The following is a 144,179-nucleotide window of genomic DNA, read 5'->3' as shown; positions in this document are numbered from 1 at the left end:
TGAAACCTACATCAAGAAATTGCAGCTTCCTGCAATAATACCAGCGGAACTGCAAAAAACCTGTGCTACTCGGAACATCCTATATTTTAAGAAGGTACTTGGTTGATACCTAGGACGCTGGCAGCAAACTGTATCAGCCATTAGCACCAGTCAATGGTATTTGTGATGCATTTTTAAATATTCAGTTGACTGAGTTTCATGTTTAATGAATAAAGTATAACAGTTCCTAGATCCTAAGTTAGGACTCAAGCTGTTGAGCTACCAACCAGCCGAAAGGCTGTAAATCTCACCAAAGATTAATCAAATAATAATAATAATAATAATAATAATAATAATAATAATAATAATAACTGGCTGCTGTGATACAATTGTATAATAATAATAATAATAATAATAATATCCATTGGAATTTGTGCAAAAATTATAATATTAAAACAGCAACAAACTGGTGGGAACATCAGCCTGAAAAAGTCACCGAAAATCAGATGGTCAACATCTTGTGGGATTTCCGTATACAAACCGACAAAATACTGGCGCATAATACACCAGACATCACACTGGTTGAGAAAAATAAGGTCACAATCATAGACATCGCAATACCAGGTGATAGCAGGGTCGCCGAGAAGGAACATGAAAAAATCGCAAGATACCAGGACTTAAAAATCGAAATTCAACGACTATGGCACAAACCAGCAGTGGTAATTCCAGTGGTAATTGGCACACTGGGTGCTATACCAAAAGCACTGGAATTACATTTAAAACAGTTAAAAATTGACAAAATCACCATCAGTCAAATGCAAAAAGCCGCACTGCTTGGATCTGCACGCATATTATGAAAATACGTTACGACATCCTAGGCCCCTGGGTGGGGCCCGACTAGTAACCAATGCCAAATCCGGCGAAACAACTGGCCGCTGTGATACAATTGTATACAACAACAACAACAACACAACAACAACAACTTCTTATCAACCATTAGCACCAGTCAATGGCATTTGTGATGCATTTTTGAATGTTCAGTTGACTGAGTTTAATATTTAATGAATAAAGTATATAATAATAAAAAGACAAAAGGGATTGAATCTTGTGGCAAGGGGAAAACCTCAGCTGTCTTAAAAGTAAACAGTGAATGAATTTTTATAAGCTCAGCAACTCTTGAGCAAAAAGTCTCCTATGCAGGAGAAAAGGAGGAGGGGGGAGCAGGATGGAGAAGACGCATTGGGGGACACCAGCAAGAAGATAATTAAAAGATTAGGAAACTGTCAGGCAGGAAATACTGAGACCACACATTAAGTTCCAGTTAAGATGATTTGTTGCTCAGGCCTAGACAGCGGAATTTAGTCAACTAACGTTCAGCACTAAACTGGCACTAGATAAGAGTTTAAGGGAATTCAGGGGGGGGGGGGGCTGGAGTTGGAACATAATGATTTCAGACTGATTCCCCTCTTGACTCTGCCTCTTCTTCTCCTACAGAAGCTGCTGGAGTAGCCTGAAGAGACTCATACAACAAACTCCCTCACCTTCTACGCAGGGGTGGGTTCCTGCCGGCATTACTACCAGTTCGGTGCCCGAGAAATTCAGAAAATGCCTAATTTGATTTGGCTGGTACCTCACTGCTGCCCTCACCCCCACCCCACCCAGCAAAAGAGAAACAATTCTTTATAAATTGATTTTAAAAAAGACACAGTCCAATCATGTGTGCTGCTATGTATTATGTAAAGAAACATCAAATAATTACAAAAATGAAAAGCAAGTAAAATAAACTCATTTCAGAGAGTCCAGAAACCATGTGAAAGTATACCCCAGGCCTCTGCAGCCTTCAAAATTGTGTGAGAATGGGATGTGCTTTTGAGAATACGTATTAGGTATTGGTGAATGCTCTGTGCGCATGCACATTTGCACTTAAAAAGGTCTGTGCATGCACACACCATTTAAAAAGGGGGGGAATATTTTTTTTCAATGAAGATTGTTTTGTGCATGTGCAGAACAGAAAATAAAGATGGTGGCACCCAGGATAGAACCGTGTCCGGCCGAGTTACTACCTATTCAGCCAAAGCGGTCCAAACTGGCAGGAACCCACCTCTGCTTCTACGCTGCCAGGCCTTGAGACAACAGGCTGATCAGGTAAAGAGCAGAGCTGGTGTTTTAAATGGGGACGTCAGAGGAAAGAAAGGAAGACTGCTGTACTCAGCTTAGATGCTTCTTATATACTCACAGCTGAGGTAAGAGAATCTACAGGGACTGTTAGTAATAGATTAGCAGAAGAAGTCTTCAACTGCTGCATTCACAACCATTTAGTTTCTTGGTTGGGTAGAGCAGAGTTAAGCAAGGGTTAAATGCCTGAAAATTCCTGACGTAGGTGAGGCACGTCATTCTCCTGCCTCCTCCTGTAGAGGGAGCTTTTTTAGAGGCTTTTTTACACAGTTAAGCAGAGTCATCCATGGTGACTCTGGCAGCAACTAGCTCAGCCTGACCTCAGCTCTTGCCTTTTTCCTTTTACATTTTTTTTTCTTTTCATGATGACAGACAAGAGCAGAGTTGAAATCCTCTCTGAAACAGCTGGAAAAGGCACATGTTGGTCGGAGGGAGGGGGAGGAATTCAAACTTCATCCTCAAGTGTAGATCCCTCCCCAAGTGTAGTTTGATTGCAGGCAGAGCCACATTGCCTTTTCAAAAACACACACACACACACACACAAGAGCTGGATAAAACTATATAAGCCCAGCTTCACTGATTACAAGTTTGAAAAGGCAACATGGGGGGGTGGAGTTATGGCAGAGGAGCTGCTTTCAAGCCATTGGAAAATATATCCGATGTGTTTGTGTCTGTTTGAGAGAGGGGGAGGGAGGGAGAGATGGAGGAAGGAGGGGGAGGGAGAAGAAAAAGAATGAAGGAAACTTTTTCGCAAAGGAGAAAAACAAATGCTGTTGCTTTAAATTGGAACTGAGCATGCCTGGCTGTGGAATTCTGGGAGTTGAAGTCCACAAGTCTAAAAAAATTTGAAACCCACCACTGTGTCAGTGCCTCACCAGCCATAAACCTCACCGCATGTCACTGGTTCACTTCAATAATGAGGTTGGCCCTCCCGCCCTCCCTTGCACTTTACTTACCTATATCCTCTCAACTGATTAGTGCAGCAAAGTGGATTGCTACGCCACAGCTGTATTACTCCCCAAGAAGTAACATGAAAAGTAAGTTTTGGTAAAACTACACACACACACCCAACACACGATCACCAAACCGGTTGTTAAACCAACAGGATCCAACCACTGCATGCATCTAGTTGAACCCTGATTAGGATGGAAGAGTTGGCATTTTTTAGTCTTCCTAATTGTTTTAACTGTTGATAGTTTTAGAATGATAAGCCACCCGGAGTCACTTGGCTAAGATGAGTGGCTATAGAAATTGAATAAATAGATAAATTTCAGAGGTGCACAGTTGTCCAGAAGACACACAAAGATAAGCAGGAGTAGCAGCAAGCAGTAACATCAAGCAGCCTGCTAAATGGGGGTTTTGTAACAGGGTTATCTCCCTGCTCAAAGGTCATTTTGTAAATGGGTTTCGGTGCGAGATAAAGCAGCAACTGTTTTACGAGATGCTCTTCGTATCCCTTATGTTCTTCATGTGCCATAAGTGCCTCCTAGTCCCATAAGTTAGCCATCCAGGATGTAGATGATTATTGCCATGTCTGAACTTTCTGAAGTCTCAAGAGAAAAGAAACATTTCTTATCCCCTGCTAGCTAGCTAATGGTTTGATACGGCCAGATGAACATAAGAATTGGAATCTTAGCACTACATTATGAATATATTTGCTTGTTTATTTATTTAGTAGGTTTAGAAGCTGTCTGGTTCCAGAATGACTGGGCAGCTTACACTTAAAGTAGGAGGATAATAAGAGAACAGTAAAAAGAACAAGCATCCAGACAATTAGGAGCCGAGGTGGCGCAGTGGTTAGGGTGCAGTACTGCAGGCCACTTTAGCTGACTGTGATCTGCAGTTCAGCGGTTCAAATCTCACCGGCTCAAAGTCGACTCAGCCTTCCATCCTTCCGAGGTGGGTGAAATGAGGACCCGGACTGTGGGGGCAAGTTGCTGACTCAATTTGCTAAAAAAATTGTAAACCGCTTAGAGAGGGCTGAAAGCCCTATGAAGCGGTATATAAGTCTAATTAATAAATAATAAATAAATAAATTATACAACCACCAACCATCCAGGGATGCATCATGACCAGGGGTGGGCTCCTGCAGGTTTGCACGCGTTTGGACGAGGTTCTAGCTAAGGATCTGCCCAGTTTAGTGAACCCCCAAATCCCACCCCTGGCTGGCCCTACTACTGGCAACCAGTCAGAGGTGGGTTCCTACCAGTTCGCACCAGTTCGGTAGAACCGGTTCGTCAAACCGGTTAGAAGAGGTTCCACCAGAAAGCAGGCCACACTTACAGAAGAGATTCCAAAAATTTTGGATACCCACCACTGACCCACACAGACTCACACAGAGAGAGAAAGAGAAAAAGAAAGGAAGAAAGAAAAAAAGAAAAAGTGAGAGAGAGATGAAAGAAAAAAGGAAAAAGGGACAGAGAGACAAAAGGAAGGAGAGAGAGAGAGAGAGAGAGAGAGAGAGAAACCACTCCCACCAGGTCACATGGTCAGCAAGCTACTCCCACAACAGAGGCCACACCCACAGAGTAGGTTCGAAATTTTTTTGAAACCCACCACTGCAACCAGTGCATCTTGTGGTGCTACGGAGTCACGTGAGCATACCAAGGCATGCTCAGTGCTGCCTCTGCTGCTGCTTTCTGAAACAGTTGCAACTTCTGAAGGGTCTCCAAGGGCAGCCCCATACAGGGCACATTGTATTAGTCCAACAGTGACAGGGGATTAGGACATAAATAGCAATAGCAATTACACGTATACCACTTCACCGTACTTCACATTCCTTTCTAAGGAGACTTTACAGAATCAGCCTATTGCCCCAACCATCTGGGTCCTCATTTTACTGACCTCGGAAGGTAGGGATGAATTCCAGCAGGCACTACTGCCAGTTCACTCGTGGGTGTGCTTGATGCACACTGAGCGTGCATGTACAGTGCAATAAAAATAGTTCTGTGCATGCACAGAAGCGCAAAACAAGCACCGCCCAGAGAACTGGTTTGAGGGCGTAGCAGGCCTGGTTGGCTGCCGGTTCCAGCAACCCAGGCAGCAAACTGCTACCGGTTCGGCCAAACCAGTCCGAACTGGTAGGAACTCACCACTGTCGGAAGGATGAAAGTCTAAGACTAAGTCAACCTTGAGCCAGTGAGAATCCAACTGCTGGCAGTCGGCAGAATTAGCTTGCAATACTGTATTCTAACCACTGCACCATCATGGCTCAAATGACTATCTGGAGGGACTGCTAATACAGGAATGGGTACAACTCAGTGGTGGGATTCAACATTTTTTACTACCAGTTCTGTGGGCGTGGTGGGCATGGCATGGCATGGTGGGCATGGCTTGGTGGGCGTGGCAGGGGAAGGATACTGTAAAATCTCCATTCCCTCCCCACTCCAGGGAAAGATTACTGCAAAATCCCCATTTTCTCCTGATCATTTGGGACTCGGGAGGCAGAGAATAGATGGGGGCAGGGGCAGTCAGAGGTGGTATTTGCCGGTTCTCCGAACTACTCAAAATTTCTGCTACGGGTCCTCCAGAACTGGCCAGAACCTGCTGAATACCACCTCTGGTGCAACTAGTGTATCAATGAATTTGTGCCAAGGTCCTCTTGGCTACAGCTGTGACCTACCCTTTAAGCAGGAATTGTGAGTCCAAGTTGATCCCAGACTGCATACCATCTTTCATTTGGGAAATACAACCCTTTCCAAGACTAAAGATGGAAAGCCCCCAGACCAGGGCCCCAAAAAACTCACAACCATTCATTCTTGATAGGATTGAACGTGTGTCTGATCCTTTGCATCCAGACTCGCATACCCTGGAACTGGGTTTCTCCTGAATAATGAAAATAGGAGTCCATGTTGGACTCTTATATTTCACCAAGCTGCAGCTTATGCAGTTGTATAAGCCACAACTAGAAAATTTCATATATCATGGATGAGGTTCCTCCTGAACAGCCCCCACGCTGCTGGTGTTTTGAAGGGCCTTTAACATCTGGCTCTTTGCCCAGGTCTTTGGAAAGGATGACTGATGTCCCTTCCTTCCTGTTCCCTTCTGGATTTATTTTCTTTGCCATTATTGTTCTCTTTTCATGCGTTTTTGTATTCTCTTTTTTCTTCAAATGTTTTAATTGTTTTCAAATCATCCAGAGTCATTTGGAATCAAGTGTCATATACGTTTAATAAATTATTATTTATTATTTTCTTTATTTGTGGATTTCAGCATCTTCACTTGAATCAGACCATGTTTAAATTGGCTATTTTTTTTACTATTTTTCCCTCAAATTAAACATCCCACAATGCTCATACTTTTGGACCTTTTCAAATAATCCTGTTCATTTCTAGCCAGTCCTCATTACCTCGAAATTGCAATTATTTCTTTTCTTTTCCCAAATGCAAAGTCCTTTCAAAAGGAATTGTTACTCCATTGTATAACTGTTGTAAGCCACAATGAGAATCTTGGTAATTGAGCTTGGATATTAATTTAATTGAGTCACCAAAGTTGCAAGAATCTGCATAAATTCTGTTTATGAATCTTGTGTCGCCACAGACACAGGAACTGGGATCGGAAATTATGCTAAGCTCTGCTTTGCTTAGCCACTTTCAAAAAAATAAAATGGAATGACTGGTTTCAAACACAACACTAAGCCACAAACAAACGTATCACTTTGATTTACACTTTAAACATCACTGGGGATCTAACATAATATAAAATGCAGCTTTGGTTTCTAATAGAATTTGTTCCAAGCCTTAAATTAACTGGAGGAATTTTTTATGGTGATGGAGAGAAAGTGGGTAGTTGCATTCAGTGCTTTTAGATGTGTGGAGAGGAAGAGAGTGAGTTCCTGTCCCAATGGAAGAGACCATTTCATGAAAGTAGATCAACTATTTCCCTTCTGAGGATTGGCTGGTTGGGTATTTGGCAATCAGCCATACTTGGCATGAAGGACATTTTCTGAGAGTTCCTATAAATTCCAAATTGCCATTGGTGCTCAAAAGTTTGGAAATGGTTATTTTAGCATGTTGTATGAAGTAAGTCATGTTTTGATTTTGGCTTAGCATGTTATGTGCTTTGAAGAAACCGGGTTAAAACAAATAATAGCTTAAATGATGGATAACCCCAGACACTGTCTTCAGATAGGGTTCGGTGGTCATTGAGAAGATGCTGAGAAGTTGTTTCGCACTAGATTCAAGCCATCAATCAGACTAGAACTAAAATGGACTTTGGGGGGTCTTCTAGTTCAACCCCTATACCAACGATGGCAAACCTTTTCAGCACCGAGTGTCCAAACCAAAATGCACGTGCATGTGCATGCATGTGCGTGCATGTACATGCATGTGCACATGCCGGAGCACCAGAAATGCTCCGAAAAATGGATTGGAAAAATGGCCTGAAAATGGCCTGGAAAATGACCAAAAACCAAGCCATTTTTCGGGCTGTTTTCAAGCCGTTTTCCGGTGCTCTTGCGCCTGTGAAGACCAGCTGGCCAGCACACATGTACCATCAGCTGGTGATGATGTACGAACCCACAGAGAGGGCTCAGCATGCCACCTCTGGCACGTGTGCCATAGGTTCGCCATCACGGCCATATACCTTTTCAGACAAGTGACTTTCCAATCTCTTCTTTAAAAAAACCCTAATGATGAGGCACCCACAACTTCTGGAGGCAAGCTGTTCCACTGGTTAATTGTCCTCAGTGTTAGGAAGTTTCTCCTCAATTCCAGGTTGTTTCTCTCCTTGATTAGTTTCCATTGATTCTTGTTCTATCTTCAGGTGCTTTGGAAAATAAATTAACACCTCCCCCCATCTTCATTGTGGCAGCCCCTCAAATATTGGAATAATGCTATCATGTCCCCCTACTCCTTCTTTTCTCTAAACCAGCCAAACCCAAATCCTGCAGCCGTGCTCCATGTTTTAGTCTTCAGGCCTTTGATCATCCTAGTTGCTCTTCTTTGCACTTTTTACAAAGTTTCAACAGCTTTTTTGTAATGTGGTGACCAAGATTCTGAGCTGAAGAGAGGATTGGCTGGATGACCAATGACAGGGCTGTCAAACTCGTGGCGGGCGGACCAAATGTATCACTCGCTGGACGCACCCAGTTTAGCGAACGGGGGAAAAAAATCATGATATGTCAGGTGACGACGCCGTGATGACACAAGTTTGCCACCCCTGGCCTATGAGGTTCCTCTCTGAGCTTGGTTGTTTTCTTGCAAACATTTTATTACTCAACTAAGTAACATCATCAGAGCTTCCTGAGGTCAGCCTGATATGACCTAGTTGGATAATGAAACATCTGCAAGGAAACAACCACACTTGGAGAGAACCAAGGACCCCACAGTTCAACCCTGAGCTACAAATATTATGTTCTATTGTATTTTGTGGGGAGTTGTTTGTGTCATTTAATACCACTTTATATTGCCTTGGTAAGGCCACACTTGGAATACTGCATTCAGTTTTGGTCACCACGATGTAGAAAAGATGTGGACACTCTGAAAAGAGTGCAGAGAAGAGCAACAAAGAGGATTAGGGGACTGCAGACTAAAACATATGAAGAACGGTTGCAGGAACTGGGTATGTCTAGTTTAATGAAAAGAAGGAGTAGGGGAGACATGATAGCAGTGTTCCAATATCTCAGGGGTTGCCACCAAGAAGAGGGAGTCAAACTATTTTCCAAAGCACCTGAGGGCAGGACAAGAAGCAATGGGTGGAAACTAATCAAGGAGAGAAACAACTTAGAACTGAGGAGAAATTTCCTGACAGTTAGAACAATTAATCAGTAGAACAACTTGCCTCCAGAAGTTGTGAATGCCCCAACACTGCAAGTCTTTAAGAAGATGTTGGATAGCCATCTGTCTGGAACGGGTGTCCTGTCCACACATAGGGTGTCCTGCCTAGGTAGGGGGTTGGACTAGAAGACCTCCAAGATCCCTTCCAACTCTGCTATTTTATTATTGTATTGTATCTTTAGATTGTTTTAATCTAGACTGTTAATGTAGTTTAGGTTTTATTCGGGGTGGGGAGGGGTTCTACAGTATTGAGAGACCATGAGGGTTAGATGGCTATAATGCATGTAAATAAATAGTCTCACTTTTTTTTGTATACGATTTATGTAAAGTTTGAAACTTAACAGATTCCAGCCGCTGGGAAAGATGTCATATTTGCTGGCATATCTTAATGCAATTACATTTTTATTATGTTCCATTATTTGCATGTGGCTTTTTAAACATCATAACAAGCCTTTAAAACTAGACAAAGGGAATTAGATTGCCTTAATGTAATTGCAAGGGCTTTTCATTAGTTTAATCTGCCAGAGCTCTTTCGTTCGAGAGGCAAAAGATACTGTTGCCTATCAAGGACTCACCCAAACAAGATTCAAAGGTTATTTAATGTTGTTTATAAAAATGAGATTCTATGGTCTTATTTATCTGATGGTATGAAGCCAAAATTCACAAGATGGCTTTGGGCCTCTCATTTAGTGAAATATTAGATTGGGCTAGAAGACTAAAAAATAAATATTACAATTAGGTTTAGGTTTAGGTTTATTGGATTTATATGCCGCCCTTCTCCCAAGGACTCAGGGCAACGTACAACATAAAAGAAAACAGAAAAATTAAAAAGGACATTAAATGAAGTATCCACAAAAAAACTGCAATTGATATTTACATTAAAAATTAAAAATTAAATTAAAATTAACAACCAAATTAATCCTATATTTTATTCTATTCAGGCCAGGCCGGCTTGCTGGAAAAGCCAACTTTTTAGGGCACGTCGGAAGGACTGGAGGTCAGGGATTATGCGACGCTCCGGGGGCAGCTCATTCCAGAGGGAAGGTGCTCCCACAGAGAAGGCTCTTCCCCTGGGGGTCGCTAGCTGACACTGTCTGGTCGACAGCACCCTGAGGAGGCCAACTCTGTGGGATTGCACTGGACGGTGGGAGGCTACTGGTGGCAGTAGGTGGTCTCGCAGGTACCCTGGGCCTAAGCCATGAAGTGCTTTAAAGGTCATAATTAGTACCTTGAATCGCACCCGGAAGACAACCGGCAACCAGTGCAGGCCGCCTAAAAGGGGTACAACATGGGAGCACCTAGGTACCCCCATGATAACTTGTGCAGCCGCATTCTGGACCAGTTGAAGCCTCAGGGTGCTCTTCAAGGGCAGCCCCATGTAGATGGAAGATGTAATGGCATAATAACAGAATAATAGAGTTGGAAGGTACCTTAGAGCAGGAGTGGGTTGCTGCCTGCGTTACTGCCGGTTCGCTTCGCACACACACCACACTTCGCTTGCACATGTGCAGTTGCCAATTAATTGTTCTGCGTATGCGCAGGACATTATAAAATAAGTAAAAAACATGCCGACGATGGCATGGGCAACCAGGGAGCCGGTTCAGGGGCATGGTCAGCCGGCAGTCCCTACCAGTTCAGCAACCCAGTCCCAATTTCCACTACTGGTTTGACCGAACTGGTGCAAACTGGAAGCAACCCACCTCTGCCTTGGAGGTCTTCTAGTCCAGCCCCTGTTCTATCCCTTATTACTGTACGTGGGCCATACGTACCATATGTTCACCAAAAGGAAGAGGTTTCATTGGTGTATTCCTAGACACCATCTTGCCTTTTTTGAGCCCAATAAGGATGCCCCTAATTGGGCTTGTCTTCCATTGTTGGAACCAATAAGGGAAGTCAAATCTAGGATTGATGTGTGAGGTAAACAAAGGAAGTGACTATCGAATCAGTATTTATTTGTTGAGAGATGAAACTTGAAGCTTCATTTTGATGCAGTTGGTTTTCTTTCCCTCAGAGTGGTAGAGTGGCCCACCAAAAACAATGCAGGAAAATCTTAGATTTTATGGTACTTATGATACATCAAGATGACCCTATTTGAGAGGACCAAGTGTAATACCCTTTCCTCCTTCAGATTGTTGTATTTCTGAATTGCTTTGCCTGCAACAGTTTCAAGAGAATCCACAATCTGTATCTTGCAAGTTGAATGAACTGGGATGGAAGATGAGTTAGGATAGACTTGCAATATCTTCTGTTGTTCTCATAGCACCTGAGATATAGAGCCAATTCCAATGTGAACATCCAACATAAAAACCCTTTCACAGATTTCAGTAAAGGACTCACCCCCACTCATGATGTCTCAAATCAATCAAGTATTTCAAATGTTTATAGCGACTTTGTAAATATCAAACCTCACCCTTTATCAGGTACCCTTAATTGTGTGTGTTTGTGTGTTTGTATATACACCCACATACATATATATTCACATACACACACAGACATGTATATACATATGTTTTCATAGATTTTCACAGGAACAGGTATGCAGGTCTTGGCGAAAAGACCTGAATATGCCAAGACCTATATACATACATACATACATACATACATACATACATACATACATACATACATACATACATACATACATACGAAACTCAAAAAATTAGAATATCATGCAAAAGTTCGTTTATTTCAGTAATGCAACTTAAAAGGTGAAACTAATATATGAGAAGGACTCATTACATGCAAAGCAAGATAGTCCAAGCCGTGATTTGTCATAATTATGATGATTATGGCTTACAGCCCCTGAAAACCCCAAATCCACAATCTCAGAAAATTAGAATATTGTGAAAAGGTGCAATATTCTAGACTCAGAGTGTCCCACTCTAATCAGCTAATTAAGCCATAACACCTGCAAATGGTCTCTCAATCTGGTTCAGTAGGAATCACAATGATGGGGAAGACTGCTGACCTGATGGTTGTGCAGAAAACCATCATTTACACCCTCCATGAGGGAAAGCCTCAAAAGGTAATTGCAAAAGAAGTTGGATATTCCCAAAGTGCTGTATCAAAGCACTTTAATAGAAAGTTACGTGGAAGGGAAAAGTGTGGAAGAAAAAGGTGCACAAGCAGCAGGGATGACGGCAGCCTGGAAAGGATTGTCAGGAAAAGGCCATTCAAAAGTGTTGGGGACTTTCACAAGGAGTGGACTGAGGCTGGAGTCAGTGCATCAAGAGCTACCACACACAGACAGATCCTGGACATAGGCTTTAAATGTCATATTCCTCTTGTCAAGCCGCTCCTGAACAACAAACAACGCCAGAAGCGTCTTACCTGGGCTAAAGAAAAATGACCTGGTCTGTTGCTCAGTGGTCCAAAGTCCTCTTTTCTGATGAGAGCAACTTTTGCATCTCATTTGGAAACCAAGGACCCAGAGTATGGAGGAAGAATGGAGAGGCACACACTGCAAGAAGCTTGGTTCAGTGTGAAGTTTCTACAGTCTGTGTAGATTTGGGGAGCCATGTCATCTGCTGGTGTTGGTCCACTGTGCTTCATTAAGTCCAGGGTCAACATAGCTGTCTACCAGGAGGTTTTGGAGCACTTCATGCTTCCTTCTGCAGACGAGCTGTATGGGGATGCTGACTTCATTGTCCAGCAGGACTTGGCACCTGCCCACACTGCCAAAAGCACCAAAATCTGGTTCAATGACTGTGGGATTACTGTGCTTGATTGTCCAGCAAACTCGCCTGACCTGAACCCCATAGAGAATCTATGGGGCATTGCCAAGAGAAAGATGAGAGACATGAGACCGAACAATGCAGAAGAGCTGAAGGCCGCTATTGAAGCATCCTGGTCTTCCACAACACCTCAGCAGTGCCATAGGCTAATAGCTTCCATGCCACACTGCATTGAGGCAGCAATTGCTACAAAAGGGGCCCAAATCAAATACTGAGTACATATGAATGCTTATACTTTTCAGAGGTCTGATATTGTTCTATGTACAATCCTTGTTTTATTGATTGCATGTAATATTCTAATTTTCTGAGATTGTGGATTTGGGGTTTTCATGAGCTGTAAGCCACAATCATCACAATTATGACAAATCATGGCTTGAACTATCTTGCTTTGCATGTAATGAGTCTATCTCATATATAAGTTTCACCTTTTAAGTTGCATTACTGAAATAAATGAACTTTTGCATGATATTCTAATTTTTCGAGTGCCACCTGTCGTACACACACACAGACACAGACACAGACTTGGTGTATTCTGAATACGCCAAGACCTGCATACCTGTACCCATGAAAATCTATGAATATATATGTATGTTTGTATGTATGTATGTATGTATGTATGTATGTATGCACGCACACACACACACCTGCAAATTATATATTGAATATATATTGTTCATCTGATCCTCGCAGATTTTTTGTTTAATGTCCTTAATTTTCAAATCATAAGTTAAATTAATAAGATGGTATTTTTGTTATCATATAGTCATGTACATATTCACCAAAGACTCACCAGGGTTGTGAAGCAGTCTCAAGGCTGAAACTCCAATGCTGTCAGGTGATATTGTGTAAAAACTATGCATTGCACATTTACAATAGTCCTTGGTTTACAATACAGGTAGTCCTCAACGTACAACCTCAATTGAGCCCAACATTTCTGCTGCTAAGTGAGACATTTGTTAAGTGACTTTTGCCCCATTTTATGACATTTCTGGCCACAGTTGATGGGTGAATCGCTGCAGGTATGAAATTAGTAACACGGTTGTTACGTGCGTCTGGTTTCCCCATTGACTTTGCTTGTCAGAAGGTCACGAAATGGGATGACATGACCCCAGGATGCTGCAACCGTCATAAATGTGAGTCAGTTGTCAAGCATCCAAATGTAAATCATGTGACCATGGGGATGCTGCAATGGTCATAAGTGTGGAAATTGGTCATAAGTCACTTTTTTCAGTGCCGTTGTAACTTTGAATGATCACCCAATGAACTGTTGTAAGTTGAGAACTACCAATAGTTCATTTAGTGACCATTCAACGTTACAACAGCACTGGAAAATGACATGACTGTTTTTCACACTTATGACCATTTCAGCATCCTCATGGTCACGTAGTCAACATTCAGATGCTCGGCCACTGACTCACATTTATGATGGTTGCAGTGTCACAAGATCACGTGACTCCCTTCTGCACCTTTTGACAAGCAGAGCCAATGATTCATTTAACAACCATGCTACTAACTTAACAAGTGCAGTGATTCACTTAACAACTGCAGCAAGAAAGGTCATAAAATGGAGCAAAACTCAAGAACTGTATCTCACTTAGCAACAGACATTTGGGGTCAATCAGTGGCGGGATTCAAATAATTTAACAACCGGTTCTCTGCCCTAATGACAAGCTGGGTAGGTGTGTCTTGGTGGTCATGTGACTGGGTGGGTGTGGCCAATTCAACGTCACTCAGGTCAATGGGCGCTTCACCTTAACTGTTACAATGTAATAAGGGTTAACCAGTGAGGCAGTTTCTGTAAGCAGGGCAATAAATATTAGTCTAGAAACAACACCAGAATGTTTCCTTCCTGCCTTCCTTACAGGATTAGCCCTGTAAAGTGGAAAAAAACAAAATGAGTTTTCTTCCAACAATCGGTTCTCCGAACTGCTTAGAAAGTTAACAACCGGTTCTCCTGAATAGGTGCGAACTGGCTGGATCCCACCACTGGGGTCAATTGTGGTCATAAGTTGAGGACCACCTGTACACAACGTACAGTACATTCTTTGGCTAGTGATGTCATCATGCCCAGGGCATCACTTGCCCATTGGCCAGAGGGGCTCTTGAGACTCACCAACTTCATTCTGCTCTATTCGGAGCTGATCTTATAGTCAGGCCACAGATCAGCCCATTGTGCTCAAACACAGAAGCTATTAATTCCCACTCTACCCATTCATTCATGGCTTGATTTTGCTTTGCTTTACAACGTGTAGGAAAGGAACTGACTTCTACTGAAATAGAATCCACCTATTGCCGTGATGGATAACCTATGGCACACATGTCAGAGGAGGCACGCAGAGCCCTCTCTGTGGGCATGCGCACCTTTGCCAGCTGCTCTTCTGGTTTCCAGCACATACATGCGTACCAGCCAGCTGGTCTTTGCAGGCGCCAGAGTGCTGGAAAATGGAATGATAAACAGCTGAAAAACTGGCCATTTTCTGGGTCCTTCCCAGATGTTTTCCAGGCCATTTCCAGGTTGTTTTGGGGGGCTGTTTTTGGCCAGAAAACAGCCTGAAAAATGTCCCCCAAACAGGTAAGTGCACACTGGCAAGCTGGTTTCCGGGTTTCCGGTGCACGCACATGCAAGTGCATTCACACTCATTCTGGTTTGGGCACTTGGTGCCAAAAAGATTCGCCATCACTGATCTATTGAGATTTCTTTAGATTTCAGGGCATTCTTTCCAATATATCTTTTCGGCTTTCTCCACTCAGAAATGCAGTAATGTGAGCTATACCATGGCAATTGGGGCAGGAATTTCCATTGCTAAATGGTACGGTCATAAATTATGGTGTCACATTGCTTACCAATGACAATCCTGGCAGTCCCTGTTGCCCTCACTACAAATTCCACTGATCATTAGGTAAAGTGCCACCCTAAGCCAAGCCATTCCCAGCTTGGTCCATCCCAGTACCCAAGGTAAGGGGCTTTTTCCTCTTGAACTCCCCCTAACATCCACCTATCTCCTCTCCCTTTTGGTCATCCTGCACACGGAGACTCCTTGGCAGCAGCACTGGGAGGTCACTGGGAGCAACTGGTATAAGCCCTAGCAATGCATTTCAGCTCCAATGCTGACTCTGCCAAGAAATGCCATTGTCCAGGACACCTTAAAGGGCTGTTCTGACTGAGGCTTCCCAAAGGCATGAAGCAAACTCTTTGTCATGAAAAAAAGCCCTTTTATTAATCTACTGTGAATTCTGCTCATTCACCTCCAGCAAAGTCTTTCAAGGGAGGATTTACAGTCACAGACCTTATCTGGCTTGGAGAGCTGACAGGCTGATATCTGCAGAATCTGGCAAGGAGCGTCGGAGAGTCATAAACCAATTAAGAGAACTATTGTCTCCTGTAAACTCCACTCCCCTTTCACTCCTTTTTTATTTCCTCTGGGAGGGGCCATTCATTGCCCACCTGTGACCCATGTTCTTTAGCTGTTCCCTTTGTCTGGCAACTCTGAGCATGCGCACACTGGGAACAGGCTCCAGCTGTTCATCTGCCTCACGGATGTCTGACTCTGAAGGCAGCTGATAACTGGCATACAGCTCTGGCCCCCTCTCTGCCTTTGACACAGAGCCCTCATCAGAGCCTTCCCCAGACTCCAGGACTGGCCCATGTTCCTCCCCAACCTCCTCACTGTCCAAATCTGCTGTCAGCTCCGCAGGCTGCTGATGGGCCACAACAAGGGCAGAGATGAGGGAGGAGGATATAGGTAGGTGGAGGAAGTTGACGCATCCCTGTGGTTGTAAGTCTAGACGAGTTGACAAACACTCACATTTCATCCATATGACCATAGTGGTGCTGTAGTGGCCATAACTTCAAGGATCATTGTCCTCAAATGGTAAGGACAGTACCATTTGCTCAGTGCCAGCATAATTTCAAATATTTTTTGAACTGATGGTCATTAAGCAAGGACTATCTGGAGATGTGTCTTCCCCACCACCAAATATTGTTGTTGCATGCCAACTCTAGATTATATTAAGCATCCGCAAATTAGGGTGTATCCAATTTCTTTGTTGTTGGTATTAATCTACATTTGCTCCAGTGTAACAATGCCTTGGAAGTTCCACATAAAACTCTTGTGTGCAGCTATATCATGCGGGGTGAGGATATAATTCAGCGTGATCATGTGTGCAACCACATCAAATGAATCGTACAGTTTGTTTCAGACATGAGAACTGCTATGGTCCAAAATGAAATTTAAAAATAACAATACACCACTTCTTAGAAATCAGGCTCCAGAAGAAAATTCCAAAAGAACAATGTGCAAATGTCTTTTGTTTCAAGAAGCTACATAACACACACACACACATACACACACACACAGTGTATCGGTATAATTGGGAGACCCTCAAAAGATTTAGATGACAAACTCCCCCAACATAACCCACACAGCCAACTGCAGTTTCAGATGTGCAGCCAAATCGTCCTATTTCTTGGCAATTTGGGGGCAGCCCAGATTGCACAGCACACTGCTTAAACCGCATGCTCCTTTTCCAAATGATGGCAATTAACTTGTGCCACATTGATCACTAACATTTCAAGAAGAAAAGCTAGCAGAGAGGGGCTAGTAAAATAGGTAGCAAAAGGCCAGAGAGGGTGTTTTGAATCTTAAGTCTGGTTCCAAATTATTTCTACGGTGTGAGCATTTGGCTATAGAAAACCTTTTATCACCACATTTTGTGGCCCAAAGATAAAACTATCAGGCTGCCCATTAGGTGCTATAATATATCCCAGACTTTGCTCACCAATTCACTAGCTAATGTAGCATGTAACTATCCCTGGGATTTGAAATGGATATTTCTAAATCAAAGGAAGTAATAGTACCACTTTACTGCACATTGGTTAGACTCTCAAGTTATTCTGTCTGGGCATCAGATTTTAAGAGTGATGTAAAAAAAAACCTATCAGAACAGGTTATGGAATGACAGTCGGTCTTAAAGGGGAGACTGGAAACCTTTAGTAAGAAAATACAGAGCAGACATCTTCTGGCAGCTTCACCATAGTTACTTATCACTTGCTTATCATATCCATGTTGCATTTGAAAGTAGTGTGGTGTGTGTGTGTGTGAGAGAGAGAGAGAGAGAGTGAGCGAGCATACATACAGTATATATCTAGAGTTATGTTATGTACAATGATGCGAAATGTTAAGGGGGGGGGGTTAGATGTCTGGTTATAATAGATATCTTATTTTTAATGGCCAGGAGTGTCTGGATTAAATCAACTGCTGCTTAGGTTGGCTCAGAGCTCCAAGTTCATTGCTGAGATGTCTGATAGTTATCAATGCATAATTTGGCTTGAAGGAATTAAGACTCTTTTATTACCTGAAATCAGGATGGTCCAGGAAAACAGTGCCAAAGGACTGGAGTAGCATTTCCAAACCTTGGCAAGTTTAAGGTAAGTGAACTTCAACTCCAAAAATTCCCCAGTCGGCATGTACAATCTTGGTTAGTTTTCACTTTAAGTAGGGGGTGGTATTTTGGGAGTAGAGGAGCACGGTTTAGAATAGGGGTATCACACTCAAGGCTCGTAGGCCAATCCATCCCCCAAGGTGCTTAGATCTGGCCCATGGGGCTGCCCTAGAATCAGCAAAGGACCGGCCTGCGATACCTCTGCAAGTAAAAATGGAGCTCTGGAGGGCTGCATGAGGCCTTCCCAGGCTCTATTTTCACTGGCAGAGGGCTGCAGGAGGTAGTTTCATCTGAAAATGGAGTGAGTGATGTCAAGCTGGCCACGCCCACCCTCCCAAGGTCAAACACAACTGTGATGCAGCCCTCAATGAAATCGAGTTTGACACCCCTGGCGTAGAATGTTATTTTAATCTATCCTGCTTGCTTTGTTTCTTCATCCATTAAGACCACAAAAAGGAGTTCAGTAGTCAAGTTAAGCTTGCTCTGTGAATTGTGCTAACAAGCGGTATGAAGCTAACTGCGTTGAGCCACAATAAGGTTTGAGTATAACACATTACATCTCAGGCACAGCACTTGTGTTTTGCTATCTGGCTTCTAGTCCACCCTCAGCTATGAAAACTCATATTGCGTCTTTGAGATATTTGTTTTCACAGCGCAGCCGACCTCACAACATGGTTGCAGAAAAAAAGAAGGTTGTGCTACACATACCATGTTGAGCTCCTGAATGAAAGGCAGGACAGAACTCTGATAAACCAATATGGATGGTCCTTGAGTTATGACCAGCGGTGGGTTCCTGCCAGTTCTAACCTCTTCTATAGAAGAGGTCCCACAAATCTACAGTGCCATTTAGAACCCGTTCCGGCTCCCTCCCCCCGCCCATCTGGACATCATCAAGTTGAAGAGCGAGAAGAGGAATTCTGGGAGTTGAAGTCCACAAGTCTTAAAGCTGTCAAGTTTGAACACCCCTTGGTTTTTTATCTAAAGGATTAGGGGTGCAAGGGTCTTGTATCTTAAGACTTGCATGCTTCAAATGCCAGTTTCTGAGCCAACATTTTGGTTGATAAGCAAGAACTTTGTTAAGTGAGTTTCACCACATTTTACAAGTTGGCCATGCCCACCCAGTCGCATGGCTGTCAAGCCACTCCCACTTGGTCACATGGCTGTCAAGCCAATCCCACAAAGTAGGCCACACCTACAGAAGAGGTTCTAAAAAATTTTGAAACCCACCACTGGTTATGACTGACCTGAAAAGGGGTTTTTACAACCCAACTCCAAAGTTCTGTGGTCCTGTGAGCATGTTTTTCTACAGTTTTGCTGAAAATCGGTACTTATTTCTGGTTTAAAGCAAAACTTCCCCCAAAGCAAATCTATTGGTTTACTTAATAACTGCACTCACTTAACCGCAGAAAGGTAATTAAATTAGTAAAATTTACAACCATTACAATATACAACTGTTATGGGCAAACTCCATTATGATCCTATGTAGAGGACTACCTGTAATTCTGTTTACCATATTTTTCAGAGCATAAGATGCACCTTTTCCCCCTCAAAAAAGAAAGTGAAAATCTGGGTGCGTCTTATACACTGAATACAGCATTTTTGGCCTCCCAAAACCCTACCTCCTTCACAAAAATGGACGTCCAGAGGGTTTGGGAAGCCTGCAAAGTGTGCTGGGGAGAGCAAAAACGAGCAAAAAATCCCCCTCCAGCTGCCACTCTACAAGCCTCCTAAAGGCTATGCATGCCCTTTTGGGGGCAAAAAACGGGCCCATTTTTGTGAAAAACAGCTTGCTTTTTGCTTGTTTTTGCCCCCTCCAGCCCCCAGGTGCACTTTGCAGGCCTCTCAAACTCTCTGCATGCCTCATTTTTCACAAAAAACGAGGCCTGCAGAGGGTTTGGGAGTCTGCAGAGAGCAAAACCTTTTTTTAAAAAAAATTACCTCTTCAAAATCTTGGTATGTCTCATACTCTGGTGTGTCTTATACGCCGAAAAATACAGTAGTTTTCTATTTTGAGCACAGCTAGAAAATTGGAGCTTTTTATTAAAAGAATTTCTGCCCCCAAATTCTCCCAAGATGCCCGGATGACATGAATTCATTACAAATGTGCAAATTGCAATTACAGGTATTCTTTGATTTAGGACTACAATGGGGCCCAGAATTTCCATTGCTAAGCAAGGCAGTTGTTAACTACATTTTGCCCCATTTTACGATGTTGGTTGTTTTTTTTTGCCAATGTTGTTAAGTAAACCATTGCAGTTGTCAAGTTAATAACATGTTAAGTGAATCTGGCTTCCCCCATAACTTTGCTGGTCAGGTCCCAAACTTTGGGTCATCGCAATTGTCATAAATATGAACCTGCTGCCAAGCATCCAAATTTCACTCACCTGACCATGAGGATGCTGCAACAGTTGTATGAAGAGTCATAAGTCACATTTTTCAGTGCCATTTTAACTTTGTGGATAGCCACTAAACAAACTGTTGCGAGTTAAGGACTATCTATGTGTTAATCAGAAACAGTTGTTTCCCAAACTTTAAGGCAAAGATCCCAAAGAGCTCATTGGCTAAACCCAGAATCCAGCATCCAATGCATGCATTTATTCTTGAATCCTAGCCAGAATGGGAGCTCTACCTTGTATTAAATCCTTCCATTGGAAAAGCCCCTTTAAGCAAGAAAATGGGATTTTCTGCATGCTCTGAATTTATTCCATGGCTTTTTTGCAATAAGCTTAATGTTAACTTTTAACAGACCACTTGGTTCTTTGGGATTCAATGCCTTCTCTAAACCCAGAAAATGGGTTTAGTAATCAAGTGAACTACGTTGTGTGAACTAAGCCTATATTTACCCACGTTGGGGACAAACTGATCTAATGCTGACTTGGTCTGAAGGATGGAAGTGACTGAATTCACACCACTTTATAATTTCCCAGGATGATCCAGGAAGTACCTGATGTGGCAACACACAACATATGCAAAGCTACTACTGGGATCATAGCACTCAGCCTGACAAGCTCAGCCACTGATATAAAGAGAAACCCATAACCTAAGGAATGGCTAGGCAGGTGGACTGAGAAAGTGTGATAATTGACCTTTGTAAGCTAATCCCTGGAACTTGGAAGCTGCTGAAGGACACTAGGGCTACTGCGGGCCCTTTGAGGTTTCATTGGCCACTGCAGTCTCTCCTCCATTAGTTGGACATGTGGGAATCAAGCATTAGACATTTGGCATCCAGGTGTATGTGGTGACTGTACTGCAGTTTCTGCCAACAGTTTAATTTTTCATAGCCTACTTTGAGGTCCTGTTAAAAGCAAACATTCAAACACCAAGAGCTTGGGATGTACTGAAGGTTAACAGCAAAATGATATGCGCCATCGGGATCTCGTGTCATCCAGCTAGTGCAGAGTGATGTTGTATTATTAATCCTTTTTATTAATATACTCGCCTCTTTGAGCGGGTGGCTAGGAGGGTGGGTGAACAGGGAGAAGGAATGTGCCTCCTAACTTCAACTGACCTTGCCTCCACATCTTGGTTTGTCAGCTTTACTCACAATCTTCTGCAGAATGCTATGCATTGCCAGCCATGGTGGCGTTCTCCAGATGCATTGTGATTGCAACTTGTAAGGGGGATAATACATCTTAGCCTAGTATTTTGCTTCTCTGCAGAGACAGACGTATCACCTGCCATTACTCCCCCACAATTGGTATTTGAAGGCATGGTGCCGCAACTTAAAGATAATCTTGATCCTCAAGACTGATCTAAAACACGCTGGCTCCAATTCAGTGTTTTGGGAGAGGGGGGGGGACTAAGTACATGCCATGTGGAAAACCATTTTCTATTTTAACTTCCCCCTAATCGTTGGATGATCCTTGTCGCAGTGTATGAAGCAAGGGACAAATACTTCTTCCTGTTTACTTTCTTCATGTTGTGGCCCGCCAGCAGAGCTGGCAGCAGAGTCGTACAGTGAGATGGTTGCAGAGGAGCATGGGCCAGACCCGGAGACTGGGGAAGGCTCGGACGAGGGTTCTGCGTCAAAGGCAGAGATGGGGTCGAGGCCATCTGGCAGTGATCAGATGCCTACGGAGCTAGTTAGCAGTGAGGCAGAAGAACAGCTAGAGCCTGTTCCCAGTGTGCGCTTGCGCAGAGCTGCCAAAAGAAAAAAACAACTCAGAAATCAGGGTAGACTTGGGAGTAAAGTCACAAGTGGATGGTGGATGGCCCCTCCCATAGGACATAAAAGAGGAGTGAAAGGGGAGTGGGCTTTTGCAGGAAACAATTCATTCGTACGGTCATTAGATTCGTTTCAGGAGTGTGAAGATCTGTCCGTGAATCTCAGAGACTCTGTGCCCAGCCTTTCCTTGCACAGCACCTCGTTTGGAAAATATTTACATGGCAGCGTTCCAAGATAGATAAGGTCTGTAGTCATAAATATTCCTTTGAAAGACTGTTTGCCAGGCCTTTGCTGAATGTGAACGAGAGGAATTCACATTTGTTTAATAAAAGGACAATGTCGGGACCAGGACTCTGCCTCGTGCTTTTTGGGGAAGCCTGATTAGAAGACTTCATGCCATGTATATGGCAGAACCATTCTACCTCCACGTCTTTTGTAGCTTGCTCCCTTCTTTGTTTTGTTAATTTTAATGCTAATATTTATGCTCTTATTTTTAATGTTTGACCTTGTTTCTCTACTGCTGAGAAACTGCACAGAATCATCTCTAGGCGAGATGGGGTGCATATAAATAATAAAACAAATCAACAGCTTTTGTAACCCCCCGTCACTTTGATTGTCCGCTTCTGTAGTTCCAGCTCAAATTACCATTTTCAAATATGGTGACCAGAACCATACATAGATTTCCAGGTGTGGGTCATACCCTAAATTTATATAAGTGTGCTACAATGTTGACCATTTTTAATTCCTTCTTTATTTTTCCTAGTTGGGAGCTTGCCATTCCCGCAACAGTCATATACATCAGCCTTTTCACCGAGGTATCCTTTATGACCCCAAGATAATTTTCCTGGTTAGTAAACAAGACAGTTCAGGTTCCAGCTGTGTATATGAAAAATTAACGTAGAGTGTTTTGCCCCCAATGGATCATTTTATACTTAACTTGTTCTGCTTGTATGTGCCTTTTCTCCCCACCTCCCATTCCAATATCGGAGTGTTTCCCAGGGCTCTTGAAAAGCAGCAATGTCAAGAGATTCTTCAACTTTGCTCAGAGGCCAAACCACCAGGTTGATGATTGTCAAGGATATCCTCATCCTTCTGAGGATCAAAGTATTTTCACTGGCAAGTATCAACTCTCCTTCCCAAAGAGAAGAATAAGTAGACAGAACAAGGAATCAGGGAGGGACTGCTGGAAAAATTAGAATCCTGCAGTCAATTGGACTGATCTCTCTCCCTCCCTGCTCTCTCTCTCTCTCGCTCTTCTCCCCTCTTTTAAATAAAAATGCAAAGTCCATCCCCCTCTATAGAGCGGCTCCTGATCAGCCTATCATCATCATGCCTGACCCCCATCTTGCGTGCCGTTTTCTAATTTATATTGTGACCCTTCGTGCAATCCATGCCTTGTTGTACCCTTGGGAAAAGCTTTGTTTCCCGTGTTCCTGGACATCAGAGAAGCTCAGACAGTGAGAAAGGGAACAGGGGAGTGCTCACAATGAAAGAAGAGTAGCTACACCTCCCTCTTCCCTCTTCTATAGGAAAAAAATGTATCTCCTCAACAAGAAGGGAAAACTGCTCCCAACATGGTGGTCAACCAGGGAGACCTTCAAGCCCAAACATCCCACATGTAAAAAAAAAAAAACACAGGCAGATTAGGAATTTGATCCCTCTTTGGAAATTAGATGGCTTCTTCCAGGAAGGTTAATTTCTACTCTCTCCTGCTTGGAGTTAGAGGGTAGGTTAATACATAATTATTTTGGGGGGAAAGAGGCTGGAACTAGGGAGGAAGCAGTTACAGGCATTAGAAGAGGAAGATGGTGTTTGGAGTAGCAGGGGGAGTCCTTTTTCTCAGCCCCCCCTCCACAGATAGCAACAGTGACTCCCAGCCCCCTTGTATGTGTGTGTGTGGGGGGGGTGTCTGATGGCCATCTGGACTGAGGTTTCTCCCTACCCACCAACCAGAAGACGCTTCCATTGGGCTCCCCGTGGGCCGAGCAGAATCCCTGAATATTATTTATTTTAAAGAGTCAACATTTATTGTGCAAGAAAAAAAGAAAAGAAAAGAAAAGCCGAGAGACCAAAGGATTTGCATCGCCTTTCAGAGAGAGAGAGACGGGCAGCAAAGGCAGCAGTGGATGTTGGCAAGGCAAGGAGTAACATTCCCCCAAGCAACCCATCAGGTGCAAGGACCTATTGCACGCTCTGGCTCATTACCCAACCATGGCTCAGACACTCCCTCCTCTTGGCCTGCTTGACGGTGCCAGGCAGTCCCCAACCCCACTTCCATGGAGTATCGGCACCCAGCCTGCTCCGGCCAAGTCTCCTTCAACTATACAGAGTGACCCATAGATGTACCCCAAGCAGCCTTTCACAAGAGCTCTCCATCCAAAAGGAAAAAAAGAAAAGAAAAGATTCCATCCCATTCTACAAGATGTCTGGTTTTCCTGTAAAGCCATTCCTGGTCGTGCAGGTGGGCTTGTCCACTGAGAGGAAGAGCTAGAGAAGAGCCCAGGGAGGGCAATGCAACCTAGCCTCACGTCAAGCCCAGAGAGAGCATCCCCGTACATCTCTCCCCTTGGCTTGTTAAGCGTTGGGTCCGGCCCGTTATGCAATCTCCTTGATCCTGTGGATGTAGTTGTGCAGCTCCTCGGGCTCCTGCAAACCTATGTCTTGACAGACCCACTCCAAGTCCTCTTCATCCGCTATAGGAATTGAATTATAGGCCAGTTCCTCGGAGGGCATGGTGGCAAAGGTAGTAAATTTGACCCGCTTGCGCTTGGAAGTGGGAGAATTGAGCGGGTCCTCGCTCTGGTCCCTGGTGGAGCCCCCGGAAGAGCCATCCCCCCGCCCGTGAACCTGACTCTGCACACTGGTTTGCGAGGAGCCGCTGCTGTGGTGGTCCCCATGGCAGCATGTCTGCACATTCTCCAGTGGGTTGCCTGGGCTCTCAGGCTGAGGAGATAGATCATTCTGGGCCCGCAGCGGTTGTCCGTTTCCCAAGAAGACCCAGTGGTGGGAGTGGTCCATGTTGGTTTGTCCTTCTGGCGGGATCCGTTTGTGCCGGTACTTGAGTACAAAGACAATACAATTAATAAGGAACACCAGAATGGCTAAACAGAAGACACCGAGCAGGGCGTACATGCCTATTTCCAGGTCTGTGAGTCCCCGGGAGACTTGCACGAAGCCAGTGGGAATGGGTGGGAAGTCCTCCGTTGGAAGGATGACGCTGGGTGCCCAACTCTCCTGACTTGGCACCAGCGGCCACTCTACTTCCACCCGTGGCGTGGTGCGAGGCACACTCTTCTCCCGTCCGGGTCTGCTAGGAGTTTGGACAGGCTCATAGTCATAAGTAGGTTCCTCCTCGGAGCTGAAATGCACACGGACATTGGCCAACGTGGTGGCCAGCACACTCTTGCGTTTGGTCTTCTGGCAGCTCTCGCAAATCAGCAGGTCAGCTTTGATCAGCTCGCCGGACCCTTCTCCTTCAGCCCTCACTAGTGAGAAGGTCCGCTCGGGCACCACCGATATCACTGACTTGTCCTGGCTTGTCACCACCAGTGTGTAATCCTTTGGGTCGTACAAAGAGAGGGGAGCAATTGTGCCATCGCTGTACGACACCCAGAGGCTGAGCAGAGCTTCCTATTTGAAAGAGAGAGAGGAAAAGTGTTTGGAACCACTCGTAAACTTTTGCACGAGAATGTATTCTTGTCTCCTAGGAGAGCTCAAATTACTTAAATCAGAGACAGTATGTGACCTCTAGAGAATAGAACCTTTTAGTTATGGAGAGCCCAATTCAAAATGCTTGCCTCCTCATTCCATTTAATAGACAATGATCTTCTGGCTTTTTACAGTCTTTATTTAAGAACCTTCCTACCTTAAGAACTACAGAACAATCCGGAATATCTTTCCTTTGGGCTGCCAGGAAAGAAAGGTCATCAATAGTTATCAAGCACAATTTCAGAAAAGCTACTTTGCTGATCAAGGAAGACATAACAAGGCATCCTTTGATCTCCCAGAACCGGTGACCCCCCGTTTCAAAACCACCATTCTCTATCAGTCCTAATTCCCCAATTTCCCCTGTTTCTATGTTTTATATTAAACCTTCCCCATACTCGTCATCTTTTAGATATTCTGAAATGCAAATTCCCACCTCCCCATCTCGTGCACATTAACCAGTCCTTTTTTCTCAAACCGGTCTCTCTTTTTGTCTGATTTATTCATACCCGGTCACGATATTCTCAATTTTCCATCTTCACCCAATATGGAAAACCATACATTTGGATTAACGAAAGGAAATTGGTGTGTTTGCTTAAATAAATAAATAGCAATAGCACTTAGACTTATATACCGCTTCATGGTGCTTTACAGCCCTCTCTAAGTGGTTTATAGAGTCAGCCTGTTGCCTCCAGCAATCTGGGTCTTCAGTTTACCCACCTTGGAAGGATGGAAGGCTGAGTCTATTGGTTCTTTGGGTGTGGATTGGTGGGCATGGCATGGCTTGGTGGGTGTGGTAGGGGAAGGATACTGCAAATTCTCCATTCCCTCCTGATCAACTGGGACTCGGGAGGCAGAGAATAGATGGGGGCGGGGACAGTCAGAGATGGTATTTACTGGTTCTCCGAACTACTCAAAATTTCCTCTACCAGTTCTCTAGAACTGGTCAGAACCTGCTGAATACCACCTTTGGTGTACATATAAACATATATGCGATAATATCAATAGTATACTATCTTCCATTATAATACCTACTATATTTAGTATATAGATTATATTTACTAATCATTTTTTCTTTCTCATGTAGTCCATATTTCATATAAATCCACTCATCTAACCTCTGTATCTGTCAGCTAACCATTTGTAGAAAAGTTCTCGTGTCACAAAATATTCCAAATCTTCTTTTTCTTTGATTTTTAAGGTTAACCTATCAATTTCTGCACATTCCAGATTTTTTTAGATTATATTATCATCTGCAGCTATTTCTGCACTTTTTCCGATGTTGTGCGTATACAATCCTGGTATTTTATTTTATTTTTATTGGTTGCATCAAAAATTTTGCAAGGGCTTTATATTTTCTTTGTGTACAGCTTACTCTGTAAACCGCTTGGAATAATTTGGAATATGTAGACCATATGTGATGTACTCAACTATCAAATGAACATTTACGAGACTACGGAAATCTTGTAAAAAATTTCCTTCGCTGGTAAGCTACCTTCTTCTATACACATGCAGGCTGAGTCCACACAAGAATGTAAGCAACAACAACATTAACCGATTAAAGAGCAATTATGTTTAAGCATGTTGTGTGAATGCAACTGCCAGATCTTTAACTGAGTTTGTTCACCTTATTGAGCAAACCCAACAGTGGTGGGTTTCAAAATTTTTTGGAACCTACTCTGTGGGTATGGCCTCCTTTGTGGGAGTGGCTTGCTGGCCATGTGACCTGGTGGGAGTGGCTTGCCGGCCATGTGTTCTCTCTCTTTCTCTCTCTCTCTCTTTCCTTCCTTTTGTCTCTCTGTCCCTTTTTTCTTTTTTTCTTTCATCTCTCTCTCACTCTTTTTCTTTCTTTTTTTCTTTCTTTCTTTCTTTCTTTCTTTCTTTCTTTCTTTCTTTCTTTCTTTCTTTCTTCTTTCTTCCTTTCTCTTTCTCTCTCTCTCTCTGTCAGTCTGTGTGTGTGTGGGTGTCTGTGTCTGTGTGTGGCAGTGGTGGGTTTCAAAATTTTTTGGAACCTCTTCTGTAGGGGTGGCCTGCTTTCCGGGTCCACTGGTGGAACCTCTTCTAACCTGTTCGGTAGATTTGACGAACTGGTTCTACCGAATAGGTGCGAACTGGTAGGAACCCACCTCTGAAACCCAACGACATAATAATGTATTGTGAGAAGAATTTTGCTGTAATTTTTAGTGATTTTAAAAAAAAACCCAGTAAAAACTCAAAAAACTCACTAAAGCACATATTTCTCTGAACCTTTTAAAGATTTAGCCTCTCTCCAACGAACTAGATTTCCCCTTCCACATCAATGCACAGAAAAATTCAGTCCCCTATTAGGGACATTTTGGAGAAGCAATTTGTTCAGACCAAGTTCCATCTTTCCTGTGACATCCTAGTTCTCGGACTACAGAGAATATTCTCAAGTGAAGCAACCTCTCATCCCATGGGACTCTCTCTGCAGTTTGAAGAGAACAGTTGGCTTTCTCTTTGGCCGTCTGTGAGAATGAGGCCAATCCATTCCCTTGAACCTTGGGGGCTTCTGGGAACTACAAAGTGATCGTACTTTCCTAAGAGTGATCAACATTACCTGCTTGGAGAAATTGAGGGTCTGCTGAGCTGTTGTCTTGGCCACAATGGTATGGCTATTTCCAGGGCTAGCATGAAGGGAAAGGGAGAGGTTTGAGACCACCTGAGCTTTCAATTCCACAATGGTAACCTTCTCATCAACCACAGTCACTGGTGTCTCACCAAGGACAGCTTCCATAAGTGGAGAAACTACCTGTAGAAAAAAATGGATGTCCTTATTGATAAAGAACTACAACTGAGGATTCAGAGAATCAGGTTTTTGAAAATGTGAAAAGAACCCTTTTAAAAGCATAAGAAGAATATTTAAATGAATGAATATTTCTGGATGAAATGGAAGATCCTTCATATTGAGCAATTTATTTTTCTAATATAATGCAAAATGTTGGTAGCATAAATTGGGGGCTGCAGACTGCAAATAATAGTGCTGAAGGGCAAATGTAGCACATAGACCTTATACAGCAACCTCTCCCAAATCTCTTCTTATAAAAAAGTTGCTCCAATTTCACCTTTTTTTAGTTGTTTTTTTCTTTTTTTCCAAGAACCTCTTCAGATAATGGTAGACAAAAATGAGGATGAAATAGGCCCTGAAATAAGGTAAAGGTTCCCCACTCACATATGTGCTAGTCGTTCCCGACTCTAGGGGGTGGTGCTCATCTCCATTTCAAAGCCGAAGAGCCACCATTGTCCGAAGACATCTCTGTGGTCATGTGGCTGGCATGACTAAACACCAAAGGCACATGGAGTCTCTATTACCTTCCCAGCAAAGGTGGTTCCTATTTTTCTACTTGCATTTTTTACATGCTTTCGAATTGCTAGATTGGCAGAAGCTGGGGCAAGTAATGGGCGCTCATGCCATTATGCAGTGCTAGGGATTCGAACCGCCAAACTGCCGACCTTTCTGATCAACAAGCTCAGCGCTTTAGCCACTGAGCCACCATGTCCCTCAGGCCCTGAAATATCTCTCTTTAAAAAAAAACCTTATCCTAACCCAGAACCTGACATTTGTAGACCCAGGAGGTGGAAGACAAATATATACTGATATTAGAATCAAAACTTTCATTTAAAAAAGAGCATGAAAGGAATAAAATATGCCTTGCATTGCTCAAGGATAAGCAAGGCTTCATATATACTGCAGCACGAAACATGCATGCAAGTCTAATATCACTGTCGTAACTTATTGGTATCACCTTTTCCCCTGCACTGAATATGGGTTATCTCACACGAGAAATATGTTTTCTTTTCTTCTTTCTTTTTAAAGCAAGGAATACATTACAGGAAAAGATATGCCCATGACACAACAGCTTCTGAAGTTTTGTAATAGAGGTTCTGGATCTCAAAATTGCCTCCTGAGATCTATAGCCACATTTTCCGTGTCTCTCTCTGGAATTGGGCTTCTCATAATAATACAGCCAGTCCACAGATCATCACCCATTCGTGATCTCTCCTTCACATAGACAGACAGGAAGTTCTTCAAAGGGTATTTTCTCAGCGGGAGGCACGCTGACCTTGAGCAGCACCGTCTTTGAAGATGGCAGACTGGGATTTTTGCTTAGGAAAGCTATACAATGTCAAAGCCTGGAATTAATTGAAGTTACAGAGATTCCTGGCACAGAGTCAAGCCCTGCTCAGAAATGTTCAGGGAGAAAATGCACAGGAGAGAGGCAAGGAATATGGGTGGGGAATGCAAAATGGAGGAAGGAAGGTACACAAACATCTTCTTCTAGGCCTGCCTAAACTAAGCCAACTGCTACGCTAGCTAGGAACTCTAACCTTGATAATCTGACACGAAACAGGTTGCGGAATACTGCTTTAAATACACAGAACCCACACACTGTATGGATTATATACCTTCATTTCTGAATTATCTGCATAAGGATTCAATCAATCAATCAGAATAGAACTGGAAGGGACCTTAGAGGTCTTCTACTCCAACCCCCTGCTCAAACAGGAAACCAATGTTGGCAAACCTTTTCGGCACTGAGTGCTGAAACGGAAGTGTGAACGTGTAGGGAGCACCAAAAAATGGAAGCAGTTTCTTGGAATGCATGAGCTCCCCAGGAAGCTGAGCTTCCAGTTTCCAGTGTGTGCGTATGTACCAGTCACCTGGTCTTCCGGTTTCTGGTGCGCATGCATGCCAAGGAGCTGCTTTCCCAGTTTCTGGTGCTCCCAACTGCTTGAAGACCAGCTGGCCGGCGTGCCGGAACCCAACAAAGCAACAGGTGATGGCTGGAGTGCTTGGAGAGATGGCTCTGTGTGCCACTTCCAGCACCTATGCCATAGGTTTCCCATCCCTGCCTTATACCCTTTTAGATAGGTGGCTGTCCAGTCTTTTCTTAAAAACCTCCAGTGATGGAGCACCCGTAACTTCTGAAGGCAAGCTGTTGCCCGGGTTAATTGTCCTCACTGTGTTGAAGTTTCTCCCTAATTCCAGGTTCCTCCTCTCCTGGATTAGTTTCCATTTTTTACATATTACACATTTAGTTTATATACTTAACATTACATAATGTTCTGTAATATGGCATTCCTACTCCCAAATTCAATATTCGCTGGTTGCTAACCCCTGGAACTGACTCCACTGAAGATTCCATTTAAAAAATAAATAAATAAAAGGTCTTGAGTGAAATAGGATGCTGGATTGCTCTTCTTGCTCTAGAAAATAAAAGAAGTGGGATAGGTTGGGTGGGAGAAGGTTGGATAGTTTTGAAAACAGGATATCCACTTTCTTTGCCTCCAAATGTACGAGACAATAATAAGCAAATGGTTTATCTGGATTTCTGCAAACTTATTCTTCGTTCACTTTTGCCATTACAACAGACAATGTGAGGACAGCTTATGGATCATTTATTGATGGCATTTACTGGGATTTTGTGCACCGAGGAATGACATTAATGTCCGTCGTTCCTTCCTTCCTTCCTTCCTTCCTTCCTTCCCCCACCCTATACGACTAATACAATTTTTTTTTTTTAGTTCAGCACTTGACTAGCTTTTACCTTGAACAAGGTAGCGCCTGGCTCCCTGCCAGCTAGTGTTTTGCTGTTGACCATGTGTGCCACGCGTGGGTTGTCGACCTTCATGAAGTCACTGACCAGGTCTGTGACCTCCACCATCCACTCGGGACCCAACATGGTGACCACCTGATCGGTGCCCTCCGAGGAGGTGGTGTGGAACTGGGTGAACACTTGCAAGGTGGAATGCTGGTACTGAAGGGTGCAGCCCCTGCTCTGCCTCCGCTCTTCTTCCTCCTCCTCATCGTCACTCTCCCGTATGGACCTGTGAGAAGTTGAAGGATATCAGCAGGGGAAAAGGATTTGGTTGGCAGCTTTGTTTTCAATGCAGACTATTTTCCTTTTGATCAATCTTTTTTCTTTCTTCCTCAGATGGTCAGAAATCAGTTTCTTGACCTCCAAGAAAGACAACCATGAATTTAAGATAACTGCGCCCCCCCCCCAAAATAAGAATTTCAGATAGACAAGAAAAGAAAGATAAACCAAAAAATGACATCGAATGCCTAGCTTCCTCAATTTATCAAGCTGGCATTGCCAACTGAAGCTAAAACCAATCCAGAAAATATACCCCTATCCCAGGGGTTTCAAACTCGCAGCCCATGGGCTGGATGCATCATGCACCTGGTTAAGTGAAGGGGGGGGGGAAGTTGCGATACGTCAGAGGATGACGATGTGACGACGCGAGTTTGACACTCCTGCCCTATCCCAAAGAAATGGATGGACATGATATACACCTGTGATGGCGAACCTATGGCACATGTGCCACAGGTGGCACATGTAGCCATATTTGCTGGCATGCCAGCATGCCAGCTGATTTTTCACCCTTCCAGAAAGCCTCCGGAGGCTGGGGAGGGTGAAAAATGGCCCCAACAGCCCAACCAGAAGTTTAGGAATGATCCATGGCTTCTGGAAAGCCTCCGGGAGGCTGGGGGTGGACATTTCCGCCCTCCCCTGGCTTCAGGAAAGCCTCCAGAGCCTGGGGAGGGGGCATGCGCACATGCAGTGAGGGGGTCACGCACGCATATGTAGGTGGGCGGGAAGATTGAATTGGTGTGGGTGTGCAGGCGCAATTTTGGCACACCATAAAAAAAAAGATTCGCCACCACTGATATAAACTATACTAGTGGGCATATCTGTACATATTCCTGTCATGAGCCAGGCTCCTAAACATGGAGCCTCAGGGCAAACAGAATTAATTAATTTACACTAGCTGAAGGAATGGCTACTAATTGCACTTAATTTTTTGTTTGTAAAATACGCTATCTCATTTACAAAGCTGGTTGATTGCTATCTGTGTATTCTCTCTCTCACATACACATTCTTATACTCATTTTCACACAAGTCACAACACTGGCAAGTACATGAAGGGAGAGGGGGAATACGTAGGAGGTAGATGCCGCAAGGGGAAAAAGAGGGGATTGGGAAATTGGGAGACATCCCGAGTGCTCCACAGTTGTTACAAAATAAATTCCCCAGGGAGTTTCTCATCCCAAGCAACACTAATCTGCAGGTCTGCAGTCATTAGCATTTCTTGCCCATATGTTTATCTTTATAACTTTCTCTGTCCTTACCATCGAACTGAAGGGAATGCCCTGCCCAATTAATTAATTAAATTTTTTTGGGGGGGGGGGTATGTTGTGTTGTCAGGTAGATAAGGTAGTCAACTCTGATCCCACCATGGCGGGATCAGCCACCATGATACAGCCAGCTGGATTTTGAAGATGATGGCAACACAACACCCAAAGATAGAAAGGGCAATGCTACCTGTCCTCCAAAGTGAATATTTCGGATCATGAACATTCTCATTCTCATTTACTGAGCTGTGCTTTCTGCTTATCGGCAGTTGACAGATACGAGTATCTAGTATGGAAAGGCTAGTAAGCTTAAGTTTACACATTGGCCACTCAAACATCTGCAGCAGACTTTCCCATTCTATTCCTTTCTGTACTACTGGAGTCATAAGAACCACATCATGCAATCACTTAAGGCATCAATCCCCAACCTTTTGGGCACTAGGGACCAGATCTGTGGAGGGCAATTTTTCCATGGATCCAGTGGAGGGGGGGAGAGCAGGGGTGGGCTGTTGGGGGTTTGCAGGAGTTCGGGAAAACCTCTGGTTAAGATTTTGTGCAGTTCGGAGAACCCCCAAATCCCATTCCTGGCTGGCCTTGCCCACCCCATCTCGCCCCTCCCAGGAGTCCCCCGCGCGGCTTGTTTTGGATGCAGGTAAGTGCAGGGCATGCACAGAGACTTGGGGAAGGCGAAAAATGGGCCTACCGGAAGTTAGGCTAACTGAGTGCCCAAAGTGCGCACAACCCCCCCCCCAATGGCCACGCATCTGCCCCACCCCTGCGTATCTGCCCTGCCCCATACATGTGTGCACCCCGAATGGGTACACCCCGCATGTGCATGCCTCATGTGTGCCCCGCCTTCTGCACGTGCCCCACCCCCCACGGCATAGACCTGAAGACTCGCTGGATGGTTGGAGGCGTGCGTGCATGTATGGCGGAGCTGAGCTCGCATGCCCACAGAGAGGGCGCTGTATGCCACCTCTGGAACGTGTGCCATAAGTCCGCCATCACTGCTCTAAACCCTTGTTAGGAGTGCAGAGCCCAAAACTAGCCTACCTGCGATCAGGTAAGATGGGGACTCTCCATCCTTTCACTTGGCTGAGGCGTGGGTCAGACAGCTCAATATGAAGAGGGAGTTTGGGGACCCACACAGTCATCTCCAAGAGAGCACTGAGGTGCTCGTAGCTGAAGAAGACACCTGCATTCATGGACCCCCTGGACTCCTTGCCGCTCACAAAGACATAGTCACAGCTACTGGACACCTAAAGGGAAAATGGGGAGGAAAAAAGAAGACATTCCACATGTTTATGGATTTTGAAGACTTTGAGGTAATGTTTCAAAACAAATTACCTTCAAACAAGGGACGGTTTCTAAAACTGCCCTCTTACATGCGCTGCTGATTGTTTTAAAGCATTTGTGTCACGTCTGTAAGAGAGACGGAAAGGGTGGAGGGAGAAGAGAAGACGGATACTTAAGTAAAGAAACAATAGCAACGGCACAGATTTACTGAAGATTTCTTGAACCACCCTAATGACTAAACAAAAAAAACGGGACCAGAAAAAGAAATGGTTTGGAAAAACATTTCCATTATAACTGATCAATATGCATATTGGCTAAGTAAACAATGCCCTTCACCAGAGGGGCAGGCAGTTAAGGATACTGCATAATTTCACATGCATTTGAACTCTAAAGTGCCTCAGTTAAGAGACCATTTTTATTACCGACATGCTTATAGCCTTTACTGTTGCAAATAAGCAGGCTGAAAGCTGTGTAGTCTGCATAGTCTGCTCCCTGAACTCTGCTGATTTATTTATGTCCTACCAAGTGAACATTTTGAATGTGAATGTTGTAGGAGGAATGTCCTGGGGCAAACAATAATTGAACCAGGCCCAAGAGGCACCGTTTCGTCCCATCACCTGCACCAGGGGTGAAACGCTCTGAAGTCTGCTACTGGGTTGCTTCGCTACTGGTTTGTTTGCACATGAATGCCTGCTTTGCATGCAGACCAGGAGTGGGTTCCTGCCAGTTCTAACCTCTTCTATAGAAGAGGTTCCACAAATCTACCGTGCCATTTAGAACCGATTCCTTTTCCCCGCCCGTCTGCACCACACTTGCCCCGCCCACCACTCACTGATTGGCTGGCTCACCAATCGCCCTGCCTAAGAGTCCTATCTAAACCTTAAAGCTGTCAAGTTTGAACACCCCTAGGGTTTTTTTCCTAAAGGGTTAGGTGTGCAAGGGTCTTGTAACTTCACAGCTTTAAGACTTGCACACTTCAATGCCAGAGTTCCTGAGCCAACATTTTGGTTGCTAAGCAAGAGCATTTGTTAAGTGAGTTTCACCACGTTTTACAAGTTGACCACGCCCACCCAGTCACATGACTGTCAAGCAACCCCCACTCGGTCACATGGCCAGCAAGCCACTCCCACAAAGCAGGCCACACCTACAGAAGAGGTTCTAAAAAAATTTGAAACCCACCACTGACGCAGACGCTACCGCATAATGCTGAAAAAGGAGGATTGAGACACCTTTTCTGTGTCTGCAAAGGTAGGTAGAACAGCGAGGGGGGGTGGAGAAACAGATTTAGCAGCAGGATTTCCTGCTTTCTAGTGAATATAAATCACACGGCACAGCTGATTGTCAGAACGTACAAAAATGCTACTGGTTCGGGTGAACTAGTAGTTCTGACGATCAGCTGATTGTCACAGAGCTGATCGTCGCAGCTACCTGTTCACCCGAACCGGTAGCATTTTTTACTACCGGTTCGGGTGAACCGGTTCAAACCAGTAGCATTTCACCCCTGAACTGCACCCCAACTACTCCTAAAAATGTCTGATTCTACAAGGTTTGTGCTCCAGTTAAAATGGATTGTTTTGATAGGATGCCAGTCCTGCTGAAGTTTTATAACCATTCAAAATCAAGTGAAATATGGAACACTTATAGTAACCATTAGAACACATCAGTAGGTATCTCGTAAGCACTTTGTGGACTTGGGAATTCAAAACGGCAAATCCTATGTTCCTGTTGGAGATGGGGGCATCTCCTGTTCCTTCACCCAGGGATATTCTCTGAGGTTTTCCAGCTTGCTTCAATATACCTGCTGTGAGAGAGATGTCAAGAGCCAAAGATTCCTAGTGAAGAAATGACAATAATACTTGGCTTGGTTGAAAATATGGGAAAGGGCAGGTGATTGCAGGTGAAAACTGAGGACTTCTGAATCCAGTCCAGAGAGGGTGTCATCTAGAGCAGGGGTCTCCAACCTTTTGGATCTCAGGGACCACTAAATTAATAATTTTAAATCCCGCGGACCATTAATATGATCTGCCTAATGACCGGCTGGGTGGGCATGGCTAGGTGGTCATGTGACTAGGTGGGTGTGACCAACTTGATGTCACTCACATCAAGGGGCTCCACTACTCGCCCCTCCCCTCCCAGCCCTTCCTCGCCCGCCCAGGCTCCTTAGGGACCCAACAGGAAGCAGTTGCTGGAGCTAAGCAACCACCATGGGAAAGAGTTGGCAAAATAGCTGGCTCAGTTCAAATTGGACCTGACTAAGAAGGAGGCTCAGGAGAAGCACCTCACTGAGGACTATGAGCATAGGCTTTCCAAGCAGAGGGAAGACCTACGGGAGTGCAAGGCCAGGTACTGGTGCCTGGAGGCTCACTGGACTGAGATGGTCAGTTAGTTCCAGGCCATGAAGCAGTCCCACTGGAACAAGATCCTCCAGCTCTTCGCCACCAGCAGCATTTCCCTCCATCCTTTGCCCAAATCCCCGCACCAGGAGGCCGAAGCAGACCCCAAGTCGGAATTTCTCCCCCCCCCCCCTCAACCCACACAAAAAGACCCCATAGGGAAAGACTCTCTGCAGCAACACAAATGTTCATTGCATGTATCCGGCCCAGGAGCCGTAGTTTGAGGACCCCTGACTTAGTGCAATATTAAAAATGCAAATAATTTTTCTGCGGACCACCAAATTTTCTCGTGGACCATCCCAAATGTGCCAACATGGCTCTTTTAATAAATTGGAACTTTGAGGAATCTCTTGCCTCGGACTCTGATTTTATATTGGATGCTATTTGGAACCCTGACAGTATCTCCTGTCTATGTAAGGTCAAAGCAGACAAGATGGTGAACTGAAGGTGAGGGGCTTACATCACAATACGCCATCTACCACTTAGCCCATTTTGGGCCACGCAGAAGAGGAGCAGCCTTTACAGCTTTGGAAATTGTAGGAAGTTACAAATGCCTTTATCAGTGGACATGAATTATTAGGAGCAAAGAAAACATTTAAGAGTCAATCTCCCTCTTTTAGGTTCAAATGCTATTAAACAAGAACATAATAGATGGGAGACACAGATCATTCCTTTTAAGCTTCTTCTTTTCCTGCTTTTTGCCCTGGACCAACGAAACCATCTAATGGATGCTGGGGTAATGCATTTCTTTGGCAAAAGCTTTTCTTTGTGGCAATTTTGAACACTCAAAATAATATTACTTTCAGTTTTACGAGTAGCTAATAGACATTGTGCTATAAAGGCCATCCCGAACTCCCGAAAGAAAGATGGGATGGAAATCAAATGCATTAATTTAAATTTTATGCCCGTTCCCAGGATGGCAATGAAATGGATTCCCCCCACCCCCACCCCAGTGCCAAACAACCAAGAGGATGCCCTAAAAATACATGATGGAGAACATTCATAGACGACTTAGAGTGGGGGTGTCAAACTCAAGGCCCGGGGGCCAGATTTGGCCCATGGGGTGCTTAGATCCAGCCTGCGGGGCCACCTTGGAAAGAACGAAGGATCAGACCGTGGTGCCTCTGCCAGAGCAGACAGGTTCCCAAGCTCCGTTTTCGGCTGGGACCGCCTCCTGAAACCCTCTGCCAGCAAAAACGGAGCTCGGGAGAGCCGCATACTGGAAAAACCTTTGCTGCCCAATAGACTACATAGCATAGGAGGATCTAATGTTAATACTAATGCTAATCCAGCCATTTGGTTAAGAATTATTTCACAACCCTCCCTCTTTTCGGTCCTAGCATCTCTGATGTTCACTATGAATAATCGCACGTTCTCACAGTTGTGTAACAGGTCCGAATACTGACTTGCCTGGTAGTGTCTGCTCTCATTGGCACTTGGGAGAGAGAGAAACATTTTTTTCACAGTTTTGCTCTCTGTGATTCTTTAACTAGAGAGGCAGGCAATTGAATCTGAAACATCTTCCATGCAAAACAGGTGGTCTCCCATTGAGGAATGTGCTGTCTCTCAGGAGGCTTCAACCAGAGACCAAATCTGCTGTGAAAATCACGGCTCTCTTCACTTAAATATACTCCCTGCCCTTCGTTCTGATGTATTTTAATTGGAATTTAACAGCTAAGAGAGTTTATTATGATAATGTGTTTGCCTGCGTCTGTGTCTCGGCACATATGTGTGGCAAAACCTGCTAGGGTCTATTTCCTCTTATTCCCACAGGGCTACTTAAGCTTGGCTTCGACATCCAAGAGACACAAGCTCAGCATGTCTGCAAATCCCAGCTTGGCATCAGAATAAAAATGAGCCCTGAAAAGCATTTCTGGATACTGTGTCATTCATCAAAATAAAGATGCTGGGCTGTCACTTGTATCCCTTACGCTAATAAACACACCCATCGGCACAAACCATTAGACCTTCCCCCAGCCTCTCGGGGCCTGAGAATGCAAATACTACTAAAATTAATACCACCTCCATTCCAAGATGCCTAAAAAACAGCTCCTTCCTGTGGCTCTTTGTTGGGGCCTATCAGCCACCGGCCCCTCCAGCAGCCAAATTAGAGGAGGCGGCATGGGGGGATCAGCATCAAGCAACCTGAGTGCTCCGAGGGGGAAGAGGGAATGGAGCTGGCAGAGAGAGGGAGCGGGGAGGCAGAGCCTGGGCTGTCCATCAGCCCTCAGATGGAGAGTCAACAGCCCCCATGTCTGGAGGTGGCTGATGAGGAAGAGGAGCAGCAGCTTGGTCCAGTGCCTGGTGCGCAGATGCGCAGAAAGCAGAGGAGAGGAAAGCAGTGGAAATACATGGGCCGATCCTTGGGAAGGAAGAGCCACCGCTGCTAGTGAAGCCACACCCCAGCTCAGGAGTAAAAGGCAGAGGGTGGAGATGAATAGATATGGCAGACAACTATTCATCTTCCAGCCAGATGGACTTGTTAGCCTGCAGTGAAAGATAAACTTTTTGCCGGGGCTGCCAGCACTACTAATAAAGGAATCTTTGACTTAACTTCAGAGGGCTTGTTGTGTATGGGGAGCTGGGTCAGAACAGAGACACAGAGGCAGAGCCTGGGCTGTCTGTCAGCCCTCAGATGGAGAGTCATCAGCCCCCATGTCTGGAGGTGGCTGATGAGGAACAGGAGGAACAGCTGGGTCCAATGCCTGATACGCAGATGTGCAGAAGGCAGAGGAGAGGAGAGCAGTGGAAATATATGGGCCGATCCTTGGGAAGGAAGAGCCACCACCGCTAGCAAAGCCCCATCCTAGCTCAGGGGTAAAAGGCAGGGGGAGGAGATAAATAGATGTGGTAGACAACTATTCATCTTCTGGCCAGCCGGACTTGTTAATTAAAGGGACTTTTAGTTAACTTCAGAGGGTTTGTCGTGTTTGGGGAGCTAGATCAGAACACCCTTTCTTGCTCTAGTTGCTAGTAAATGCAGCCATTAAGGCAATCTAGAAAAACCTATCGTTGCTTCTGTTCTATTCAGGCAACAGATCCAGAATGAGTGAGGAAACCTTTTTACCTAGCAGCAAAAAATTGCACAGGAAGGAGTGGGGAGGGGGGCGGAGAAGCATGCTTATGAGGATTGCAGAGAATCTCCTGGTAAGTTTTAAGAAATTGAGTGCAGGCTGCTACTATTGCTATCATTTGCAAAAGCAAAAGAGGAATGTGATGATTGAAAACCTCCCGCAGAGCATACTGGGAAATGCAAATGTTCACCTATTGTATTATTATGAAGCATATTGTGCAAACACAGCCTCGTAGGGATCACTGTGTTTGCTGACCTTTATTTTGAAATTAGAAAGGCAAAAAGGATGTTAACACAAAGGTCTATTTTTCTCCCCACATCAAATTTCAGCAATGTGGTCTTAGAACCTGGATAACACAACTGCCTCCATAATTAGATTCATGGGACATGCAGCTTTGCTCACATTTCTTAAGAGTAGCAAAATATTTATTTAATTAGCTGTTCCTTCTCCCAGAATGGCACTGAGTGTCAAAATCAGTATAAAACTGTTATAGGAGGCAAAATGAAATAAAAAATTAGGAGCTTCCAAGTGACACCAAACATCTGTAGCAATTTCCCAGGAGGTTGAACAAGAGCCAGTAAGTAACATTTGCAGGATTTCTCAAGCAGAGAAGAAATGTTTCCAGATTCTAACCTAGCTCTATAAGCCATTCCTGGAAATATAATAAGCATCAGATATGACTTGGAGCTCCCCAGTTCACACAACACAACCCACATTCAATCATTTCTCTGTCAGTTATCTCTCTTCTCTTCCAGTTTTTGCACAGCTTCCAACAAAATCATTTTACCTCTTCCTGGTAAAACATTGCAATAAAATATATACGAGTGGGAGGCAGCCAAACATCGGTTATCTTTCCCATTTCTGACGAGTTCATTACACACGGTGCTGCCTTTTGTTTCCCATCCATTAAAACATTTACCCTAAGGATAGGAAATCAGTGGCTCTTTAGAATCTGCAGAACTGAACAGGCAGCCACCTCCTGTGGGGGTGTAGAAGTGCCAGAAGTTGTAGTTCAATGGTAGAAGCTGTAGTTCAACAGCATCTGGATGGCCCTGGCCAGGGATTTTGAAGACATCATAAAAATAAACTTCCTTCTCATTTCTGAACTACCGTATTTTTTTGGAGTATAAGACGCAATGGAGTCTAAGGTTTTGAAGAGGCAAATTAAAAAAAAGTTTTTTGCACGTTGCAAACCTCCCCAAAACGGGCCGTTTTTTGTGAAAACGGGCCCATTTTTTTCCTAAAAAAAGACATGGATAGCCTTTAGGGGGCTTGCAGAATGCTCCGGGGGGGGGGGGGGCAAAACGAGCAAAAAACAGCCCATTTTTCACAAAAACAGGCCTGTTTTTTGTAAAAAAAAAAAAAAGGGGGGGGGGACATGGATAGCTTTTAGGACGCTTATAGAGTGCTCCTAGGGGCTGGAGGGGGTAAAATTGAGCAAAAAATGGACTGCTCTTTACTCATTTCTGCCCTCCCCAGCCCCCAGGAGCTCTCTAAAAGCTTCCTAGAGGCTATGCACAGCCATTTTGGTGAAGGGGGTGGGGTTTCAGGAGGCAAAAATGCTGTATTCAGTGTATAAGACGCACCCAGATTTTCAGCCTCTTTTTTGAGGGAAAAAGGTGCATCTTATACTCCGAAAAATACGGTAAATCAAGTCCCTGCCCAGCACACACAAGTCCATTACATGGTCCAATCAGGCACCGTCCCAACTGGAGATGTCTTCCAGTCATACCATCCCAGGTGCAGGGCAAGATGTCCTTGACTTTCTGAGAAAGGAATGTTTTTAGACTATATATCTCCCATCCTCCATATAATCCCCCCTCTCATTTTCCACAAGGCCCAATGCAAAAGGTGGCACCCAGGCCTGACAATCTCACCATCCTGAGCCACAGCTTGATACCGAGCTTCAGTTGGCAATCCTAGAGATTCTAGTAAAAAATGCGGATCCCACAAGCATAAGATTTCCATGCTTCTGTTTAAGAGATCGTTTCAAATTAATCTTGTTCTCCCGAGAACTGTTATTTCTGCAAATGGAAGGAGGCTCTGCTAATTTTTTTCTTCTGCTTCTCGATGAATAGTTTTATGAGTTTCTATGGATTGTTTCAGCGTAAGCTGCTAGAAAGGACCCTTGTGGCAGACAATGTAGCCTATGAACTAAACACCAATACAAAGAAATAATTTTCCTGTATTAATTACAAATCAGACGAGGGAGAGATTTGTTCATCCACGGGTTGCCACAGTCTCACAGAAGGAAGCTGCCAGCTCCATGCCAGCAACTTAATTGTTTCAAATTAAAATGCAAACCTGCCTTCATAATAGTCTCACACATCACGCTTCTATGATATGTTTCTGGACTCAGCATGATCTACAAACAGAAAAGCATACCATGGTTTATTTGACATCTCTATATCACTGTTTGAAAGCCCGGCTTGTTTTGGGATAACTGACGGTAACCGTAACTTTGTTAGATACAGGATAAGTGGTTTGTGGCTTCCTGTATTAATTTTGGTTACTGCCCCATTCAATAATTTTGAAGCAGGAATAATTTTGTGCTTTTCTAAGCCACAAAGTTATGAAGCCAGAGTTGTTAAATATAATAGGAAAATTGGCCAAATTTGATTGACCAAATCAGGAATGAAAATTTTGGTTAATCTGCAAAGCTGGCACTGGCTTGTTCAACAAAACATAATTAAAATTAACCATGTTTGCTACAATGTGGGAATGCAATTCTCTCTCATCTCATTCAGGTTTGTCTATTTGTCTAGGAAATAGCTCATGGGGGGAAAAACAGCACATCCACCTCCAATTTTGTCTCCCCAAAAACAAATCTATGGGTTAGTTTAGTACTCTATAAAGTCTTAGTAAGGCCACACCTTGAATACTGCATCCAATTTTGATCACCATACTATAAAAAAGATGTTGGGACTCTAGAAAGAATGCAGAGAAGAGCAACAAAGATTAGGGGCCTGGAGGATAAAATGTATGAAGAACAGTTGCCAGAACTGGGCACGGCAAGTCTGGTGAAGAGAAGGACCAAGGGCGACATGATAGCAGTATTCCAATATTTGAGGGGACAGGAAGGGGTCAACCTATACTCCAAAGCACCCAAAGGCCAGTGCAGGAACAATAAATGGAAACTAATCAAGGAGAGAGTCAACCTGGAAGAAAGAAGAAACTTCCCAACAGGGAGAACAATTAACCAGTGGAACAGCTTGGTTTCAGAAGTTGTGGGTGCTTCATCACTGGAGGCTTTCAAGAAGAGACTGGACAGTCACTTGTCCGAAATGGTATAAAGTCTCCTGCTTGAGCAGGGGGTTGGACTAGATCAGGGGTTGGCAACCTTAAACACTCGAAGAGGTCCTAACCGGAAGCCCCCCATTCAATTCTGGAGCTGACCGGAAGTCTGGTTCCCCCACCATAGAGTGTGGCATCCTTTTTCCTGTCCTAACTGAAAGCCCTATCAATTGTGAAGTCGACCGGCAACAGGGATCCGCAGCAGAGGGATGAAAGAGCCACATGTGGCTCCGAAGCCACGGGTTGCTGACCCCTGGACTAGATGACCTACAAAGTCCCTTCCAACTCTTGTTATTCTATTAAGAGGAACAAAGTAACTACCATATTTTTCGGAGTATAAGACGCACCTTCCCTCTCCCCCCCCAAAAAAGAGGGTGAAAATCTCGGTGTGTTTTTTACACTGAATACAGCATTTTTAGCCTACTGAAACCCTGCCTCCTTTGCAAAAATGGATGTGCAGAGGATTTGGGAGGCTTGCAAAGTGCTCCTGGCGGCTGGGGAGGGCAAAAACAAGAAAAATGGGCTGTATTTGCTAGTTTTTGCCCTTCCCCCAGTTCCTAGGAGCACTCTATAAGCCTCCCAAAGCTCTGCATGCTCCGCTTTTTTTTGCAAAAAACGCTCCATTTTTTTGCTAGTTTTTGACCCCTCCCCCCAGCCCCCATGAGCACTCTACAAGCCTCCCAAAGCTCTGCATGCCCCCCCTTTTTTTGCAAAAAACTAGGTGTGCAGAGGGTTTGGGAGGCCTACAGAGTACAAAATCCTTTAAAAAAAAAATTTACCTCTTCAAAATCATGGTGCATTTTATACTCCGGTGTGTCTTATAGTCTGAAAAATACAGTAATCTGAATTATGTGGCAGAAGATAGATGTTAGTTCAGCCCCTGTCTCATACTACCACCCTGGTTTCTCTGTCCAGCAAAACTGCAGCCATTCCTGCTTACAGACAGCAACACTTCATCTTCTTATCTTCAGTTTTGCATAATTTGGGTTAGACCCAGGACAGGCTGCAGGCAAACTCTTGGCAGTTAAGCCAGGAATTCCAACACCACCTTGCAAGGATTACTGCATTAAGGCTCCCTTTTTGCATAGCCCTGCACCCCTTGTGTCAGGAGATCAATGGTGCTGCCTGTCATGTTTATTCCCTTATCTGTTGCACCCCACTCGGGGAGTCAGGAGACAGCCCACCGACAGCATCACCACTCTCCTTAATGCTGAATTATTTACAGTAGCAGATAGCAAGTTGCCTGATGAATGGGCTCCGTTTATAGTCCTGACAGAGCAATTGCCTCCCCTCCCCACTTTGCAATTTCTCCAGGTAAGTGAGAGTTCCTGCCAGACACACCTCTTCACAGCACTGTCGACATAATTCAGCGGGGGCAGAAACATTGGTGGGAAGATGTTAAGGGATTTAATGGAAAACAGAAGGTGAGGGGTCAGCAAGTCGATGAATTATTCATCTCAGCATGCACGCTCTGGCCTGCGAGTGCTTTCCCTGGAGCCAGAGACAGCAACCAGGGAAATTTATGAGCAGGAAAGTAACACGTTGGCCCATCAAAGTGTCTCTCAGCCTACCTGGAAGTGTGCAATGGCTGCCATGTTTATTCAAGCTGAAAAGAACCCTTTAAGAAGGTGCAGCTGGTAAATCAGGCAGACTATTTTATCAAGCCTGGGCAGTGGGAGGAAGTGAGGAGCCGCTTAGTAGGAGGCTCCAGTTTCCACTGATTCTTGAAATAAGCTGCCTGCTTGAGGACCAGTTCTGGTTGCCAGACGGGCCCAGAAGAGTCCATCTCAGGTACTTCCCAATTCATAGATGGAGACAGGTTATAGGGAAATCATCTCAAAGGATCAAAAAGCTGGAGAATCTTCCCAAGTGGAAGACCTAAACTTTTGCTTTGCAAATAGATGATTGGTAAGGGAGGGGAGAGATGGTGGGTTTCAGTGCTTGCACGCCATGGACACTTTGGCTCCCCAAATTCTAAGCTCAATATATTTCTTCAAGAGCTGAAGAAGCTTCTTGGATGAGAAGCGAAACATCTTCAAAGAAAAACAAGAAAGTCCCATTTCCTCTTGAAAACGCACCTTTGGGACAACCATGACCTGGATGACTGAGAATTTCCTCTGTTAATGCAACCTAGGATTGGTTTGGGCTTTTTTGGCTGCTGCTGTACACTGCTGGCTCCTATTTAAGTGATTGTCTACTAAGACTTCATGACCCCTCTCACAGTTACTGCTATTGAGCCAGGTTTCATCTAATCCATACCTGGATATTTTTCCTGCCTAAGTGTAAAACCTTATTTTCCTCTACCTTGTCTTCACACAGCGTATAATGCTGATGAAATATAAGCCAGATAGCTTTAAAAAGAAACAAAAGTGAAGGTTAATTAATGGATATTTGTCAGGATAATTGTAAAAGAATTCCATGTTCAGAGGCAGTCGATCCAACACCAAGAAATATTTAGAACAATTGCAACAACCGCTGCCAAATCAGCAGATGTATTTGGCTGTCCAGTATCAGAAACAAAAACAAAAAAATCTGACCCCAGAGCCCACACCCCACACTGTGTTCTGGGTTAACAAAATATAACAACCACAGCAAGGAAATAAATCTTATTATGAACTACTATGATGGCTTGGTGCACACAACTTGCTAAGACCTTAGTTAAGTTCCTGTAAGACAATGCACATCAACATTGTAGCTCATGTTAGCATCCAATAAAAACACAGCCCCTACCATACTATCTTGGTTGGGCATTCCTCCACAATACCAGGCCACCCAGTTCCAAGATTAAGTATAGGTAGTCCCCAACTTACCGCATTTTGTTTAGTGACCATTGAAAGTTACAACAGCACTGAAAAAAGTGATTTGTGACCGTTTTTCACAGTTACGACTTTTTCCAGCACCCCCATGATCGTCTGATCAAAATTCAGATGCTTGGCAACTGGTTCATACTTATGACCATTGCCGTGTCGATCACCCTTTGCGACCTTCTGATAAGCAAAGTCAACGGGGAAGTCAGATTCACTTAACGACCGGGTTGCCAATTTATCAATGGCTGTGATTCACTTAACAGCTGAGGCACAAAATGTTACAGATTGGGGCAACAATCACTTAACAAAGGTTTCACTTAAATCACATACATGTTGGGCTCAATTGTGTTTCATAAGTCAAGGACCACCTCCCACGTCTCATCCCCTTCACCCACCTTGATAATATCCTCATTGCTGGACTTGCATTTGACCATTGCTGAAATATCCAAGATAACTCCTGTCATCTCTATGGCGATGACCTTCACGGGGATGGCAACTGTCCGTCCTGTGAGGATAGCTGTGTTGATGATTTCTGTATCCTTAAGGATGACAAAGGAGGCCATGTTTTATTGAGTGGGCTGTGGTCCCACCTTCTTCTCCTCATGAGAGCTGCAGGATATCCAGGAAGGTCTGGTTGAGCCCAGGGAATTCTTCCCAAATTGGTGTTTTTATATTTAGATTATAAAGCTGTGCTACAGGAATGGAGACATTGCTGAAAGATAACTCCCAGCATTTTTCCTAATTGACCACACCAGCTGAAGAGGCTGACAGCTGTAGATAATCTCCAATATCTTGAGGGCCACTAGATATCTGCATATCATCATCTTCTTTTAATGATCCCATAATCCCTTGCGGGATAGAATCTGGGCAACTGAATGTTTACTGACCAGATGCCCTTCCTGTCACCAATGTGGAGTTATATTCAGCAGATATATTCTCATCCTGCCCAGAGAGAGAGAAATATCTGCCTCTACCTAGGATCGAACTCTGAGCTTCCTGATTGTGAGGCAAAAGCATCACCTCTAGGCCATGGTACCACTCATCCAGGAAGGTCTGTTTGAGATGCTTTTAACTTTTGCAAGGAGGCTTGAACTCAGGAAATTCCTCCCAGCTTGGTGTTCTACAGCTATTGTAGCTACTAGCCATGCAGTTAGGGATTATGGGATTGGAAAATCAACATTGGAGGGCACCAGATTGAGCAAGTCTCCTCTAGGAAATGCTATTTTGATGGCATAAATTTTTAGAGAGTTATTCCTGATGTTTAGGGTAGTAAACTTGAGAACATAAAGACACATTTACAGAACTTATTCCAAAAAGCTTGTTTTCACTGCATCCCAAACAGAGTGCAAATGTATATTAAGTTGTTCTGATATTGATAACTGGAGAGATATACTTTTTTTTATCCTGCTTTTATTATTTTTATAAAAAATCCAAGGCTTCCAACATATTTAATACTCTATCTTCCTAGTTTCCCATATATAAACATTTATATAAACAAACAAATAGCAAAGCATATGTGTTTAACACACCCACCACCACCACCACCACCACCACCCCGGCAAAGAAAATCTGGATAAAACTCTTATATCACTGATTTTAAGAACAAGTTCATACCAGACTAGGCAATTAAGTCATCTGCTTGATTTAGAGTTAGCATGTTGTATGAACCAACTAATATGCTTTGTACTGTAAACTGTAATTTATGGCTAATAGTTGGATCCAGCTAATTGTGTTTTTTCAACCAATTTTGATTAAAGAGACTAAAATATAGCTCCCTTGATTCATTCATCACACTAAGACATGTTTTAGTTATTTCGCTGCATCAAAATGATCAAGCAAAGGTTATGTAGAAGGTTTAAAGTCAGTATCAGTTTTAATTCTATCACCCAATATATGGTTATCATTACTTTCAACCATGCATTAAGAGTCCCATAGTTCCCATATAATGAAGTTAGAGGAATTAGACCAAGCATGTGAATGCGTATCTCAGGTCTAAGATAACAGTCAGGCAGAGAACGGAACTATCTTCTAGTTGGCTTCTAAGAAAGAAGCTCACCATGGCCAGGGCAAGGATGGCACGGATGTCCCTCTGAATTACTGTCAGTTCAGTCACAGCCTTCTCCAGATCGGGCGGTGGGTTTCTGCCCCGATAGTCTATATGCCACATGATGCGTCGAGTCACGGATTGGCTGGTGAAGTTCTCCATTTCAAAGTCCAGCTGCATGATCTCGTAGGGCGAGTCCTGGTCCCTGCCAGGAGAGAAAGGGGCTTGGATGACACCTGATGCCACAGGGGAAGGTGGGAGGGTGGGGAGGAACAGAGCATTCAGTCCAGACAGAAAGACAAACATTAGAATTTCTTCCCATATTTGGAAGATGCTCATGCCTCCAACTCCCTTTAGCTTTACCTCATCTTTCTGAGGAAAAAGTTGTCTAATGTGTCTAAATTTCCTGAGAAATTTTACTGCTCTTCAAATCATCTTCCAGTAGCCAGCCCAGCAGGCTAAGCAGTAAAGGTAAAGGTTCCCCTTGCACAAATGTGCTAGTTGTTCCCAACTCTAGGGGGCAGTGCTCATCTCTGTTTCAAAACCAAAGAGCCAGCGCTGTCCGAAGACATCTCCGTGGTCATGTGGCCGGCATGAGTAAACACCAAAGACACACGGAACGCTGTTACCTTCCCACCAAAGGTGGTTCCTATTTTTTTACTTGCATTTTTACATGCTTTTAAACTGCTAGGTTGGCAGAAGCTGGGAGAAGTAACAGGAGCTCACCTCGTTATGCGGCGCTAGGGATTCGAACCGCCAAACTGCCGACCTTTCTGATCGACAAGCTCAGCGTCTTAGCCCCTGAGCTACCCTTTAACCCTTTAGGCTAGGCAGTACAAGAACCTTAAATTGCTATGTGAATATTTGGTAGTGGCTGTTTTATTTTCTCCTGCTACATCCCGTTTTTCCTTGTATGCAATATCTTTTTATACTGTATTGTCAAGCTAGGGATTCTCTCATTTTATTGATATGTAATCTGCCTTACTAGCCGAACTGCAAGGCTTTAAACAAGCAAATATTATTTCTGCAAACATTTCTGGATTCTTTTTTTTTTCTTCATCAAAGAACATCCCAGATAAAATATCATATTTATTACATCACTGTTGCAGTATTCAGGTTGCTTGGTAATAAAGTGCTAGACTTTATAAAAAGATTAGCCCTTGATAAAATGGTTCATTTTAAAAAATATTATTCCAGCAATTGCTCAAGAGCAAAAGTGTGTTACACTGCCTAGAAATAAGTCTTTGTGTGTTGTCCTCAGTGAGACTTACACGGGACCGCACACTGTGGAAGAATTACTAGTTCTACCTGAAACATTCTAAACGTAAGTGCCTGGACTGCATATAATCTTCTTTAGAAGTTATTTATCCACTGAAAGACTATAATAGAATGTTGAAAACAGAATAAAAATGCAAAACTAAGTCAAATGCAGTGACTGAAAATTATTTATCTGCTAAGAGGGAAAGAGGAAAGGAAGCAATCGTGGCAATTCACATACCTCTTCAACGGAAAGCAAGACAAAGCTTATGCAAAAATGAGAAATAACTGCAATCTATCAGCTACCACCTAGGCAGTGAGTAAGGCAAGGGTTGGCATCCCCAGAGCCCCTTCCTGCACAGATTCCTCGGGTTACCAAAATCTGTCCTTGTTCACCATTGACTCAGCCTTCCATCCTTCCAAGGTCAGTAAAATGAGGACCAAGATTATTGGGGGCAACATGTAAATGATACTTCTACTTTGTAAACCGCCCAGAGAATGCTGTAAGGCACTATGGGATGGTACATGCCTAAATGCTATCGCTATTATTTTAAGCTAGGAAGATCAAGAAAGTAATGTAAGCACTATAGCATGCTAAACACAGTACAGGTAGCCCTTGATTTACAGCAGTTTGTTATGTGACCATTCAAAGTCAGACAATTTCAGCAACCATTCTTTATGTTTTTTAGCCTCCAATCCAGTGGTGGGATTCAATTTTTTAAATACCAGTTCTGTGGGCGTGGCTTGGGTTGGTGGGCATGACTTGATGGGTGTGGCAGGGGAAGGATACTGTAAAATCTCCATTCCCTCCCCACTCCAGGGGAAGGATACTGTAAAATCCCCATTCCCTCCTCACTCCAGGGGAAGGATACTGTAAAATCCCCATTCCCTCCTCACTCCAGGGGAAGGATACTGTAAAATCCCCATTCCCTCCTCACTCCAGGGGAAGGATACTGTAAAATCCCCATTCCCTCCTCACTCCAGGGGAAGGATACTGTAAAATCTCCATTCCCTCCTCACTCCAGGGGAAGGATACTGTAAAATCCCCATTCCCTCCTCACTCCAGGGGAAGGATACTGCAAAATCCCCATTCTCTCCTCACTCCAGGGCAAGGATAGTGTAAAATCCCCATTCCCTCCCAACTCCAGGGCAAGGATACCATAAAATCCCCATTCCCTCCCAACTCCAGGGCAAGGATACTATAAAATCTCCATTCCCTCCATACTCCAGGGCAAGGATACTATAAAATCTCCATTTCCACCCAACTCCAGGGCAAGGATACTGTAAAATCCCCATTTCCATCCCACTCCAGGGCAAGGATATTGTAAAATCTCCATTTCCATCCCACTCCAGGGCAAGGATACTGTAAAATCTCCATTTCCATCCCACTCCAGGGCATGGATACTGTAAAATCTCCATTCCACCCCACTAACCTGCTTTCCAGCTGCCTTCTCCTGTGCAGGGAACAAAAGAAAACCCAGCGATCAGCTGGGACTCAGGAGGCAGGGAATAGATGGGGTGAAGCCAGCCAGAGGTGGTATTTGCTGATTCTCTGAACTACTCAAAATTTCCACTACCGGTTTGCCAGAACCAGTCAGAACTGGCTGAATACCAACTCTGCTCCAGTCCCCTAATGATCTTTGTTGCTGTATGGTGTAGTGTCTCCTCTTGGGCCCCTGACTTGCTCCATAACTGCCTGTCATTCTATGGCTCCAGAATTGCTGCTAGAGAAAAGATTTAAGATACTTGTGGTGATATGGGGATATTTAGCTGATATCTTCTCCCTGCTTTTTTTCTACTTGGCCAGCCCTCCCGGCCTCCATTCTCAAATCTCCCTCTCTTTCATTGAAACCAGTAATCACATTTTAAAAAAAAAATAAAAACCAGTTCAACCCTTCTGATGTTATTCTTCAGAGGCAGAAAAAAATAATGTATTCATTTATTCATCAACTTATAGAATTTGTGCTTATAACGCTGCGATGCTACTGTAAGATTTTTAAAAAGCTATCATAAATAAACAGCAAAAAAGAACATAAAAATAAATTGTGCTCTGGACCAGCAGAAAGAAACACAAATGCTCTTGAGAATAATAAGATGGACAGTCTATAAATTTCATAAATAAAACCCACATAATATGGGCTCACATCATTAAGCTCAAATCATTAAGGCCCCAAATCCTTAGTGATTTGCAAAAAGAAAACAGGACTATATGAAGGTCAGGTATACGCTGTTCCTGAGCTGTAATTCAATGTGTTTCAAGTAGTCCTCAACTTACAACTACCTTGCTTAATGACACTTCAAAGTTATGGTAGAATGCAGTATTGCAGGCTTATTCTGCTCACTGCCAGCAGTTCGATTCTCACCGACTCAAAGATGACTCAGTTTTCCATCCTTCTGAGGTTGATAAAATGGGGACCTAGATTGTTGGGAACAATATGTACTATGAAGTGGTATATAAGTTTAAGTGCTATTGCTATTACTATTTTTATTTATTTATTTTATTTATTCAATTTCCATAGCTACTCAACTCAACCAAGTGACTCTGGGCAGCTTAAAATTCTATACTTTTGGGTCTTGGGAAATAGCCTGCATTTATGACTGCATTGTCCCACAATTATGTGACTACAATTTACAATTTTTTTTTTTTGTGGAAACTAAAACTGACATTTACTTCCAGTTTCTGGCAAACACACACCCCTTGTGGACAATGGATTTGCTTACCAACTGCGGCATTCACTTAACAGCCATGGCAATTCACTTAATGACTTCCACAAAAAAGGCCATACTATCAGATATGATCACATGGTGACTCACTTAAGGACTGGCACAACTTATGACCATAATTCCAGGCTTAATTATAGTCATAAATCAAGGACTACCTGCTAAGCAAGAACTATACTCATGCTGAACAATGAGGTAATAGTTATATGGTATTATAAGCTAATATAGGTTATATAATTGGTGATTTAACATGGTGGGGGAACCCACCATTGTCTTAATAATTCAGGAATTGGGCAGCAATAAAACAGAATTAAATAAATATATATGTTTTATGAACCAGACAATCATGTAATGCCTCATGCAGTTTGCTTGTTCAGGGATAACTTACTGGGTAACCATAGCAATTGCGTTTTATTAACCTATGGTCCTGTCGTGGGCTCTGACATCTGCCTAAAACCAAAAAAGAATTGCTTTTTCAAGCATTCTCATGGAATCTCTTTAACAAGATTTGTTTAAAAAGAAGAAGAAAGGGATCACGACACAAGAATCCCAGCAACAAACCTGTTTCCCACCTAATGCCAATATATCCCCAACACCCATTAAAGTGAAATATTCTTTATTTCCTTACTTAAATGCCTTCCTGTGGAATAACTAGACAGCAGGTTTTTTTCAATGATAATGAAGGCGCTTGCTGTTGGCTGTTGACAGATTTCCTGAATCTTTTATCAGCTGGGAAGCAACCCTTGTAATACCCTTTCAGTTTTAGATCTTGTTGTGCTGAGCAGCAAGATCTAAAAGGATTGTCTCCCTGTGTACACATGAATGCAAGTGGAATTTATCCTCAATGTAACTGTAACATTGGCCATTCTGCAGGTGCATACTTTCCAGAATATTAGAATCTGGGATCGTCTCATGAAGGGGGGGGGGGGGACTATCAGAACTAAGCAAAGAAAATACTTCAAAGATACGGAACCCATCACCACAAGATACATCCTCTAATTTAAAATGATAATAAAATGGGACAAATCTATCAAGAATAGGATGGGATGGGATGCCCCAGAGAGACTGGTATACAATATGATAGTCCTCCTGGACTCATCCTGGATTTGCTAAAACGTATGAAGAACGGTTGCAGGAACTGGGTCTAGCTTAATGAAAAGACGGACTGGGGAACATGATAGCAGTATTCCAATATCTCAGGGGCTGCCACAAAGAAGAGGGAGTCAAACTATTCTCCAAAGCACCTGAGGGTAGAACAAGAATCAATGGATGGAAACGAATCGAGGAGAGAAGCAACTTAGAACTAAGTAGAAATTTCCTGAAAGTTAGAACAATTAATCAGTGAAACAACCTGCCTCCAGAAGTTGTGAATGCTCCAACGCTGGAATTTTTAAAGAAGGTGTTGGATAACCATTTGTCTGAAGTGGTGTAGGGTTTCCTGCCTAAGCAGAGGGTTGGACTAGAAGACCTCCAAGGTCCCTTCCAACTCTGTTTTTCTATGCTATGCTATGCTATGCTATGCTATGCTATGCTATGCTATGCTATGCTATGCTATGCTATGCGATGCTATGCTATGCTATGCTATGCTATGGTACGATATGCTATCTCATCTCATCACTCCTGTTTACTTATTTACTCACTCACTCACTTACTTTATTTACTGCCCATCTCGTCTAGATATGATTCTGGGCAGCTTACAAAACATTGAAACCGGTAAATATTAAAACGATAAAATAATAAACAACAATAACAGTAAGTAGAGTTAAAACAGAGGTGGGTTCCTACCGGTTCGCACCAGTTCGGTAGAACCGGTTCGTCAAATCTACCAAACCGGTTAGAAGAGGTTCCACCATTGGACCCGGAAAGCAGGCCACACCTACAGAAGAGGTTCCAAAAATGTTTGAAACCCACCACTGAGTTAAAAGATGGGGAGGAGGGGAGCTTGAAGTAAAAGAGGGAGATAGGATCTTTTCTTAATCCAAAAGCCACCTCCAAAATGGTGCATTTCCCCCCCACCCCATTTGGACCCCAGGCCAACTGGCAGAGTCAGGTCTTTAGGCCCTTAGGGAAGGTCAGTAGGGTGAGTTGCGATCTCACCCCGGGGAGGGGTGGGGCAGGATATTCCAAAAGGTAAGAACCACAGCAGAAAGGGAACGTCTTCTAGATCCCACCAGCCAGAATTCCTTGATTGACGGGGTCCGTAGCATGCCTCCTCTGCCAGCATTGGTGGGATGAGATAATTGGAGGATGCCCAGCTGCTATGTGTTTCATTTTGTATTTTACCTATTGTATTTATTTTATTGTAAACTGAAGCAAAGGTGGCAGGATACATTTAACATGGACATGGAAACCATGGACCTGGGTGGACCTGGCTGCTGCCTTTGATTATGAAAACTGGGCTTTGTTGATCCAAAAAATTGACTCTGCATCTCTGGAATAACACTAGGATGAAGAAGTAAGCTGCATAGAGTCACATGTCAGGGTTCCAAGGAACAACCCCAACGAAAGAAGACTCAGAGGCTTGAAGTTCCTCAATGTTCCATTTTATTAGCGATGTCATATTGGCACATTTGGGAAAACCTGAATCTGAAAGCTTCCAGGTTTTCCCCACCCAAATGAAAGTTCAAGTCCCTTCTCCTGCACCCACATGTCCATCACATGGCCCAATCAGGCACCGTCCCAACTGGAGATGCCCCCCAATCATGCCCCTCCAGGTGCAGGGCAAGATGTCCTTGACTCCCTGAGAAAGAAGTGTTATTATGATTATATCTCCTATACGCCATATAGCCCCCCCTCCCATTTTCCCTCAGCATTAATTGTGGCAGGTGTGAAGGCCCAATGTAAAAAAGATGGTTTCCAGGCCTGACATCACGTATGTGAAGTCGGAAGCTTATAAATAGAGTGAAGGAAGGAAGGAAGGAAGGAAGGAAGGAAGGGAGGGAGGGAGGGAGGGAGCGAGCGAGCGAGCAAGCAAGCAAGCAAGCAAGCAAGCAAGCTATTAATGGCAACTAGTCAATCAGAAGTTCTGGGGAACACCAAGTATTGATTTACCATCTGAACTAAACATGGAAAAGGATCCCCAAAAATTTATTCCAAAAGATTCAGGGATAATTCAAATTCTGAGGACACATTTCAGAAGAGAGAAATGGCAGCATGTTTGAAGAGAATTCCAGAGATGTGAAGAGCCAAGATAAATGGCTTTACGTAGCTTACAAAAGAAAATAAATTGCTTACAAGAGGAAGCATCCTGGATTGGTCAGGCAATTATCTAATTAATGGGAGAAAAGGGTCACGTCCAAGTAGCCCAACACCACACAATTTATGCTTTATGGAAACTGCAGATTCACAACCCAACAGTGCCCCCATCCCCAGAGTGCCAAAGTAATGAATCTGTCCTATGTAAGGGTGTAATCGATGTGGGAAGGCCATTCACCAAGGATATCGCACTGATAGGGAAGTGTTGCACACAGCCATTATCACTGCCATAAATGAGGCAATGGCAGGGAAAGGGGAGGGAATGAGAAGCATTTGCTTGCTATTCTTGCAATTTGCTCAAACCACTATTTATTCTTTGAGTCAGACTATTATTTTAACCTACACCAGAGGTGTCCAAACTTGGGAACTTTAAGACTTGTGGACTTCAACTCCCAGAATTCTACCCCTGACCTACACAGACTTTAATAAAAAAATAACAGAGTTGGAAGAGACCTTGGAAGTTGGAGGTCTTCTAGTTCAACCCCCTGCTTAGGAAACCCTTTTCGGACAAATGGTTGTCCAACCTCTTCTTTAAAATCTCCAGTTTTGGAGCACCCACAACTTCTGGAGGCAGCTTGTTCCATTGATTACAGGTAGTCCTCGACTTACAACAGAGTTCATTTAATGACCGTCTGAAGTTACAATGGCACTGAAAAAAGTGACGCATGACCATTTTTCACACAGACTAACTAACTGTTCCAGCATTCCTGTGGTCACATGATCAAAATGTAGATTCATGGCAACAAGCATGTAGCTATGAGATTGCAGTGCCTGGGTTCCTGCGATCATCTTTTGCGAACTTCTGACAAGCAAAGTCAATGGGGAAGTCGGATTCGCTTAATAGCTGTGTTACTGCAGTGGTTCACTTAACAAATGTGGCAAGAAAAGTTGTAATAGGACAAAACTCACTTAGCAAATTTCTCGCTTAGCAACCTAAATTTTGGGCTCAATTGTAGTTGTAAGTCAAGGACTACCTATAATTGTTCTAACTGGTAGGAAATTTCTCCTTAGTTCTAGGTTGCTTCTCTCATTGATTAATTTCCATCTATGGCTTCTTGTCCTGCCTTCTGGTGCTCTGGAACAAGGGTCACCAACCTTTTGGACCTCAGGCACCACTAAATTCATAATTTTAAATTCCATGGACCACTAATATGATTTGCCTAATGACCTGCTGGGTGGGCGTGGCTAGGTGGTCATGTGACAGGGTGGGTGTAGCCAACCCAATGTCACTCACGTCAAAGGGCCCCTCGCCAGCCTCTACTTGTCCCTCCCCTCCCAGCCACCTCCTCGGCTGTCCTTCCGGGCTCCTTAGGGCCCCAACAGGAAGCAGTTGCTGGAGCTAAGCAGCCACCATGAGAAAGAGTTGGCAAAATAGCTGGCTCAGTTCAAATTGGATCTGACTGAGAAGGAGGCTCAATAGAAGCAGCTCACTGAGGACTACGAGCATAGGCTTTCCAAGCAGAGGGAAGACCTGCAGGAGTGCAAGGCCAGGTACCGGTGCCTGGAGGCTCAGCGGGCTGAAATGATCAGCCAGTTCCAGCTGATCATCTCCATGATCACAATTCCATGATGCATTCCCACGGGAACAAGGGCCTCCGGCTCTATGCCACCAGCAGCACTTCCCTCCAGCCTTTACCAAAAGCCCTGCACCAGGAGGCCAAAGCAGACCCCAAGTCAGAATTTCTCTCCCCTCGCAACCCACACAAAAAGACCCCAAAGGGGGAGACTATCTGCAGCCACACAAACATTCATTGCACATATCCATCCCAGGGATCGTAGTTTGAGAACCCCTAATTTAGTGCAAAAAAATATGCAAACAATTTTTCTGTGGACCACCAAAATTTTCTCGCGGACCACCAGTTGGTGACTGCCGCTTTGAAGAATAGGCTGACCCCCCTCTTCTTTGTGGCAGCCCCTCAAATAATGGAATACTGCTATCACGTCATCCCTAGTCTTTCTTTTCATTAAACTAGACATACCCAATTCCAGCAATCATTCTATATATGTTTCAGCCTCCAGTCCTCTAATCAGCAACTCCTAAAGGCACTTTGCTCTGCCTACACAGACAGTGCTTTTTCTAGAAGCGTTATTCTTTGTATGGGTCTTCTCCAAGCTGGTGCTCTCTCCCCCCAAAAAACATCCAGCCATGCCAAATCTTACCTGGCACGTGCCAGGTTTGTTAAGGTGCTCTCTGCCAAACCAGAAAGACGAAAGATTTGCAAGTGAACATAACAGCCACCGTATCAGCAAATCATAGAAGACTGCAGGTGTCCCTATATTGCTATATGGAATAAAATGTCACACTAGAAAAGGACGTAATAAGGGATAAAGCAACATAAGGGTTCTCTGCTAAGCATTCTGAGAGGTGTTGTAGCCTGTGTTTCAGCTGGCTTTAAAGAAGGATTAGATCAAAATCTACGGAGAAGGGGAGAGCTCTGTTAATCCGTTAACAGCTAAATGGAATTCCATATTTGGAGGTATCCCTTTTTTGTATATAATTTACTTTCATGTCCTATTTCTACCATTCAGGGGCACTGAGCTTCCTGGCAGAGAAAGTAATTTCTTCCTTAACTGCCATCATTCTCCTGCTGGGTGGGACAGTTGAAATTCAGCATGTTTGAAAATCATTAGGTTGGGAAAGAAAGCCTAAATTTATCCAACGAACGTTATGGCTTGATGAGGATGGGCAAACCTTTCCCTCACCGGCTTTCCTACACATAATACTCTCCTCCTCTTACAGTGCTTCCTGTTGCAATGCCTAGCAATCAAACCTTCAAGTGGAAATAAAAATATCTATATGTATTTATCGTATTTAGAAACAACCCGTCTCCCTTCCAGAAGAAGATACATGTATAATTAAATATTCGACACTAGACCAGTGTTTCTCTGTCTTAGCCATTTTAAAATGTGGATTTCAATTCCCAGAATTCCCTAGCCAGCATGCTGGTTGAGGAATTCTGGGAGTTGAAGTCCATACATCTGTATCACATAGATACAACAGAGGTTGGTCATTGCCTCATAAAACCTCATAAATCATTGGTCATTGAAATAGGGAAGAAAATGGTAAGTGAGCACCTGTCTACCCTAGATGAGTTCAAATCACCAGGACCGGACGGATTACACCCCAGGGTTCTGAAGGAATTGGCAGATGAGATCTCAGAACCACTGAACTATATCTTTCAGAGACCCTGGAGCACCAGGGAACTGCCAGAGGACTGGAAAAGAGCTGATGTGGTTCCTATCTTCAAAAAAGGGGAAAAAAACAGATCCAGGAAACGATAGACCTATCAGCCTGACTTCAATACAAGGAAAGATTCTGGAAAAGATAATCAAGCAACGAATTAACGAACACCTAGAAGTAAACAAAGTAATAGCCAAAAGCCAACATGGGTTTGTTAAAAACAGATCATGCCAGACTAATCGTATTGCATTCTTTGACAAAGTGACAAAATTAGTGGACCAGAGGAATGCTGTCGATATAGTTTACTTGGATTTCAGTAAGGCATTTGATGAGATAGACCATAACCTATTACTAGATAAAGTAGAAGAATGTGGGTTGGACAGCATCACCACCAGATGGATTCGTAACTGGCTGACCAACCGCACTCAACATGTAGTCCTCAATGGAACTGCATCTTCATGGAGGGAAGTATGCAGTGGAGTACCCCAAGGCTCTGTTTTAGGCCCAGTACTCTTCAACATCTTCATAAATGATTCAGATGAGGGAATAAATGGGGAACTCATCAAATTTGCAGATGACACCAAGCTGGCAGAAATAGACAACACTCCAGAAGATAGGCTTAAGACACAGAAGGATCTTGACAAACTTGAACATTGGGCACTATCTAATAAAATGAAATGCAATGGTGAAAAGGGTAAGGTTCTACATTTAGGCAAGAAAAACAAAATGCACAGGTACAGTACAGATGGTACCTTGCTCAATAGTAGTAACTGTGAGAGGGATCTTGGAGTCCTAGTGGACAACCATTTAAATATGAGCCAGCAATGTGAAGCAGCTGCCAAAAAAGCCAACACAGTTCTAGGCTGCATAAACAGAGGGATAGAATCAAGATCATGTGAAGTGCTGATATCACTTTATAATGCCTTGGTAAGGCCACACTTGGAATACTGCATCTAGTTTTGGCCGCCACAATGTAAAAAAGATTTTGAGACTCTAGAGGGCAGAGAACAGCAACAAAGATGATTAGGGGACTGGAGACTAAAACATGTGAAGAACAGTTGCAGGAACTGGGTATGTCTAGTTCAATGAAAAGAAGGACTAGGGGAGACATGATAGCAGTGTTCTAATATCTCAGGGGTTGCCACAAAGAAGAGGGAGCCAAACTATTCTCCAAGGCACAAGAAGCAATGGGTGGAAACTAATCAAGGAGAGAAGCAACTTAGAACTGAGGAGACATTTCCTGACAGTTAGAACAATTAATCAGTGGAACAGCTTGCCTCCAGAAGTTGTGAATGCCCCAACACTGGAAGTCTTTAAGAAGATGTTGGATAGCCATTTGTCTGGAACGGTATAGGGTTTCCTGCCTAGGCAGGGGTTGGACTAGAAGACCTCCAAGGTCCCTTCCAACCCTGCTATTGTATTGTATTGTAATGTATTGTATTGTATTGTATTGTATTGTATTGTATTGTATTGTATTGTATTGTATTGTATTGTATTGTATTGTATTGTATTGTATTGTATTGTATTGTATTGTATTGTATTGTATTGTATTGTATTGTATTGTATTGTATTGTATTGTATTGTATTGCTTCTATGGCCTCTGAGCTTCCAGGATGCAGATTAATCAGAGCCAACCAAGAAGGAATTGGATAAAATGGACTTTTGATTTGATTCAGGTGGGCTCATTTTATTAACCATGATGGTAAAGAATCAATCTACCTATCCAGAGACTCTCTATCTCTGCCATATCCTCAAACAGATCTTGGTTTGGGAAGCCACAGAAAATCAGCATTGCCTCCTGACTTTGCTAGTGGAGATATCCAGTTTTCCTTTGTGGAAAATAAGGCAACATATGGAAAAAAAATTGATAGAGCCAGCAGGCTCTTTTCCATTTTCCCCCTAGAACCAGGAAAAGCCAGAGGGAAAAAGTCAGGGCAAATGTAGACAAAACCTAAGCTGTGTCCAGACAAGGTTAATCGGCTCAGATTAAAAGACCTTCTGGCTGCATTTGCACTTCATGAGAAGTTTGTCTAGGGTCAACCTGTTGCAAATCCAGTCCGCTTTGTCAGTTTACGGTTCAATGTATTCTGTGGACTCAGGAAACAAATAGATTTAGAAACTAGTTATACATGTAATGAGAATGACATGTGCTGCTCACTTAAATCTTCTGCATGGCATGTCCTTTATAACACTTTACAATCCCAAAAAAATTACTGTATTTTTGGAATATAAGACGCACCTTCCCCCCAAAAAAAGTGGGTGAAAATCTGGGTGTGTCTTATACACTGAATTCAGCATTTTTGGCCTCCCAAAACCCCGCCCCCTTTGCAAAATGGCCGTGCATAGCCTTTAGGAGGCTTCCAGAGTGCTCCTGGGGGCTGGGGAGGGCAAAAATTGGTGTTTTTTAAACTCATTTTTGTCCCCCCCCCCACAAGCCCTAGGAGCATTCTATAAGCCTCTTAAAGGCTATGCATGTCCTTTTTATGATGAAAAACAGGCTGTTTTTGGGAGGTCTGCAGAGTGCAAAAACTTTTTTAAAAAAATTGCCTCTTCAAAATCTTGGTGCGTCTTATACTCTGGTGCGTCTTATACTCCAGTGCGTCTTATACTCTGAAAAATATGGTACATGTTATTTCCTGATTCCTCTAAGGAGAGAAATCCAACTTGGAGCACAGACACGCCCTTATCTTTCTGATTGTCCCGTCACTCCTCATTCCCTCCACTTCTCTGTTCAGCCTCTCCTCAGAAAGCATCATCTGCTCTCAGCAGTGGAACTGATGCTGAGAATTGAAATGTCACGACAATCAAAAGCTCTGATGTTCAAACTTCTAAAAAGGAGCAAGGTTAAGGGATTTGAAAACCAGTACCCCCCAAAGTCATTTTCCTTTCCCACGGCTGTAAGATTTGATCAGGGTGTTTTTTGAAAAGGTGATGGTAAATCACCTTAAATTCATCGCCCACTTTAACCTTTCAAGGCTGAATTTAATCTGCAGCCTGAGAGTGAGCCAGCCAGCCAGATTCCTGCTGGTTCATAGCCAACCTCTTCATCTCCTTACAGCTAAAAATACCTAATGAACATAAATTGTGGCATGTGCTGGGCCTGCATCACAGCAAATCTCCCAAGTCTGTAGAATAGCAGCGACAAGAAAATGCTTCATCTATTCAATTACAATCCACCATAGTTTCGGTTTCAGAGAACCTAAAGTCACAAGGCAAGGAAATAAAAAAATATCTTCTCCTCCTCCTCCTTTACAAAATAACAGTGTTGGAAGGCCTTCTAATCCAACTTTCTGCTCAAATAGGAGACTTATACCATTTCAGAGCCGAGGTGGCACAGTGGTTAAATGCAGCACTGCAGGATACTTCAGCTGACTGCAGTTCTGCAGTTCGGCTGTTCAAATCTCACCGGCTCAGGGTTGACTCAGCCTTCCATCCTTCCGAGGTGGGTAAAATGAGGACCCGGATTGTTGTTGGGGGCAATATGCTGACTCTGTAAACCACTTAGAGAGGGCTGAAAGCCCTATGAAGCGGTATATAAGTCTAACTGCTATCGCTATTGCTATTTCAAGCAAATGGTTGCCCAATCTCTTCTTAAAAACCTTCAGTGATGGAGCATCCACAACTTCTGAAAGCAAGTTGTTCCACTGGTTAATTTTGGCTGCTGCCACACACTTCTGGCTTATATTTATGCCACTGTCCAGTAGGACTACTAGATCCCTCTCACAGTTACTGCTGTTAAGCCAGATTTCACTTAATCTATACCTGTACATTTGGTTTTTCTTGCCTAAGTGTAAAATCTTACTTTTCTCTACACTGGATTTCATTTTATTAGATAGGGCTCAGTGTTCAAATCTGTCAAGATCCACCTGAATCTTGAGCCCATCTTTTGGGGTGTTGGTTATTTCTGTCAGTTTAGTGAGTTTGAAGAGTTCCCCTTCTATCTCTCTATCTAAATTGTTTATGAAGAATATTGGGCCTAAAATGCAAACTTGGCATACCCCACTGTTTACTTTCCTCCTTATAGATGTAGTACCATATAGAGGTCTACACATTGAGTGCAATTTCAGTCATTGGTGTCCTCCTCCTCCTTCTTGCTGGTAGTTTTGTTATTGTGATTATTATTATTATGCTTATGCCTATTACTGTTATTTCAATTTATAACCTACCTTTTCTCTTAAGACTCAAGACTGTATATCTGGTTCTGTGGCCATTTTATCGTCACCATTATTTGGTGGAGTAGGCTGAACTGAGAAACAGTAATTTGCCAAACGTTATTCAGGAACTGGGCTGGAAAGAGAGGAGTCCAGTCCAAACCAATAGGAAAAACTCGATGCCAGGAGTGTCAAACCCACGGCCCGCAGCCCATATACATCACATGCTGGCCACGTCCACCCCCAGTTTAGCGAAGGGGGGGGGAAGTCTCAATACGTGACAACGATGTGATCATGCAAATTTGACACCCCTGTTCTATACGTTATCACCCTCACCATTCAATACATCAGAGATTCAAACCGAGATCTCTCTGCATATTCCCAAATTCCCCCTCCCCAAAAACCCATTCACTGTAGCAGCTGGGTGGATCCCTGGCTATGTCACTGCATTTACTTAAAACAAAAACTAAGCTTCTAGTTTTTAAGACTGGCTCAAAAGGATTCACACTGATGAGAAGATCCATTCACACACACACACACACACACAGAGAGAGAGAGAGAGAGAGAGAGAGAGAGAGAGAGAGAGAGAGAGAGAGTGTTCCAGAACTTAAGTTTAAGCTTTTACTTTATTTTAAATTCTGGAGATCACGATGTCTGTCTCTTCTTTTTGTATACACACACACACACACACACACACACACACACGGCTCCCTTTTAGTCTCAAAAATAGATGTGGCAAACAACAACATTATTTCTGCATCTGACTTAAGTACCGTGTAACTACTCATCTCCCTCCACAAATAGCCTACGTTTTAACTCTGGTGCTTGCAGAACCAGATTCTAATTCTAGGCTGGGTGTTTTTGAGGTCTGCTTAGCATCAACGCTGTCCGTCTCCTCCCTACCAGCTTCCCCGCTTTCATTTCCATATATCTCCGAGTCAGAGAAATTGAAGCTATTCATCTGGGCTCTTTCCTCCTTGAGGAACTCAGCATGAAACAAGCCCACTACAAAGACTTTTCAGTCATCTCCAAGAAGATTTCTCTTACAGAGAAACTTGCCTTTTGATCCATGCCTTAGGTCTCACATTCCATCAGAGATAGCTTTATTATTTTTTTAAAGCTCTGCTCAGGCTTGCGGGGTGGGGCTTGTCCTAGTTTCCGCAAATCTCAGAGAGAGAGAGAGAGTCCCAAGTCTTGCATCAGCCTTGCTTTCATCTCAGGGGAAGTGCTAAATTTTGCCCCTTCCCCAAATCAACAACTTCCCGACATACTGAACTTCAGCTCACAGGAGCTGCTGGGGACTTCGATTCCCCCAAAGACTCCTTGAAATCTTTTTCATCCTGAATTACAAATATGCTTACATTTCAGGAAAAAAGGGGGCACATGTTTGTAAGATCTTGCAACTCAGAAAATGGGTAAACGGAGCAGCATCTTAAAAATCCAGAGACTTACCTGGGCAAAATTCCACCAATCCATGCGACTTCGACCGTTGAAGTGGAGTGTTTGCTGCCCGTCTGAAATTCTGAATTCACGAGCCACTCGTGGTGACTGGATCTGGTTTTGAGCAGGTTCACCCCCTTTTTGGCCTTCACCCTGCCAAGCAACAAGAAAGAGAGAGCAACATGTTTTTCTCAAGGACCCTCAAGTTAGGTCCCTCCATTCTCTCCCTCTGTGTTTCCTTGGGTGTAACACTCAACTGCCCAGCATCACCTTATTAAACTGAAAATACCACCACATTCAAAGTGGGTTACTGGCTATATTTCTATAAGAGGTGAGAGCCACTGTCATTATAGCACCTGAAATCTTGGAAAAAGCTGCCATCTCAGGATGATGACAATCTACAGGTAGTCCTCATCTTACGATCATAACGGAGCCTGCCCATCACGGCCGTACGTTATGATGGCCATAAATCGGGTCACCCATGTGACTGACTTTATAATGTTTTGTAGGGATCATTAAATGAACATCATGGTTATTAAGAGAACTAATGATTTACTATGGGCTGGTGTGGCCCAAAACTAGAAATAAACACCAATTTTCAGCAAAACCTTTGTAAAATGTGGTCACGTGACTGTGGGATGCTGCAAATAGACATAATTGCTGAGTGCATGACATGTGGTCATGTGATCACGGGAGTTGGGGGTGGCCATCAGAATTTCAGAACCAGATTATAAACTGGTTTTAAGTCACTGGTCTTAAGTCAAGGATTATCTCTACATGCCTTTGCTGTCCTCAAGTGGCCATCTGGATTTCTGCAGCCCCATATATGGTACCCACTTATTGGAACATCCTCCTACTTCTTATGCATCAGAGTTTTTTCAGGAGTGGAAAGAGATATAATCACAGCATCATTTAGGATGCTCATGTCCTCAGTTAAGTTCACAGCTTATAAGGTGAAGGTAAAGGTTCCCCTCGCACATCTGTGCTAGCCGTTCCTGACTGTAGTGGGCGTTTCATCTCCGTTTCAAAGCCAAAGAGCCAGCGCTATCCAAAGGTTGGCAGAAGCTGGGACAAGTAATGGGAGCTCACTCTGTTACGGGGCGCTAGGGATTCGAACCGCTGAACTGCCGACCTTCTAATCGACAAGCTCAGTGTCTTAGCCACTGAGCTACCGCTTCCCTTCCCAGCTTATAGTGCCGTATAATTTATTTGTTTAGAATTTTTAACATTTGTAACAAACTTCTTCATGCTTTCTTTGATGGAAAAACTGGGGTGTATATAAACTAACCCACAAATCAAACAAAAGCAAAGATCCTAACCACATTTGAGTATCCTGATGGGGAGAACGTCTTGCCAAAAGCCCAACACTGTCACAGGAGTAAACATGAATGAATAAGATAATCTATCTGCATCTACTTATGAGCCTCTGAATGTCTGTGTTTGCAATATGAATTGTTTTTGTTGTTCTTGGCCTACTGTCTTCTGTGTTGGGCTAAGTGAATGCCTAAATGTCACAGAAACTATACTAGGTATTGAAGAAAGCTGACTTATTTAACAAAAAGTAACAAGAGACAAAGAGCAGAATTTGCACAGCAAAGCTGCAAAGTACTTTTTGGCACTTCTCTTCTTCCACCTGCTGCCTAAAAAAGCATCCAGGCTCCAGACTGTTCATTTTTGGTCTACAGGTTACTGACGGCTGTGGGCTTTGTTAAAAGTCTCCATATAAGAACCTTCCACACCTTTCCACAACTGTGGAAGGCTGCAAGGCGACTCAGAAAGAAAAGGCAGGAACTAGACATAAACCAGCAACAGATGGGAAACGGCTTTGATAGTAATTTATAAACGACAGCTTGCAAAAAGCACAGGAAAAACAGATTCAAATACTCAAAAGAGATTCCGCTTTAATGAATTCACTAATAAATGAAGGCTGGAGCTTCCTACGGCAGTTTTCCAAGATTTCAAAATGAGGGGTTCTTGGAGCTGTCTGAGCCTGGTTGTTTCCTTTCAGGCATTTCATTACCAAACTAGGTAATATCATCAGTGCTAGCACCTGGGAGAGCACCAAGGACCCCTCATTTCAACCCTGAGCTATGAATATTCTCTTCTACCAATTCCCAAATGAATTGTTTCACTAAAACTCCTTATTAAAGCCTAGGTAATCTTGTTTCTGTGTCCAGGGCTTGGTGCCATTGCACCAACAATGATGGAGAGCTGTGCTTGTTCTGGACCCTTTAACAACCCCGGTCCCTGCAGGCAGTGCTTACCTAAGCATGAAGTGCTCAACTGTTGAGTTGCCCATCAGGTACAGGGTGACACTGAGCACCTCGCCTGGTTTGAGAGGTTTCTCAGGTAGGCGGATGAAGATGCTGTCATCCAGACGCTGCTCCTGCAAGGGCTGGGTGGCCGGCGGCTGAACCAGCCTCAGACTACCAATGCGCAGGAGAGGGTGCTGGGTGGGACCTTCGATCCGCGCCCCGCCCCCTCCTCTCCGTCCCATTGGTTCGCTCCCACACTCCCCTGTTGCATCGGGGGCGTGGAGCGTGTAATAGAGTTCTGCTTGCTGTACGTCTCCAGCTGGTTCAATGTCCTCCACCACTTTCCTCCGCCCCAAGGGGACAGCAGCGGGTCCAAACCAAGCTTGAGGCAGCTCAGCTTGGGCAAGGCAGGTGGCCAGGCTGCCCCGGAGACGGCAAGAGGCTCGGACCTCACGGGCCTCACGGAAGGCATGGAGCCGCACGCAGGGCAGCCGCTCGGTCACGTCGAAATCATCCCAGTCACGTCCGGCCACATAGAACAGCACCTGGGCTGTGGGTTGGTTGGCTGGCACCCGTGTGCCAACGATGAAAGCCCGTACTTTCCAGTTCACTGTCAGGCGTTCTGGTATCTCCAGAGTGCTTGAGGGCTGCAGCAGCTCTTTGGGTAGCACCAGGCCTGAGTTGAACGGCCCCAAAGAGACATTGAGCACAGGCAGCTTCTTGGTTTGGAACACAACGAATGGCTCCGACCGGGTCAAGCCAAGGAGATTGTTTCCTCTCGATATCGGCCGCGTCTCTCTCAGGAAGAATGCCAAGCGGGTGTTGGAAAGGTTGTAACTGACTGGAAGAACAGCAGCGGCAGGAGGCTGGGAGGCCTCTGGGGATTCTGAAGTTGTAGGGGGGACTTTGGCCTGAGCTGGAAAACAGGGGATAAAAAAAATAACATGAAGTCATTGGTTGTTAATATTGATCATCTTTTATATACTCCCTATCCCAGTGATGGATAACATTTTCTGTCACCGCGTGCCGATCTGCGTGCTGAAAATGGCACACAAAACCATCCCACAAGGAACATGTGGCCTTGCTAGCCTTCACGCACGTGGGAGCTCCGAAACCCGGAAGAGCAGAGTTGTGTTGCGCACTGGCACCTGAACTTCCGATTTCTTGGGGTGGGCGCGCGCCCAACAAACAGGGGGTCATTGCGCATGCGCACAATGGAAACCTGGATGTTTGGGTGCCGACATGTGCATGCACGACACAACACCACTCTTCCAGGTTTCAGCACTCCCATGTGCGCAAAGACCAGCTGGCTGGTGCACCTGTGTACACAGGAATGCGGAGGAGGAGCCAGCAAGGCCACGCATCCCACACGGGATGGCTCTGTGTGCCGTTTCCGGCACATGTGCCATAGGTTCACCACCACAGCCCTATCCTCTAGAATGGAGGTGGGAATCTGTGGCCCTTTTATGACTTGAGGACTTCAACTTCCAGAATTCCTGAGCCAGCCATGTTTGCTCAGGAATTCTGGGTGTTGAAGTCCATAAGTCATAAAAGGGCCATAGTTCTCCACCTCTGTCCTACAAAGTACCGTAACAAGTAAATCTAATCCTGGAATGGTTTCAATCCCTTACATCAATTGAAGAATTCCCTCCAGTCCTTAAGTGATACTTCACAGTTGGTTACTGTACGATCTGATGCAATCTTTGTGCTATAGCCTACAAGCACCATGTGTTAGAACAGGACAGTGCTTCTCAACCTTGGCAAATTTAAGATGTGTGGATTTCAGCTCCCCAAATTCCCCAGCCGGCACACTGGGAATTAAAGTCCACTCATCTTAAAGTTGCCACAGTTGAAAGAATATTGAATGTTATATCTTTAAAAAAAAAAGAAAAGAGAAAAGGGAATTTATTTAGACTTAAATAAGTTGTCTTAAGAACTTACTGTTCTTAAGACCTTGTTGTCTTAAGTAAAACAAAAAATATTGTTCTTAAGACATTGTTGTCTTAGAGAATACGTGGGTACTCACTTTCTTGGCCTCTTTGGATAAGAGTCCAAGGAAGTGAGCACCCACTACACTCTGATATAGAATAGAATAGAATAGAATAGAATAGAATAGAATAGAATAGAATAGTTTGAAGTTTGAAGTTTCATTTTATTTATATGCCACCCTATTCCCTAAAAGGGACTCAGGGCGGCGAATAACTCCAACGGGAAGGGGAACATGCAATACAAAATAGACATTTAAAATAACCAACAACCACACCTGTCGAGAGGGGAAGGGAGCTCATCAACCCCAGGCCTGCCGGCACAGCCAGGTCTTTTTGGAAAGCCAGGAGAGAGGTGAGGGTCCGAATCTCCGCGGGGAGTTCGTTCCAAAGGGCCGGAGCTGCAACAGAGAAGGCCCTCCCCCGGGTAGTAGCCAGATGGCATTGGCTGGTGCATGGAACCCGGAGGAGGCCGACCCTATGCGATCTAATGGGTCTTTGGGAGGTAATTGGCAACAGGCGGTCTCTCAAGTATCCAGGTCCAATACCATGAAGGGCTTTATAAGTAATAACTAGCACCTTGAAGCGTATCCGGAGACCGATTGGAAGCCAGTGCAGCTCGCGGAGGATAGGTGTAACGTGGGTGTATCAAGGTACACCCACAATCGCTCGTGCGGCTGCATTCTGGACAAGTTGAAGTCTCCGAATACTCTTCAAGGGCTGCCCCATGTAGAGCACATCGCAGTAGTCCAGTCTTGAGGTCACGAGGGCGTGAGTGACTGTTGCGAGTGCCTCCCGGTTCAGGTAGGGACGCAACTGGTGCACCAGGCGAACCTGGGCAAATGCCCCCCTGGTCACAGCCGACAAATGGTGTTCTAAAGTCAGCTGTGGGTCCAGGAGGACTCCCAAGTTGCGAGCCCTGTCTGAGGGGCATAGAATTTCACCCCCCAGCCTGAGTGATAGAATACTAACCAAATTTTTGGGAGGGAAACACAACAGCCACTTGGTCTTGTCTAGATTGAGCACAAGCTTGTTAACCCCCATCCAGACCCTGACAGCCTCCAGGCACTGGCACATCACGTCAACCACTTCACTGAGTTGGCATGGGGCGGACAGATACAACTGAGTATCGTCCGCGTATTGATGGTATTAGAATAGAATAGAATAGAATAGAATAGAATTCTTTATTGGCCAAGATAGGCAGAGAGTAATAGTGTCTGGCCCAAAGTCTTCCAATAAACTCCCTTGACTAGAGCAGAACAAACATTAAATTTCTTCAGTCCAAATCCAACACCCTGACTTTATCCCACACATGCTGTTGTTTACTATTCTTCCATTCCAAACTCTTCCTGCTACAGCAGGGGTGTCAAACTCGCATTGTCAGGGCAGCATCATGTGACGTATCGGGACTTCCCTCCCTTCACTAAATCGGGTGGGGGCGGAGCCATCACGTGACGCATCTGGCCTGTGGGCCACAAGTTTGACACCCCTGTGCTACAGGGAAAGGCTAATCCGTTTACTTCTACCTTCATACTCTTAACCTTTCATTACAACACCTTCTGATTAAAGTAGCACTCATCAAGTATCTTAAGACCACAAGTCCTAAATTTCCCAGGCCAATAAGGAAATTCTGTACAACAAAAACCATTTTCTGTACACAGAAAAATCTCAATTTTATGGCTCAGTTGAGAGAAGAAATATGTTATACCTAAATGTGCATTAAATCCAATTTGATATAACTTTATTTATATCCATTCATATCGATAGCGTACATTTTAATTATATGATTTACTTGAGTATATACAAGTGAAGTCAATTATGTAATGATGCAAATAATGTAAATTAATATTACTGATGTAAATTATACCAATTGCTCAGATTGTTTCAGAAACAGTTGGCCTTGTCTGCTATTTGAGAGTGAATACCAACTGTTTTGACATTGAAGTCTACTTCATGGCCAGACACCCACAATTAATCTTCCCTATGTTTCCTACCTGTCCTACTGGGGCTGACAGGAGGGCCACGTTCTGGGTCTCATCAGCTAAATCACGGGTGTCAAACTCGCCACGTCACGTTGCCATCATGTGACGTATTGCAATGTTTTTTTTCCCCATCGCGGAGCTGGGGTGGGCATGACCTACGTGTGATGCACCTGGCCCACAGCCCGCCAGTTTGACACCCCTGAGCTAAAGAGTGTTGGCTGGCAAAGCCAAGAAGGAGAATCTTTTCTGCCATGGCTGTTCTGACCGAGGCTTCCCAAGGGCATGAAGCAACTCCTTGTCCTGACAAAAACACCTTTTATTAATTTACTGTGAATTCTGCTCATTCACATCCAGTAAAGTTTTTCAAGGGAGGATTTACAGTCACAAACCTTATCTGGCTTTTAAGAGCTGACAGGCTGATATTTGCGAAACTTAGCAAGGAGTCTCGGAGAGTCACAAACCAATTAAGCAAATTAATTGTCTCCTGCAAGCTCCATTCCCCTTTTGCTCCACTTTTATTTCCTCTGGGAGGGGCAATTCATCATCTACCTGTGACCTTACTCCCAAGTCAAGCCCTGTTTCCTTCATCTGGCAACTCTGCGCATGTGCACACCGGGAACAGGCTCCAGCTGTTCATCTGCCTGACTGATGTCTGACTCTGAAGGCAGCTGATAACTTGCATACGGCTCTGGCCTCCTCTCTGCTGCCGACACAGAGCCCTCATCAGAGTCTTCCCCAGACTCCTAACTGTCCGAATCAGCTTTCTGAAATTAGAATGGCCAAAATCCTGTTGGCCTTTTGTAACCCTTGAAAATTTGTTCCTGAGCCTGGAGCTCCAAGGGTATGTTGGAATCAGTCTCTTGCCCTTGCTGATGGTGGTTTCTATGGTGCTTGACCGCTGTGTGTTTCCATGTTTCCATGTATTTTATTTATTTTATTGTGAACCCTCTCCAGTCACATATTTAAGATGAGTGGCTGTATACATTAATCCTTGACTTAAAGCTAGTCATTTAATGAATGTTCAAAGTTAGGATACACCCCCAAACGGGACTTATGATGTCTGCCCCTCCATCACACCATTGCATTTTAGGCACTTGGCAAATATATGGCGGTTTGCAGTGTCCTGTTTTTGCCAGGAACTGGCATTTACTTGTGGTATCCGGCAAAAAAAATATATCTCATAGCGAACAAGGCTTTTGCTTAATAACAACCGCGAAAAAAGTAATAAAATTAGGTCTGGTCAGATGGTGATTCACTTTACGAACATCATGATTATGATTGAAATTGTGGGTTCAATTAGTTATAAGTCAAAGACTACCTGTAGATCGAATGAATAAACAAACAGCTAGGGGTGAATAATGTTGAAATAAAACAGATTTAACCCCTATATGGAATTGCAGTAAAGTGATAGTGCAAATATCCTGAGAAGGCTATCCCACAAAATAGGGAGTTACTGCATATCCCATATATTTCATACAGAGGAAGGGCATTCAGAAGCTGTTACCCAGAGGACTGGATTAAATGGACAGATTCAATTTAGGGTATATATTTCAACATAGTGTTCCCCAATAATGAATGCCCTCCAGAAGGGTTAAGTTCAGGGGTGAAATCCAGCAGGTTCTGGAGAACCGGTAGTGAAAATTTTGAGTAATTTGGAGAACCGGCAAATATCACCTCTGGCTGGTCCCAGGAGGAGGTAGGGAATGGGGATTTTGCAGAATCCTTCCCCTGCCATGCCCACAGAACCAGTAGTAAAAAAAAAATAGAATTTCACCACTGGCTAAGTTCATCATACTGTTTGGGGCTGAGGCAGAGGGGAGAAAGGATTTTCTTGTCATCGTTTCCCCCCCTCGGGTTAAAAGTAAGTGTTGGGTCTTTTTAAAATTAGAAAAAATTGGGTTTCAGGGGCTTACCCTACAATTTGGTAGGTTTCTGTTCTGACCCCCCCCTCGTCCCACACCAACACACTCCGAGGCAAAGATAAGTTACGGCATTTAATTAACAGACAGACAGGTCCTTGGCAGCAAACCGGCACAGACAAGCTTGGGCAGCAATCCAGCACAGATAAGCTCTGGCAGCAATCCAGCCTGCCAAGCTCACAAAAATGTTCTCCAACATTCGTTCCTGTGTTGACTTCTGCAAGAGGGGCGTGTGCACAAGCAGTCCTTTTAAAGTCTGGAGAGGAGTCTAATGACCACCAGCTGAGTGCAATTACTTCCTGCACTTGCGCAACTGTTCCTGACACGTATTAGGTCTTCGGTGCCGGGCATCCAGGAACAACTCACTGCTGGCATCCGGATCACTCTCCCTTGTCTCCTCCCCACTGGTCCAAGGCTCAGGCGCCTCCTGGTGGCCAACCAGCCTCTCGGCACCCTGCTCGGAGTTGGAACCCTGTCCAGGGTCCTCCACATCCTCCAGAGCCGATTCATTGGGCCCCTCGCTGTTGGAGTCTGGTGGCAGCTCCAACGGCTCCTACTGGGCCACAACAGGTTTCCAACTTCAGAAAATGGGAGCAGTCTCGTGGCTCAGTGGTTAAGAAGCTGGGGTTGTCAGCTGGAAAACTGTCAGCCCAGGTTTGAGACCCGAGCTCCACACAATGGGGTGAGCTCCTGTCCTTACCCTAGCTGTTGCCAAACTAGTAGTTCAGGAACACAGAAATGCAAGTAGATAAATAGGCATCACTTTGGTGGGAAGGTAACAGCGCTCTATGACAACGTGTTGGTCTCATCACCACAGAAATGACTTCAGTCAGCACTGGCTCAATGACCTTGAGACAGAGATCAGCACCGCCCCCTAAGTCGGCAATGACTAGAGCAGTGTTTCTCAACCTTGGCTACTTGAAGATGTCTGGACTTCAACTTCCAGAATTCCCCAACCAGCGAATGCTGGCTGGGGAATTCTGGGAGTTGAAGTCCAGACATCTTCAAGTGGCCAAGGTTGAGAAACACTGGACTAGAGGAATAAAATCTTCAGGGATCCTTTACTCACATCAGAATGTCAGACTTTTTTTCATTGATTTTGGACAACTGGGATCAAGCGGGGCTTCAAGAAGTCAAAAAATGGAGGAACGCATGGAAGAACATGTTCCTGGCTATCTATTCTCCAGTACAGAAGAGTCCTCCAGTCTGAAAGGATCTGGCCTGTGGCAACCCCACTCTAAACATTTTTCGCTCCCTTATTATCAAATCATTATTGGCCACATGGCCGCCTCCTCTCTCTCCTAGCACTAGGGGCCTCTTTTTGATCACCAAATGACTGTGCGTGTTCGTAGGAGGCTCAGGTTATCTCTGGGGCTAGAAGAAGCCACGGAGAATGGTCCACTAACTGGCACCTTTCACCACTCAAGTGCTGGAAGCAGCTGCACAAGGGAGGACTTAGCTTGCCCTCCCTGAACTCCAGCCTCAGAGGAAAAATTAGAGCTATTAATACGCAAACACCTTCATTAACCCTCCTAAATGCATGCAGATTGTGTCCTTCAATCAGCCGCTCTTGGTACGACAGAGATGGTGGCTGCATATTTATAGCTCCTAACAAAACATCTGTCAAGAGGAAACAAGTATTTGTGTTGGAAGAGAACTCAGGGATTCCTACCCCTGAATCCAATACTGGCACTGAAGGATTCCAGTCCGCAGAGAGGAACACAAAATATTTTGGTGTTAGAAGCCAAAACCTTTTTAAAAAGGTTTTCCATGCTGTTAAAAATTAGTGGCATTTTTAATGAGAGATGGAGAATTTGTAAACTATCCAGATAGTGTTACATTTCAACTCCTATCAGCATAGTCACGTTGTGGCTTTGATCAGCGCCACTTGGTTAATTTGAGTTAATTTGAGAGCCAGCCAGTATAGTCTAGTGCTGTGATGGCAAACCTGTGGTATGTGTGCAGAGGTGGCCCTCTCTGATGGCATGCGCGCCATCGCCACAGTTCAGCTCTGCCGTGGAGGCATGCACGCCTCCTGCCAGCCGGTCTTCGGGTCTCTGCTGTGCATGTGCAGGGGAGGTCCATGCGGGAGAGTTGCATGCACAAGGGCGGGGGGGTCACACGTGCATGCACAGGGCACATGCAAAGGTGCATGCATAAATAGGGGGCAGGGCATGTGCATGCACGGGGTGGGGTGCGTGCATGCGCAGGGGTGCACACATTGCATTTGGGGGGGGTCGGGCACACTTGCTTTGGGCACTCTGACCAATGAAGGTTATCCATCTCTGGTCTAGTGGTTAAGGCACCAGGCTAGAAACAAAGGAGACCATGAGTTCTAATTCCATCTTTGGCATGAAAGCCAACAGAGTAGAGTGACTGGGCCAATCATTCTCTCTTAGCCCAATGCACCTTACAGAGTTGCTGCGGGGAAAATAGGAGGAGGAAAAAGTACTATTCTGTTCGCTGTCTTGAGTTACTTATAAAGTAACAAAAGTGGGATAAAATCAGATAAATAAATAAATGCAGCTTGACCTCAATGGCCACTTTTGAGTAGTAAACCAGCAGGAAAGAAACTTACATTGCCAGAAAACAAGTCTAGAACAAGATACACGGCCCCAGGGGTGAAAATAGCAACAGCCATTTAGACCTATATACCACTTCATAATGTTTTAAGCACTTTCTAAGCAGTTTACAGAGTCAGGCTATTGCCCCCAACAACCCGGGTCTTCATTTTACCAACCTCGGAAGGATGGAAGGCTCAGTCAACAGTGAGCTTGTTGGGATCAAACTCCTAGAAATGGGCAATTAGCCTGCAGTACTGCATTCTAATCACTGTGCCACCGCAGTTCATGAAGCCAATTTTATGAAGTCAATTTTACCCAAAAAAACCCACATTAAATAAAGGATAACTGAATAATGTTAATTGGTTTGGTTTCCATGTATTCAAGCATTTTCTCTTCTTTTCATATTCCACAGAAGAGCAATTTTTGGAGTAGCTATGTATTTATTTTGTGATTCAATTTTCATCCACTTTCTCTGTGCAGCTAAACTACCCCAGCATATTCAGTTTGTGTACTTTTGTATTCAATCCACACTCTTGACCTTATTTCTTCTAGCTCTAGTGCCCCCACTTTGTTAAGCATTCCATTCCAAAAGCTTTCAATATACTATTGTGTTCTTCCTGCCACGCCCAATCCTCGCTCTCCTATAGCAAAGTGGACAGAAGAAACGTATTATACCCAGAATTTTCATTCCTTTTCACAGATATTCATTACTTGTCACCACTAACAAACGAAGGAGTACTTTTCCAAGAATATTTGCATTTCTTACCATTTCTCCATACCTTTCCTCATCTTTAGTAAACGTTCCATTAAGGAACACAAATCCATCCACGGGCTCTATTTTTCATTCTTTTTTTGTATACGGTATAAATAATCAGTCCATTTCCATGTCAACCCATTTTAGTCCTTGACACATTAATGTTCAAATCTGTACTCCCTGTTGCCATCATGCAATCTATCTAACATTCCCTCCAAATGATGTGAGGTTTCCTGCCAGCAACACAGCCCCATCTGCATAGGAAAGTACAAATGCATTCTCATTCCCAACCAATACACCTCCAATATCACCACCAGCACTTCTTATACATTCAACAGCCAAGGGGATATTACACACCTTTGCTTTACTTCCAGATCATTGTGAAACTATTTCTTAAAGCATTCAATTTCTTCTAGTATGTTTTCCTTCTGTCTACATCTCATACAGTTTTCAATAACTAACCTTCAACTTTTCATATTCTTGCTTGACTTCAACCAATGTACAATAAATTTTCTTTCCCATGGCCATGCACTTCTCAATGGCATGCTGAAGGGCAAACAAATCTCTACAATAAACCCCCTCCTTGGCATAAAACCACACTGTACTTGCAAATCTTGCTCATTATCACCTCTTGCATCTTTTCAATCAGAATTCTCTCAAATTCTGAGCCGCGGTGGTGCAGTGGTTAGAGTGCAGTACTGCAGGCTATTTCTGCTGATCACTGGCTGCCAGCAATTTGGCAGATCGAATCTCACCAGGCTCAAGGTTGACTCAGCCTTCCATCCTTCCGAGGTGAGTAAAATGAGGACCCAGATTGTTCGGGGGCAATGTGCTGACTCTGTAAACTGCTTAGAGAGGGATGTAAAGCACTGTGAAGTGGTATATAAGTCTAAGGGCTCTTGCTACTGCTAAATGAGGGGGCTGGACTAGAAGACCTCCGAAGTCCCTTCTATATCTCCCTATAGTGCTTGCATTTACTCTTCCTTGTTTGGATTTTGGGCAGACAATCAATACTCTTATTCTCTTATTGTCAGACATTGATATAATTGTTAGGTATTTATTTATTATACAGATTTATATGGCCAACCAACTCACACACAGGTGACTCTGGGAAGCTTACAAAATTAAAAATCCACAACATTAAAAACCCATGGAATCCCACCCTTCTCTGCCCATGGCAGCAACAACACAATCAAATCAAACACTTGATCAACTCTCGTCTCCATTCATGGTCCTCAGGCCCAGCGACAAAACCATGTCTTCATGGCCTTTCGGAAAAGCAACAAGGTGGGGGCCAATCGTACCTTGGGGAGAATGATGTTCCATAGAGAAGGGGCAACCATCAAGAAGGCCCTTTTTCGTGGTCCCACCAAATGTACATCTTAGATAGGACTCACAAAATACCCTGCCTTCCCATTCTGATGGACCGAATGAATGTAACAGGAAAGAGGTGGTCCTTCAAATAGCCAGTTATTTGATGTATTAAATAAGTTAAACAGCCACTCTATAAGCAAACTATATCCACATTTTACACTATCTACCTTGACAGCTTTATCATTTACACACTTTCTGACAGCATTTATCACTTCATCCACTTTCTCTTCAATGCTAATATTAATATTATTCACTGCTTGGTGAAGTGCTTAAGGTGCTGGACTAAAAACAGGAGATCATAAGTTGTAGTCCTCATTTAGATATGGGAGTCAGCAAGGTGAATTGGGACCAAACAGTCTTTCTCATTCCACCCCATTTCACAGGGCTGATATGGAAAGAGAGAACATTATGTATGCTACCTTGAGTGGCAAAAAAATAAAATTGAGAGGACAGCACTTAACAATAGCCCTTAGATTTATATACTGTTTTGTAGTGCTTTACAGCCTTCTCTAAGCAGTTTATAGAATCAGCCCTATTGCCCCCAACAATCTGGGTTATCATTTTACCAACCTCAGAAGGATGGAAGGCTGAGTCAACCTTGAACCAGTCAGGATTGAACTCCTGGCAGGGGGCAGAGTTAGCCTGCAATACTGCATTCTAACTACTGTGCCATCACAGCTCTTATAGAATAACATAATGATAGCCAAAGCTCAGTCTTTACCATGATTTCTGTTTTATTTATTTATTTATTAAATTTATATGTCGTCCATCTCACTATCCACAGCAACTCTTTGGACCAGAGGTTGTATTCAGCAGGTTCTGACCAGTTCTGGAGAACCAGTAGTGGAAATTTTGAGTAGTTTGGAGAACCGGTAAATACCACCTATGACTGGACCCGTCCCCATCTATTCTCTGCCTCCCGAGTCCCAGCTGATCGGGAAGAAATGGAAATTTTACAGTAACCTTCCCCTGCCACACCCAATCCATGCCCACCAAGCCAAGCCACGTCCACCAAGCCACACCCACAGAACCAGTCGTAAAAAATTTTGAATCCCACCACTGCTTTGGACCCTAACTTCTCAGAAAATAAGAAAAAGGGAAATTGTGCCTGCCAGAGAGTTCAGTGGGCTAAATAGAACAACAGAGTTGGAAGAGACCTTGGAGGTCTTCTAGACCAACCCCGTGCTCAAGCAGGAAACCCTATACCCTTTCCGAAAAATGGTTGTCTAATTTCTTCTGAGAAACCTCCAGTGGTGGATGCAGGATGCAGAAGGAGTAGCCTTACCGGTAGGGCTGTCTTTATATGATCCAACAAGTCGAAATCATGGTTCTAATGATGTAACTGAACTCTGTTCATTTAAAAAAAAAAAAACATGCCCTGCACATAAAAACCAGACAGAGCTTTGATTGCACCATTGTGTTTATCATTCTGACTGTTTTTTTTAAACCAGACCTTATGGATATCCCTGCTCATCAATTTACTTCTCCAAGGGTTCTGTCAGTGGGCGTGCACAAGGCAACACTCATTTTTTGCGAGTGATTACTACATGCAGCAGCATCAAAGGGCTTTCTATGGATTAATTATGTAAAAAAAGAAAACCTTTATATAACTGGATGCGTTGAATATTTTTGGCACAGAATTTAGCACAGAGGACCCAACTAATAGTCTCCTTTATCCTCCATGTACTTTGTTCCTTCCAATTAAAACCCTTCTCTATCAGTAGCTGGTCCCATAGCTTGTGGCAGATAGCAACATATGCTAATTAGTACTGTGAAAAAAAATGCCTTTCTTTCTTTTTTAGTTTTATTGTTGGGTTGGGTTTGTGCTAAGTGTTGGTTTCATACACTGACCTTGAATTCTAACATTATGAGACAAGAAGGAATAATTCTTACTGCATTCATTTTGTTATGAAAACAGTTTTGCAGTCAAGGCTGCTCCTGTTAGAAATTATATAGAACAATGGGAAATCACATTTTATTATAAACACTTTTAGAGGCAAAACAAAGAAGTGAAGGTACCTGACTTGTCAGGCTAACACAACAGAACATAACTTCTGCCTTCACTTTTTGCTTAAATTATGGTCTAAATTTAAACCAAGCAGATCAGGTAAATTCTGACTTCTCTACCATCATTTTTTAAATAACATGTTTATGCATTATCACAACTTTAAAATATTTTTAATTATGAAGCCTTTATAATTATTTGTATGGGTTCATCCACAGAAAGATTTATGTGGGGAGAACAACTGGATGGCCAAATTTAGAAACATTCAGATCAGAAGCAGCTGAGAGAAGAATAAAGATTTTCACAATTTTATTCCATTTTTACCCACGTGCTTTGTGATTGTTGGGCTGTACCTAGTCCCCCTTGTTGATATAAAGGTAAAGGTTCCCCTTGCACATGTATGCTAGCTGTTTCTGGCTCTAGGGGGCGGTGCTCATCTCCATTTCTAAGCAGAGGAGCCAGTGCTGTCCGAAGATGTCTCCATGGTCACATGGCCAGCATGACTAAACACCAAAGGCGCACAGAAGTCTGTGACCTTCCCACCAAGGGTGGTTCCTATTTTTCTACTGGAGCATTTTTATATGCTTTCAAACTGCTAGGTTGGTAGAAGCTGGGATGAGTAATGGGAATTCATCCGTTATGCAGCACTAGGGATCCGAACCGACAAACTGCCGACCTTTCTGATCTACAAGCTCAGCGTCTTAGCCACTAAGCCACCTTGTTGAGATAGCTTCCATCAAAGCTTCAGGAAAATAAATACAAGACTTGTGTCTCTGGAAACCATCAATTAACTTTGCCTCCATGGCCCTTAAGTAGGAATATTTTTAATGCACCAAAATAAAAAGCATCTACCACCATGCGTCAGAAGCTAATGCAAAATACAGCTTCTGTCATTCTAAACATTTTATTAGTCACTGCACGTGCCAGCATTTAGACAACCTTGATTGATTTTGAAAGAAACTAAGCAGACCTAGAACTAAAGGTGGATGGAACACCATCAGGAATAGGAAATTGAAAAACATCCTGGAAGACAGCTATGCCAAGCTAGATCCATACTGATGCTGGGGGGAAACTCTACGGATATCTTGTGTCTATGTAGTCTGTAAGATTAAGCATGACTTGGGAACATCTTTACCTTTTCAGTGCTATTCTGAGGAGAATATCCCACTTTAAGAGAATCTACAGAACATCCAAGAGCATTTAAACATTTCCCTCACATGTCCTCTCTATTCAGTCTCCCAAATTCCTTGAATTTAATTGCGATGTCTAAAGGTATGTGGAACTTACCATGCTAATGAAATCTGCCCGATTGTGTTCTGTCAAGTGCCTGAAAAGGATTAAAACCAGGCACTTTGTTTCATGTTTAAAAAAGCTGAGATGTAATGATTTTGGCAGTCATGTCAGATTTTTAAATTTCCATTTCCTCAGACCGCAGTGCCACAGAAGGCTAGATGATTACATTAAAAGACATGCCATTTCATGCCTGGTGAGCAACACATACGGTTTCTTAGGCTTGTCTGAAATAAATTTTAATTAACAGCCTTTTTGGCAATTATTTCCCTTAGGCTTCTAAAAACCTGCCTTTGATTGCTTCTAGCTGTTGCATTCACACACAACAGAGTTTCAACCTGGTTACCGAATTAACCCAGTTTTCTGGGGTTTGCACAATAGATTGAATTGTAAGCCAAATAGAGTGAATTTTCAGAATGCACAGAGTCATTAAAAAAAATTAACCAAGATTATGAGAAATAGAGTTTAGCAGCTGTGCATAAGTAATTGCTAAGCCTTTAACTGACCTGGTTGCTTGAACATAACCTATCAAGTTGAGGCTCTAAAGAGAAGCTCAAGATGGGACACAATTGGCACTAGCAATCCTTGGATGAAAGGGGAAAGGTTTAAATGCCAGTATCTCAAGAGATTCAGCAGTCTTGTGCTCTCTGACCCTTTTATTTTACTTGTGGGCTTCATAAAAGCTACTGGGGGGTAAAATAATCACCTTTGGCATGGTGCCTTCACATGTTGTATCCACATCTACCTGCTGGGTATGGGTATGTCTAGTTTAATTAAAAGAAGGACTATGGGGTGACACAATAGCAGTGTTTGAGGGGCTGTGACAAAGTAATGGGGGGGGGGGGTCAACCTAGAATACATTATTTGGAATAGAACATAATGTTTTCTTTGGCCAAGGGTGATTAGACACACAAGGAATTTGTCTCCAGTGCAGAAGCTCTCTGTGTACATGCAAAAGAAAGAAACAGCTGTTGCCTTCAAAAACAGTCCTGCTCTCCGAAGCACCTGAAGGCAAGGCAAGAAGCAATGGATGGAACCAATCAAGGAGAGAACTGACCTGGAAATAAGGAGAAATTTCCCAACAGTTAGAACAATTAATCAGTTGAATAGCTTGCCTTCAAAAGTTGTGGGTCGTCTATCATTGGAGTTTTTAAAGAAGAGATTGGACAGCCATTCGTCTGAAATGGTAGGGGGTTGGACTAGAAGATCTCCAAGGTCCCTTCCAACTTTGTTATTCTGGCTGGAGAATTTGGGGAGTTGGAGTCCACATAGGTTAAAGTTACTGAGGTTCAGAAACACTCAACTAGAGAGGCAATATGCATATACCATAGACACATGAACAAACCGGAAAGCTAATTTATGGTGACCTCAAAGATGCCCCATAACAGGGGTGAAATCCAGCAGGTTCTGACAGGTTTTGGAGAACCGATAGCGGAAATTTTGAGTAGTTCAGAGAACTGGCAAATGCCACCTCTGGCTGGCCCCATTGTGGGGAGGGAATGGGGATTTTGCAGTATCCTTCCCCTGGAGTGGGGAGAGAATGGAGTTTTTGCAGTATCCTTCTCCTTCCACACCCACTAAGCCACACCACACCATGCCCACCAAACCATGCCCACAGAACCAGTAGTAAAAAACATTTGAAATTCACCACTGCCACATAACCTCTTCCTTGCAGTATAGAAAACAAAAGCTTTGGTATTTTTGCCAGTCTGGAAAATCTACCCAAGCTTCACCTGCCAGGTGAATTTCCCAGTCTCTCCTCTTCTATTTAAAAAACCTTTTATCTTGACCCAAGGAGGAGAAGGATAACTGAGACATGTATTATGAAGTAGATCATGGGAAGGGATGAAGGAGAAAAAAATACCTGAAGGAGAAGGGAAAGGTTATTGAAAGATGGAGACTGGAAACAACCATGTGAGTTTCCAGGAGAGACAGACAATTAGGTGACAGTTACATTAGGGGTTCGAAACACCTTCCAAGAAAAACCAGAAAGTCCAGTTGCCTCTTGAAAAAGCACCTGCCAAGGTCCCAACCAATGAACCCAAGCAAATCAGAACTCTGAGACTAGGATCCAGTGCCAGGGAAATCAAGAGATCCAGGCAGTCCAGATGGGTCTAAAGATTTATTGCAAGCCTACGTTCTCTACAAGAATCTGAACTACTAACAGCCCAAGCAAAGTAGCTGTAGAGAAGTTAATGGAATTCAAGTCGGGCTAGATTTAGATCTCTTATGGATGCAAAGGGACTCATGATTTATTATGCGTTTGATCCCTCCCCTCCCTTGGGCTCAGCCTGGTCATCTGCATGACCCTGCCATAAAGGTTTGTGTCCATTCTGTCCACAGATCTCTGTAAAAGGCCAATATGTGAGGTTCTGTTTGTGATATTCTCAGCACCAAATGCTTTATTTCACCCAATGCATTTGTTTTTGAATTTTGGTTATGCAAGCTAGAATAAAAAGATTATTTTTTAAAGATTGATGCATTCCTTTTCATCTTTTCAAAAAGCTACTAAGGCCATGAGGTGATAAACCTCATTTCTTTTATTTCTTTATATAATTTAGAGGCTGCCTAACTTCTGGGCAACTTACACTTTTAAAAGCAAGAACAAATTAAGAAACAGATCACGGATATCCAGAAGAGGGAAACCAAACGTAACAACAATAAACACCCCACAAGGGGTCAGCAGCAACACTATCCCAGGCCTCTGAAAGCATCAAATTTTTCAGAGACTTTTTGAACATAAATTAAGGTGGGAAACATATGGATCTCTGTGGGGTTACTCTTCTAGAGGAGGGCTGGTATCCTCTTTATTATCATCACCGTATTATTTACCAGTTAAAAATAAATTGCTCGTATTCTAAGAGTCCGGTCTCTCTCTCAAGCTGATAATAGTCTATTTCCAAGGTTGCTGATATGCACAAACACAAATACGGTATTCAAAGGCTGACAGATTTACTACAGGTTTAGGCAGATAACAACAGACAGCAATGTCCAATGCCTAACAGGGGAGCTTGCCTGAAGTGGGATGAACACCATCCAAGAAACAATAATGTAGTCCAAACACATTCCAAGAGTCACAGGATGCTAAATTGGGTAATCAGAGGGTCCAACGGTCAAAAGTCACAAACAAGATGCAGGATCAAGATGCAAGGGCTAGGAAGTCAAAACACCATCTCCATCGAAGACTGCAAGCAAAGGAGTCAACTAAAATCTGTGTCGCCAACTGGCTCCAATTAAACATCACCCTTGGATGCGATGAGAAGCCCCACAGAGAAACATTATTCTCTTCGCATTTGGATTTCCCTAGACATGGGACTAGGGAATTGTTCCTCGTCATTTTACTGTTCCAGCTGAACAGGAGATACCTGTGGTTGATCAGCTTCCAATGAATCCTGGTTTCCGAGGTGGACCATCTTGAAGCACAGGCTCACCTGGAGCAAAATGGTCAGATTCCAGATCAGAATCAGACTCTGAATCAGGGCTAAGCTAAGGGCTGAAGCTCTTCCTTTCTCAGGAATATTTATGGTGACAGGAGGCAAGTGTTATGGGATCCATAACCAGAAGCTATACAGGTAGTCCTTAACGTTCCACCACAATTGAGTCCAAAATTTCTGTTGCTAAGTGCGACACATTTTAAGTGAGCTTTACTCCACTTTATGACCTTTCTTGCCACAGTTGTTAAATGAATCACTGCAATTGATGTTACTAACATTTGCTTGTTAAGTGAATCTGGCTTCCCCATTGACTTTGTATTATAAGTTATATATAAATTTATATTATACACAAACGTGTGTGTGTGTGTGTGTGTGTGTGTGTGTGTGTGTGTTTGACAGTCCCGTAAATGGATCCCAAATCTAAATCACTCTACTCCATGTATCTCCAAGGTCATGGGATGCTGGTAATTATTCTATTGCCTTGCAAGTTAATGCCTGCATTAGATAAGGCTTAAATAGTGATTTGATTGTGCTGGTGGCTAAAATGTATCTAAGCTGATAGTACAGGTAGCCCTCAAGTTATGACCACACCTGAGCCCCAAATTTATGTTGCTAAGTGAAACATTTGTTAATTCAGCTTGCCCCATTTTATGACTTTTCTTGTCACAGTTGTTAAGGGAATCATTGCCTTTCTTAAGTTAGTAACATGGCTGTGTTAGTGAATCTGGCTTCCACACGGACTTTGCTTGTCAGAAGGTCACAAAAGGCGATCACATGACCCTGGGACACAGCAATGGTCATAAATATGAGTCAGCTGCCAAGCGTCCGAATTTTGATTGTGTGACCATCGGGATGCTGCAAAGGTCGTAACTGTGAAAAATGGTCGAACAACACTTTTTCAGTGTGGTTGTGACTTTGAACAGTGACTAAATGAACCGTTGTAAGGCGAGGACTACCTGTGACTTTGCAAGGACTAAATGACAAGCCGCTAATGGCTATGCAAACTAGGGCTGCAGAAATGGTCCAGCATTCCTGTTCTTTGGAATTTGAGAGACCGCCTTCTGCCAATTACCTCCCTTCGTCCCATCAGATCGCATAGAGTAGGCCTCCTCCGAATTCCATCCGCCAGTCAGTGCCGACTGGCGACTACGCGGAGGAGAGCCTTCTCGGTTGCAGCTCTGACGCTTTGGAATGATCTCCCCGTGGAGATTCGCACCCTCACCACCGTCCAGACCTTCCGCACAGCCCTCAAGATCTGGCTATCCCGTCAGGCCTGGGGATAAGATCCTAATCTCGCCCCACCCGAATGTCGAATGAATGTTGTGTTTTATTGGTTATCTTCCTTTATTCACATTTTTTTGTGTCCTGTCTTACACTCCCCTCTTATGAAATGTAAGCCGCCCTGAGTCCCCTTAGGGAAAAGGGCGGCCTATAAATGTCAATAAAATGAAAAAAATGAAAAAAATTCTCTCTCTTGTTGTCTGTCCCCACCACCCCAAGGCAATCTGGCCCCAGCTAGATTCAAACCAGCCAGTCAAGCCACTTGCAATCTGTCATGCCATCAACATCTGGAAAGGAAAGGAAATGGCATGCTTTTGCCCGGCGCTCATTGGAAGAGGGTTCTACGGCAGGAAGGGTGGTACGTAACCGAAGCCAAATCCCCAAAGGGTTGTCTGTCTGCTATCCAGCCACGGATGAACAGAGAAACTTCTAACAGCACATGCTTCTCTGTGAAGGAGGCTCACCAGGGAAAAGGAGAACTGAGCATGTGGGGAAACTACTGTGAATTTGCCTCCAGAAGTTGTGAATCCCCCCCACAAACTGGAAGTCTTTAAGAAGATGTTGGATAGCCATTTGTCTGAAATGAAATAGAGTTTTCTGCCTAGGCAGTGGGTTGGACTAGAAGACCTCCAAGATCCCTTTCAACTCTGCTATTGTATTGTATTGTATTGTATTGTATTGTACATGTGAAATCAACAATGAACCGTGCATGTCTACATACATGGATGCCGACTGAGGATAAACCTTTTTATAAACATGTGCCAAAATTGTGCGTTGACGTGCCCACACTCACAATGCAATATGCCCCACCCACTTGTGCATGCGCGTGTGACACACACACACACACCCGCGCATGTATAGACAACCCCTTTGTGCAGGGAGGGAGGATTTTCCACCCTCCCCAGGCTTTAGGAAAGCCTTCGGAGTCTGGGAAGGTGTTGGATCTGTTTTTCGCCCTCCCCAGGCTCTGGAGGCTTTCCTGAAGCCTGGGGAGGGTGAAAATGGTCTCCCCCAGCCACCTCGAGGCCCTCTGGGAGCCAGAAACGGATCATTTCCAAACTTCCGGTTGGCCCGTTGGGTATGTTTTTCACCTTCCCCAGGCTCCGGAAGCTTTCCTGAAGCCTGGGGAGGGTGAAAATGGTCTCTCTCGGCCCTCTGGAAGGACATAAATCAGCTGGCTGGAGTTGACGGCTTGTATGCCGGCAGATGCAGCTCTGCATGTCACCTGTGGCACATGTGCCATAGGTTTGCCATCAAAGAGCCAAGGTGGCGCAGTGGTTAAATGCAGCACTGCAGGCTACTGCTAGATCAGCAGGTCAGCGGTTCAAATCTCACCGGCTCAGGGTTGACTCAGCCTTCCATCCTTCCGAGGTGGGTAAAATGAGGACCCAGATTGTTGGGGGCAATATGCTGACTCTCTGTAAACCGCTTAGAGAGGCCTGAAAGGCCTATGAAGCGGTATATAAGTCTACTGCTATTGCTATTGCTATTGCTATTGCTATCACAGTCCTACTCCATCCAAGTTATACTTTCACATCTCATTGGAACTATTCATATACTGGTAGTCCTCAACTTACAACAGTTCATGGAGTGACCGTTTGAAGTTAAAACAGCACTGAAAAATAGTGACCTATGACCATTTTTCACAATTACGATCGTTGCCAACTTTCCCATGGTCCCGTGATCAAAATTCAAACGGTTGGCAACTGGTTCCTGTTTACGGTGGTTGCCGTGATCCGGGTCATGTGATCATCGTTTGCGAACTTCTGACACGCAAAGTCAACGGAGAAGCCAGATTGACGTAACCACCCTGTTACTAACTTAACAACTGAAGTGATTCACTTAACAACTGAAGCAAGAAAGTCATAAAGTGGGGCAAGATTAATTTAACAACTGTTCTGCTAAGCAACAGAAATTTTGAGCTCAATTATGGTCATAAGTCAAGGACTTCCTAACTTCCTAACAGTGAGGACAATTAACCAGTGGGACAATTTGCCTTCAGCAGCTGTAGGTGCTTCGTCACTGGAGTTTTTCAAGAAAAGACTGGAGAGCCACCTATATGAAATCGTATAGGGCAGTGGTGGTGAAACTTTTTCGCCTTGGGTGCCAAAAGCACATGTACATGCGCTATCGTGTGCACTTGTGTGTCCACCCCATAATTTAATGTCCCCTCGCGCCATGCCCCCTGCACATGCACGCCTGAACCCCCCTCCCGCTGCCCTGCGCATGGCTTTCTTGGAGCCTGGGGAGAGCGAAAACGCCCTCCCCCTCGCTGGAGGCCCTCCAGAGGCTGGAAATGGCCCATTTTCTGACTTTCCAATGGGCCCGGTAGGTCCATTTTTTGCCCTCCCCAGGCTCCACGCAAACCGGAAGTTCAGGAAATGACTTTCAGGTTGCCCGTTGGGATGTTTTTCTCCCTCCAGGTGAAAAACAGCCCAACAGGCAAACCAGAAGTCTGTTCCCAAACTTCCGGTTTGCGCGTTGGATGTTTTTTTGCCCTCCCGAGGCTTCAGGGAGGCTTCTGGCTTCTCTAGTACTTAGTGAAATTCCCTTCCCTGCATTGCTGCATACCAGTGATGGCTAACCTTTATTTCCTCGCGTGCCGAAAGCACATGCACATATGCCCACACCCATAATGCAATCCACCCTGCTCCCTGTGCATGCACACATGATCCCCCGTGCATGTGCACGACACCACCTCCTGCTCTCCCCCCACCCCCTAGGCATGCCTGCGCCCCCACCCCCACAGCCCTGTTTTAGGCCTAGCAGGTCTCCCTGAAGCCTCCTGGGACCAAAATCAGGGCACAGGGACGCGTCGCACCCCCCCCCCTGCTTCCTCCGCGCATGCATGCATGTCTCCCACAGGCCTGGTGGGAGTCACATGCATGCATGGTGGAACTGAGCTGGGCGACATCTCGCATGCCTGCAGCGAGGGTTCCGCATGCCTCTTGTGGCACATCTGCCATAGGTTTGCCACCAAGGCTTTATACAATCTGCAACCCCAGAGATATAAAAAGTCCACAAAAATTCTTAAAGCTGCCACCACAGTCATTTTTAATGCAATGACAGGAGAAATCAGTAAATTTACAGGGAATAGCTGTATTTCACCTCCTTAACTATATTTCACCTCCTTAATTTTAATTATTATTTTAATTTAAATTGCCTTACGCAATAGTCAAAGATGAAGTATGGGCTTTAGATGGTAATTGTGCATGTCTGGATTAAAAGTTCCCTGGCGGCAGGGGTGGGTTCCTGCCAGTTCTAACCTCTTCTATAGAAGAGGTTCCACAAATCTACAGTGCCGTTTAGAACCGGTTCTCGCTCCCTCCCCCTACCCGTCTGCACATCATCAAGATGAAGAGCAAGAGGAGGAATTCTGGGAGTTGAAGTCCACAAGTCTTAAAGCTGCCAAGTTTGAACTCCCCTGGGTTTTTTTTTCTAAAGGGTTAGGGGTGTAAGGGTCTTGTAACTTGACAGCTTTAAGACTTGCATGCTTCAAATGCCAAAGTTCCTGAGCCAACGTTTTGGTTGCTAAGCAAGAGTGTTGTTAAGTGAGTTTCACCACATTTTACAAATTGGCCATGCCCACCCAGTCACATGGCTGGCAAGCCACTCCCACCTAGTCACATGGCCGGCAAGCCACTCCCATCCAGTCACCACATTTTACAAGTTGGCCATGCCCACCCAGTCACATGGCTGGCAAGCCACTCCCACCCAGTCACATGGCCAGCAAGCCACTCCCACCCAGTCACATGGCCAGCAAGCCACTCCCACAAAGCAGGCTACACCTACAGAAAAGTTTCTAAAAAAATTTGAAACCCACCACTGCCTGGCAGTATATCCAAAGACCGACCTATGATCTCTGGAAGAGGATGGTAAAACCCGTAGCTTGTCTCTCATTTAAACTGCTGTGCCAATACAGTGCCAGTCAAGGGCGTTATTCCCATATGGTGGATAGAAGGAAGTAAATTAACCCACAGAGGACGTATTACTGAATTACATCAAATGTGCAATGTAGACTACTAAATTGCAGATGGAACAGAAGTTGCTTTCATTTTCCAGCCAAAATCTCCTGAGAGAAAAATAACCTTCCAAATTACAGGATGGTCAGTATACCTCAACTGTGACTAATCAAGTTATTAAACATTCAGTTAATTTCACTACAATTAATTTCATTGACTTGTCTGCTGATGACCTGTGTCTTTAAATGCTTTATAAGTAATAATTTCAAACAGAGGGAGGGAAATAGATTTGCATTATTAGGAAATAATTTGCATAGCGTACAAAATTGGATTCCCACTACCTCCTACAGATTTCAAGAATTAAAATATGTCTGTGCTAAGTCTGGTTCTACATTTGTCACTGCTGGTGGCCGGGAGGCAAACAGCAGTAATAAATAAGCCAACAGAATTGTAACCAGCCAGAAATTATTCATTTTCTATACATAGGCTCATATAGGTAAACCATGTGTGACACCATATGTGTTATTATGTAGCTGATGCCAATTACATACAGTAGTTTTGACATCATTGTGGCTTTTAGCTGACACCTGTGGGCCAAGATCCTTTGAACTGAGCTTAATTCCTTTCGGTTATCAATATGGAACTCATTTGCAACTGTCTTCTCCTAAGAAGTGCTTTCAACTTCTCAAGGATTTTTCTGTCAATCTTCAAACAAAACTGCTCCAAACTCGACTGCAGAAAATACGACTTCAGCAACAGAGTGGTCAACGCCTGGAATGCTCTACCTGATTGTTGTTACATCCTCAAACCCTCACAGCTTCCACCTTAAAAACTGTTTACTGTGGACCTCACCCAGGGGTGAAATTCAGCAAGTTCCGACAGATTCTGGAGAATTTTCAGTATTTGGAGAACCGCCAAATACCACGTCTGGCTGGCCTCGCCCCCATCTATTCTCTGCCTCCTGAGTCCCAGGTGATAGGGAGGAGATGGGGATTTTGCAGTAACCTTCCCCTAGAGTGGGAGGGAATGGAGATTTAGCAGTATTCTTTCCCTGCCACACCCACCAAGCCACAGCACCAGTAATAAAAAAATTTGAATTTCACCACTCAACTCACTCCATTCCTAAGAGGTCCGGAAAGGGGGTGTGCATAAGCACACTAGCGTGCCTACTGTCCCTGTCCTAATGTCCCCATTTATTTGTACTTTATTTGTTTCCTTTATTCATGTCCATGTTTATACTTATACCTGTTGTCTTGTACATGTTTGACAAACTAAATAAATAAATAAAGTAGATATAGCCATACTGAATGTTTTTGACGTTAACTGTGGCTAGCTAAATGCTGGTAGCTGCTCTACTAGGGAGTCCGCATGACCACAATTGAGTCCAACATTTCTGTTGCTAAGCAAGACAGCCTTTATGTGAATTTTGATCCATTTTACAGCTGTTCTTGCCCCAGTTGTTAAGTGAATCACCGTCATTGTTAAGTTAACAACACAATTGTTAAGTGAATCTGCTTCCCTGTTGCCTTTGATTGTCAGGAGGTTGCAAAAGGGGATCACCTGATCTTGGGACACAGCAATGGTCATAAATATGATTCAATTGCCAAGCGTCTGAATTTTGATCGTGTGACCATGGGGATGCTGCAAAGGTCGTAACTGTGAAAAACGGTCATAAGTCATATTTTTCAGTGCCATTGTAACTTTGAACAGTCACTAAATTAACTGTTGTATGTCGACTACCTGTTGTAACTCACTACCTGTGAGTTTGCAAGGACTAAATGACAAGCTGCTAATGGTCACATGGCTATGAGGATCTGCAACGGTCGTAAATGTGAAAAATGGCCATAAGTCACTTTTTTCAGTGCTGTCGCGAAAGGTCACTAAACAAATTGTTTTAAGTTGAGGACTATCTGTAATGTGCAGCAAGAAAACGGCATGAATGTAAGGAAATCTTCAAATTTGTGGCCTGCTCTCTTCCCTATTTTTCCTCTTCCATCTCCAGTCTTATATTAAAGGCATCCCTCCCAAGCAATCATTTTTTTCTCCTCCCTTCTGCTTGATTTGTCCTACATTAATATCAGCTCTGCATTCAGATCCCAACTCCAGCCCCCGGCCTGATCTCTCAGCAGATATCATTGCTAATATCCTGATATTCTTGGCCCTAGCAGCACTTTTGGCAAAAGCCCCCTGCATAACAAGGACAGAAGCTGGCTCGTTTCACATGGCACTGGAGGCTTATAAATTCGAGATAATGTGCCAGCGTTGGGGGTGTGTGTGTTTACGATGAAGTTAATTAAACCAGAAGATCAGTGGATCTTCAGCAAGAGTGATTGAACAAGCCCCAGAATGCCATTATTAGCATGCCAAGCCATATCTCTGACTAGTGATTATTCTTTGCCTTCAATAGAATAGAGTAGAGTAGAATAGAATAGAATAGAATAGAATAGAATAGAATAGAATGGGAATGGGAATGGGAATGGGAATGGGAATGGGAATAAGAATAGAATAGAATAGAATAGAATAGCAGAGTTGGAGGAGATAATCCCCTGCTTAGGCAGGAAACCCTACACCCCTTCAGGCAAACGGTTATCCAATCTCTTCTTTAAAACTTCCAGTGTTGAAGCACTGGAGGCAAGTTGTTCCACTGATTAATTATTCTATTTGTCAGGAAATTTCTCCTCACCTCTAAGTTGCTTCTGTCCTTGATTAGTTTCCACACATTGCTTTTTGTCCTGCCCTCAGGTGCTTTGGAGAATAGTTTGACTCCCTCTTCTTTGTGGCAGCCCCTGAGATACTGGAAGACTGCTATCATGTCCCCCCTAGTCCTTCTTTTCATTAAACTAGACATACCCAATTCCAGCAACTATTCTTCATATGTTTTAGCCTCCAGTCCCTTAATCATCTTTGTTGCTCTTCTCTGCCCTCTTTCTAGAGTCTCAACAACTTTTTTACATTGTGGCGATTTCAAGTTGATGCGTCAAATTGATGCTTCATCCTAAAAGACAAGGCTGGAACACATCCTACAAAACAAGATTCTGTTTTTCACACTTCACACCATTGCACTTCACACTTCACACTCATGGTCACTGATCAAACTTCAGGTGCTTAGCAACTGACTCATATTTCTGAGAGTTGCAGTGTGCCTTTTTGCGAACCTCTGATAAGCAAAGTCAATGGGAAAGCCAGATTGACTTAACAGACGTGTTACTAACTTGACAACTGCAGTGGTTCACTTAACAAAAGCGGCAAGAAAGGTCCTAAAATTGGGCAAAATTCGCTTAACAACTATCTCATTTAGAAACACAAATTCTAGGCTCAATTGTGGTCATAAGTCAAGGACTATGTGTAAGGGTAAAGCCAAGAAAGCAAGTTACAAACTGAATCTGTTGTCCATATGATCAGAATGACATACAGTCCATTAGAAGGCAGCCTGCTCCTAGGTTAGATAATCGAAATGTTCTCCAACTCGGTTTTTCATGTAACACGCTTGATGTGCTTATTGAATTAATCAATTTTCTGGGTCACTCTAGTACACTGAACCATAAACCAAATGAATAGGCTGGATTTGTACTATATCTCCAAGGTTCACATTTGTATGTTGTGTGAATGCAGCTACCAGCTTTTTTTTTTATTGACTTCACTGGGTTAACACAATGCACTAAATTTCACTCTGTTCGGTAAGAAATAAACTAAGGTAAAGCTTAATGATGTGATTAAGTCGACACACTGTGCTAACACAACAGCTATCTTCCCACAGCACTCTTCCTACACAGCACTCCTCCCATAGCTATGATGTGAGGGCAGATAGGTTGGGCAAAGAGTTTCATGACGAGTTCCCTCACACACCTAAGAGAGCCGAGGTGGCGCAGTGGTTAAAAGCAGCACTGCAGGCTACTTCAGCTGAAGCCGAATCTCACCGGCTCAGGGTTGACTCAGCCTTCCATCCTTCTGAGGTGGGTAAAATGAGGACCCAGACTGTGGGGGCGATATGCTGACTCTGTAAACCGCTTAGAGAGGGCTGAAAGCCCTATGAAGCAGTATATAAGTCTAACTGCTATTGCTATTGCTACCTCTGCAGGGAGGAAGGGGGGGGGGTTGAGCTGAGCCTTGACTAAAGTCTCCCTGTATGTTTTTGTCTTGCAGGAAGTCCCCTTCAACTGAGGGCAGGTAGCCTGTCAACCCTGAAACTGACCTGACCAAAGCCATCTTGGAGCTTCAGTGTTGTTGGACTGGAGCTGAGGGATAGGGAAGGGGGGATTAGAGATAGCTGGGGTTCTGTAGCCAAAATAAGATACTTTCTCTTCGGAACCAAGGACATTTTACACCTGGCACGAGGAAGGAGGAGTGAGGTCACCAGGCAACCAGACCGGCATCTTGATTGGACCATATGATTTATTGTTTGGGGTGGAGGGAAAACTTTTACTTTTAATTAGGTGAAAACCTTCTGAGTCGGTTTATGACCTATAACAGGTCATGGACCAATACCAGTCTGTTGGGCAGGGGTTGCGGAACTCTACTTTATTCCATCTAACCAGATATTAGATATTGGCATTTGTAGGGGGGGGGGGGAGCCAACTGTGACCCTATCAAGGATTTGTAGACAAATATGCAGTATGTTTTTTCTATGGTCAGATGATCCCAGTTTCTTTAGAAAAGGACTGGTAGCCTTTTGAGTAGTTGGCACTTTTGAGGATATCTCATGAACACTTGGCTGCCGTAGCTTGTCATAAAACACTCACTCACTCGAAGGCAAAAGAGTGAGGTTTGCTGTCCCATTCCAGCTTATTCTTGGGTGCGGAAATAGATGGGGCCATTTTTCAAATAAAGCCCCAAGATAATAGCTGCCCATTATTTCTGTTTTCTGAGAATCCTAGGAGGTCCTTTTAAAAATTTCCTAATTTAGCTTGTTACAGGAAGTCCTCGAGGTACGGCCACAAGTGAGCCCCAAATTTCTGTTGCTAAGCACGACAGTTGTGAAGTGAACTTTGCCCATTTTACGACCTTTTTCTTGCCACAGTTGTTAAGTGAATCACTGCCGTTGTTAAATTAGTAACACGCTTGATAAGTGAATCTGGCTTACCCATTGACTTTGCTTGTCAGAAAATCTCAAAAGATGATCACCTGACCCTGGGACACTACAACCGTCATAAATAGGACTCAGGTGCCAAGCATCTAAATTTTCATCACATTGTCATGGAGATGCTGCTAAATATGAGAAGCCGGTCATAAGTCACTGTAACTTCAAATGGTCACCAAACAAACTGCCGTAAAGTCGAGGACCAGTTTGTCCTTCAGTTACTACTCAGTTCAACTCAGATTATTTAAAGCCATTTCTTTCTGTAAGACAGGAAATATCTCAGCTGAGCGTGCATCAATTCTGAGGTGATTTGAACCCTACATATCGCAACACAATCCTTGGAATAAGAGGAAAGTAGATGCAAAATGTTAGGCAAGATCTGAATAAGCAAACCGAGGCTTGGTAAATAAAGAGCTTAGCAAATTATGTGGTTCAGAAATAGAATAGACAAAATACATTCAAAACAAGGCCTCCTATTCTAGGAACGCAATAATCAGGACAAGCTTGAAATCAGCACACTATACTGAAGCCAACTTAAATAGCGAAATTCCTCCTGCTTATTAGATAACATGAATACAGAGCGTGCAGATTTGAATACAAATTAGGTCTCTTGTCCTGTGTGATTCATGATACTATACATTTTTAAGTCGCTATGGGGAATTAAAGAGCGTGTGTCTCTTAGATGTGACCGCTTCTGATCAGGTTCTGAAGGCATAGCGGGGGTGTGGGTGGGGAGAAATGAGTTAGTTGGGTTAGGGGAAGGAAAGCAGGCAAACTGATTTTCTTTTGGTAGGATTAAAACTGAGCCAGACAGAAAATTATAATATTTCCAGTACGTATGGCAGCAAAGTTATCTTCAAAATCTTTCCTTCCAAAGCCAACCATAAGTTTCTCAACAGTCAATCAATCAATCAATCAATCAAAATGGAGCTGGAGCGAGCTTGGAGGTCTTCTAGTTTACGCCTCCCCCCCCCCCACTCAAGCAGGAGACCCTATACAATTTGAAACAAGCGGCTGTCCAGTCTCTTTTTAAAATCCTCTAGTGATGAAGCACCCACAACTTCTGAACGCAGGCTGTTCCACCGATTAATTGTTTCTTTAGGAAGTTTCTCCTTAATTCTAGGTTGCTTCTCTCCTTGATTAGTTTCCATCCATTGTTTCTGGTCCTGCCCTCTGGTGCTTTGTTTCTGGTCCTGCCCTCTGGTGCTTTGTGGCAGCCCCCCCCCCCAAACACTGGAATACTGCTATCATGTCACCCCTATTCCTTCTTCTTCTCTAGACTAGCCATAACAGGCACTCGACAAATTTTGCCCTGTGCTTCCTCTAAACTTACTAAGCTATTCCTAGCAAGAAATGTATTTGCTGATCCAACTTTCATCTCAAACATCCTCATTCCTTGCTGAGACACGTCTCCACTTCTGACACAACACCAGAAATACAAAAATCATCTCTTTGACTTCCCACCTTTCTGCAATGATACAGAGTCAGTTTGAAAACTATCCTGTCCTTTGTGCTAGTCTCAAAGCCTATTGACAAAGCAAGCCGGGCCTAGCTGACTGCTTCAAAAAGCTTCACTGACTACTACCAGACATGACTGGATTTTCTTTCCTTGCCCATTATGTCTGCAATTTGCCACTTTCCTGACCTTTTAATTGAGATTATCTTGCAACGCCCCAAGTGTGCACTGACCTTCTAATAGGCAGGGGCACATCGAGATGGCCTTCTGGAGGTGGATGTTATCTTCCAAAATCATCTTTTATTCACCAGGAAAAAAAAGACAAACATATTTGTAAGGAGGTCAGATCTCCTCACATCCCCTGAATAAAAATGTGGGGGAAAGAAAGCTAATGGGGAGAACTGTGATTAATACCAATCACAATTGGATTCTGAAATTATTTTCTGGGGTAATCATACATTTATTTTAAATGTATATGCCTACATTCAAATACAGTTTAAGGGCATTGTGCGGATAAGCTTCTGTACAAATAAAGTTCACAAAGAACAAATTCCATTTCCTTTGGCCCTTATTAATTTAATTGACCTTTATACATCTTACACATTTTGCCATTTTGACAGAATAATACTAAATACACATATAACTCTAAGTGTATATTTTAGAGACAGCAAGAGAAGATAGGACAAACATACACAAACAGTTGTTATGGTGACTACCAAAACACAAATTTTAGTATCTTAAAGAAAAATATGTTCTACATTATGCCTTCTTTGGATGTTTTCCTATGAATAGCACCAAAACATCAAAAACAGGCAGAAGTCATCATATTTTGCTTTATAATTTGGTATGGTGGTGTGGAACTAAAAACCAAGAGACTTTAAGTTCTAGTACTGCCTTTGGGATGGAAGCTATCTGGGTGACCTTGGGCCAATCATTCTCTCTTAGGGCAGCCCACCTCAAAGGCTTGTTGCGAGGAAAATAGCAGGAGGAATTAGGTATGTTCACCATCTTTAATTATTTATAAAAAAATAAGCAGAATTTTAAAAATCTATGTTTTTTAAAAAAACAACAACATTGTATTGGTCCCTAAAAGAAATACATGAGTTAAATCAATAACTTCCCTTGTTAAAACTGCTACTGAAGTTAGTACAAAAGATTCTTTTGATTCTTTAAAATGTGTCCATTCATATGTAATTACTTATAAACACTGCAGTGATCATATTTATTTCTGAAATGAGGAACTCCTCCTTTACATATAGGGTGGAAGGTATCTCCTATGGATCTCTAACTCAGCTGTAAATAACATCCATTAAGATCTTACACTAGCATGAAATTATATTGGCATAATAATGGCTGCCCTCGTTCCCAATCTCTCTCCTGTCACAGATATCAATTCCTGATAGTGGTGATGTCTTTCTTTGCTGTGTGCAGAGCATGTTATGGAATGGAACTAATGGTATTCCCTGGATTTATATTATTTTATTTTATTTATTCATGCAAGCGTACACATGCATTTATTTAAATGTATTGGTCACCCATCACCAATGAACTCACTTACTTCCCCTTTCAGCAAATTTCAATGGGGAAACACCGATCGATCCTCTCGACCGATCACTCTCTTTCTAACAGGAGGAAATGGACTGGAGGCAAGTTTTGACAAATGGCTAAACTAGTAGTTTGACTATCTGTCAAAACTCACTGACCGACTTCATACAATTACTTTGTGTGGATGGCCCCAAAAGGAGCATGACCAATAATTGAATTGTGTTGGAAGACTAGGCTAGGCTAGGCTGGAATGGAATGGAATGGAATGGAATGGAATAGAATAGAATAGAATAGAACAGAACAGAATAGCAGAGTTGGAAAGGACCTTGGAAGTCTTCTAGCCCAACCCCCTGCTTAGGCAGGAAACCCTATACCATTTCAGACAAATGGTTGTCCAATCTCTTCTTTAAACCTTCCAGTGTTGGAGAATTCACAACTTCTGGAGGCAAGATGTCCCACTGGTTAATTGTTCCATCAGAAAATTTCTTCTCGGTTCTAGGTTGCTTCTCTCCTTGATTAGTTTCCATCCATGTCTTCTTGTCGTGCCCTCAGGTGCTTTGACAGGTCAATGATGGCTTTCCCATGTGTCAATCATGTGTTAACCAGGCTCATTTTGATCATGGGTTTAGCCTTGAAGAGCTTCTTATCAGCTTAAAGTTGCTGGAGATCTGCACACTGCCCTCCTCCCAGATTTGGAGACATAACAAGCAGAGGGGCTGAATTGACTTCAATGCCATGGATTAGGTGGATAGTATCATGCTTTATTCTCCTTCTTACCCAACTTGAGGATCAACTGCCCAGGCTGAGAGGGTCACCAGTTAAAAAGGGTTGGCTTCTGGGGATTGGAAATTTGGGAGGGGGATCTGGAACTTTTTGCCAGTTCCAGCAGAGATCATCTAAACTGTATGGCAAGGAGCTGCAGATCCTAAGCATTACAAAGTGTTTAAGTTGCTGGCCTAGAAATCAGGAAATGTGAGTTCTAGTTCCACCATAAGCATGAAAACCAGATGGGTGGCTTTGGACCAGTCACTCTTTCTGAGCCCCATCCACCTCACAGGGTTATTGTTCTGGGGAAAGGAGGAGGAACAGGTATTATGTATGTTTAGTGCCTTGCGTTACCTATGAAGTAATAAAGGCAAGATAAAAACAATCTAATAAATAGAATAAAATCAGAAAGGTACATTTAAGTTCTCCTGAAGTCACTTGACATGGACACAACCAACTGGGAAATGCTGGCACAAAATCGCTCTACCTGGGGTGGCCTTATCCATAAATGTCAAGTTTACGAAGCAAGGTGCACCACAAAAACACAACATAACTCTAGAGCTGTCAGTGCAACAACTGCAGTGTCTACAAATTTGCCCTACAAGAGCAGGACATTCCTTGTTCCAACTGGCCTAACCAGTCATCCTTGGCAAACACCATTTTTAAGAAGGCATTCTTAATGGAGATCACAGCAGGATCTGGGTGTGAGTATTAATTTGCATTAGGAAATGACTTGGTAGACAAATTAGTTCCACCACAAAATCGCGGAGGACAAAATCGCACTCGACGAAAGCGCGCATTTGATGTCATCACAGCGCGACGAAAACATTGCGCTGTGATCGAAAAATGTAAAAATAAAGCAAAAACCTTATCCTAACCCCCCCAAACCTAACCCTAAACCTAACCCTTAACCTAACCCTAAATCTAACCCTAAACGTAACCCTTAACCTAACGCTAAACCTAACGCTAACCCTTAACCTAACGCTAAACGTAACCCTAACGCTCTAAACCTAACCCTAACCCTTAACCTAACCCTAACCCTTACCTTTATGTGAATCGGCTTGCTTTAATTTTATTTTTATTTCAATTTTTAATTTTTTTCGTTGCGCTGTGATGACGTCAAATGCGCGCTTTCGTCGAGCGCGATTTTGTCCTCCGCGGTTTTGACGGGTCACGGACAAATTGTATACTAAAAAAAATGCTATTCCTTATTCAGATTGCACATCCTTTTCATCCTGAGTTGGTAGTGGCTCTCCATGCTTGAGCAAAATCATCTCTTCTTTTTTTAAAATGTTAATTTAATAAAAGAAGTTTTAAAAAAAGAAAACAACAAAATCATCCTTCTTTTTCATTCTAATCCCATTCCAGATCAATGGATCCCTCTCTTAAATGACTTCTTCCGCAGTGGCTCAAATTTTGATTCTCATGTTTACTTTTTTAAATCTAAAATGTGGGAAATGACTTTACTTGTCTTCTGCACTTCCATTTTAAATGCTGAATAAATCAAAAGTCCATCTTTATGATTCAGAGGAGGTGCAGAGATTCTTGTTTGGTGGACTCTCAAAAGTCATAGGTTTTGCTGAGTTAACATTTGTCTTAACGGAAAATTAATAGGGTAACATTTGTCTTTACTGATAACGAATAGTAATCCAGTAAAAGAGGGAAAGGAGAGGGATTACCATTGTGTAGTCTGTAAAGATTAAAAGCATCCGGGCAGGCTACAGAATTAAAAACAAAAACAATGACAGTAAATTAGCTGTTTTCCAAGGCAGAACTGTGCAAATTACGAAAGCCACAGGTGGCCTTAATCTATTTTGACAATATAGATCAATTGGGTATGAAATGCTGATATTTTAATTTTTTCTACATGAAGTATGTACGCCCCTAAACATCATCTTCTGAGAAAGAAATTCCAGGTTATTATTAATTATCTATTTTTAAACTCCCATTTAAACTCTAATTTTTAATTGTTAATCGTGTCTATTTCTCTTCTAATAGGAAGCTGTATGGAAAAGTTTTAAATAAATACGCTCTGTTGGACTCCAAGCTTTGATGAAGTATGCTAAAATCAAATTGCACTTCTGGTTCTAACTTGAGTCTCATCCATATCCACACACACCATTTACAGACACACACACACACCATTTACAGACACACAAAAACACACACACGCACACACACGCACACACACACACCTATCTTGCTGCAAATGGGTACAATCGGTCATCTACAAGGGAGAGATTCAAAGCCTTCAATCAAGCTTGTTAAATCCCTTGCAGTGCGCCAGCATTTGGTTATTCCCAGGAGCCAGCTAGTAATTCAATTAACAAGCTTCACAAGAAAGAAGCCCTCAACACTACCTGTTTATTTCACAGCAAGAGGCTGGGAATTCTCAATAAACCATTTGAATACACTTGAAATTTATAACCATGACATACAGCCCAGCAAAAAGCTTTCACTGCAATTTGAATATATGCACTTGCCTACTAATGAGTTTGTCCCCCTCCTTCATTCTATAGCTCAGGGACCGCCATCCTTGGCTGGCAGGAAATCTCCCTGGATTTAGACAAATTGTTCCCAGGCCTGTTACTCGGAGACGCTTAAACTGGGTTTCAAAAATGATCCAGTAGACAAAAAAACCCCTATACTTCCCTTGAATTAAGGTAAAGATAAAGGTTTCCCGCACTTGCGTGCTTAGTCGTTTCTGGTTCTAGGGGCGGTGCTCATCTCTGTTTCTAAACCAAAAAGCCAGGGCTGTCCAAAGATGTTTTCCATGGTCATGTGGCTAGCATGACTTAATGCCAAAGGCACACGGACCTTCCCACCAAAGCTTTTTCTACTTGCATTTTTTACGTGCTTTTGAACTGCTAGGTTGGCAGAACGCTGGCACAAGTAACGAGAACTCACTCCGTTACGCAGTGCTAGGGATTTGAACCACTGAACTGCCAACCTTCTGATTGACAAGCTCAAGCTTATCTTATGTTCTAAGAGTTCTAGATGGTTCATAGCTTCTATGCAACACTCTCTCTCCCTCTCTCTCTCCCTCTCTCTCTCCCCCTCTCTCTCCCTCTCTCTCTCTCTATGTGTGTGTTTGTGTGTGTGTGTGTATAAATGTGTGTGTGTGTGTGTGTGTGTGTGTGTGTGTGTGTTCGTTCCAGCATAACTCTGGAACGTCTTGAGCAATTTCAACCAAACTTGGTACACAGATGACTTACACTCTGGAAACAATACTATGGAGTTAAGACACTCCTAAAACCCCTCTGGGGGTGTTCTGTTATGATACAGCCTGTTGTGCCTTCAAATGGCTTCTACTGTACTGCTGTAAAATGGCTTCTACTGTACGGCACAGTGGAGTTGCCATGGTAACAGCTTGACAGTACTCCACAAGGGGGCTCCCTCTGGTAAGGGGGAAAATTCAACATTAGAAATTACATTTAGTCCAGACATTTTCCCCCTATAAATAAATACCAGGGCAACACCAGGTTATCACCTAGCAAAGGAATAAAATCACAGAGAAACATTGAGCAGCTCCATAACTGTCATAAATACCAGCAATCAATTAAACACTGATGATCTTCCTATAAAGAATAACTTCAATAACTGCTGAAGATTGACAATAACAAAATACAGTATGATGACCCTGTCTCAGAAAAAAAGTTACAAATCCAAATCTATGTGGATTTTTATAGATCTCCTTTATAATCCCAACCAGTTGGACCTCAAGGGCTATCATGATCATCTCAATGGACAAGTAAATTTATAGAAGAGTTAACAGTATTTCAAATATCCCGTTTAGAACTCAACAATAGTAGCACTCTGAATGGTGTCTAGAAAGATACTGGAAGCTAATACAACTGTAACTATTCTAAAAGCAAGTTACAAGCTCCCAAGATGTAATTCCTGTTTATTTATTACATCCATTTCTATAGACAGAATAGGTTGTTGGTTCTTGTTGGGCACAGATGATGTTGTAATTGTCTCCAAATCAGTGGTGGGATACGACCAGTATGCCCCGGTATGGGCATACCAGTGCCTGCTGGGAGTACCAAGTACTGTTCCGGTACGGTGCTTCGGAGGGCCCACCCGCTTGCCCTCCATCCTTACCTGTATTTGAGCCGATCGGAGCTGACACGCATAGAGCGTATGGCGGCTGCGTAACACTCCACCCAGCAGCTGGAGCATTGCGGAGCCATCGCAGAGCATCGCGAGTGGTAGGTACACACACGCATGCATGTGGTGGACGCCCGGCCCCATTGCACCGCACTGGTTGCAATGGAATCTGGAACCCACCACTGCTCCAAATGCAATGTGCAATGTGCATCCAGACACAGCTGGAGGAAGAATCTGCAGCTGAGGACCTCTTCAGAGAGATCTGAAGAGTGGACTCTGATGGAAAGGGCTACTATACTTGGGAAGAAGAGGAAAGTCACAAGGAAAGTTTAACCAAGGAACTGAAATTCCAAGAAGCCCCAGAAAGAACTGATTTTCCTTCCTTTTTCTTCCTCTCTAGGCTAAAACAAGGCTGAGAAGGGACAACACAAACACTGTCTAAGGGACGCAGTATATCCAAAGTGTGATAAGGCATCAGGGAGCAAATCATTTGGGAAACAACTTTGTGTAAAAACTGGGACATAATTTAAACTAAGGCCACTCAACACACAACACATATTTCCGTCCGAAAAATCAGCGTAACAATGAACATCTCTACAAGTGTGCCTGTATGTCTAAAGTTCCTATCCCTTTTCCCACTGTCTGACATATGGTGGCAGCCTCCTCCCATTCTGACAGCAATCCATCAAATTTAGGCCCTTTAATTCTGTTCGGCTTCAGCCCTCCCAAGAATCCAGCAAGGTGACCTTACTTAGCTAAATGTTTTTTGAAGGGAGACGCTGAGCATTGACTCCAAGAAGCCCTTTGCATAGGAAATATGTGCTCAATCATTCCAGAGACGCCAAGGGCTCCTCTTCCCCCCCCCCCCCAAACTCAGCAGATGAACAGCCTGACCCAGAGGACCGGACTGATGCTCTAGGCCTCCCCACTCCTGCATTACGCAGCCCCCAAAGACTGCAGTAGGCAGAGATCCAATCACTGGTCTTCTCTTCTGGCCTGGTCAATGTTGAGATGCTCATCACAGCTCCTGTATGCACTGGGGGTGTGAATTATTTATCCCCATTACAACCTGACTCAAGAATGTTGCCCCTGAAAAATTAAAAAGTGCCTTGGCTAACTAGGATCTCCTAGTTACAAACTCACGTCCTGTTCAGCTTTCCATTTGATAAGGGAAATCAGTGGAATTCCCTCGGCAGCTTATAAGTAAGAAAGAGGGACTTATGGACACAGGGTGGTAGACACCAAGAAAAGAGAGACACACACCCCATTAATTGTGGAACTGCTTGAGAATCACTCATGGGGAACAGAAAGCATAGTCCTTAACTCTCTGAGGGCAATTTTTGTTCTTCCCTGCAAGCCAGCTTAGAACCAGTCAAGCAAAGCCTGAAAGTCAATTTGGGGCAAGGAAAAAAAAATAGCCATCTAAGAGTTTCATCCCCTATTTGCATGGACAGATGGAGTTGCTTCACTGAATATTTAAGGTTGAATAATAAGCCCGTTAGATGCTGGACTCGGGGCAATATGTGGGAAGCCTTTGTGGTATAAGCACAATGCCGTCCTCCAGCACATGCCAAGGCCTCTTCATTACAGGGAAGCCATGACAACCCTTCCTTTTTTCATTTCAATTGCTGAGGTGGTACCGACATCATCCGGTAACGATCAAAGCATCCAACGATGGAAGAGTGAAAACACCCCTTCAGAGGAGGAGATAATAAGGAAGATACTAGTCTGTGCAGAAATGGATAGACGTTAATAAAAGACAAAAGAGAGACAGAATATTCTGACACATAGAAAGGACGTTGGTCTTACCTGAACGTCTATTTTCAGAAGGGGGAGGGAATGGTCACACGTGGGTTGTTGTCAAAGCCTGATTGGTCCAAGACTGAGAGAAAACGCTTAAATACTGGTGCCTTCCATTCCTATCCCAGTTTCCTCGAAGGCGAACGGTAGAACTGAAAAGACAAAAAAACCACACACAACAAACCCCCCGGGAACCACCCGGGCCCTCCCCTTGGCCCCGACGGAAAGGTCTCAGGGCGGGTTGTGACCATTCCCTCCCCCTTCTGAAAATAGACGTTCAGGTAAGACCAACGTCCTTTTTCCAGAAGAGGGGGAGGGAATGGTCACACGTGGGACATACCCAAGCTACCGTCCCAGGGAGGGAGAACGAGAATCACCAGGGCCCAAGGGGAGCCTCAACCGCCACCCCCAGAGGGTCCCGCCACCAAGGACACACTCGCATCTGCAAAGCTCCCAGACCATAGCGCCGGAGGAAGAAGCCGGGGAATCCAGAGGCCGCGCGACAGACGGCCTCAACTGGCCCCCCCGCGGCCCCCGAGGCCACGCTCGTGTCGCTCCTAATAGGCTGGGCCGCAAACTCTGATGGGACTGGCCCGTCGACCCGAAACCCCGAGGGCTTCCGCAATGGCCCGGCGCAGCCGACGCCAACTGTGGCTGAAGACACGCTCGAACCCAGCGACCCCCGGCTGGAGGATCAGTCCACAAGGGCTCGACCTACGGACCCCTCGGTCCGCTGGCGAAGGAGCCGCAGGGCGCGGTGCGCGCCCAACCAATGCCAGAGCCTAGCGAAGGAAGTGGCCACCTACGGGAAGAAGGCACGAGCAAGACGAAGCCTCGCCCCGCCCCTTGGAGGCGACGGGAACGACCTCAGAGCAGGGTGCCCAACTCCACGTACCCGGGCGGAGACAACCGCCACAAGGGAGCCAGCCGACGAGCATACCGAAGAGATTCGAAGAAGCCCCCCCTGAGCACAAGGGGGAAGAACACACGGGGAACCCGCGGACCGAGGGAAACCCAGAAGCCGCCCCCTACCGAGAAGCTCGATCAGGGGGACCTGAGAGAGGGAGAACCCCCACCCCCTCCAGGGCTGAAACAATTCCGCCACCAGGCGGCACAATCTTGTGGATTTCCGAAGTCAGGCCCCTCCTGCAGGAACTCCTGACGTTTGAGAGAAAGGTGCCCTGCCAGGCGAAGCCAGGGGAGGCCAGGCGGATAACACCGCCGGACGATACCCAGGTGGAACCGCAGCCGCGGTCCGTAAGGCCCCCAGGCATCCCTAGTCGAGAGTGACCCCGTTGGCTAGAGCAGCCTCCAACAGCTGCCAGACAAGAGTCATGGGCCGGATGCAACCCCAGGGACCAGGCGAAGCAGGACCACCACCCCCCGCTGCCAGGCCCACCCTTCCCGCGGGCGCCTCCGCGGGGGGCCACCGACAGCTGGACGAGGTCCGCGAACCAAGGCCCCTAGGTCCTAATGGCCCACCCCCACGGTCAGGGTCCCCATGGAACCAGGGGGACGGGAGGCCCCATACCGAGACCGCAGGTCACCTCCTTTCGAGGGCGCTTGCGCCCTCCACAGATCAGGATAGGAAATGGGTGAAACCCCAGGGAGGAATAGAACACGCGGCGAGCAAGGGAGTGTCGAACTGTCGACAGATCCGCCAAAAAAGAAGAACCGACGACTGAGGGAGTAGGCCCGCTCCCCTGGTCAGGGCCGCCCGATGCTGCCGAGCCGCCCGGAGACAGGAGAGCCCGGGGAGATTCTCGACTCTGGGGGCAACAGAGGCCCCACCGCCCAGACGTCCAGTCCCGAGCATTCCGGTCGAGGGCTGGAGAAGAACCCCCCCCCGACAGATGAGGGCCTGAGCGGTCCCCGTGCCAACGGGAGGTCACGCGATGCCCAGCTACGGGGCCCAAGGGAAGCGCAGAGCCCAGCAGGACAGCACTAGTGCCATACCAGTGACGAAGGGTAAGCCCCGAAGCGACCACCTGCCGAGAGCGAACCGGGAGCCCCCTAACCAGGACGAGGCTCCCCAGGAGAGTCCAAGGGTCCGGCGGGCGGGACTATCCCTGCTCAAGGAACATCTCGCCCGATCTGATAGAGGGAGGTTGAAACCGAACAACATCCCTAAGGCCCTACACCAGCGGGCATAGGCCGAGGTGGAGCTCCTGGACAGACTCACCCCCTCCCCTGACATGGAGCCTATGACCGACACCAGGCAAGCGGAAAGGGAAGAGGTGGACGCCGGAGAAGCCAGCCGAGGAACAGGACGGGGCTCCGAGCTCCTAGAACAGGCGCTAAATAACCGAAGACCTGAATAGGCTAGCCCGCCAAGGAATCAGAGCCCCCAGGATGGGGCGCGGACAAGCCGCCCGGGCCGCCAGGCCTTAGTGAAATCCGGAGAACGGAGACCAGACCAAGGGAAAAGCCCCGGGGGGGGAACCCCAGGGACCCGCGATGACCGGCCAGAGCCGAGGAACGAAGATAAGCCCCCCGAAGAGCCACCAGGCCAGGGGCCTCCTGTCTGAAACCCCGAAGGACCGAAAGGGGGGAGAACGCTCTCCCCGCCTGTGCACTAGAGCGGTGCAGAAACGAGAGGGCCCGCTAAGCCTTCCGGCCACCCGTCCGAACCGCAGACAGATGCCAGAGGCGCTCCAGGCCCTGGTCATCCGGAGGAGTCATCTGCACTCCCTGAAGGCCGAAGAGAAGGGCAATGGCCTGAACCACCGGGTAGCAGCCCCCCCCCCGGCCCCGGGACGGAGGGATCCCCCAAAGAGCCGGCGGGGAGGAGAGAACCAACGCGGGAGCGAGGCAAGCAGAGGCCCGTGCCCAAGCGTCCAATGCCGGCCGCTCTGAGAACACGCCTAGCGGCTGATGGCCTCCAATGGGACGACCCGAGGTCAAGCTCCCCCCCGAGCGGAAGGGGTGCTGCCCCCCCCCTTGTGGCTGGACCGTCTAGACCAGAGGAGGGAGCCGTAGGCGCTCCTGAGGGATGAGCTGGAGAACTGCCTACAAATGGAAGAGAAAAACGCAAGATTATTGACAGAAGCGGAAATCCATGCCGGCACATGACAAAGAAGATTTAGATCCGGCTCAGCTGTCACAAGTGGGCGAACTGTCCCGTGTCTCCATCCTCGGACCGGGAAGAGCCCCCCCCCCCAAGGGGTCAGTCCTCTCGAAGGCATGGTCATCCAGAGACAGCGGGCCGAGCCGGTCCTCAGTCAGTGACGCCGGCAATGAAGCCCGGACGACGTGACCGAAGTGGTCAGCATCCTGGACGCAAACTTGAGCGAGCCCCGGTCGCCCCAGGGAGGAAGGGCGGGCTGCCCCGAGTCAGAAGAGACCCAGGCGGCGAGGCTCCCTGGGACGTGAAAGCGCTCCCGGCGCTGCCCCAGTCACTGACCGAGGCCTGACGAAACTACCGGGAGTTGAGTCCGCAGAGGGCGACCCCCGTAGCGGCAACGGGAGGACATCTTAGAAGCTCAGCGCGCCCGATGAAACCAGGGCAGCCACTAGAAGGTGACGGACTGCAACTGAATCGCCCAGGCAAGGGCCCAGTTACTCTAGAGCCAATGGCCCAGGCCCCCAGACAAGTCGGAGGAATGCGTCCACTGAATGGTCAGCGCCTCCGTGCCAAGGGAGGAGTCGAGATCTCTTTCCAGACCATGGCCGTGGCAGAACGTGGTCCTGCCAGGATCAGTGGGCGGAGGCATCAAGGTCCCCCCCACCAGCTGGCCATGCACCGAGCCTGCCCCAGGCACAGCAAACAGTCTGAGCCAAGACGCCCAGATATGGGCCCATCCAGGGCCACAGCTGCGATTAAAACGCCTGAGCCGGTCTACTCTACATAACAAAGGTCGGATTAGCCTGCAACAGAAACTCACCACCTGGCATCTTGGAACTCAATCTCCAAAGGGGAATGCTACAGATCTAAGCAGGCCAGGAAGAACCCCTGGCCTCAATAGAAATGTTTTTTTTTTTTTTAAATTATCATTATTATTTACTTATTTATTTATTTATTCATTAACTTTTAGTCCACTTTATTTTCCTAGCAAATTTCCAATTTCATCATTGACCGCGGATCAAGTAGGGGGGAACATAGCCCAACGATGGGCGCGGCCCAGACCCCCATGTCTAGAAGGGGCGGAGAACCATCTAATCCTCTGTACCACCATAGGCAAAACCAGGCCCCGGGAGAGCCTACCTGCACACGGGTTAAGACCCTCGACTCACCACCACCCCCTGGACCCCCTGAGTGGGGGAGGGAGAGAGGGACCCCACTCTACTTGGAAGGAAGGGGAAACCTGCCTGGGAACCCCAGGGCAGGAAAACCAACCCCTAGGAGTGATCTGGGGGGAAAAAGGCCTGAGGCGGGACCAACCCCAGACCCTGGGATAAGGTCAAGGCTCATACATGTAGGCCTGATGCCAGTCCCCAGAAATGTGCACGGCCCTCTGTTGGGCCCCACAGAACAACAGTTCCCAAATGGCTAACCTCTGAAGGAGGAAGGCAGAGCCAACCCAGAGTAGGCCCGGGTAGAATCCCCGGGCACCAGTAGCAAAAGGAAGACCAATATTGCAAGCCCTTAAGTTCTCATCTGCTAGTCATCCCTTACTGGCATCGAATTAAGCACAGTTGTGAAGTGCGTTTGTACATATATGCATGTGTATATATATATATATATATATATATATATATATATATATATATATATATATATATATATATATATATATATATATATATATATATATATATATATATATATATATTTGTATTTGAGCTGATAAACAAATAAGGGAGACTCGTATAGCCTATTACAATCCATTTAGCTCTCATCAGCTAGCCTTATAATAAAGGGAGACTAGTATAGGTCTATTTCAAGCTATTTAGACCTTATGTTAATTGCAATGTGAAACCTCCGAGCCACAATACTGTTCCTGCACAATGCAGCCCCTGACCTCCTCCCACGAGAAGGACTTCAGGGCAGAGGAAGACATGGGGGGGGGGGAACACCCTCCCCCTCCCCCTGCAAGGGCTTTCTCACCTGCCGCCAGGTCTGCCACCTGGCCCTGGGGAAACTCCAAGCCCCCCCTCCATTTCCCCACTTACGCGTCCAGCCGGAAGGAATGGAGGATTCCAAGCCACTGTAGGCCCCACCGGGACCTGGGCCTGCTTTCTCTGCTGCCTGCCATGCCAAGGAAGAGACCGCACCAGCCAATGGACCTGGGTCGAGGCCCGGTCCTCGCACACGTGGCGACAGAGCCAACATGGCCGCCGGAACTTTCATTTTCGATCTGCGGCTCCGATGGCCTGCTGAAAGGCCGTGCTGAGGCAGGCAAGGACGGGAGGCAAGGACGGGGGAGGCCACGCGGCTCTCAGGCACGCTCCCCCTCCCCCAGGAATGCTCGTAGCAGTCCGAGCCGATTCTCTTGCCTCTCCTGGCTATTTAAAGGAGAAGGCAGCCTCTCCAGCAGCTGAAAGGAGATCTGGCACCCCCGCACCCGGGGACGGGCTGAGACTCTGGGCCTGCGGGGGGGAGGCAGCATGCCCCACTGGGCCCTCCCCCACCGCCCGGGGCAGTAAACTGTCCCTTGGGGCCGCAGCTGCTGAATTTAGTAATTTAGAAATCTTTTAAATGCCCAATTAAACCAAATAAGACCAAATTGAATAAAGTAATCCTACCAGTAATTCTCAACAGTTCTTGGACCAGAAAAGACTGAGAGGAAACTGGGATAGGAATGGAAGGCACCAGTATTTAAGCGTTTTCTCTCAGTCTTGGACCAATCAGGCTTTGACAACAACCCACGTGTGACCATTCCCTCCCCCTCTTCTGGAAAACAGGTTCTACCAATGGCTAGAAGCATGAGGTGGAAGTCGGAATGCAGAAAAAAATAGGGTAGGGGAACCTGGAATGAGATACTATATATACATTGTGGTATTAGAATGAATATGATGGTCAAAAATAATTGTACAACATTAGCACTATGTAAGTAGTATATACATTATTTGTTTTCACTTTGGTTTTTATGGCAAGTGAAATGCCAGGACAATCACACTGTTCAATATATGTATACATAAATAATAAAAATGTATTTATTAAGAGCATCTAGCCAAAATTGATCAACTGAAGAACTTAGCAGAGAGAGAACTGCTAAGTATACAGAAGACCATTAAGAAAAAGAGGGGGGGGGAGGAGGGAGGGAGAGAAGGAGGGAGAATAAAAATCTAACAACAAATAAATAAATTGCAGGGACACACTGACTCATGAAGTTTAATAGGTGGCTTTGGGTTACTTAGTAGTGCTTAGCCTCATCTTATTTGCATTTGCATTATGATGACAAACTTAGAACTCCTTGGATGTAAGATATAGCTCCTATAAAAAAAATATGAAACTATTCTCCAGATCCAGTATTTGAAATATGCTCCTGTAAAACATTGATCTAGAGTCATATTTGCTGTTCATCATCATCATCACACTTCCCCAGGCATTTTAACTAATTATAGTTAGCTGGATTAAAATTTTTATAGCTGCTTCTTTTGTGATTTTTTTTTCTTTTTTTCATTCTTCTACCGCTTTATTGTAATTTTATACTAATTTTATCACCAACTGAACGGTGCCCTGGGAGTTTTATGTTAAAGAAATGCCTAGGTACTATATAAATTTTAAAAAATAGGAATAAAATGAATGTTCATGGTATATTGTTTGCATGTAAATTAGAGAGTTGCCTGAAATAGACTCCAAAATACAGATCTTTCATATCATTTCACATAACTTTACTACCCACCCGGCAGTTGTTTTGGTTGATTCCAGGCTAATAAAGCATTTTGCTTACAACAACATAAAAGTTGAATATAGGGAAATCTGGTATTTAAGAAATGGGTATTATAAAACAAGAAGAAGTAAGATCAAGAATGAATGAGTAATTAATGAATGGGGACTGAATACCAAGTGAATGACCAATAAAGGAAGTGCTGTATATTGCAATTGGTTCAGAGACAAAGTGAATGAAAAATGATCTATAAGGCAATTATGTCACGGGAAGACTGAAGGTTGTGACTGGATGGAATTGAAAAGATCATCTAAAAGACAGAGGTGAACATTCGGAAAAAATATATGAAGTAAAGCCTGAATGCGGTGGAAGTAAGTATAGGAAGACATGAGGATATATAGGGAATGGAGAACAAATTTTAGTTGTTTCCTTTTTTTAATCTCAGGCTTTTAATTACTTGGCCTTATTTCAAAGGTGGGCTGTTCCCAGTTTGGCCCGGATCGGCCGAACTGGTAGTAGCAGTGGCGGGAGGCTCCACCCACCCACCCGGACGCTTCTGTGCATGCGCGAGAGCAAACCAGTAGTAAAAAAATTGGAAACCTACCACTGCCTTACTTGTTCATACTCATTTCATGAGTTCCTGTTAATTACACTTCAAAAGGAAATAGATTGCTTGGATTGCACAACCAGAAACTAGATCTTTGTTGTAGATATTGGATAAGGCCCTTATTGTTGATTATGTACTCCAGGCAATCATAGACTATGACACCAGGTAGCCAGTCAGGTCCATGAGGACTCCTTCTGTGGCATCACCATGGCAACTCAGGTATAGTTTTGGCCCCGTTTTCTCTCTCAAGCTGAGGCTCCTGGACTGTGAAACAGCCTCGTCTGCCCAACATTGCCAGCCAACTCTTTTGTGGTTAATCAATTCTGCATTTTTCTCCACACAAAGCTGTTCAGGTGAGTTGAATGGTATTGAATACATTTGGCACCGCAGAGGAGTCTTTTAATGACTAGAGCAGCCTCTACGTTACCCAAGGAACAAGATCCTAAGATGATCCTGTTTGGCAGTGACAGAAGAGATGCAGGGAGAAGCTGGTTCCACTCAAAACCCAAATTTTTGCCCCTTTTTTGGCAGTACAGGTAGTTCTTGACTTACAGCTATAATTGGGATCAGCATTTCTGTTGCTAAGCTAAGCGGCTGTTAAGTGAGTCGTGCCCAACTTTGCGACCTTGTCAGTTGTTAAGGAAATCACTGCAGTTGTTAAGCAAGCCCAACTTCCAATGTTGATCTTGCTTATGAGAAACTGGCTGGGAAGATCACAAACGGCAATTGCATGACTCTGGGATGCTGCAACCATCATAAATAGATGCTGGTTGCCAACTGCCCAAACGATGATCAGGGGTTGATGCTGGAATGGTTATGAGCAGGGATGGGCTGCTGCGAGTTCGCACGGATTCAAGAGAACCTCTAGCTAAAAATCTGCCCAGTTCGAAGAACCTGCCCACCCATGGCTGGCCCCGCCCACCCTGCCCCTCCCCTCCCAGGAATCCCCAAGCGGCCCGTTTGGGATGCAGGTAAGCACAGGGCCTGCACGGAGGCTCGGGGAAGGGAAAAAACAGGCCTCCCGGAAGTTCCCGAAGTCCGGAAATGGGTCCGTTTCTGGCCTCTGGAACCCACAGGAGGCCATTTTGGCCCTCCCGGAGGCTTGAAGAAAGCCTCCGGAGCCCGGGGAGGGTGAAAACGCCCCACCACCACCACCATGGGGTAGGAGGCTGACTAGGCCATACCCACCATGGTCATGCCTACCCAGCAACTGGGCAGAGAACCCGTTGCTAAAAATTTTGAAGCCCACCCCTGATTATGAGTGTGTCCTTGCACTCGCAACCATCACAGCATTCCCTCTGATCAATTCTGAATTGATTCAGCTGTAAGTCACTTTTTGCAGTGGCACTGTAACTTTGAATGTTCCCTAAATGAATGGTTGTAAGATGAGAATTTTCTGTACTCCATAGGATGGGGGTCCCCAATCCCCGGTTCGTTGACTGCCATCAGTCCGTGGCATGCCAGTAACTGGGCTATGCAAAAAAACGAAGCCCCATCCGCCGGATGCAGGCAGCACACAAAACCACGCCCCTTCCGGTCCCGGAAAAAACTTCCTCGACGGAACCAGTCCCTGGTGCCCAAAAGGTTGGGGGCCTCTGTCATAGGAAATCATTCCAAATGTTGCACCAAAAGAAGCTGTCTGTATTTTTATCTGGGTGATCCTAACATGACACCTCTGTAACTAGTTGACAAGTATATTTACCCTGGACAAAGCACTAGTTCATACAGCATTAGTAATAAAAAACATATCAATATACAGTAATTGTTAAAGGCATCCTTCTTCAACAAATAGGAAGATGATTCTGGACTTGTTCTGACTTCAGACAAGCACTCAATTTATTTTTATCATTGTTATAATCATCATCATCGTCAGCATCACTATCACCCCTGATTTATGAGCAAAGAATCAGTTGGGGGCACACAGAAAGCCATCCAACAATGCAGCTGATTTGCTAGCCAAAATCAGGCTCAATAGGAAAAAAAGTCTTGATATTCCAAAATGATTTTCCTTAAAACTAATTTGAATTTCTAATACCTTTGTAAGACTGTTATGCCTTGCATACATGTGTAATTTCCATTTTAAAAAAAACCAGCACAGCTTTTTCAGAAGGCTGCAATTGTTTCTGATCACTACTCATAACCGGAATGAGAAATTCATTCCTAGCAATCAGGCAGCAGGCTTGCAACATTATTCAGTGAAAAGTTGCCCATTGCATTACTTTTCTTCCTCCGTACTTGGATTAGAAGAAGAAAAAAATATTGCAAAGTAAATCAGTTACATAGCCTGGGATAACCAAGATGGTATAAGCCAATATGACATGGTGGTTAAAATTTGGACCTTCCATCAAAGAAATCCATATTCAGGACCTTGTGAAGCATGAAGCCTGTTACTATTTGCCAGCCTGACCTACCTTAAGGTAAAGGTAAAGGTTTCCCTTGCACATACGTGCTAGTCATTCCCAACTCTAGGGGGCGGTGCTTATCTCTGTTTCAAAGTTGAAGAGCTGGAGCTGCCTGAAGACGTCTCCATGGTCATGTGGCTGGCATGACTAAATGCCGAAGACGCACGGAACACAGTTACCTTCCCACCAAAGGTGGTTCATATTTTTCTACTTGCATTTGTACGTGCTTTCGAACTGCTAGGTTTGCAGAATCTGGGAGACGTAATGGAGCTCACTCCGTTACGCGGCACTAAGGTTTTGAACCGCCGAACTGCTGACCTTTCTGATCTACAAGCTGAGTGTCTTAGCCACTGAGCCATCACATTCCTTCGATCTACCTTATAGGGTTCTCATTAGAAGAATAAAATTAAGACTCCCACATGCTCTGCCTTAACCTCTCTGAGGGAAAAAGGCAGATATAAATGAATATGTAAGTTTTCTAGCCATACAGACATTCAAAAATCATAAGCATGGGTGTGATATATATATTACTGTATCATTTCACCTTAATCTTGCCTTCCAAATGCCTGATAGGTTGAACACAGTTAATCTGGGATTATACAGTACACTTAACTTGGCTAATTAATTCATCTTTTGGCTTTACACATTAAGGTGATTAATCAACTCTTAAGAACGTCAATGAAACAGAGAATATGTTTTATTCAAGTTTTGAAAAATAGCTTCTGATAAAGCGGCTGTGCTTTACTCAGATTGATGCGCTAACTACCCTGTTTTCCAGAAAATAAGACCTCCCTGGATAATAAACTCAATCGGGTTTTTAAGTGCATGGGCTAAAATAAGCCCCCCCATGAAAATAAGCCCTCTCCAAAAATATTGCAACACAGCAGCAGCATGAGGTGACCACGCTCACCGCCTCCTGCACCTCAAAAAAAATAAGACCTCCCCGAAAATAAAGCCAAGTGTTTATTTTTGGGGATCAAAAGAAAATAAGACCCTGTCTCATTTTCGGGGAATTGTGTTAAACTTACATTTCTTCCTCATACTTGTCAGTGGTGGGATTAAATTTTTTTTACTACTGGTTCTGTGGGCATGGCTTGGTGGGTGTGGTGTGGCTTGGAGGGTGTGGCAGGGGAAGGATACTGTAAAATCCCCTTTCCCTCCTCACTCCAGGGGAAGGTTACTGAAAAATCTCCATTTCCTCCGGGACTCAGGAGGCAGAGAACAGATGGGGGCAGGACCAGTCAGAGGTGGTATTGACTGGTTCTCCAAACTACTCAAAATTTCCGCTACTGGTTCTCCAGAACTGGTCAGAACCGGCTGAATACCACCTCTGATACTTGTGCATCCTAATGTTTGAGACTGGTTGATTTTCAACTGGAGGAGCTAATGACAATTATAAAATGTTACTGCATCAAATGTTATCTATTCCCAGGCCCTAAGGTTCTGATCTTGTCGTTTCAGGCCCTCACCGAATATTTTGAAAATGGCTATGTTCCAGTTATAGGAAACAACATTTAGAAGACTGTTGTTTTATTTTCTATTCCAGGGTAACAAGACTAGGTGGGGTGATTTTCATGACTACCAGCTAACCAATTTTTAGTAGAAAGAGCAAAGAAAATAATTTTAAAATCTTTTGCAGTGAAATCTTCGCTTAATGAACTGTTCAAAAATGTTCTTCCCAAATGTCCATTAAATCACAAAATATATCCCTGTGGCAATGTTTATAATTACACAAATGATACCAAATATGTACTTTGCATCAATCTGCATAATGATATCATGTAAATTATATAATTGTGTGGACAAGGAAATTTAACTTGTCTTTGAGTATTTTTAAATACATTAACCTGGACTACTTCAGAGGAAATTAACTCATCCATTACACAGGTCTGCAACTAAAAAGCTGTTTGATTATTTTCATCTAATTTCCATGTATTTTAGTTTGCTGAAAACAAATAAAATATTGGAAAAAACTCCTAGACGTCATGATTTGTCTTCAAATTTATCATTTTTTTTAATTTTTGGTATTTTTTTATATTATGGGTTTTTAACCAAATTTAAAGTCCAAATTACTATTAATTAATTCACATAAGTGCATTTAACATATAAAATGCCAAAAAAAAAACTTAAAGGGTTTGTCTGAGTTATGTAAAAAAATATAGCACTGTAAATCTGATGGTCAGCAATATATACATAAGCTAAGCAAGTTTTAAGTCTGTGCTTCTAATGGTAGAAGGGATTAATCTTTCCTGAAGAATCCAGTGGGAGGGAGACACAGGGCAGATAGCAGCATCTCCGGTCAGTGCAGGGGGCGTGGCCAGCACTGTGACATCTTGTGTACAGACACAGAGCTGCTCTCACAGCTGCCACACTTGTGCATGAACCATCAGGTTCTTGGTTCTAGGCTGTTCACACTTTTTCATCGCAATTCATGTTAGCTCGTCATTCTTCAACCATTATGTTATGGCTCCGGGAAAGTGTATTAATTTGCCAGAAAGTTTCTGTTTCATCTGTGGTGAATATACAGTGTTGAAGCAACAGCAGAACATTACAGACTTTGTGAAAAAAAGTATATTTTGCATACTTTGGACTAAAAATTGGAGATCAAGATAAAGTTTGGGCATAAAGTGTGCAAACGGTGTGTTGAGGACCTCTGAAACTGGTTCAAGGATAAGAAAAAATCTTTCCGTTATGGGATTCCTATGGTGTGGTGAGAGTAAAAGAACCATAGTGATGACTGTTACTTTTGTTCATGCGATGTGAAAGGGTTTAATTCCAAATGGAAGCATTCCATTTCATACCCCAATCTTCACTCAGCAATTCGTCCCATCCCCCATGGCACAAATATACCAATACCCAAGACCCCTGCTACCTTGGAAGAGATACCTAGGTGAAATCATACCTGAACCAGATGACGAATCAAGTTCTGACTTTGAAGATGATACAAGACCAAAATTATTTTCTCAGGAGGAGATGAATGATTTGGTAAGAGACTTGAATCTTCCCAAAGATGCCACTGAGTTACTCGGATAAAGGCTGAAAAGCAGGAATTTATTGTTGCCAGGAGTGTCATCTTCATAGTTCAGACATCGTGAAAAGGAGTTCGTTCCTTACTTCGCCCAGGAAGACAAGTTGGTTTATTGCATCGATGTCAAAGGTCTGATGGGTCAATTTAAAATCCAATATGATTCAGAGCAATGGCGTCTTTTTATAGATTCTTCAAAAAGAAGTCTCAAAGCAGTTTTACTCCACAACGGTTTTTACGCTTCCATACCTGTAGGTCATTTCATATACTTGAAGGAAACCTACGAGAACTTGGAATTAGTTCTTCGTAAACTTAAATATGAAGACCATGGTTGGCAAGTGTGTGGGGACTTGAAGGTCTTGTGCATGCTGCTCGGGCAACAAGCTGGGTATACCAAATACCCTTGTTTTCTGTGTCTATGGGACAGTTGAGACCAACAAAATCGCTGGACCAAGAAGAGTTGGCAGCCGAGGGTGCTAACAGTTGGTGAAAAAAATGTCCTCTGAGAAACTTTGCTACCTTCCCATAAAGTTCTTCTACCACCTCTCCACATAAAATTGGGATTGATGAAGCAATTCGTAAAATCACTTCCAAGAGATGGAGAATGCTTCAAATACTTGGTCACCAAGTTTCCATGTCTGTTGGAGGCAAAATTGAAGGAAGGTTTGTTCGTCGGACCAGACATTAGAAGGTTTATAGTTGATCAAAAGTTTGTCAATACCATGATGGATCCCCAAAAAGAAGGGTGGATTGCATTTAAAGAAGTCGTACATAAAGTTTTAGGCAATAACAAAGATCCTCACTACAAAAAGATCGTCGGAAGAATGCTGAAAGCATTTCAAGCTTTAGGTTGCCTGATGAGTTTGAAAGTGCATTTCCTCCAGTTCCACCTTGACTACTTTCCTGAAAATTTGAGAGCTGTGAGTGAGGAACAAGGTGAATGATTCCACCAAGACATTAAAGAGATGGAAAGGAGATACCAGGGAAAATGGAGCATTACCATGATGGCAGACTACTGTTGGGTGCTTCAGAGAGACATTCCAGATGCTACTCACAAGCGTAAATGCACCAAGAGGAGCCTCACAAGGAAGAAGAATCGAGTTTAGTGTGTGTAGGTGAGCTCATTTCAGTTCAAAAAAGGATTTTCATGAAAATATTGTAATAAAACTTTAATTGTATAAGTCTATTTCCATTTATTTTGAGGTATTGCCTTATTTAACATAGTTACCTAAATTGTCAGGAAACGTGATGTCCTATGACAAAATGGAGGTCATTTTCGGATTCAGCGCACCAAAAAACATAAAGATTACGTGGAATAACCAAAACAGCTCTCGAAAACATTTTTTTTGCAGACCTGTGTGCAAGGCAACCAAAATGTCCACTGCATCTGCTAATTGGTGATATACTAAATTGACATTTAAAAGCATTAAATCATTCATCAAAAGCTATGGGGATGGTACTACTGTCATCCATTGAAAGATCAGTTAGCTTAGATTTAGAATCTCTTTTCAGAAAAACTGCCAGTTTTAAAAAAATCATTTTAATCATTTAAATCCTTAAATTAAGGAATCTTGATGCATGAGATTCCTTAGGATGCTGACTATCATCAAATCCAGATCTATATGGATGCAGGGAACATATACAGCAGGGGTGTCAAACTTGATTTCACCGAGTGTTGCATCAAGGTTGTGTTTGACCTCAGGGAAGCGGGGTAGGTGGGGCAAGGGTAGGCGAGGCCAGTTTGATGTCACTCGTGTCAGGGGCACTTGTGGTGGCATGAGCGCTCTGCCAGTGAAAACAGGCTCCTGAGTTCCATTTTCAGCTGCAACGGCCTCCTGCAGCCCTCTGTCAGCAAAACCAGAGCTTGGGAGGGCCACACGTGACCCTCCCCAGCTCCGTTATCGCTGGCAGAGGCACCAGTTCTTCACTGTTTCCAGGGCAGCCCTGTGGGCCAGATCTAAGCATCCCATGGGCTGGATCCAGCCCGTGGGCCTTGAGTTTGACACCCCTGATATACATTCATACCCACCTATTTAGGAACACTTTGCATATACACAGACCAAAATCATATTGTCACTTCCAACTTGTTCGAAGGAGAATCCCAGTATACAAGAGCATAATACACACTCCAAATTCAACTCCAAATATGCACTCCAAATTCAACTTTGAATTAAGTTCTGCTGAAGTATGGAACTCCTGTAAAAGTACATTTATATTATCCAAATAAATTCTCAGCTCCTTCCAAAATTCAGGCAGTTGTTTTAATCTAAATACTCTTCAGAATATAGCTCAGACACCAATTTGTTAGATCTGTCAACAGTATAGAGCTGTGTTAATTGGCTCAAGTAATCTTGCTGATAAATATACTTTTAAAACTCAAAAGTTCTTCCATCTTGAATGAAAATCTTCACCTTACCCTTTGATTTTGTTTTCTTGGACAAATATCATGATCCACAATGAATACAGTGCAGTGGTGTGGGTTACGACCGGTACGGGCATACCAGTGCCTACTGTGAGCACCAAGTACTGTTCCGGTACGGTGCTCCGGAGGGTCCACTTTCTCACTCTCCTTACTGGTATTTGAAGTTTTCAGGGCTTCTGCGCCTGTGTGTGCACGGAGTGTACGGTGCCTGCGTGACGCTCCGCCGAGCAGCTGGAGCGGTGTGGAGTGTCGCAGGTGGTAAGTATGCATGCGGGTGCTGCGAGTGTTCATGTGGTGGACACCTGGCCCTGTTGCACCGTACCGGTTGCACCATGATCCAGAACCCACCACTGATACAGTGGGACTTACTTTGACAATCAAGGAATTGGTGGGAACCTAGGTACCTTGGAAATCTCATTTCCATAATTCTGGCACTCAGACTATTATGACATTCCAATATCACAGCTGTAAATATGGTGGGATGAATATCTGAGTCAAAGAACATATTGGACATTGAGATGTGTATATTATCTTAGCCAAATGTTTAACATTGGACTTGGCTGACAGGAAACCACATTTCCATAATCCTGGCACATGAGACGTGCAACCTAATTTCAGCATCCAAGAATTCAGGAGGAAGAGAACTTCAAGCCATTTTTTAAAAACATGCTTTACTCCATAATTACATCAACTGAATCTGACTAATACTGTTCAACAAATAGCTGGTACATTAAATATAACCATCGAATAAGCAACAATAGAACTGACATAGTGGAAGAAGGGGGAAAATTTCTTTTGCATATTCATTTATCCATTAACTGGAATCTGCAGCCTGCCCTGTCTATAAAGCAAATGGTTTAACAGATTAAAAAGTGCAGATAACATATCTCAGTAAATTTAAACTCAAATCCAATTAAAATTGCTAAGTGCATAACTATTTCAGAGACCGCTACCCTACTGTTTAAGTGCATCTCTCTCAAACCAACTAAAGATCCCAAAGCAATTTAAAAAGCCAGCCAGTTCACGCACACCAGACTACTATTTAATATAAAGTGAAATCTGATTCTCCCATCAGCAAGTAACACCTGATGTCTGCAAGAAAAAGAAAAGGATCATATGACCACTTAGGAACCATTAGTGATCTAACACTGCAAAAATATATTTTTCCTCCCCAAAAACACCACAACTGGGTTCACACAACATTCAGAGATTGGGGGGGGGGAGGGATTGATTTATTTGATATTGTAAAAGAGGGGTGGGGGGTGTTTGACAGTCCAGTTAATGTATCTCCAAGGTCATGGGATGCTGGTAATTGTGTATTGCCTTGCAAGTTAATGCCTGCATTAGATTGGCTTAAATTGTGTTTTGATTGTGCTTATGGCCAAAATGTATCTAAGCTGATAGTACAGGTAGTCCTCAAGTTATGACCACAATTGAGCCCAAAATTTATGTTGATAAGTGAAACATTTGTTAACGGACTTTGCCCCATTATACGACTTTTCTTGACACAGTTGTTAAGTGAATCATTGCATTTGTTACGTTAATAAAATGGTGGTTAAGTAAATCTGGATTCACGTTAACTTTGTTTGTCAGAAATTTGCAAAAGCTGATCATATGACTGTCATTTGCCAAGCGTCTGAATTTTGATCAAGTGACCATGGGGACACTGCATCGGCCGTAAGTGTGAAAAATGGTCATGTCACTTTTTTCAGTGCCATTGAACAATCTCTAAATGAACTTTTGTAAGTCGAGGACTTCCTGCACTGTCCTTTTCATTAGAAGGGAGTACACATTGACATGGTAGAACTAATCATTCATTTAGTTCAAAGTTACAACAGCACCAAAAAAGTGACTTATAACTTGGTCCTCATATACCGTATTTTTCAGAGTATAAGACGCACCTTTTTCCTTCAAAAAAAACAGGCTGAAAATCTCAGTGTGTCTTATACACTGAGTACAGCATTTTTTGCCTCCCCAAACCCTGCCCCCTTCACCAAAACAGCCGTGCATAGCTTGTAGGAGGCTTTCAGAGAGCTTCTGGGGGCTGGGGAGAGCAGAAATGAGTGAAAAATGGACTGGTTTTTGCTCAATTTTGCCCCACACCCCCCCAGCCCCCAGGAGCACTCTATAAGCTTCCTAAAGGCTATCCATGCCCTTCTTTTGAAAAAAAAAAAAGGGGGGGGCTTGTTTTCATGAAAAACAGACCGTTTTAGGAGGTTTGTAGAGTGCAAAAACTTTTTTTAAAAAATTTGCCTCTTCAAAACTTTGGTGCATCTTATACTCTGGTACGTCTTATACTCTGAAAAATACGGTAACTGTTGCAGCATCACATGGCTAGTCTATGGAAGAAAAGGACCGGGGAGACATGATAGCAGTGTTCCAATATTTGAGGAGCTGCCACAGAGTGGAGGGGGTCAAGCTATTTTCCAAAGCACCCAAAGGCCAGACAAGTAATAATAGATAGGAGAGATTCAACCTACAAATAAGGAGAAATTTTCTGACAGTGAGAGCAATCAACCAATGGAACAGAAGTTGCCTTCGAAAGTTGTAGGGGCTTCATCGCTTGAGACTTTTAAGAAGAGATTTGACTGCCATTTGTCAGAAATGGTGTAGGGTCTCCTGATGGAGCGGAGGGTTGGATTAGATGATCTATAAGGTCCCTTCCAACTCTGTTAATCTGTTAAATCTGTTAAGGTTGGTAACCTAGGTTCTATCACCACAATCTTACTGAAAAACATTCAATTGATCAAAGCGCTGACAGGCAGCGAAAGTCATCTTCACCTGGCCATCCGGTGAGGACCATAACCTGTGGAAGATTGCAACTTAGAATATAAGAAGAACTTGTGCATTTTGTTCTTCTTGCCTAAATGTAGAACCTTACTCTTTTCACCATTGAATTTCATTAGATAGCGCCCTATGTTCAAGTTTGTCAAGATCCCTCTGTATCTTAAGCCTGTCTTCTGGAGTGTTGGCTATTCCTGCCAGCCTGGTGTCATCTGCAAATTTGATGAGTTCCCCATCTATCCCCTCGTCTACTAATATGAAATATAGAAAAAGAAAAACCCATACATCTGAATTCCAAATTTGGCCACAATATCCATTACATTTTGATGGAGAGGCTCGAGGGCCTGGCAAGATCTAATATAATGGATGAGTCTACATAACACATGAAATTAGGCTAAAGTAAAGTTGCTGTTTAGCAAGTTGGTGGAGGAAAAATTCAGCCACTGTGGCTTCTTCCACAAATCACCGGCTTAAAAACAAGTTACTAATTTGGTTTTTGAATTTTGTGTAAATGGAGAGTGGGTTTTTTTTTTAATTGATTATTCCAGTCCTCCTTGAAAGGGCTTTTTACCCATAAAGACAGCTTCAGAAGCAGTTTGAATTAAAATGAATCAATGAATAAACATTAAATGAATAAAACAAACAATCCTTCAACCATTAGCTCCAAACAATTCAAGCAACAAAACATAATCCAACAATAAAACACATTCCAACCCAAGTGTTTAAAATACCAAGTTTCCTCACCCTTTACAATCATTGAAACAACTGCAAGGAGGGGAGGCATCTTCTGCCTGGGTGATAAAAAGCAAAAGGAAGCAGACTCACAACTTTGCAGTTCACAACTCACTCAAAGCAAAATGCCCGTTTCCTTCTTATGGCCAGCTGTTTAACCTCAGCCATGGCATTTAGAAAAGGGTATGAATGCTCACGGTGCACTCCGGGCGTTTTAATTCTTTGCTACCCAACAGATCGTTGGAAATAAATAAAACTGCCAGGGAATCTTGTTTTCATTTTGGTTTTGTCTAGATTTATTTCATCTACCGTTTTTTTTTTATAAATAACCCAAGGCAGCAAGCATATATAATATTCCTTCCTCCTCCTATTTCCCCCACAACAAGAACCCTGGGAAGTGAGCTGGGCTGAGAGTGAGTGTCTGGCCCAAGGTCACCCAGTCAGCTTCCATGCCTAAGGCGGGACTTGAACTCACAGCCTCCTGGTTTTCAGACTGGTACTTTAACCACTAGGCCAGGGGATCTGGCCCACAGAGCCACCCTAGAAATAGCAAAGGACTGGCCCACGGTACCTCTGCCAGTGAAAATGGAGCCCTCCCGAGTTCCATTTTCGCTGGCAGAGGTTTGTAAGAGGCCATGGCAGCCGAAAACGGAACTCGAGCGCCTACTGTCACTCGCAGAGCACTCAAGCCGCCACAGGCACCCTGACACGAGTGAAAAACAACCATGTTGCGGCCCTCAGCGAAATCGAGTTTGACATCATTGCACTAGGCCAAACTGGCTCTATTTGCCTGTTCCTCAGCATAACAGCTCCGAGTGGAATGGAAACAAATTTAAGATGGGAGGGAAAACTGGCAAAAGAAAAGACCAAGTTCAAAAATGAGGCCGAACGAAGGGAAGGAAAAACAGAAGGCACTCAAAGGAGCAAGAGTTGGAGAGAGCGGCTTAGGCTGCTGCCAACTACTCCCTTCTTATATCCCTCCTCCCTGCCACGATTAAGGGGGAAGAAAAACCATGTTCTGCTGGCTTTCCCCAGCTCGTTATTCTTTTGCAACCAATGGAATGTTGGAAATAAAAGATCCTTGGCTCTCTGTCTGCCTGAACATAATGTGACCAAATATGGAGGAGAGGGAGAAGCCAGCAAAATAAAGATGAAATTCAAAAATGGATCCGATCCAGCTTGAGGTGGTGGAGAGGGGGAAAAAAAGAATCAGAAAGATGTGCCTCAGTGCATCACTGCAGGATGCATTAGGCAGAAGCTCTGAATGTTGCCGATTGCTCCATTGTAAGCCCTCTCCCTATCCTTGGTCATATGACCCAGAGCAGATGGAAGTGTCTGTACTGTAGAAAAGAAAATAGCAATAGCAATAACATAGCATAGCACAGCACAGCAAAGAACAGAACAGAATAACAGAGTCAGAAGGGACATTGGAGGTCTTCTAGTCCAACCCCCTGCTCAGGCAGGAAACCCTACACCATTTCAGACAAATGGTTATCCAATCTCTTCTTAAAAACTTCCAGTGTTGGAGCATTTACAACTTCTGGAGGCAAGCTGTTCCACTGATTCATTGTTCTAACTGTCAGGAAATTTCTTTTTAGTTCTAGATTGCTTCTCTCCTTGATAGACTTATATACCGCTTCATAGTACTTTACAGCCCTCCCTAAGCGGTTTACAGAATCAGCATATTGCCCCCAACAATCTCATTTTTGTTGGGTCCTCATTTTACTGACCTGAGGATGGAAGGCTGAATCAACGTTGAGCCGGTCAGAATTGAACTCCTGGCAGTGGGCAGAGTCAGCCTGCAATACTGCATTCTAACCACTGTGCCACCACAGTTCTTGGCGAACACCCCCTATGGCCACTGCTCGTGAAGTGATTAGAAACAACTCCAGAAACCATGTTTTAACTACTTTCCCTACCTTATTTTTTTTTATGGCATTACATTTTCATAATTGTCATCTTGATCAGTTGATTATCCAAATGGCAAATCTATTTTCCTTTATTTCTTTAGCAAATGGCATGCAAGGTCAGGAAAATCTACAAAAGCTAGAAACAATGCAGTCCTGAGGGCCTAGGTCCGTGATGGCGAACCTATGGCACATGTGTCGGAAGTGGCACGCAGAGCTATCTCTCCGGGCACACCAGCCATCGCCTGTTGCTCTTCTGGGTTTCGGCGTCCACATGCTGGTCTTTGCACATGCGGGAGTACCAGAAACCGGAACAGCAGGTGACTGGCACGCATGCACATGCTGGAAACCGGAAGCTCAGTTTCCCAGCGTGCACATGCTGCTCTTCCAGTTTCTGGTGCTCCCGGTGCAAGCCAGGCAGCTGCTTTTCTGGTTTCCGATGCCCTCCCCTTTCCGTGCGTGTGTGCCAATTTCGGCACTCATTGCCGAAAAGGTTTGCCAACACTGGCCTAGATTGCTAGCTCATTCTTGCTTTCCTTCACCATCACAATCTGGATGTCATGTTGCCTTTCAGCTTAACATCCAATTTTTGGCAGTGCTGGCCAGGGATTAGAGGAGTTGAAGTCCAATCTGGGGGTGGGGGGAGGGGACCAAGTAGAAGAAGTGCAATGTAAGCAGGCAGAATGAGCCGAGGTGGCGCAGTGGTTAGAGTGCTGTACTGCAGCCATTTCAGCTGACTGTTATCTGCAGTTCGGCGATTCAAATCTCACCGGCTGAGGGTTGACTCAGCCTTCCATCCTTCCGAGGTGGGTAAAATGAGGACCCAGACTGTGGGGGCGATATGCTGACTCTGTAAACCGCTTAGAGAGGGCTGAAAGCCCTATGAAGCGGTATATAAGTCTAACTGCTATTGCTAACTGCTATTGCTATTTCTGTGGCCCTTTGTAGTCCTGGCCAAATTTCAAGCTGTATTTTCTCAGGTCTCTTTTTAGATATGACCCCATATTTCTGAAGACTCTGGCTGCAGAAAGGTTTTGCATCTTGGTTTTAAATCGAGAGAACATGTCCAGGGAAGGAAAGGCACGACAGAAAAGATAGCAAACACTAGGTTGCTTTCACCCACCCCGCCCCACCCCACCCGCGTCTTCCAGGTATTGAGTTAAGAGAAGGCCTGAAGTCTATTTACGATCTGGCCCATTATCCAGTTTCCGAATAAACATGCCTCATTGGCACTTCTGTGAAGTCAGCATTTAAAGAAAATGATTGCTCTGGGAAACACCATCAATCAAAAGCATTAATTAGAAGCCGCCATGTGTTTTTATTTCCTGAGAGCTAACGGACTGCAAACAATATTCGTAGGAACCCTCAGAGAATCCTCTGCAGCTTAGAATCAGCTTCTCCGCTCTTACCACGCTTTCTCTCCCATCAACAGCCCTCACCATGTAGGAAGTTAGCACTCTCTCCTGGAAAATGAAGTATTTTAGGAAATATTAAAAGGGCAGAATATTTTCCCCTAAAAGGGAGGCAGAAACTCATTCCCCCCACCTTTGTCAATGGGCCATTATGGCCTGAGCCAGAGAAACATATTTTTAGGCAGAAAACAGACTCACTCTTAATAGCTCCCCACACCTTTGTCAATGGGCCATTAAGGCCTGAGCCAGCCTATTCTACATAACCAAGATCTACCTCTCATTGCCCTTCATTGCACCACCCACCAAGTTTCAACCAAACTTAGCCCACAACCTACAAAGTTAGCTAAGACTCCTCACCCCTGGGAGTCTGTCAGCCAATGGGATACATTTCTTATACAGGAACAGGAAACAGAGAGGTGGGGCCCAACAGATGTTATAAAACTCAGGCTCTCTTCGCATCTCAGTCATTTTCTGCTCAGGAGCTCAAGCCATGTGATTCTGTCCACCATTAAACCATCTTTACAAACAGCCTTCATGTTTCCAGTCTTTTCCCCGCTTGGAACTGAACCCAGATGGACATTTCTTCCAACAACCATAAGGAATACAAAACTTCCCCCTCCTCATTGACCATACTGGCTAGCACTGAAGCTCCTCAACATTCCCATCCTAATTCTGGGGCATCTGAAAGATGTTACGAATATGAGGATACAGTGAGAACAGCCTGAGCAACAGTTTGCAGGCACGATGACTAGACGGAGCTTCTATAGTTAAAGGCAATATACTGTATTTTTCAGAGTATAAGATGCACCTTTTTCCCTCAAAAAAAAGGCTGAAAATCTGGGTGCGTCTTATACACTGAATACAGCATTTTTGGCCTCCTGAAACCCTGCCCCCTTCACCAAAATGGCCATGCATAGCTTTAAGGAGACTTCCAGAGTGCTCTAGGGGCCTGGGGAGGGCAGAAATGAGTGAAAAACCAGCTGTGTTTTGCTCAATTTTGCCCCCCAGCTGCCAGGAGCACTTTCTAAGCCTCCTAAAGGCTCTGCATGCCCTTTGGGGGGGGATGGGCCCATTTTTGCAAAAAATGGGCCATTTTTGGGAGGTCTGCAGAGTGCAAAAACTTTTTTTTTTTAAAAAAAGCCTCTTTAAAACCTTGGTGTGTCTTATACTCCGGTGCGTCTTATACTCCGAAAAATACAGTAACTTTAGGTGCTTGAGGCAATGGGCTAGAAACTAGGAGACGGTGGGTTCCAGTCTCACCTTAGACACAAAGCCAGCTAGGTAATCTTAAGCCAATCACTTTCTCTTGGCCTTAGGAAGGAGGCAACAACAAACCACTTCTGAAAGTTTTTGCCAAGAAGACTGCAGGGGCTTATCTGGGCAGACTTTGAGAATCAGACAAGCACATCTCCTTGATTTTCTGAAAGGAACCTGCAAACTCTTTCCCTGAGCATCTTTGTTACATTCACTGCTTCTGTAAGCAAGACTATATTTCATAATAAACAAAGGGAGATGGACAAACATGAAGCAGCAGGCAAACAATGGAATTAGAAGCTGTCTCCACCTCCTGCTTGCAAGCACCCGAGAAGCATCGTAATGGCCACCGTGAGCAACCAAATGCTCGACTAAAATGTTTTCTCAACCTTTTACAGCAGGTCTATTCTTAAATCTCTAAGGCATATCATAACCGGGCAGTAAAATCCACATAACTGCAACCTTTTTGCTACCTCCTGGATTTCGGCAGCCCAGATATGATATTCACATATTCAGAGAGTATCACATTAGGAAATGCATTATAAAATTGCTGGAAGAACCACAAGCTTCCAAATCTTGTGTCTGAGATATTTATTTGCAGAAACAGCTTTGTTTACCAATCTCAAATATCAAACTAAACCTTGGACCGTGAAGAATTTAGCCACTTACGCTACTTGATGCTGTCTTACTTATTTACCCACTGCTGCTCTTATTCTTGATCTAGCTTCTTTTTCACTGTAGCAACTACTAGCATTGCTCTGGTTTGGTTCTGCAGTCTTTAAAGAGAAGTGTTCTAAGCATACCAATAAATGAGAATATTTGTACTTCAGGATTGACATGAGGAGTCCTTGGTGCTCTCTGAGCTTGCTTCTTGCAGACCAACACTGATTGTTGGGAATATAATCTAACGGTTGGGTTGGCAATATATAATTTATGTAACAATGCTATACCTAGTTTAGATAACATCTGCAAAAAAACAAGCAAGCTCAGAGAGCACCAAAGATCCCTCATGTTCTAAACATGTTCAGAGGTGTTTTCTTCATTACAGCCCAATTAAAAGGCAAACTTGGCCAAGTTTAATGAACACAGATGTCACATACATGACCTGACCTCTAGAGAGAATCTCCACCAAAATTGGTAACCAAACTCCAACTATTTTCTCAGTTGCAGATTCTCAACCTCAGTTCTCAACTGCACAGATTCACATGTGGAATGGCCATGAATTTGATTAGCCTTCGGCCTTTCAAAGAAATCGGCATGCTACAGTGTCCTGTGGTAAACAGTTGAGGGAGCTGTCATGTTGTCTTACACACTTGGAAGGAGCTCGTCATATCATGCACAATGGCCGTGGGTGATTTTTACATCGAGAGCTTATGAAATTCCATTGTTGCAGAAGAACTTACAAATTAGACAACATCATTTAGTCTCCTTTGGTTTCACAAGACTTTGGTGATTTTAAAACCATTTATGTTTATTTAATCTGGCAGGTCCAAAGACACACATTGCTAACTTGGTACAGAATAAAACTGAGTTAACTCAGAGACAGTTCTCTCAATTTTATGTAGCTTTCAAGCAATGGAATAGTTTTCCTCGCATTAAACCCTAAACCAGTGGTGGGTTTCAAAAATTGTTTGAACCTACTCTGTGGGTGTGGCCTCCTTTGTGGGAGTGGCTTGCCACCCATGTGACTGCATGGGAGTAGCTTGCCACCCATGTGACCGGATAGGAAGATGCCAACGACACTTGTCAGAACCACCTTAAATTACCTCACACACAGCACTGGCATGCATAAGAATATGATGTAAACTTGTTTTTTAAAAGGCATCTTTGGTTTGCGTTAAAACAACTTCAACACACACAATGTTCTGATTGCACCACAAACGCAGTAGTCATCCTTACCTTTCACAGAGGCACTGAGTTTTATAAATATGAGCATGATAGTGTAGAATAATCATATCCAAGGACCAGTGGTGGGTTTCAAAAAAGTTTGGAACCTCTTCTGTAGGTGTGGCCTGCTTTCCGGGTCCACTGGTGAAACCTCTTCTAACCGGTTCGGTTGATTTGACGAACCGGTTCTACCGAATAGGTGCGAACTGGTAGGAACCCACCTCTGCCCTAAACCCAGTCAAATATAATCATTGTGCTCACTTAAAATGCTATGTTCAAATACCCAAACCGTATTCTAGCTTAAGGTAAGGGCCTGTTAAATTTCCTACAACACAATGAATCACTAGCTACCTAATCCTAAGACTAGTAGAGATTGTTGTGCAATATTTATGTTTTTATGTCCTAAGGCTTTTCTAACTTTTCAGTTCAATTGTGATTTTAATTAGCTTCATCAGGATGTAACTATTGGTTTATTTACTTTTCTTTATTATTAGTTGTCTCGAATTCCCAGTGGGCAGAAAAGCAGAGAGTCAAAATAAACATCATCTAAGTATTCTTGGGATTACAGGTGGTAACACCAGAGATGGTATTCAGCAGGTTCTGAGCAGCTCTGGAGAATCGGTAGTGAACATTTTGAGTAGTTCGGAGAACCGGTAAATACCACCTCTGACTGGCCCTGCCCCCATCTATTCTCTGCCTCCAGGGTCCCAGCTGATTGGGAGGAAATGGGGATTTTGCAGTAGCCTTCCCCTGGAGTGGGGTGGGAATGGAGATTTTACAGTATCCTTCTCCTGCCACGCCCACCAAGCCACACCCACAGAACCAGTAGTAAAAAAATTTGAATCCCACCATTGGGTAGCACACTCTGTAATTGTAATCATTCAGAACTATGCCCTTTCAATCCTTACTAGACCTCAATTTAAAACCACAATTGTGACTGAAACGCCCGTTGCTAAATGATGGGTTCGTTAAGTGAGTCACATCCAATTTTACCTTTCTTGCTCTGGTCATTAAGTGAATCATGCCATCATTAAGCAAATCTAGTTTTCCCAATTGACTTTACTTTTCTGATATCCTGTGGGAAGGCTTCAAATGGCAATGACATGACTGGGGAATGGTACCACGCAGGGCCAGCCATTTTGTAAGATTTTAAAACTCTATCTTACTCATGCCACGATGTTGAGACATGATCTAGCTTGTTTGGTCTACCATACTATGTGAACACATGGAGGACATTTTGTTAGTATGCTATATATGAACCAGCCAATCTGCCATATGTTTCATTTGGGGCAAATTGCAAATATTGGTAGTTTTTGACTTACAACCATCCACTTAGTGACCATTTGAAGTTACAACAGCACTGAAAAAAGTGACTTATGACTATTTTTCATACTTTCTGCAGCATCTCCTTAGTCATGTGATCAAAATTTAGACACTTGGTAACTGGGATGTATTTATGATGCTTGTCCCTGGGTCATGGAATCACCTTCCGATGGGGAAGCCATATTCACTGTGTTACCATGTTTCCCTGAAAATAAGACAGGGTCTTATTTTCTTTTGACTCCCCAAAATAAGCACTTGGCCTTATTTTGGGGCAGGTCTTATTATTTTTGAGGTGCAAGAAGCCCCTTAACCTCGTCCCGCAGATCAGCTGATCCAGAGGGGGGGGCAGAGATTCTGCCTCTGTTTGTGGCACCCTCTTGCCAGCCCTAGCATCGCCGGGCCTGCTGCTCTTTGTGCGACCACCACTAAGAGTAGAGGCATGATATCTAGGATTTGCAGTAGCAGCCTCTGCGAGGCTGTTACGCATGGATGGCAGGTCCGTGTGGGGCGTGTTCCCACCAGGAAATGGTGGGGACCGGCTGTGCATGCATGTAAATATTTTAGGGGAGGGCTTACTTTCAGGGAGGGCTTAATTTAGCACATGCTCTCAAAAGCCCGATTGGGCTTATTATCCCGGGAGGTCTTACTTTTGGGGAAACAGGGTACTAGGTTAACAACTGCAATGATTCATTTACAATTGTGTCAAGGAAGATCGTAAAATGAGGCGAAATTCACTAAACAACTGTCTGGCTTAGCAATGAAACTGGGGTTCTGTTGTGATCCTTAGTTGAGGGCTGCTGTAATAGACCAGAGTACACAAACACGGAGTTGTGGTTAAAATGAGATAATTCTTTATGAATTAAATGAAATGCCTTACATGAGAAACACAACCAGCTGGGGAGCTTTGGGCCAGTCATTTTCTCTCAGCCCTAGAAAGGAGGCAATGGCAAACCACTTTGCAAAAAACTTGCCAAGAAAACTACAGGGACTTCTCCAAGCAGTCTCTTGAGAATCACAAACAATTGAATTGGAAGGAAGAAAAGAACAATAACAGACTCATTAGGATTCCTAGCTACATACAGTAACACTGAAAACAATGTTCATTCACATTAGTAATCAGGAAGGTTTGGGAGTGGGGGTGTTTTTTAATTGAACTGAAAACCATATCAATCCTTGTTTAGGCACAATTAATAAGCGGAAAAACTTGAATAGCAACAAACAGATTTGTTGAATTTGATTTGAGTCTGTTTTTTATTATTTTTACAGTTGGTGGCACAATCAGGTATATATTTAGACTGGGTTTGGCATTTATATCCACCTATCAAGATTTTCCCCAAGGACCCAGGTCAAGTATATGTTGTTTTTCAATAATATTAAAAGTATCATACTGTTCCAAGCAAAGCTGCTGTCAGGCTTCCAAGTAACACCCCCAACGGAAGAAGACTCCGAGGCTTGAGTGTCCTCAAAGTTCCATTTTAATAGAGATGTCATATTGGCATATCTGGAAAAAGTTTACAGGTTTTCCTCACCCAAATGGAAGTTCAAGTCCCTGCCCAGCACCCACATGTCCGTCACATGGCCCAATCAGACCCCGTCACAACTGGAATTGCCTCCAAGTTCCCCCATTTGAGGTGCAGGGCAAGATGTCCTTGACTCTCAGAGAAAGGAATGTTATTTTGACTATATCTTTCCCACACCATATATTCCCCTCTCCCAATTTCCCACAGCATTAAATGTGACAGGTCTGAAGGCCCAATGCAAAAAATGGCTTCCAGGCCTGACAGCTGCCTTTTGCAATTGATAATTTTGTGGATGTTGAAGAGGTTGTTGTTTTGGGATTGCACCCCAGATGTTTTTTACTATTAGTGCTATCATTGCTTTCTTTTGCCATAATCATTTTCTTCCTATTCCAAGCACAGAGTCTATGAGAGCCTGAACCTAGCAGGCTATTTTGGGTTGCATTTAGTACACTTAATGTTCCTTGTCCTCCAGTTCCTTTTTGAGTCACAGAGAGAGAGAACTTTCCCAGTTCTAGCTAGGGATGGCAGAGGTTAAAATGAGGACTTTTTGCAGCAAGGCACGGGATTTATTTATTTTCATCATCCTCTTCATTTTAGCCATTGTCTATCCACCGCAGGAGGAAGGCCTCTTCCGCAAGTTTCCAATCTATTCGTTCCTGAGCTTTCTTTTGCCAATTGGTATTTTGCCAATACTTGCTGATGTTGTCAATCCATTTTGTTTTAGGTCTCCTTCATGGATGCTTTTTATCAAATTGAAATGGAAATGGGCTGGTCACATGGCAAGAAGAACCGATGGCAGGTGGACCAAAGCAATCATAGAATGGATCCCACTTATTTATTTTAATTATACCATTTATGTAGCCATCCTTTTCACACTCTGGGTGGCTTACAAGGTTAAAAACAAATCCCTCAAGTGTCCAAGGATGAATAAACACCGATAATGATCAGTCTCGTTTCTCCCCTGAGCCAATTGTCTGAGGAAACACCCAGGTCTTCAGTTCCTTGCAAAAGACTAACAGAGAGAAGCACAATGTTTTAAGGAGGGAAAAACCAAGGAAGTCTAATTACCTTTTGTAAAGCACCTTTGGAACAAGGATGTCTGGACTTCAACTCCCAGAATTCCTCAGTCAGCAAGCTGAAGTCCAGACAACTTCAGCTTGCCAAAGCTGAGAAACACGGCTTTGAATAGGTAGTCTTGGACTTCTGGTTGTGTACCGCTGGTCTGTGTAGAAAAATATTTACATCATAAAAAAAAATGGGCTTGCAATATATGAATTACGGAGTGAAAGCCCCCCCCAAAAACCTGGAATACTGCAATCAATTTTGGTCACCATACTACAAAAAAGATGTTGGAAAAAGTTCAGAGAAGAGCAACTAAGATGATCAAAGGCCTGGAGACTAAAACATATGAAGAACGGCTGCAGGATTTGGGTTTGGCTAGTCTGAAGAAAAGAAGAATTAGGGGTGACATAATAGCAGTATTCCAGTATTTCAGGGATTCTCACAAAGAAGAGGGGGTCATATTATTCTCCAAAGCACCAGAGGGCAGGACAATAAACAATGGTTGGAAACTAACCAAAGAGGGAAGCAACCTGGAATTAAACAGAAACTTCCTAACAGTGAGGACAATTAACCAGTGGAATAGCTTGCTTTCAGAAATCGTGGGGGCTCCATCACTGGAGGTTTTTAAGAAGAAACTAGACAGCTACTTATCTGAAATAGTATAGGTTCTCCTGCTTGAGCAGGGGGCTGGACTAGAAGACCTCCAAGGTCCCTTCCAGCTTTATTCTATTCTATTCTATTCTAAAAATAGGAAGCAACCTAGCTTCAAGGATACATCAAATAAAAGGCTGGGCATAAAGCATAAACAAATGATTAAGATGCAAAGACTCAGGTAACATCTGAAAATTGGAGATAAATTCTTTTCAGGGTCTGCTCACACCTGAACCTCTTTATAGCAAAGCACTGCCTCCATCTTTCCTGCTGCGGTTAACTGAGTCTCTTTTCTCGGCTGCTTAGCCTGACCATCTTCTGCAATATCAGCCAACTCCATAATGTACAGGGTGTACCAGTTTCCTTCCAAACAGCCTTTTTCAGCACTTGCCTGCCTAAATGACAGCCTTAGCCTCCTCTGCCTGAATACTAATAATGCTGCTGGATGAAGTCCAGGCAGACAAGGGGATTCTTCTATGCAAAGGCACCTCCCAGCCTTGCCTTCCTTCTCCCTTTGCATTGCCGACTCAATTTGCAGTCGGCTTCCAGTCCTCTTGCTAACTGCTAGGTCAGGGTGTGGTTTTTTTCAAGAAAAAATACACAAAAACACAGATAAACCCAAGAGAATATGAAAAAAAAAGCACTGATTGTTTTCAACAGCATTCAAAACTACACGTGCACACACACAGGGAGGGAGAGAGATTGCAAAGTTTTTTTAGTGTCTGCTTCCAAAACATCCACTCTGTTGTTGTTGTTGTTGTTGTTTTTAAATGTAGATTTGATTCAAAAATTTAAAGAGAACATAAAAGCTAAGAGAAACTAATACGGAATAAGAAAAACAGAGGGAAGAAAATGACGAAAGGGCAGAAGGAAAAGATGAAAAGAAACAGAAAGAAGCTTCCAGTTTCCTCTGCAGCAAATAAAAATATGACTACAAAATTATCACCCTAGGACCGTGATGGTGAAGCTATGACACATATGCCAGAGATGGCATGCAGAGCCCTCTCTGTGGCATGTGTGCCATCACCAGCTGGTCTTTTGGGATCTGTCACACACATGTGGGCAGGCGCACCGGCCAACTACTCTCTTCCAAGTTCCGACTTACGGGCGCACATGCGCGCCTGCACACATGCATGCTCCAGTTTCAGCACTCCATGCCAAAAAGGCTGCCCTAGGACTACAAAAAAACCCCACCCACACTTTTTTCTAGTGTCCCTTTTTTTCTAATCATCAAAACCAGAAATCATAAATGCACTTTTTTTTTTATTCAAGAAGCCTTGGTGGGGTTTCCAGCCAGCCATAAATGTAGATATTGCCTTTTCTCTAATTAAAGAAGCTAATTTTGTGACCTCTGCAAGTTTTGTCATCTTCACCAACCATTCCACCATTCAAAAATGTTCACTTTGGAGGGAACCTTGCCATCTTTCTGAAAGGACATGATTTGCCCTCAGTGGCATCCCTCGAAAAGCTGTGCAGTACTGTGATGCTGAATTTGTTCACACTATTCTCTGGATGACAGATCCATGGAGCAACTCATGCCAAATTAATTAATCAGAAGAAGGGAAACTTCCAAAACTATGAAGTGGAACTCAGGGGTGAAGTGCTACTGGTTTGGGTCGGTTCGCCTGAACTGGTAGTACAAAATGCTTTTAAAAGTTTTTAAAAAGTTCTGACGATCAGCTGTGCAACAATCCATTGTGCTGCGTGATTATAACTTTTGTTTAGCATTTTTAACTACAGTTCTCCGGAACTGGTAGTAAAAATGCTTTAAAAAGGTTTTTAAAAAGTTCTGACGATCAGCTGTGCAACAATCAGCTGTGCCACACGATTTATATTTGCTAGAAAGGAGGAAATCCTGATTTCTAGAGAATCTAAATCGCATGGCTGGTCCACACACCACCACCACCCTGCTGTTCTACCTACCTTTGCGGATTCAGAAAAGGCTTCTTAGTGCCTGCAGTGCGCATGCATGCAAAGTGCATGTTTGGTACACATATGCACACGAAGTGACCGAGAAGCAGACTTCAGAGCATTTCACCCCTGATTTCATCCCTGGTGGAACTAGAGCAGTGAGTGGAATGAGAAGAAAAGTTTAACCAATGAAGCAGAGATTCATGGTTGAGAAACATGTCTCCCCTACCAAATAACTAGTTTTGATTGGACAATCAACATAGAAAAATATCAGGGGAACCTCGTTTGAAAACACAAGTAGCATAAATATATGGTATCTTGCTGCACTGATAAAAGCAGCTATTTACTGTAGTCTCTGGCACAAGCGTAACGTTTTCCAGATTGACCATTTAGTTTCAGCTGCTTGTTGAAAGGAATGAAGCTTTGAAGTTAGAAATAGACAGGGCAGAGCAAAATGCTGCACCAATTTATCAGCCTATTTACAATCAAGAAAAAAGAGGAACTGTATGCACTGGATAGAATATTAAGACTGGGGAGACCCTGGTTCAAGTCACACTTAGCCATGTCAGCATAACAAGCTTATCTACAATAGTGAAAAATCTAGCAGTTGCATATACACTACAGGCTAACCTTGGCCAATTTGGGGTTTTTCCCCTAGCTTAATAAACCCAGTTCATTTGTTCAGTTTATAATTCCGTTGATCGCATAAAGGCAGGAAATAGGCTCATTTAGCAAACTAATCACTGTGGTTCAACATATTTAAGGCACTGTTTAATGCTTATAAATCAACCTGGGAAGAAAACATGGAATGTGACTATGTTTATTTCATCCAAAATGCTTGACTAGATCTGTTAGATGTAATGCAAACATTTTCACAGCATGCTGAGCTTGGTTAATATTAAACTTGTTTATTTTTTTAAAAGCTTAATGTGTCAGAAAAACCCACTTGGTTTAGATAGGTTGGGTGGTGGTGGTGGTTGTTTTGGCTTTTTTGGTATCTTCGATGGTGGGGTGTTTCCAGTTTGGACCGGTTCAGCTGGCCCTGGCCCCCCCATCCCCGCCCTATCCTGTCCTATATTTCCTTCTTTCTGGTTCAGCTGATTCGCGCAGCACAGCTGATTTTTGCATCTCTGTTGTTCTATTTACCGGGCTGCCTTAGAAGGTAAGCAGCTGAGCTTCAAATTGCTGTATTTTGAATGCTGCGTGCAAGCATGTTAGGCGCGCATGCATGCTTCGTGCATGTGCGCCCACGAAGCATGTGATCACCGAACCAGTTGTTAAACCTGTTGCAGCCCACCTCTGGGTATCTCCAAATCAGTGTTGACTCCCTGAATCCTGACTAATCCCTGAAATTTTCTTGTTCAGGTTTTTCAGAAGCATTTTGCCCTTTCCTTCTTCCTAAGGCTGAGAGAGAGAGTGATTGGCCCAAGGTCTCTCAGCTGGCTTTTGTGTTTCAGGCGGGCTCGGGAACTTACGGTCTCCCGCTTTTTAGCCTGATGCCTTAACCGCTGCATCAAACTAGTTCTCTTACTTAGTTTAGAATAAAATAGATCCATGATGGCAAACCTATGGCATGCGTGTCACAGGTGGTGCGGAGAGCCCTCTCTGCGGACACGCAAGCTGTCACCTCAGCTCAGCTACACCACACATGCACGCGCACCTCCCGTCAGCCAGCTAATTTTCAGGTCTCTGCTGCACATGGTGGGGCAAGATGCATGTGGGAGGCGCGTGTGCATGAGTGGGGGAGGGAGGGTCACATGCGCATGTGTGAGGGGCGAGGGGAGCGCAGGGGAAGCGTGTGCATGTGTGTGGGGCTCACGTGTGCATGCACAGGGGCAGGGGAACATGGGGGGTCGCACCTGCATGCATGGGGGTCTGGCTGCATGCAGGTGGTCTTATGCACAGTCGCAGGGGGTCATTGAATATGGGGGTCACCCACTGCATTATGGGTGCGTGCACGTGCTTTCAGCACATGACAACAAAATAGATTGTGCAAACCACAACACTCCCAATGACTCATTTCAATTATCAGGTTATCTGCAAAGCTAGCCAGAAAGTTGTGTGTTCAGTCTGTCTTCAGGAAACTATTCACCGATGTCTACTTTTGAAGCCCCACTCTCCCTTTGTTTAAGGTATGGGTTGGACAGTCCATTAAGAAATGACCAAATTCCACCCCATCTCTTTGAGATATATAATATCCAGATTCTGTCAAAACATAACCCAGCTCAAAAACTCCCAGTCAGTTCCAAACACTTTATCTCTAGGATACAGCTGTTCTGCCCTGAATCAACTCTCTGGTGAAGAGAATTAAAACACACCAGCGCTTCCATCAGCTAACTTATTCTCCAAAGCACCAGATTGCCAATCGTTCTTCTCTTTTAAATATAAAGGAAATCTGCTAAGCCTTCCCCAGCCATTCCATCTGGACTGGATTATCTGATCTAGGACACAAATGGCTTGAAACCAGGCCTTTCCTCCAATATCTACATATTTTCTACGGTAACATCTGCAAAGTTAATTTCAGGTTGGCAGGTGATGTGGCATTGCCAGGGTCTTAGAAGTGGCACTCTGTGGAGTTGCACTGGATTTCGGAGATATGGATGAACAACTTTGATGTGAATATATAAATCTCGCGATGACACATTCATTCTTTTGATGACTGCCACTTCAGTAATGGTCCTATAGCTGTTGACACAAGCCCTATTTTCCTTTCAATCCATATCGTCTTCACCTCTGGCCTATCACATTTCAGTATCATCAGCTTTCATTTCCACCGGTACTTAACAGATGCTCCAGAGGTCACACATACTGCTACAGCTAGAACATTTCTCAGCAACTCTGCTGTGTCACCCCAGACCCAACCAACACATTTGTACCCAGCAGCCAAAGAGGGGAAATCTGGTGGGAAGTCTGGTGGGAAGTGTGGCCTTGCGTATGTGCTTGTGTGTAAGGAGGAAGAGGGAGAGGAAGTGGGAGAGGAGAGAGAGGGGGGCAGGGAGGGAGAAGGAAGAGGGAGAGAGGGGTGGGAGAGAAGGGAAAGAGGAGGGAGAGAGGAGAAGGGGAGAGACGAGGGGAGAGAGAGAAAGAGAAGCGAGGAAGAGTTTGATGTAGTCAGAAAGACAGAAGCAACATTTTTGTATAGGAAAACTCTCATCAGTCTACACAAGATTATCTATTGTCCAGCAAATTAAGCCTTTACAGAAGTAACTATTTAGCTCACGGGTGTCAAATTCGTCACGTCACATTGCTGTCACGTGACGTATCACAACCTTTTCCCCCTTCACAGAATTGGGGTGGCTTTGCAGATGTAGGGTCTCCTTCTTGGGTAGTGGGTTGGACTAGATGACCTGCAAGGTCCCTTCCAACTCTGTTAATCTGTTAGATTAAGAGTGAGAGAGAGGGGGGGGGAATAAAAATGAATTATGCAAAATAAAGAAAACTTTACTGTGCAAATAAACCAGGAAAATAGTTGGCATATAAGTTGAAGAAAAAAAGAAAGTGATATTCAAGTTACAAGAACGAACTACTGTAATAAGAGATAATGCAAATATGTGGGGAAATGTTTCATCAATACTACTCTATTTTATAAAAAGGTCAAGAAATTTCTTCAGTAAAAGTGAATGAATATTATACATAAACAGATTTTGCAGAAGATTACAAAGAATAAGAGACAAATTTCAAATGGATTTGTAACAGTAAGGGACGTATGTGAAGATATTAGGAAGACTGAAATAGGTGCCAGTTTCTTACTCTAAATGTTTTGCGGATGAGCTTTTACCATCTTTACAACAAATGACGAAAGTTATTCTATATTCTACAGCAAGGATGTCAAACTCGATTTCATTGAGGTCCGCATCAGAGTTATATTTGACCTTGAGGGAGGGCACGGCCTGGGTGGGCATGGCCAACTCGACATCACTCGTGTCAGCGGTGCCTGTGATGACCCAAGATCTCTGCCAACAAAAATGGACTCCCGAGCTCTGTTTTTGGCCGCGATGGCCTCCTGCAACCCTCTGCCAGTGAAAACCGAGAGCTGAGGTGGCGCAGTGGTTAAATGCAGCACTGCAGGCTACTTCAGCTGACTGCAGTTCTGCAGTTCGGCTGTTCAAATCTCACCGGCTCAGGGTTGATTCAGCCTTCCATCCTTCCGAGGTGGGTAAAATGAGGACCCGGATTGTTGTTGGGGGCAATATGCTGACTCTGTAAACCGCTTAGAGAGGGCTGAAAGCCCTATGAAGCGGTATATAAGTCTAACTGCTAAAACTGAGTTGGGAGGGCCGCCCGCAGGCCCTCCCCCTAGCTCCACTTTTTGCTGGCAGAGGCAGCGCAGGTTGGTCCTTTGCTGTTTCCAGAACGGCCTCGCAGGCCAGATCTAACCACCCCACAGGCCAGATCTGGCCCCTGGGCCTTGAGTTTGATACCCCTATTCTACACCCCTATTCTACTATCAAAACATTGTGAGATTTAAAAAGGGAAAAGACCAGGATGCCTGTTGTTAACAAACAATATGTAGCTAGTAGATGAAATGGAGCTGATGGAGAAACCTAGTTTTAAGGTTTGAGAAAGAAGTAAAATGCTTGGATATTACTGTGACAAACATGAATTGTCTGTTGTTTTAAAATAACTATGTTAAGACACAGAAGGACATTAAGAAGGACATGTTAAGATGGGAGAAATTAAAATTGTTACAGGGAGAATTTCTGTGATAATAATCTGTCACCTAGAATAATGTTTTAGTTTCAGACAATACCTGTTTTGACATTCAAACAATGGCAAGAGGATATATCTACATTTGTATGACAAGGGGAAAAAACATGAGTTAAATATAAGCTGTTGCAAGAAAGAGGAGACCTGAGATTACCAGATTTGAAACTGCTTTTTGAAGCTTGTCATTTGGTCTGGCTGAGAAACAAGAGACCTTTAGCATTAAAAAGCCACTAACCTGATGCTTGGGTAGCATGGATATTTATGGTATGATAAAATTAAAATTAATGTGGATTTTAAAATCATTTTATTGGACATACCATATTGAGAATATGAAATAGATATAAACCCCAGATGTGCCTGAAAAAAAGTCTCAGACCAAGAAGCATTTTATAGAAGAGAAACAGCAGGCAAAGTTAACGTACCAGGAATTATTGGAAAATCATCAAGGGGAATGTAAGATTAAATCAAGAGAGCAACTAATAGCAGAACAATACAGTCGTCAATGTTTTTCCCATTTACAATTATCAAGGAGATTTAAAATGGATAAAAAAAGACTTGTGGTTTTTGATATGACAGGATTTGAAGTATAATTATATACCAATGCTAAACAAGTAATTGCTAAAAGGTACAAACATTTGTTGAAATGTGAAGGAAGATGAAGCAGTTCCAGGCATATCTGGATGGGAGTTGGTTAATGGCTCCAAGCAGCCCTCTGAGAGGGATTTGGCTGAAGCACAGTTGCGGGAGGACAGCCCTGAAGCTTCAGGTAGAGAAAGCATGCAGCTTCAGCCGGTCAATGATGAGGAAGAGGAACTGCCTTCTACACCTGATCCAAGAACAGGTAGGGCAGAGAAATGGCAAGAGCAGAGAAAGTCAGCCAGATTACTCACGAGGAGAAAGCATCGCGTCCTTCTTGATGGGATGCACCAGAAGCTGGTTATTTAGCACAGCAGACAGATGGAAGCTATGCTGGGAATATCTTGTTCATTTCCTAGCTGTGTGTTTTCTGGTCATTGTGATTCTGGCCTCGCTTTGGATTGACACAGGGCCTTGACTTGGATTGTGCCTTTGTGATCTCTGGGCTTTTCTTGCTTCATGAACTCTCTTCTATAGTGGATTTAATTTTGCCTGGTGGGTTTATTTTGATTGGGAAACTTTCAAGTGCCTTGTGGGCTCATCGGCCATTGCTCTTTAAACTAGCATTGTTCTGCTTGTGGCTGGGTGTAATTGGGATAGTTCTGGATTTTTGGTGAAGGGGATTCCTGGGGAATATTAATAAAGCCAGTAGACCACAGTTATGAAGCTTCTTGATCAGAAAGGTCGGCGGTTTGAATCCCTAGTACAGATCTCCTGCATGAGCAGGGGATTGGACTAGATGACCTCCAAGGTCCCTTCCAACTCTGTTACTATTTTAGTGGTATACAAGCCAGATGCATTACACGCAGGCTACGCCCATCCCAGGTCCACAAAGGGGGGAAATGTTACAAAACATCACATGAAAGTGTGATGCCATGAGTCTCTCTCCCTCACACACACACACACGGGTATACACAGTCAGTGGCTCTCCACTAGGGATTTCTCAACCACTTACTTGTATGAAGAAGTAGCCCCAGTGCAATCTTGGAGATAGACATAAGCTCTTAAAAATCCTGAGTATTCATCCTTGCTGTCCAAACTCCCTTAGCTCAGGCCTGGTAAACAACACTATCTCAGTATTTGGGAGCTGTAATTAATAAACAAGGTCACTGCCAGAGTATGGGGTGGAATCCTATTTCTCCAAATACAGGTAGACCTTAACTTACACTTAGTAATTGAGCCAGAATTACGGTTGTAAGTTGAGCTGGTCATTAAGCGAGTCGCCATGTCATCGTGCCCAATTTTGATGGTTAAGTGCATCCCAACAACCATTGAGTGTGATGGGTGTTAAGTCAACCACTATAGTCATCAAGTGAATTAATTGTCTGCAATGGGCATTTTTTGCCAGAAATCAGAAATAAACACTGGTTTCTTGAAAAGAAAAGAAAAAAACCTCCTAAATCAGTGTTTCTCAACCTTGGCAACTTGAAGATGTCTGGACTTCAACTCCCAGAATTCCCCAGCCAGCATTCGCTGGCTGGGGAATTCTGGGAGTTGAAGTCCAGACATCTTCAAGTTGCCAAGGTTGAGAAACACTGTTCTAGTTCAACCCCCTGCTTAGGAAACCCTTTTCGGACAAATTCTGGGAGTTGAAGTCCAGACATCTTCAAGTTGCTAAGGTTGAGAAACACTGTCCTAAATCATGGTCAAATGATTTGGATGCTGCAGATGGCCATAAATATGGGCCGGTTGCCAAGGGCCCAAAATGTCATCACATGACTACAGGTTGAAGGGAGAGGGGAGGTACTGTAATTTCAAATCCAGGTTGTAAGTAGCCCTGAGGAGGTACCGTGTTTCCCCCAAAATAAGACAGGGTCTTGTTTTCTTTTGATTCCCGAAATAAGCGCTTGGCCTTATTTTTGGGGAGGTCTTATAATTTTTGAGGTACAGGAGGCAGCGAGCGTGGTCACCTCATGGCTGCTGCTGTGTTGCAATATTTCCAGGGAGGGCTTATTTTGGGGGAAGGGCTTATTTTAGCACATGCTCTCAAAAGCCCAATTGGGCTTATTATCCGGGGAGGTCTTATTTTCTGGAAAACATGGTAATGATCACTAAGCGACTGGTTATAAGTCCAGAACTAGCTCTATGCAGTTCTCAGATTACCCAAGCTTTCCTGGCTCCTCACTGATTAGTCTTAAAATGTGAAAACTGGAATACTGAACTCCTTGCTTTTTTCGGCATGTGCTGGAGGCTAAATTTCTTGATGGAAGCCCCCAGATTGTGGAATTTCCTTCCTGGGGTTACTCATTTGGCCTCGGCCACATTTACACTGAGGAAAGCATTAGTCCTTTTTGGCAAAAAATAAATAAATCCCTTTATTATTTTTTAAATAACTCAAGGTACCAAACATACATAATACTACTCCTTCCTCCTACTTTCTCCACAATAACCCCGTGAGATGGTTTGGGCTGAGGGAGAATGACTGGCCCAAGGTCACCTCTTTGGCTTTTATGCCTAAGGCAGGACTACAACTCACAGTCTCCTGGTTTCTAGGCGAATTGTCCAAAGCAGGGTCTCCAATCTTGGCAACTCTAAGGCTGGTGGACTTCAACTCCCAGGATTCCCCAGCCAGCTGGCTGGGGAATCCTGGGAGTTAAGTCCGCTAGGTTTAAAGTTGCCAAGGTTGGGGACTCCTGGTCCAAAGGACATAGGGAACACAAAAACTGGTGAAAGCTACTGACTACAAAGGCTTCCTGAAATCTAAACTCCTTCCTGGAATTCAGACAAAGAACAAGGTCTTTTAAAAGTAATTCAGCACTCAGGAAAAAATCCAAAATCCAAATCCATCTCAGTAAGGAAATTCTTGACTTCAGCTGTCTTTTCCCAATGGAGAAGAAAACAGTGATGGAGAAGCAACTATTTTGACAGTGGGAGAGATGCATCACGTCTCAAACCTCTTAGTATTTATACCTTGTTCGGTCAATCTACAGGTAGGATATTACCTGTCAATCACAAATCTTGAGATTACTGCTAATATCCTCCAGCTCCTTCTATTACCATTTTATCTTTACTCTCTTTCAAGAAACAGAAAATGTGATATATTTAGGTATGGATCTTACACTTTGTTCACAGCTTCCTATTTTAAAAGCATACCTAATGCATGCTGCTCAAACTTGACTAGGTTGGCTGGGAACAATGGGGCCTGTAGTCCAACTTATCTGAAAAGCACCCAATTGGATATAGACTGATTTAATGCAGTTCAGAGCTTAAAATGATCTTGTTGCTATTCTTGTTTGTTTATTGCATAGTTTTATATACCATCCAAGAATCTGTTCTTAATGGATGATGTAAGAATTTTGAGTTCTGGTAACATAGAGGGCCAATAGACAGTAAATCCTCGCGCTCAAGCAACAGAAAAGTTAAGGGTTGGTTTTTTTTAGACAAGACTATCTTTCTAAGTGGCTCAGTGGCTAAGATGCTGAGCTTGTCGATCAGAAAGGTTGGCACTTCGATGCTTCGAATCCCCAGCGCCAAGTAATGGAGTGAGCTCCCATTACTTGTCCCAGCTCCTGCCAACCTAGCAGTTCGAAAGCATGTAAAAATGCAAGTAGAAAAATAGGG

General features: G+C 44.0%; 1 protein-coding gene across 1 annotated transcript; it reads right to left on the bottom strand.

Moving 5' to 3' along the window:
* Positions 1-24,866: 24,866 nt before the first annotated feature.
* TMEM132E (transmembrane protein 132E) lies at positions 24,867-68,028 on the bottom strand. The gene is made up of 9 exons (XM_032216109.1): positions 67,989-68,028; positions 66,310-67,216; positions 64,058-64,198; positions 48,053-48,245; positions 46,392-46,535; positions 34,186-34,391; positions 31,544-31,823; positions 28,555-28,746; positions 24,867-25,901 (listed from the first exon to the last, which is right to left on the bottom strand). Exons 1-9 carry the CDS (start codon positions 68,026-68,028, stop codon positions 24,867-24,869), a joined length of 3,138 nt encoding a protein of 1,045 aa, XP_032072000.1.
* Positions 68,029-144,179: the final 76,151 nt, after the last annotated feature.

Source organism: Thamnophis elegans, chromosome 4 (genome assembly GCF_009769535.1).
Source record: "Thamnophis elegans isolate rThaEle1 chromosome 4, rThaEle1.pri, whole genome shotgun sequence".
NCBI classification, from domain to species: domain Eukaryota; kingdom Metazoa; phylum Chordata; class Lepidosauria; order Squamata; family Colubridae; genus Thamnophis; species Thamnophis elegans.
The sequence above is the reverse complement of the archived record's forward strand: the minus strand, read 5'-3'. Positions and strand labels throughout refer to the sequence as shown.

Bases quoted from the DNA above. Each gene is read 5' to 3' on its own strand.
- TMEM132E (XM_032216109.1), bottom strand. From the start codon at position 68,028: ATGGTGCTTGTAGGCTATAGCACAAAGATTGCATCAGATC. The intron at 34,392-46,391 runs GTGGGTGAAGGG...TTTTCCCTTTAG, and splicing joins GCAATGAGGATATTATCAAG to GTGTCCAGTAGCTGTGACTA. The intron at 25,902-28,554 runs GTAATGTTGATC...TCTTTCAAATAG, and splicing joins CCCTCAATTTCTCCAAGCAG to GAAGCTCTGCTCAGCCTCTG.